General features: G+C 39.7%; 3 protein-coding genes and 2 pseudogenes across 4 annotated transcripts in view; 3 read left to right on the forward strand and 2 right to left on the reverse strand.

Annotated features, from left to right (window-relative positions):
• Positions 1-3,628: 3,628 nt before the first annotated feature.
• Positions 3,629-60,930, forward strand: LOC130683490 (AP-2 complex subunit beta-like). The gene is given in 16 exon segments (XM_057501189.1): positions 3,629-3,950; positions 8,558-8,617; positions 14,210-14,315; positions 17,421-17,556; positions 27,433-27,678; positions 39,153-39,343; positions 41,344-41,565; positions 42,074-42,194; positions 42,325-42,420; positions 49,622-49,737; positions 51,490-51,655; positions 52,975-53,073; positions 58,598-58,624; positions 58,626-58,664; positions 58,666-58,862; positions 60,771-60,930. Coding segments are annotated over 15 exon segments (1,944 nt in total). The 5' UTR covers positions 3,629-3,950; positions 8,558-8,580; the 3' UTR covers positions 60,916-60,930.
• Positions 60,931-70,652: 9,722 nt separating this feature from the next.
• On the reverse strand, positions 70,653-75,862 carry LOC130683252 (potassium channel subfamily K member 13-like; annotated as a pseudogene).
• Positions 75,863-77,874: 2,012 nt separating this feature from the next.
• LOC130683253 (leucine-rich repeat-containing protein 37B-like) lies at positions 77,875-109,248 on the forward strand. The gene is made up of 14 exons (XM_057499509.1): positions 77,875-78,183; positions 78,624-79,126; positions 81,470-81,541; positions 92,142-92,213; positions 93,004-93,084; positions 95,883-95,954; positions 96,510-96,584; positions 98,556-98,674; positions 100,749-102,334; positions 102,695-102,796; positions 106,743-106,789; positions 108,120-108,168; positions 108,249-108,355; positions 108,465-109,248. The coding sequence occupies exons 1-14, from the start codon at positions 77,875-77,877 to the stop codon at positions 108,586-108,588; spliced, it is 3,318 nt and encodes a 1,105-aa protein (XP_057355492.1). The 3' UTR covers positions 108,589-109,248.
• Positions 109,249-109,509: 261 nt separating this feature from the next.
• On the forward strand, positions 109,510-119,680 carry LOC130683254 (protein SLFN14-like; annotated as a pseudogene).
• A 13,163-nt stretch (positions 119,681-132,843) lies between these two features.
• The window catches only part of LOC118925289 (leucine-rich repeat-containing protein 37A-like), a 48,768-nt gene continuing 37,432 nt past the window's right edge, over positions 132,844-144,179 (reverse strand). For both annotated transcript variants that reach the window (XM_057501208.1, XM_057501209.1), the window contains 7 exons: positions 143,419-143,537; positions 139,758-141,343; positions 139,296-139,397; positions 135,303-135,349; positions 133,924-133,972; positions 133,737-133,843; positions 132,844-133,627 (listed from right to left, as the gene is read on the reverse strand). In XM_057501208.1, the coding sequence (XP_057357191.1) occupies positions 133,504-133,627; positions 133,737-133,843; positions 133,924-133,972; positions 135,303-135,349; positions 139,296-139,397; positions 139,758-141,343; positions 143,419-143,537 (2,134 nt within the window). In that variant the 3' untranslated portion in view covers positions 132,844-133,503. The remainder of the gene's footprint in view (positions 133,628-133,736; positions 133,844-133,923; positions 133,973-135,302; positions 135,350-139,295; positions 139,398-139,757; positions 141,344-143,418; positions 143,538-144,179) is intronic.

Raw genomic sequence — 144,179 nt, forward strand, 5'->3', positions numbered from 1 at the left:
TAAGGATATAAGTGGGGTTCAAACAAGAAAGGGAGGATCTCACTCCAGTGCTCAGAAGTGCAGTTAAAGGCAGGGACCTGACTAGACTGGAAAGATGAGAATTAGCCAGAACTGTAATAACAATAGCTAGCCATCTTTAAGTGCTTACTGCAGACCAGAAACTGTCCTAAGTACACTATTTTTCCCAGTTTTCAGATGAGGAACTGAGGCTCAGAATTTTTGTAACTTCCTGAAGTCACATCCTGGCCTCTCTGCCTGAGGCTAAGGGGCCATAGGGTGGTGTGACTGACTTTCCTTCTCTGAACATCAAAAAAAGTTCACTTAGAAGTTTCTATCTTCAATACCATCTAAGGGGGCCTGTGAAAAGTACCGATACTGTGGCAGCTGTTTCAGCCCCACCCCTCAGGCTGCCCGGGTCCCCTCACTGTTCTGGGAAGAACCAGCAAACAGTGTGGGATAGAGCTGGGGTTCATCCCTAAGCATTCCTTGTTCCAAAGCCCACTTGCTGTACCACTGAACTATGCTACCGCTCCCACCAGAATCAGAGAGAGCTGGAGGAGAATTCTGCTTCTACCATTCATTAGTTGTGTGGGCCCCCAAGTTACTTAAACTCCCCTAAGCCAGTTTGCTTACCTGTACTGTGGGGACAGCAATGTCTCCAACCTTCCTGGGGGTTGGTGAGGACAAATCACAATTCCTACCTGGCAAACAGTTAGAGCCCTTATTTCCCACAGATGTTAAATTCCGTACCCCTCGTCTCCTAGGTAAGGTTAGGGCAGAGATTCTCACATTTTATTGTGTTTCAGATCCATCGATGATGAGGACAGGACAGAAGAGGGGAAGTGTCAAGCGTAAATTTCCTGGACCCCATCCTAGAGTGACTCTCTGGGCTGGGGTGGGGTTCAGGATTCTCCAAGTTGGACCCGTCCCAGGGGAATCCGGATGCCTGCAGTTCTCCCATCTGGCTTTGAAGAACCCTGGATGGTGCTTGAAATCTCACAGACCCGCGGGATGAGAGCTGCCTTTGCAAATGTTTTGGGCCCCTCCTGCACTGGCCTCCGTGTCTGTGCATTCTCCCTTTCCTCCTTATCTCCCTCCCATTCTGACCTCCTCCTCTTACTCTTTTCTTATTTTCTGGCTTCCTCTCCACCTCTTGGTGCACCGTCCCCCGAGCTCAGCCTCCACTCCTACTGATCAGATGCTTTTTTGTCAGTACCTTCTGCAATGGCTCTTTCCTCTACTCACCTGGAGGTCTCAGATCAAAAGTCACCACCTGTGGATACCCTTCAGCCCCCTCCTCTGGTACCTTGACGATGCCGGGGTTCTTGTTCTCGAAGCCAGACAACGAGCTTCACAAACACTCAAGGTAGGAGAGCAAAAGTACAGGTACACAGTACTTTTTATTTAGAAGTACAGTGAGAGGAAAGGGTGCCTGGCTCATGCCAGGAGGAAACGAGAGGCTGGGTTGGTGCATTGTCTAGGGGATTTATAGGCAGTTGAGTATTTTTGGGAATTGGGGTCTTTGGGTGTGGACTTGTACCACCTGCCCTGCCCTCAAGGTGGACTGGGTTGTTGTCTGTTTGCTAGGGGTGTTTATAGTGAAGTCACAGGTTATGCTGAGATACCCTTGCAGAATGCTCAAACATTCCAGGCCAAGTTGCTCCTGGCCTTTTGACATTTAACTGATCTCACTGAAGTTGTCTGTATTCCTAGTCTGGTGTCTTTACCTAGAGAAGTAGTGTGACCTTGACTTTGCATAATGCTGAACACAGAGTTTTGATAGGTACTTTACATTGTTACATTGCTTTGACTGTAAATATCTTGCCTTGCTTTTTCTGGAGGCCCTCACCCTAGTCTGTCTAAGCCCATGGTCCCTGTCTCAGTAACCCTTTGCAAGCACCTTTCTTATTGTTCAAATTACACTGAAATGTGAGATGTGTTTTCTGGCTGGAGTCTACCTGGAGGACTCACGGTCCATGGATGAGATCTTTTGTGGAAATGTGCATCATGTGTGTGCATTCCCGTCTCTTTCATCCCTGTATCCCACATTCCATCCTCCTCCCCAGGATCCAAGGCTTCACTCAGCTTCACAAAGGGGTGCAAGATGAAGATGTAACTGCAGAGGGAAAATCCCGGGACAAAATACCTTTGAAACCTAAATTGAAGGGAGAAATCAACTGGGAGAAACTCATTTTTTACCCTACAAGCAGTCAGTCATCCATTTCTACTCTCTACTGCCTCTCACAACCCCGGTTGCAAAAGGGGCCCCACCCAGCCTCTCCTGTCCAGATAAGCCCTCTATGGATATGAAGACTACTTCTCTCCACCCCTTAGAAACACCTGTTGATATGGAGATGCACTAAACCAGGAAAGATATTTTGGAAGTATTGCAGTTTTACCCCTACCCACTCCCAGAACAAGCCCACACATGCTGCAGGGATGTGGACAGGCCTGGGAAGTAAGAAGACCTGAGATGGAGCCTCCTAAAAAGTGAAACAGGAGATTAACTGTGGGGGGGGGGTCCCCACAGCTTTTGCAGACAACTGGGCAAAAACTTTTTGTAATAACAGGGATGTTGTGTGCTCCATTTTGGGGGAGGGGATGCTTGTGTCAAGTCACTGATGCTTGGCTGCACCGGTTATGACCAGAAAGGACTCTGACCTTTCCCAGAGATAGGAGGACATCTTCCTTCCCGGAGAGGCCCAGTGAGCACAGGACCCCTGGCAGAAACCAGTGGAGCTTGCTTCCAAGAACTGGCCTGTTTCCCAGCCAGCCCTGTAGCCATCCCCGAAGCCCTCCTGGACTCGCTCCTAGTGGTAACTCCTCACCTCCACACTCAGGCCCTAGGCTCCCATTTGAACGAAGCCTACATGTGTGAAGTGTCTGTATCAAGACAAGACGCTCCCTGCTACTTTTGACCTTTTCTGAGTCCATTTGAAAGAAAAATGTCACTTCTATCGCGAAAGGCAAGTAAACAACATGGCTAGTGAGAATCAGCTGACCGCTTGAGCCTCGTGCCCGGCAGGGCTGATGGGCGGGTTACAGAAGCGTGCCCAGGGACTCTCAAGGAGCTCCCTCGGTATAAGGTATGGTTAAAACATGTTTTTTTTTTCTTGAAGTCCGCCAGGCTCTGCCGACCAGACTGCTCTGGTGCTCTCAGGGAGGCCAAAATAGAGTAGGCATTACTGGTCCCACTTTGCAAGTGGGCAAACTTAAGTAAAGGAGGCCAAGCTACTGCGCCAGTGTTACGGTGTTGAGACCAGGCAAGGTCAGCAACCCAGAACAGCATCTAACTCTGACGCAAACCCTGCTGGAGGCGGGCAGTAAGGACGCCTCAGCGCTTGGTGCTCGCGAACCACAGGCGGGCTCCTAAGCTGGGAATCGTCCGGTTTCCAAGAGCACAGGCCCAGCCCCGCGGCTCCGCTGGCCTTGCGATTGGCTCCATGGGGCGGGGGCGGACCAGAGCGCCTACTCGACGTCATGGCGTCGGGCAACGAGTGCGGAGCTTCCGTTTGTCAGTGGCCGGGAGGCCGCTGCGTCGCGTCGTAGGTCTGAAGCCCGCTGTCGCCGTGTAGCCCTCGACCTCTCCCCGCTCCCTCTGGTGAGTTAGGGGTCGGGGGCGAGGAGGGCAGCGGAAGAGCGGCTCTTCGTGACGTCAAGCCCCTGGTTGCCTTGAAACTCCTGCTTCAGACCCCTTACCCTTCCCAGTCCAAAGCCCGGGGCTTTGGCCCACTCCCACGCTAGCCTGCGGCTCGCACTGCCCCTGCGGGCATGACGTTACGCGCGAGGCGAGGTCTTCTGACGTGAAACGTAACTGTCCACCATCTTTGTCCCTGGCAAGTGGGTTTTGCGCAGTGGCTTAGACCTGGAGGAATCGTGACGCGCAGGAAACCATTAGACCACCTCTCTGGCTGCGCCGTCAGGCAGCTGCCGCCCCGCCTTTGCCCTCGGTGAGTCCAAGACAGCTTACTTTGGGGTATGTCCCTCACTGGGGGAAAAGGGGAACCCCAGGTTGGGCGCAGGCACGCGCGGCAGAGGAGATCCTGGGAGCGTGACCGTTGAGGCCGGAGTGAGCCGGCGGGTATGACCGATGGGAGGAGGGGGTTTAGAGAAGGACTCCGCCGCTCTTCTGGGAAGAGGGGCTCCCCTGATGTGGTCGCTGGGAGTTGAGGGGCACCGGGGGGGAGATGTGTTCGAAGAGTCGCGGTGGGTTAGCAGGGCCAGAGACCAGGGGTGTGGCCGTTAGAAGCGAGAAGCCAAGGGGAGAACCTTCCTTGTTAACGTCTTGGCGTCGTTCACTGAGGTACTGGGAACGTGCCTAGCCAGCATGAGGGAAAAGGGGTTCCCCAGAGGTTGGTCGCTTGGTGGGCAATCTGCGCCCGTCTCCCGTAGTTAAAGGTTAAGGGACTCCTCTTTCCCATCTGGTAATGGAGGAACATATCTGTAGAATCTTGAACACCCAGGGAAAGAAGACGAATTCCTGACATTTGGGGGAAGGGAAGAGAAACCTCCAAAACTGACCTGATGTGAGAGAGTGGGAAGTGAGGGGGGTTCCATTTCAGACTTGGATTTTTTTTTTCTGGATTTATCAGGAATGATCTAGTTTGAGAAAGGCTGTAGATTAAGCCAGAGGTAAAGAAACTGGAACTTCCTGTTTCGTATTCTTTGAATGCAAAGAATTTATTCATGCTGTTTTCAGAGCTGTCTTCTTTGTGAGGGGCAGGCTTTAAGTGTACTCACTTGGCTGCTTCATTATCCAGCGTAAATAGTGTTGATGCCTCATTAAACTTGGATTTTATAAAGCAGTATTTGTTTGTTTGTTTGTTTTTATTAAGGTAACATTGATATACACTCTTAGGAAGGTTTCACAAGAAAAAACAATGTGGTTACTACATTCACCCTTATTATCGAGTCCCCCCACCCCCTTACGCCATTGCAGTCACTGTCCATCAGTGTAGTAAGATGCCACAGAGTCCCTACTTGTATTCTCTGTGCTAAACTGTGTTCCCCGTGACCCCACACACACCAGGTGCACTAATCATAATACCCCTCAGTCCCCTTCTCCCTCCCTCCCCTTTGGTAACCACTAGTCCCTTTGTGGAGTCTGTCTGCTTAAAGCAGTGTTTTTTAAATGCCAAACACTGTCCTGATAATCACTGTGGTTTAAAAGAAAAACGCAGGTAGTAAGTTTAGAAAAGGCAGAATGACAAAAAAGGTGGTCTGAATGAGAAAAAATTTAAATCATTAGTTACTTTCCTGGTATACCTCAATTGCTTAGCCTCAGGGTACATTTATAAAGTAATAATAGAGAGCAGTGGATGAAGGAGATGCAGCTGTACAGCAAAACGTGTAACACATTCCAGTGATGACAAAGCGTGGCAGTAAAGTGAGAACTATTCGCAGGTATTTGAACAGTTTAAACTCCCAAGGAAGCAGAGAGGATAGTGTGTTCCAACTGCCTCACTGAAAGTTGGATGGTGAAAATTAATAGAAACCTAACATTCTGTGAACTAAGAGACTGAAGAAAGTCCAGTTCTTCCAGTTTTTTTTTTTTGAACATCCACATTTTAATGTGTACTATTGTAGGCACTGGTTTGAACCAAGCTGAACATGTAATGAATTGAGTAGGGTATGTTCCTTTTCCTTCCTTCTTTGCTAACTTTCAGGCTTAAGTTTTCCAAAGTTTAGTGGTATTTCAGTTAAGAATTGGATGTAAAACTTTTAAGCTTTGCTCTTTTTTCCTTACTGTGTAATATTAACAAATTGCTTTGGAGTCTGTCATGTTTAAATGGAAATCAGTTATAATTTCTTATGAGCTAAATGATAACTGAAGATACTTTTGTTTTTGCAGCATTATCGAAATAGCTGATTACCGCCTGTCACCCTTGTAATAGAAGTTTGCTGGAATGACCTTTCCGCTTTATACTTTACTCTGGCCAGTTTTTCACTATGAGCACCAGGCTGTAAATTCCATCTGTGTGTAAAAAGGGGTTTAGTGGCCTCACCAACTCTAATTTAGTTGTAATTTCCCAGAGACCTATTTTAAATTAAGACCTTATTAATTTTTTTCTGGCCTTATTTTCTTTAGGAGAACTGGAAGGAGGGAGTATAGGAAGAGAAGAGACTTTCACAAGCTGTATTTGGTAGAAAGTAGGTTGTGTTAAATCTAGATACATAATCTGTATAGGGAGGAGGCCTTCTCTCAACTGTATTCCAAAGTTTTTCAAAAATATATAGATAATATAACTTTTATATGAAATTCATGTAACATAAAATCAACTGTTTTGAAGTGAACAGTTCAGTGGCATTTGCAACTGCCACCTCTTCTCATTCGTTTTTGTTTAGACTTTCAGGGAGTTTCTTTTGGGCTTAAGACAGGAACTAACTTGATAAAGTCATTATGGGTAAGCTCTGTACTATTACTGTGTTACAACAGCGTGAGCTCAGAGAGTATGTTTCTCCCTTTAAGAGCTGGGATTCTTAATGTAGGATCTAAGATTGCTTGATAACCTGCTCTTGCTGAAATTTTGTGGGTGGCACATTATTCTCTTGTTAAGAGCACTGTGCTCACAGTGTGAATAGGACAGAATACATTCCTTGACAGTGAAATTTGGTAGGGGAGGTAGTGAAATGTGTGGGTCGCTAATAAAGGTAGGATTTAAGACTAGGTTAATTTAGTGTTTAACAGATTGTGGTGAAAACTGTTAAGAATTTAATGTGTGTGTATGAGAGCTTTGGAATACAGAAGAATTTCTTGTGCCTTCCAAAGAAACTGGGTGAAAAATTCCAGAGTTTTGGTTTTAAGTCTTCAGCAGCTTCTAAATGTTGATGATCCCATGGGCCTTAGAATAGCATAGTAACATCTTGGACAGACTGTAACAGCCTAGAGTCCAGGTGGGCTCAGTAATCATTTCTGGATACTTATTAGGTAACCAGATTTATTCCAGGTCTCTTATGTGAAGGGCTCCTTTCCTCAGTTTGCTCACTTCACATTTAGTTTACATTGTGAATTGATTAAATTATACCATTCTTTGAATTTTTGCTGGAAAGGCATTATGATAAAGTATTGCATAAGGCAAACCTGGTACAGATTTTTAGTTATGACAAATACTGTGAAAACAAATTTTTGCATTCTATAATATTTGTGAATTCTAGCTCACTTCTTTTTACAAGGTAATTCAGTGAAATTCTGGTTCAACCAAAACATTCTTATATAAGAACCAAGACTGTAAATAGCAAGCAGCTGCTTGAAGAGATAGCCTATGAGTCTAATTTCCCTTAGAGTGTCCACGTAACACATTTAGAGATCAGATTTGAGCCAGGCTTTTTTCATGATTTCATGTTTATCTGGCTCTTTTTCCTTAATTACACTGATTTCTTTAGTGCTTAGGTCTTTTCTCTCAGATCCATATTTACTGTTGTTTGCCAAATGTGTTATCACTCAAGTTTGCCAGATGTCACTCGTTTTTGACTGAACAGTACCGAGCAGGTGCCAGGGTATCTGTCCTAAATTTGGTAGTAAGTATTGGTAGTGATTGTGATAAGGAGCACGATACTCATTTTTGAGTACAGAAGGAATGTTATTAAAAGAAAATTTTAATGTATTTAGAGAAATCAAGTACATTGGACAAAGTCTTGGAGTTTTTCAAATGAGAAAACATTGTGTCATTGTTTAGGAAGAAATGTGACCAGTTGCTACTGTTTTTGTTTTACTGGTAGAGCCATGTGTCCCTTGGATTAATTCTCCTGGGAAATGGAACAGCAGAATTAACCTTGAGTCTGGGACTCATGTTCTTTTAAGTTTTAGCACCAGTTCTGATTCTCTTTTGTTATAAATATGACAGAAAAACAGTCACATTTTTTTTTGCCCTGTTTTTAAGTGTAAACTGATATTTATTCTTTGGGAATAGTGTTAGGCTAAGTGTAGGTTGTTGCAAATAAGAAAACCATGATTAAAAAAAGAATTCATGTGTAAAGCATGTTTACCTCTCTAAAATGCTTTTGGGGGAAGAATACTGTCCTATTAATTTAGGCTTTTTTTCTGAAAGAGCTTCCTTTCATTGAAAGTTGCCTGTAATGATGAGTAGGGTAGCAGAACTGTTTTCTCTTTAGACCTTATACTGCTTCAGAATACATGTTTTGGAATGACTCCATTTTGAGGCAGAAAGTAAGTCATATTTTCCTGAATGGAAAACAATGGGGAGATCTTTCAAAACAGCTTTTCCCTATCTTAAATATTTGAGTCACTAACTGAAGGTGTATTTACAAAAAGGTCTAGTTTTAGGTCTTTTAAGCTTTGGGTAGAAAACTGTGGATAAAATCACAAAGCCATAATAGGTTCAGATTATCGCTCCATTCTATTTGGCCTTTGCCCCAATTAGCTCCTTGAGGCAAGAGTTAAGTTCTTTTATCTTTGCATCTATTGAATCACGAGTAATGGTGATAAGAAGATACCCATTTTTGAATACCGAAGTTCTTACAAATGTCCTTAAAATTAATCAAATGCCTTGCTGGACATAAATAACTTGGATAAAGGAATTCTTTTTTCTTGCTCTAGGTGCACATTAAAGATCCAAAACCATGACAGATTCCAAGTACTTCACAACAAATAAGAAAGGTAAGTATACAAACCTGATCAAAGAACTTTTGAGTTCTCTTGAGATTCTTCAAAAGTTGTGGTATAAGATTGCCACGAGTGGAAAGTTCTTGACGTCTTCAGATAAGTAGACATCCACAGTCTCATTGAGGACCTTCTGCTTCTACAGAAAAGTATATTTGAGTAAATTCCTGAAGTATAGGTTTCTAAAGATAAGACTGTGCTGTACATCATTTTGACTTAAAGGTCATGTTTTAGTGAAAGGAAGGGCTCCAACACGGATCCGTTGAAAATTGATAGATCTGAGAAGAAAAGAGTAAGCAGCATGTTTCTTTTCTTTTCATTTTTTTACTTGGAAATAAACATTTTATAAGAAATATGATTAAAGCAGTATAGATATATAAAAAATAAAAATGAAAGTTCTTTTTCCCCTCCTTGTACCTGAGGGGAACTAGGTGTGTATACTCAGTCTTTTTCTGTGCATATAAATGCATATATTAATACTTACAGTTTAAACATTTTTCTGTCTTTAACAAAAAAGGGGCCATGCAAAACTACATAGAAATGTGATGTTTTTACATCTTTCCATACAGATCCACCTCATTTTTGGGCTTTGTTTAATATATTCTTTGTAGTTAAAATAGGGAACCATTTGAGTCAATTCCATGATTTTAAAGTCAGGCTGTTGATTAATAAATTTGAATTTATTAGCTCGTCCATCTTTGTAGTGAGAAATAACATTTGTTTTTACATATGACTGTGGGGCTAGAAAGTAAGCGTTCTTAGGAAAAGTCCAAATCCCTCATCTTTTGTAAAATTGTTCCTAAATAACAAAGTTCATTTCTAGTGCTATGTACATGGCCCTCCCATCAAAAGCAGGCCAGTTTAGCCCTTCTCAGGCTGTTGTGCGCCTCAGCTGAGCTGAGCTTACTCCTCAGGATCAGAATTCTGTGTTATTGTATTCAGTCATCCTTATAGTTACTGAAGTATTCTGGGCATGGTACCAACTAGCATTCCTCTTATTCTCCAACAGCTTACCTTCTCAGATGTACCTTTTCTCCTCTCCCCCAGGGGCTGAAATATGACTGCTTTTCTGCCCCAGAATTTATCTTTTTTGTTATTCCATGTAATGTTTACTGGCCTCAGCCTCCTGACTGTTGTGAGATTGAACTGAGATTGGTCTTTCGTCTTGAACACTTTGCAGAGCCTTTCTACGTTGATTTATTAATTCCATTCATTTATTCGGTAAATGTTTATTGAGTGCCTACTATGTGTGAGTCAGATTTTCTCAGCACTGTAAAATATATAGAGTTACTATTAAATGCCCTAATTTCTTTCAAGTTAGAGTATACCAAATGCCTAGATCTTGTTTTCTAAATATCATTTCCCACTAAAAGGAGTCATGATTCTTTGGAGAAAGGGCTGATTCCAGGGCAGGGTCAAGGCAGAGTACTAGGTGAACATAACATCTTGTACCAGAAAGGGGGGGAGCGCTGAAAAAACAATGGGACATGTCAAGGAGCGATGTGGTTTGAAGGGGCTCCCACTGGCCAAATTTGAGATGGTTTAATCATATAAAAAAGAGATCACGGTGAACTCTAACTCATTGAATAATATATATGTATATACACATAAATCATCATCATAACTAATTCAGGCAGGAGTCACTGATGAATGCTAAACCAACTAGCGGGTGAAAGTTTTTGAGGAAGGGATATTTAAATAGTCTCCAAGTTACCTTTTCACAGATTATTTACTAATTATAAAGGAAAAAATAGTAACTTCACAGTGTCAAAACTTGGCATTTACCACCTTAAGTATTCCATGCTACCATCACCAGTAGATAAATTAACATTTGTCTCTTGATGTCGTGCACTGAGAACACACCATCACTTAAGAATTTGCTGCCAAGATGCTTAACCTCAGTGTAATCGTGAGGGAATACCTGTGACAAACCCAAACTGAGGGCGTTCTATAAAATAACTAGCCTGTACTTAAAAGAAAATACTATCATGAAACACAAAGGCTGAGGAACTGTTGCCCATTAAAGAAGACTAAAGAGATATGACAGTAAATGTATTGTATGATCCTGGGCACAGCAGGGTAGGGGTAAAATTGCTATAAAGGACATTATCAAGACCTTTGAATAAAGTCTAAAGATAGATGATGGTGACATATCAATTGTAAACTTCCTGATTTTGATCATTATATTTTGGTTATGTAAGATAATTGTTCTTACGAGTTATACACTGACATATTTAGAGCTAAAGGACATGATGGCTGCAGCATACTGTTAAATGATTCAGGGAATAAATATGTAAATCTAAAATATGGTAAAGCAAATGTGGCGCCAGCATTAACAATTGGGGAATTTTGCAACTTCCCTTTAAGATTGAAATGATTTAACAGGCACATGAAAAGATGTTCCACATCACTAATTATCACGGAAATGTAAATTAAAATCATAATGAGATATCACCTCACCCCAGTTAGGATGGCCACCATAGAAAAGACTAGGAACAACAAATGCTGGCCAGGATGTGGAGAAAGGGGAACCCTCCTACACTGCTGGTGGGAATGTAAACTAGTTCAACCATTGTGGAAAGCAGTATGGAGGTTCCTCAAAAAACTAAAAATAGAAATACCATTTGACCCAGGAATTCCACTCCTAGGAATTTACCCTAAGAATGCACAATCCCATTTGGAAAGAAATATGCACCCCTATGTTTATCACAGCACTATTTACAATAGCCAAGAAATGGAAGGAACCTAAGTGTCCCATCAGTAGATGAATGGGTAAAGAACAGGCGGTACATACACACAATGGAATATTATTCAGCCATAAAGAGAAAACAAATCCTACCATTTGCAACAACATGGATGAAGCTGGAGGTATTATGCTCAGTGAAATAAGCCAGGTGGAGAAAGACAAGTACCAAATGATTTCACTCATTTGTGGAGCATAAGAACAAAGCAAAAACTGAAGGAACAAAACGGCAGCAGACTCACAGAATCCAAGAATGGACTAACAGTTACTAAAGGGAAAGGGACTGGGGAGGGTGAGTGGGAAGGGAGGGAGAAGGGGAATAAGGGGCATTATAATTAGCACACATAATATATGTGTGGGGGGCACGGAGAAGGTAGTATAGCACAGAGAAGACAAGTAGTGACTCTATAGCATCGTACTATGCTGATGGACAATGACTGTAAATGGGGTATGTGGTGGGGACTTGATAATGGGGGGAATCTAGTAACCACAGTGTTGCTCATGTGATTGAATATTAATGATACTAAAAAAAAATACTGTTAAAAAAAAGTTTGAAATTATTTAAAAAGAAAAGAAAAATAGGTCATACTATAGTTGCCTGGAGTGAACAAGGAGCTCCAGAACATTTTCTAGAAAACACAAATATGTCAGTCCTATTCTGTCATTTGGAGGTATGTAAGGGTACATTACAGAAACCTCCACAGTGAGTTGTTGAAGTGTATCAGCTGCTAGTGGCTTTCAACCTTGCCTGCACCTTAATGTCGCCTAGGAAGTTTAAAACAATACTGGTGAGCCCCCAGAAATCCTGATTTCATTGGTCTGTGATGTGGCCCAGTCGTGGGGGATTTTTAAAATCTCCCCACGTTTTTCTAATTTGTAACCAAGATTGAGAACCATTGCTAGCTGCTAACCATGTTTGGTAGATTTTTATAGGGGGAGGAGTAGGGGTAAAAGATAGGAATTTAATGGTATGTACAAGATAGATGTCTGACTTAGTGGCCCTCCTTGGCTCCACCCAGCTTATTCCCTATTTTTATTAATTATATCTCCCCAAAACCATCAGTCCCTTGTCACTCATTTTCAGCTTTTTTCAGAATCTCTTATTCTGAAATGTGTTTATTTATTCTGTTAATGACCAAGCTATTCTATAATGACATGAAAGGTTTAATTTTAAAACTCACCTAACTTCTCAAACCTTCCTTCTCTTGCAGTGGATCCTGGTAACCTTTTTTAATTCAGGGATTTGTTTAAGTTTAAGACTTACAGATTGAATCATACCTGGGTGAACCACCACATTTAGAAAAAAATGGATAGACCGAGTTCCCTTTACTTCCTACATCGCCCACCAGAACTGCCACTGGAACATACTCTTTAAGTTATGCTGTTGGAATAGTTTCAGTTACATCCTGTTTTGATTCTTTAAGTCCTGCTGCTAGTCCCAGTGCAGACTTTCTGAAACCCTGCTGCTTGTCCTTTACAGTTCCCGAAAGTAAATGATGGGAACCCAGAGAGCTGGATTTGGCAGCAGAGGACTTGGTGAAGAGACAGCTGACTCTTAAAAGGTCTAGCTTTTCTGGTTCAGCTGTTTTTGCAGCTGTCCATTAAATCAGTGATTTTTGTAACATTGATTTGGTTGTCCTGTTGGCCATGGCTATTTGTGTAATAAATCTTTTTAGTGCTCAACTTGTATGTTTCTTGCCAGTTTCATCCTTCCCATTTAGAGGCTTTAGCAGATCACATAGTTTGCCGCCCCCACTATTTCTAACTGGTGAATGAGGTCTGGTTAAAATGAACATCAAGAGCAGCCGTAAAGGTGGAGGGAAATGAGGCAGTTATTGTAGCAGAGTTTAAGCATACAGATGGAAGGTTGAACTGGGAGTAGTCTACTTTTTCATGGACTTAGTGGTGTATTTTCTTTCTTTTAAAAACAGCAAGGATTGTTACCTTCTCTTTTCTGGTTCAGCTTTCTGAAGATAGATGAGCCTGGGCCTTATAGTTCCCCTGGCCTTCACAGTGCAGGGCCCGAGGGTCACTCAGGTTGGACCTTTAGAAATGACTCTGGTTTGTACCATTCTTGAAACTTCAAGATTATAATTTCTGTTTGATTGATTGAATAGGATGAAGCCTTAAAACCCACTGGCTTCTAATTAGAGAGCAGTGATTCTCAATCCTAGTTGTGCATTAGAATCGCTTGGGGGAACTTAGAAAAATATGAACTTAAGAGTTCTCCTTGACATGCTGATTTATTTGGTCCAGAGTGGAGCCTGAGCATTGTTATTTTTAAATACTTCCCAGGTAATATTAGTGGGTGGCCAAGGTTGAGAACCTCTGGATTCAGCAGTCTGGAGAGACAGCTCGAAGGTAGCTCGCTCTGTCATTAACTCACTGTGACCTTTGAGCCTTGGCTCTTTATTTGTGAAGTTGAGAGTGGGTGAATGATATGATAACTGGAGTCTCTTCTGGCTTGAAGACAATGATTTGTGAACCCTTTCCTTGTCTGCGTGTATTGTTCTCCTAGGATCTTGCAGTTCTGATGGGAGGTGATCCCGCAGATGCCATTTTTTCCTCATGGTGTTAAGATTTCAGGAGATCCGTTTTCCCACTCCTGTGCCTCCTCAGATCTCGATTGTACCTTCCTCTTTGGCCATACCTTAAAAAACGGTATCCTCATCAGTGGGTCAGTTGATGTTCTAGGGACTTGACTTGTACCTATCCGATAACTGAAAAATTTTTATTTCAGTTACTGCCCTGCCTCTGGTCTGGTGTTGTTGTGTTACTTGTTATGTGGTACACTGTTCTGCTCTGGTTCTCCCGTTTGGGGACCTCACCCTTCTGTTTTCTTGTAGGAGAAATCTTTGAATTAAAGGCTGAACTCAACAATGAAAAGAAAGAAAAGAGGAAGGAGGCTGTGAAGAAAGTGATTGCTGCTATGACTGTGGGGAAGGATGTTAGGTAAGGGTGGTCACCCCTGCCGTTGGTCACTTCAGACCCATATCCTACTTTATGGCTTTTACTGCTTTTCTTTGACAACTGTTATAATCATAGACCCTATGAAAATGGATTTGTCCCACTGAAAACGTCATGAGGGAAATTACTTCTCTGTTAACTCATGGCTTAAGCTTTCTTGATCTTGTTTTGGCAGAATAAATAGTTTGATTTTGTTGCATACATGCAGCATAAAACCTGAGAGCTGGCACAGTTACAAACCTGTTCCTGAATTTTAGAAGATGATAAAAATATACTGGGAAGCAGAAACTCTTATGTTCTTTAATTGGCTCAAGTCAGTACCCTTAACTTTACAGCTCTACATTCAGTTGCTGAATTCAAGATGAAAACAAATGTTAACAAAATGCATTGGGTCTTTTTGGTTTTTTTATTTTCTTTCTTCCTTCCTTCCTTCCTCCCTTCCTTTCCTCCTTTTTCTCCCCTTCCTTCTTCTTTTTTTTTGTAGTTGATATATCAAGAGCATTTTGAATTAAGTAAGGATTATCTGTAGGCCTCTCAGGATTCCTAAGATTCTTCCAGCGAGTCCATGAGGTCATATCTATTCTTATAATAATAATACTTTGCTTTTTCACTGTGTTGCCATTTGTACCTCTGATGCCTTAGCATAAATCAAGGCAGTGATGCCAAACTATGACAGTAGTCAATGTATATTCTTCACCACTGTGTTTTTACAGGAAAAAGGCAGTTTCACTTAGGTCTGTCCTTCATGAAGCATTGAAACTTCTACTTTGCTAAACCTTGAATCTTGAGTACAGGTCTTACTAATAATCCATGTGGTGAAATAGGATATACTGAGTTAAATAAAATAAAATAATTAATTTGTTTTACTTTTTTAATGTCCTACCAGAAAATTTAGAAGTATGTCAGTCATTCAAAAATACGGTGTCCCCATTTCAAACAATTGTGCAAGGGCTTTTCTTTTTCAAGTCAGCCACCACACTTTGCTGTGCAGAAGTGCTTTATACGTAATTATTATATTTTATTTAACTCAGTATATCCAAAGTAGTATTATTTCAACATGAAGTCAATATTAAAAATTTATTAATGAACTCTTACATATTTTTCATGCCAACTCTTCAAAATCCAGTATATGTTTTATATAGACATCACATCACAGTTCAGACTAGCCACATTGCAAGCGCTCAGTAGCTCTATGTGACTAGTGGCTAACCTATTGGAAAGTTCAGGTTTCTAGCTTTATAGGTTGGTACTTAACAATTTTTACCACTAGAACTTTGACTGTTCTTTTTTCTTGTGTTGAAGTATAGTTGATATAGAAGATTACATTGGTTTCAATTATACAACACAATGATTCATCAGTTAAACCCATTATTAATTCCTCACCCCAAGTAGTGCGGTTACTATCTGTCAACACAGAAAGATGTTACAGAGCCATTGACTATATTCTCCATGCTGCACTACCATCCCTGTATATTATGATTGGAAGTTTGTGACCCTGTATACCATCCCCAACACCCGCCAGAAGCCCTCGCTCACCTACTCACACCACCCCTCCTCCCCTATGGTGTCTGCCAGAGCTTTGACTATTTTTTATCAAGATCTTGATCTTGTGGAGGTTGTTGGAATTCGTTTCTTTAGGATCTTACATTTACTATTAGCTCATGTTTCACATTTATTTACTGGTTTTACTGTTGTTTTCACATGAGCTATTTCCTATTACCCTAGGACATGGAAAGAATGGTAATTTTTGAAGAGTGTCAGTTAGTGTTTTAAATATCTACATGTGCATGAAACTACACTAGGTACATACAGGCAAGTTAAACATAGAGTTTGCCTTCCAGGTAAGAAGTCATTGGTTCATTGGAGGTAATGGTGGATTCTTTGACTTTGCAGTCCATCTTCATCTTTGTAAATAATTTATATTTCTGTATACTGTTTTTCTGCATGTACAGGAGTTATACTATATAAGCAGGTTTTCAGTCATTCTGTTAACTTTTCTGTAGAATGTACTGACATTTGCTTCTTCTTTCTCCTGTACTATTAGTAAGATATTTAGAAGAACTGAAAGTTTGTAAGGTACTTTGAAAAAGCCTTGGGGGACGATTAATTACTAACTTCGTGTAAAGGTAACGTTAACCATACTTAAAAAATACGGCTTGTAATTTAAAATCTGACACACTCAATCCTTCCATGCAAAAGGTGATTCTTTGTGTACGGAAATATAAATTTGTTTTCTTTGGCTTTATAGGTGAATGATAGACCAGGCAATGACTTGAACATGGAAAAAGTATAAATTCCTTTTCTTTTTGAGTGCACTCATTTTCATTTGTTTGAATGTGTAATGTTAAAAATAAATACATTCCACTAAAAGAGAATCAGGATGTATTAAAAAAATGACTGAGTCTAGTTGTGGGATTAGAAATACACAAAATGAGCCTGGATGGAATGTGCCTTGTTCTCTCAGAAAGCAAGGAAGCTATTGAAAACACAGATATATATCACAAGAACCCAGGAGTTAATAACTAAATAAGTTAAAATCAAGGATGGAAGAATATGAGTTTTAAAAAGCTTAACAACTGTAGTTCTTTGAAACTGCAATGAATTGATAGGAAGAATTTGAATTTTTGTATGTGATACTGTGATATTTTAAAAAATGATTCCTCAAGGTATGCCCAAAAATATTATGTATAAATGATAACAATGTCTAGGATTTGCTTAAAAATAATCCAGAGCAACCATATGGAGTAGGGACTGGGGGAGGGAAGAGTAGGTTGAGGCTATATATCAAATAAGATTGGTCATGGGTCAAAAGTTGTTGGTGACTGTGTGGAGAATATACATCAGGTTCACTCTACTACTCTTTCCTTTTGTTTGACAGTTTTTGTAAGTTAAAAAAAATTATTTTTAGAGACCTTCGTGGAACCAACACTGTAATTTCTTTAGTAATTTGTTTCTGTGATAATAATTATCATGTGGGGACACTTGTCCTTGCATCCAATCACTTTGTAAAATAAGGTCATTTCTTCATATTCGATCCAACAGCTTTAACACCAACATCTGTTGACTCCCTTCTTTTTTCTCTCTTCTCAGCTCTCTCTTTCCAGACGTAGTGAACTGTATGCAGACTGACAACCTGGAGCTAAAGAAGCTCGTGTATCTCTACTTAATGAACTATGCCAAGAGTCAGCCAGATATGGCTATCATGGCTGTTAACAGCTTTGTAAAGGTAACTTCTCCCCAAAGACTCAAGAGCAGTCTCTTCTACCTCAGCCTTTACAGAAGTGTTTCTTGATATAGTGCAAACAAGCAACCTCTGTTCCAAAAGAGGGCCTCCAGAGAAGTAGAGGCAGTGACTGGGAACATTCATATCTTAAGCACGTATATGCCTGCATTTGTCATCCAGTTAAATGGGGAGCCTTGTTAGTTGGGCTTGGTGCATCCTTGGAGATGGAGAAGAAAGCCAGGTGAAACCTGTTGTACCTTCCAAGGCTGACAGAGGTTGGGCTTACCATTGTAAGATCAGTAAACTGGGGCTTTAACTATTTTATCTTTGTAGAAATTATGCTTACAAGTCCAAAGTAGTGGAAAAACTGCAGGAGCTACTACTTTTGCTTCACATAAGGTGTTAAAATGTTTGATAAGGTTTTGTATTATGTGAGTTTTGAAATGTGTTCAAGGAGAGGACATAGTGTAGTATCTTCCTAAATACCCACCTTGGCAGTTTCAATAGTTACCAACCCACAGCTGGGCTTGTTTTAATTTATACTCCTCATAAATACTTTGTTGACCCCTACCCCTCTCCTCCTGGATAATTTTAAAGCAAACCCTGGAAGTTACAAGGATGAAAAATAAGTTCATCCTTACATTTATCATTATCAGAGTAAGATCTGTTTTCCTTCCTTCCTTCCTCCCTTCCCTTCCCTTTCCTTCCCTTCCCTCCCCTCCCCTCCCCTCCCCTCTCCTCCCCTCCCCTCCCCTCCCCTCCCCTCCTCTCCCATTTTGGTATCATTAATGTACAATTACATGACCAACATTATGATTACTAGAGTCCCCCTGTTATCAAGTCCCTTCCACATACGCCATTACAGTCACTGTCCATCGACATGGTAAGATGCTATAGAAGCACTACTTGTCTTCTCTGTGTTATACTGCCTTACCTGTGTACCCCCTCCCACATTATGTGGGCTAATCATAATGCCCCTTTTCCCCCCTTACCCCTCTCTTCCCACCCATCCATCCCAGTCCCTTTCCCTTTGGTAACTGTTAGTCCATTCTTGGATTCTGTGATTCTGCTGCTGTTTTCTTCCTTCAGTTTTTCTTTGTTCTTATACTCCACATATGAGTGAAATCATTTGGTACTTGTCTTTCTCCACCTGGCTTATTTCACTGACCCTAATACCCTCTAGGTCCATCCATGTTGTTGCAAATGGTAGGATTTGTTTTCTTATGGCTGAATAATATTCCATTGTGTATATGTACCACATCTTCTTTATCCATTCCTCTACTGATGGACACTTAGGTTGCTTCTGTTTCTTGGCTATTGTGAATAGTGCTGCAATAAACATAGGGGTGCATCTGTCCTTTTCAAGCTGGGCTTTTGTATTCTTACAGTAAATTCCTAGGAGTGGAATTCCTGCGTCAAATGGTATTTCCATTTTGAGCTCTTTGAGGAACCTCCATATTGCTTTCCATAGTGGTTGAACTAATTTACATTCCCACCAGCAGTATAGGAGGGTTCCCCTTTCTCTACAACCTCGCCAGCATTTGTTGTTTGTCTTTTGCATGGTGGCGATCCTTACTGGTGTGAGGTGATATCTCATTGTGGTTTTAATTTGCATTTCTCTGATGACTAGCAATGTGGAGCATCTTTTCATATGTCTTTTGGCCATCTGCATTTCTTCTTTGTATAACTGTCTATTCAGCTCCTCTGCCCGTTTTTTAATTGGATTGTTTACTTTTTGTTTGTTGAGTTGCATGAGCTCTTTGTATATTTTGGATATCAACCCTTTATCGAATCTGTCATTTATGAATATATTGTCCCATACTGTAGGATGCCTTTTTGTTCTACTGATGGTGTCCTTTGTTGTACAGAGGCTTTTCAGCTTGATATAGTCCCAACTGTTCATTTTTGCTTTCGTTTCCCTTGCCCGGGGAGATATGTTCCTGAAGAAGTTGCTCATGTTTATGTCCAAACGATTTTTGCCTATGTTTTTTTCTAAGAGTGTTATGGTTTCATGACTGACATTCAGGTCTTTGATCCATTTCGAATTTACTTTTGTGTATGGGGTTCGACAGTGATCCAGTTTCGTTTTCTTACATGTAGCTGTCCAGTTTTGACAGCACCATGTGTTGAAGAGACTGTCATTTCCCCACTGTATGTCCATGGCTCCTTTATCGAATATTAATTGACCATATATGTTTGGGTTAATGTTTGGAGTCTCTATTTTGTTCCACTGGTCTGTGTCTCTGTGCTTGTGCCAGTACCAAATTGTCTTGATTACTGTGGCTTTGTAGTAGAACTTGACATTGGGGAGCGAGATCCCCCCCCACTTTATTCTTCCATCTCAGGATTGCTTTGGCTATTTGTGGTGTTTGGCGTTTCTATATGAATATCTGAACTATTCCAGTTCGAATGTTGTTGGTAATTTGATAGGGATTGCATCGAATCTGTGTATTGCTTTGTGTAGGATTGCCATTTTGACGATACTAATTCTTCCTTTCCAAGAGCATGGGATGAGATTCCATTTGTTAGTGTCCTCTTTAATTTCTCTTAAGAGCATCTTACAGTTTTCAGGGTATAGATCTTTCACTTCCTTGGTTAGGTTTATTCCTAGGTATTTTATTCTTTTTGATGGTATTGTGAATGGAATTGTTTTCCTGATTTCTGTATTAGTTCATTGTTAGTGTATAGGAGAGCCACAAATTTCTGTGTATTAATTTTGTATCCTGTAACTTTGTTGAATTCGATATTAGTTCTAGTAGTTTTAGAGTGGAGTCTTTAGGGTTTTTTATGTTTAATATCATGTCATCTGCAAATAGTGACACTCTGATTTCTTAATCAATCTGGATTCCTTGTATTTCTTTGTTTTGTCTAATTGCAGTGGCTAGGACCTCCAGTATTATGTTGAATAACAGTGGGGCGAGTGGACATCCATGTCTTGTTCCCAATCTCAGAGGAAAAGATTTTAACTTCTCGCTGTTTAGTATGATGTTGGCTGTGGGTTTATCATATATTGCCTTTATTATGTTGAGATACTTGCCCTCTATACCCATTTTGTTGAGAGTTTTTGTCATGAATGGATGTTGAATTTGCTGAATGCTTTTTCAGCATCTATGGAGATGATCATGTGGTTTTTGTCCTTCTTTTTGTTTATTTGGTGGATGATGTTGATCGATTTTCAAATCTTGTACCATCCTTGCATCCCTGAGATGTATTCCACTTGATCATGATGGATGATCTTTTTGATGTATTTTTGAATTCGGTTTGCTATTATTTTGTTGAGTATTTTTGCATCTGTGTTCGTCAGGGATATTAGTCTGTAATTTTCTTTTTTTGTGGTGTCTTTGTTTGGTTTGGTATTAGAGTGATGTTGGCCTCGTAGAGTGAGTTTGGGAGTATTCCCTTTTATCCTACTTCTTTGAATGTTTAAAGAGGATGGGTATTAGGTTTTTACTAAATGTTTGATGAAATTCAGCAGTGAAACCGTCTGGACCAGGAGTCAATTTCCTTGCTGATAATTGGTGTATTCAGATTTTCCGTTTTTTCTTTGGTCAGCCTTGGCAGGTTGCATTTTTGTAGAAAGTTGTCCATTTTTTCTAGGTTATCCAGTTTGTTACTATATAATTTTACATAGTATTCTCTCATAATTCTTTGTATTTCTGTGGTGTCGGTAGTGATTTTTCCTTTCTCATTTCTGATTCTGTTTATGTGTATAGACTGTTTTTTTTTTTTCTTTTTTCTTGATATGTCTGTCTACAGGTTTATCTATTTTGTTTATTTTCTTGAAGAATCAGCTCCTGCTTTCATTGATTGTATTGTTTTATTATTCTCATTTTTATTCATTTCTGCTCTAATCTTTATTATGTCCCACCTTCTCCTGACTTTGGACCTCATTTGTTCTTCATTTTCTAGTTTTGTTAATTGTGAGTTTAGACTGTTCATAGGGATTGTTGTTCGTTCCTGAAGTAGGTCTGTATTGCAGTATACTTCCCTCTTAGCGTGGCCTTTGCTGTGTCCCACAGATTTTGCATTGTTGAGGTATCATTGTCATTTATCTCCATATATTGCTTGATCTGTTTTTATTTTGTCACTGATGTATTGATTATTTAGGAGCATGTTGTTAAGCCTTCATGTGTTTGTGGGCTTTTTCATTTTCTTTGTGTAATTTATTTCTAATTTCATACCTTTGTGGTCTGAGATGCTGGTTGGTACAATTTCAATATTTTTAAATTTACTGAGGCTCTTTTTGTGGCCTAGTATATGATCTCTTCTTGAAAATGTTCCATGTGCACTTGAGAAAATTGTACATCCTCTTGCTATTGGATGGAGTGTTCTGTAGATGTCTGTTAGGTCCATCTGTTCTAATGTTGTTCAGTGCCTGTGTCTCTTATTTTCTATCTGGTTGATCTATCCTTTGTTGCTATTGGATGGACTGTTCTCTAGGTGTCTGTTAGGTCCATCTGTTCTAATATGTTGTTCAGTGCCTCTGTGTCGTTACTCATTTTCTGTCTGGTTGATTTGTCCTTTGGAGTGAGTGGAGTGTTGTAGTCTTCTAAAATGAATGCATTGCATTCTATTTCTCCCTTTAATTCTGTTAGTATTCGTTTCACATATGTAGGTGATCCTGTGTTGGGTGCATAGATATTTATAATAGTTATATCCTCTTGTTGGACTGACCCCTTTATCATTATGTATTGTCCTTCTTTGTCTCTTGTGACTTTCTTCATTTTGAAGTCTATTTTGTCTGATACAATTACTGCAACTCCTGCTTTTTTCTCCCTATTAGTTGCATGAATATCTTTTTCCATCCCTTTACTTTCAGTCGCTTGTAGGCAGCATATAGACGTGTCTTGTTTTTTTATCTATTCCGTGACTCTATATCTTTTGATTGGTGCATTTAGACCATTTACATGTAGGGTGATTATCGATAGGTATGTGCTATGTACTTATTGCCATTGCAGGCTTTAGATTTATGGTTACCAAAGGTTCAGTGGTAATTCTCTTACCATCTAACAGTCTGATTTAACTCAGTTCGTATGCTATTAGAAATACAACCTAAAGGTCTTTTTTTTTTTTTTCTTCTCTCCTTTTTCTTCCTCCTCCATTCTTTTTGTATTAAGTATCATATTCTGTACTCTTTGTCTATCCTTTGATTGACTTTGGGGGTGGTTGATTTGATTTTGCATTTGCTTAGTAATTAATTGTTCTACTTTGCTGTTGTTTTATTTCTCCTGGTGATATCTGTTTAGCCTTAGGAATACTTCCATCTATATCAGTCCTTCCAAAATGCACTGTAACGGTGGTTTGTGGGAGGTAAATTCTCTCGGCTTTTGCTTATCTGAAAAATCATTTAATCCGTTCTTCCAAATTAGATGATAACCTTGCTGGATAGAGTATTCTTAGTTTGAGGCCCTTCTGCTTCATTGCATTAAATATATCATGCCACTCCCTTCTGGTCTGTGAGGTTTCTCTTGAGAAATCTGATGATAGCCTGATGGGTTTTCCTTTGTATGTCATATTTTTTCTGTCCGTAGCTGCTTTTAAAAGTCTGTCTTTATCCTTGGTCTTTCTGCCATTTTAATTATTGTATGTCTTGCTGTTGTCCTTTTTGGGTTCCTTGTATTGGGAGATCTGTGCATCTCTGTGGCATGAGAAACTATCTCCTTCCCCATATTGGGCAAGTTTTCAGCAATTACATCCTCAGAGACACGTTCTATCCCTTTATGTCTCTCTTCTTCTTCCTCTGGTACCCCTATAATGCAATAGTTGTTCCATTTGGTTTCATCACACTGTTCTCTCAATATTCTTTCATTCTTAGAGATCCTTTTTTCTCTCTGTGCCTCAGTTTCCTTGTATTCCTCTTTGCTAATTTCTATTCCATTAAACATGTCTTCTGCTGCCTCTAATGTGCTTTTAAATCCCTCAATTGTATGTTTCATTTCAGATACGGAATTTCTTAATGATTGAATCTCTATCTTAAATTTGTTCTGAGTTCTTGTATATTTTTCTGTACCTCCATGAGCATGTTTCTGATTTTTGTTTTGAGCTCTCTTTCAGGAAGATTGGTGATTTCAGTTTCATTTGGCTCTTGTTCTGGGGTTTGTGAGATTTTGGTCTGAACCAGGTTCCTTTGACGTTTCATATTTCTATGTGGTGCCCTCTAGTGCCCAGAAATTCTAGTGTCTGGAGCTGCTCAGCCCCTAGAGTGAGGTTGGGTGTTGTAGTGGAGGAGCTCTGGTGCCTGGGGGCAGGATAGAGCTGTTTCCTGATTCGCAGCTACAGTCGCCTGTCTCCAGTATCAGAGCCAGTGGGCTGAGCACAGAGGTGTAAGTCTCTGTGCTTTGCGTCTCTAGCTGATGTAGGCGTGGCCTCCCTCTGTCTGGCCTGACACCAGCGCAGTGACTGCTGATTTGTGAGCAGGTACCGGCAGGCCAGGAGGAAGGCTCAGTAGGCTGGGTGTCACATAGCTGAGTAGTCAGCCAGGGGGATGGAGTGCCTGAAGCTCCACAAAGTTCCCAACCTGCTAGGCAGAGCGCACCCAGACAACCTTGTCCACCTCTCCCTTCTCCTGTGCAGCAAGCTCTGTGCAAACCTTGCCCCTTCAGCAGCCCTCTCACTGCTAGGAAGCCTCTCAGACCTACTGCCTTTCCTTTGTCCCAGAGCAGCCGGATGTGGATCCCTGTCCTGCTCAAACGGCCCGAATCTCAGTCTCTCAAGCACTCTGCCTGTCCCACCTCCCCAACCCCACCAACCTCCAGAGCACCACACAATGTAGGTTTGTACTTGCAAAGTAGATCTCCAGGGCTGGGTATTCATCAGTTCTAGGCTTCCTCCCGCTCCGTGCTCCATTTCTCTCCCTCCTGCCAGTAAGCTGGGGTCGGGGAAGGACTTGGGTCCCAATGGATCAAGGCTTTTGTACGTTACCCTGTTTCATGAGATCTGCTCTGTTCGTGAGGTTTGTATGCAGTCTGGTGCAGCCTTCTTTTCTGATGCTTTTTTAGGTTTGGTTGTATAAACTATATTTTCATACTATATGTGGTTTTGGGCAGAGTTCTCTGTCTCACCTCTCACGCCGCTGTCTTGAATCTCATCAGATCTCTTTTGAACATAACTACATTACCATTCTCACATCTTTAAAAATTGACCATTAAAAAATTGCTTACTTTACTGAATATTCAGTCATGTTTTTCCTACCATTAGATTTAATTAACATGATAACGATGTTCCAGTTAGTGTATATATATTTTTTTACTTCTTGTTTTTTTTCCTCTGGAATTCAGTCTGCATTAAAAAAAAATCATACGGCATTTCTAAACTTAGCTTCTGTTAAACTGTTTTGAAAAACAACAAGTGTGCTCTCTTCCTTCTCTTGGAATTTTTGTTCTTTTCCTGTGTTTAGCTACATAAAGCAGAATCAGAGATAACATAATATTTCATACTGTCTGTTACCTCATATATGTACTACATCATTGGAAAGAATTTAGTTTACATTTTTTGGAAGTGAGCATGCACACAGGTTTATAATAATTACAGAGACTTTATAAGGTAGGACAATTTAAGGTGTGGTCTTTTTGTGGTATACTTTGGAAGCACTTGCTAGTAAAGGAGAATGTATGTTACTCAGGATTTCAGAGGGCATTCTTAACTCCAGAAACGTAGGTCAGGCCCAAAACCAGTTTCTGTGCTCTCTCCTTTCTTGTCTGTAGGCCCCAGAAATCCAGTCCTCTTTTCTCCCTGCTTGATATTTGCAGACTGGCTGTGGAGTGGGACACGTCTTTCCACTTCCTCATTTTATCCCTGTATCAGAATACCAGACCAAAGGCCTTTACTGTTTTTTGTTGTTGTTGTTAGACTGTTATATTATTAAGGTAATGTTGATATATACTCTTATGAAGATTTCACATGAAAAATATTGTGGTTACTACATTCACTGATATTATCAAGTCCCTTCTGTACCCCATTGAAGTCACTGTCCATGAGTGTAGTAAGATGCCACAGAGTCACTACTTGTCTTCTCTCTGCTGCAGTGTCTTTCCTGTGACTCCCTGCACAGCATGTGTACCGATTATAATACCCCTCAATCCCCTTCTCCCTCTCTCTCCACCCACCCTCCCCCACCCCTTCCCTTTGGTAACCGCTACTCCCTTCTTGGAGTCTTTGAGTCTGCTGCTGTTTTGTTCCCTTATTTTTGCTTTGTTGTTATACTCCACAAATGAGTGAAATCATTTGGTACTTGTCTTTCTCCGCCTGGCTTATTTCACAGAGCATAATACCCCCTAGCTCCATCTGTGTTGTTACAAATGGTCGGATTTGTTTTCTTCTCATGGCCGAATAGTATTCCACTGTATATATGTACCCCATCTTCCTTATCCATCCATCTACTGATGGACACTTAGGTTGCTTCCATATCTTGGCTATTGTAACTAGTAGGGGTGCATATAACTTTTTGAATCTGAGATCTTGCTTTCTTTGGGTAAATTCCTTGTTCAAATGCTATTTCTATTTATAGTTTTTTGAGGAACCTCCATACTGCTTTCCACAATGGTTGAACTAATTTACATTCCCACTAGCAGTGAAGTAGGGTTCCCCTTTCTCCACACCCTCACCAGCATTTGTTGTGCTTAGTCTTTGCGATGTTGGCATCCTAACTGGTGTGAGGTGATATCTCATTGTGGTTTTAGTTTACATTTCCCTGATAATTAGTGATGTGGAGAATCTTCTCATGTTCCTGCTGGCCATCTGAATTTCTTTGGAGGAGTGTATGATCGTCCTCCCATTTTTTAATAGGGTTATTTGCTCTTTGTGTGTTGAAGCAGGTGTTTGAGTTCTTTATATATTTTGGATGCTAATCCTTTGTCAGAGATGTCGTTTACAAATATATTCTCCTGTACTGTAGTATGCCTTTTTGTTCTACTGATGGTGTTCTTTACTGTACAGAAACTTTTTAGTTTGATGTAGTCCCAGTTTTTCATTTTTGCTATTGTTTCCCTTGCCCAAGCAGATGTGTTCAGGAAAAAGTTGCTCATGCTTACATTCAAGAGATTTTTCCATTTTCTAAGAGTTTTATGGTTTCATGACTTACATTCAGGTCTTTGATCCATTTCAAGTTTACTTTTGTGTGTGGAGTTAGAAGATAATCCAGTTTCATTCTCTTACATGTAGGTGTCCAGTTTTGCCAACACCAGTTGTGGAAGAGGCTGTCATTTTGCCATTGTATATCCGTGGCTTCTTTACCATATATTAATTGAGCATATATGCTTGGGTTTATGTCTGGGCTCTCTATTCTGTTACCCTGGTCTGTGGGTCTGTTTTTAAGCCAGTACCAAATTGTCTTGATTACTGTGCCTTTGTAGTAGAGCTTGGTGTCAGGGAGTGTGATCCCCCCAGCTTTGTTCTTTCTTCTCAGGATTACTTTGGCTATTTGGGGTCTTTTGTGGTTCCATATGAATTTTAGAAGTATTTGCTCTCATTCGTTGAAGAATGCTGTTGGTATTTTGATAGGGATTGCATTGAGTCTGTAGGTTGCTTTAGTCAGGATGGCGAAGCCTTTTCTGTTTCTAGGACAGGTCCACTAATGGCCGTGGGATGGTAACACCAGATTGTTAGGCTTCTGTCTAATGCAGGAATTAATACTACTGGTTGTTTTCTTCATTGTGTATATAAGGCTGTTAAATGAATTCCTAACATAAACTCTTGTTTGTACTTGAAGTGAGTATGAAGATTTATACTTAGAAAGAGGGTATAGCATGAGAGATTGAGTTCTGGTGTAGAATGTAACTGGATGCTTACATTAATGAAATACTATTTTGTGGCTTATATAAACTAGACTGTTGACTTTAGTCCCTGTGTACGCATGTAGTTGTCAATGATTGTTTTTTGTAGGACTGTGAAGATCCCAATCCTCTGATTCGGGCCTTGGCAGTTAGAACCATGGGGTGTATCCGTGTGGACAAGATTACAGAATATCTCTGTGAGCCCCTTCGGAAGTGCTTGAAGGATGAAGATCCCTATGTTCGGAAAACAGCAGCAGTCTGCGTGGCAAAACTCTATGATATCAATGCCCAAATGGTGGAAGATCAGGGATTTCTGGATTCTCTGCGGGATCTCATAGCAGATTCAAATCCTATGGTAATAAGATGCTGCTTTTTTTTATAAGAGCAGTGTTTAAAATGGGTCCCTTTAAAAAAGCATGTTTAAAACAAATCTTATCTTTGGGACATTAAACCATAGGTTAGCTATGGAAAGCATGACTTCTGTGTCTACCATAGTTTGTCTCTCTCACACCCTAGGTATTTCTGAGGTGAAAACCAAGTACGAAAGTACAGGGATCTTAAAGCAAACCTCTGCATCATCCCTACCCCTGTATTTGTTAAAAAACAAACATATTCTTCATCATTTTTTTAAGGAGGTTTCACCTTAACTTTATATCAATTTTTTAAAAGATTACTTCTTCAGATAGATGTTTGTGGTATTTTCTGGTAGTGTGGGAATAGAAACCTAATAAAAGGTACCATTACTGGCTAATGACTATAATGAATTCTTCTGCAGGAGAATTGTAGGACGAGATTATTTTTAGCCAACTTAATTATGTTCAGATGTTTGGCGGCTAGAACATATTTCTCTTACTGACATTTTAAACTTTTCCTGTACAATGAATGGGCATGAGTCCTAAGTGGTACTTTGACTCTCTTAGTGACGGAAGCTCATTTGAAACTAGTGATTGGTCCCAAAGTATCATTTACCAAGAAGATGGAGGACTATAGCTACGTTCTCTCCCCATTTTTCCTAATGAATTATTTACTTGGAGGTGAATTACATTAAGAGTTAATCAGTGGGTAACCTCTGAATACATTTTTTTGGTTGAACTTTTTGAAATAGATGGACATGTCTGCTTTGACCTCTCCTTTGGTTTGTCTTACTCTTTGGATAGCCATGGATTCTGTTTTATAATGTCCTTCAACTTTTAGTACCGAAGTCTAAGGATGACGCAAGCCACATTTTTTTAAAGGTACTGAGATACTAGCTATCATCAGGAATCTTTTAGCCGCCTCCTGGGCATAGAAGTGGGTGTGTGTTTGTATGTGTTTAAACCATGACTTCTGACAGGGTTGCCACCAGTGTTCGAGGATTCAACCCTGCCTTTTCCCCCTCAAGCAGCACTGTATGACACCTTTTTAAAAAATTCATAGATTTATAAGGCAGTAATATCTGTTTTTTAGAATATTGAGCTGGCACCCACTTGTGCTTTTGGTGTTGCTTTTGATTCAGTGTGTTATTCTGAGCAACTGTCTTTGAAATTTTCTGCCTACGGACAAATGTGAAAATGTTTTGCCTGCACACTCCAAGTTTTGGGCATCCAGATGAGCAGGATATCACATACCCTGTGGAAACTTGTTGAACATTCAGTGGGGTTAAGAATGTGGAGTGGGATGAGGTAGAAATGCGTTGTATCTCGTACAGGCAATTCCATTTGGGAGAGAAAAAGGCGTTTTTACACTGACGTAAGTTCTTCAAAGCAGGACCTATAAAGTCAGATGGTCAGGGATACGGACTAACAGAGTTTAGTAAAGGCTTTTTTTTTCTGGTACCTAAGAAGCACTTAAAGATCTTTATTCAGGTGAATTGAGAGGTTGAGATTATCTGGAACAAGCCTAAGTTGTCTGATTTATTCAAAGTTTTCATTGTAGAGGATGGGCTGTTTTTTACATAGTCCATAGTACTGATGGGAATTTTCAAACATACTCAAAAGTAGAGTGACTAAATGAATAAACTAAATATAAAATGAATCCATGAACCCATTTACTATCACCACAATCAGTAATTATCAGTACATGCCAGTCATGGGTCACTATTTACTATAACATAGTAACTATAGTCCTTTTTAATAATTCTCAACCTGGTTTTACTACAAATCAGCAAATGATTTGGGGAAATTTTACAAAGTATCTTTGAGAAAACTTCTGGAGGGAATTTAAGGTCACTTGGTAGATTTTTTAGGAACTGTTTCAGGAATGCCTTTTGTTTTATTGTATCTTTATTGCATATTTTCTTAGAGCAGGTGTCAGCATTTGGTCCTAAACTGTTGGACCTACTTCCCCCTAAACAGAGTATCTTTCTGGTTCTTGTCAGATTTCTCAGTAGCAGATCTTTCCCTGATACTGTTCAGCCTATTGCAACCAGGGTGCCCAGGGTGCAAAATTCAAGGAAGCATTTGCTCTCAGGTGCCGACTCTGAACTTATGTAAGCCTGAGAGTGGGGTGGCTCTTTACAGTATGTGCCGGAGTGGCTTGCCTTACTCTTCTCCTGGCTTTGTTTTACAGACTCATTTTTAAATCATGTTTTGAGTTCTTCATTCTTGTTGTTTTAGTGAAGGACTTGAAAGGCTTGGACTAATAGGTAGCCAACACACATACACACATGCCTACTTTTGATCTTGAATCCATACTTTTCCATCTCAACTGTATGTCCTGCTTTTTGCCAGATAGTATTAAAACTATCATTAGACCACAGATCTTCCTTTAGGAGTTCGATCAAATGGTGTTGATGGGAAACAGGTAAGTGTGTGAGTGTTAAGCACCTTCCAAGATGTAATGGTGGAATGTAAGGTGTAGTAGCTCAAACATACGAAAATCTCCTAAGGCTTATGCTGACCCTCTGTCATTAGGAAACAGGAAATTTAAATTTAAGTGTATTCTGTGCCAGGCACAGTGATGAGTGCTTTTACTTACAGTGTTTTACTTAGTTGTCATATCTTCCCAGTGATGTGGAGGTTATGTACTACATCTAGATATGTATACTCAGAGAGGCTAAGGAATTATCCCAGAGTCATATAGCTAGTGGTAATGTAACCGGGTTCTATTCCAGTTCTTAGTCCCAGTACCCATTATTGGTCCTCACCTTAATGGATGTATGTCTACAACAGCATTTTCTCAAAACAGTTAAAAATTTGAACATGAAGGCCTTTAATTATTTTTAAACTGTTTTAATATGTAAATCCTCTCAGTCCTCTTGTTCTGATAATGGGTATGAGTTCTACTTTACTGCTCTTGAGGGGTAGTTTGGGTCTACTTTTTTGGAAGTTGCTCCACACAGTGGCAGCCCTATTACCAGCAAGTAGTAAAATCACTTGCAAAAAAAAAACAACACTTCTAGGGGGTTCTGCCTTTGTAGTTCCCTTGTAGCTCACTTCAGAAAGATATCCTAGATGTGAAGGCCCCCGACCATCAGCAGATGTGACCTTGACGTCTGAGAGTGAACTGTTGGTCAAGGTCTGGCTACTCTTGGGGTTCTGTGGACCTCCAGGCTTGTTCCTGGATGGTGTAGCTTGCTACAAGTAAAGAACTATTTTATGTTCATTCCCTGTCTTTTTTGGTCTTCATTTTCCTGCAGTTGTTTTACCTTTATACTTGAGTTAAAGCTGACTTACAGTGAAATACGGATTGAAAGAGAACAGACTTCAAAGTAAAAAAGTCTCACTGTTAAGTTGTAGTGTAACCTCCCTGAGTCTGTTTCCTCTTCTGTAGAGTGAGGGGTGCTGTGTCAGAGAGTTGTTGGGAGTATTAATTGAGCTTTTGCATAAAAGTACCTTGCTTGTGGGAGCTAATGAGATGACGGCTGCAGCTTCTGTAATTATTAAATAGATATTAGGCAAAAGTTAACATTATTGCTAAAATATTTAATGATTCAGATGATTCCTGTGGTATTTGTGTAGTGGATCCTTTTCTGAGGGAATTAGAGCTAAACTTGTTTTCAGGTGCAGATTTTATTAATCCATTATTTTGCAAGTAAACCTGTATTCAGAATGAGGAAACACTGTGGAGTGACAGGAAAACAGCTCCCAGGATTTCTTCACAAATGTCACTTTGCACTTTTCAATGATAGACTGTTCTCTGACGTTTTTGCCCACACTTTAGGATTTTCCCTCCTTAATACGGTGTTTCTTTTCTTTCTCAGAGGTGTTTTGAGGTATTCCAACTTCAGTTACCATATGTTTAAATCTGCCACTTGAGACTCTCTTGACAGCCCCACAACATGGGCTTTGCTTGTTAGTGAGCCCAGTTTTAAGTCCCTTTGGCTTAGGGACTTAGCCCCCTTTGGTCTCCATCTTCTAAGCCTTCTCGGTTCAGATTCCATCACTCTGAGAGCTGCCCATGGGAATACCCCTCTTCCACAGCTCTGTCTTCTCTGCAAAAGCACAAACTGCTGAATTAGTTAAAAAAAAATAATTTGTTGAAGGCTCTTGTGCAGAAGCAGCATGCTCTCAGAAAAGCCTCCCCTTGGCCCATTATAGCCTTTAGCAAAGGTTCTAGTTAAACTGTCAGCTTCTTTTAATTTGAACTTATTCTGGACAGCTGTTTATGAGAAATACTTTTCTTCCCAGAAATACTGTATTTTAACCATGCGCTAGCCAGCATGTAGAAGCAGCAGGGTATTGTGGCAGAGGTTCTTAGCTGGAGGTGATTTTGATCCCCAGGGAACGTTTGGCAATGTCTGGAAACACTCAGTTGTCATAGCTGATGAAAGGGGTGCTGCTGGCATCTAGTAGGTAGAGTCTAGGGGTACCTTAAACATTCTGCAGTGCACAGGGCAGCCTTACAACACAGAGTTGTTTGTCCTGAAGTGTCAGTGGTGCTGCTAAGGTTGTGAACAGTGGAGTTGTGGAAATAGCACATAGCCTTTAGGGCAAGAGTGCCTGCTGTTTTGAGTCCTGACTTGACTTCTTACTAGTTATTTTAAATGAGCCGCAGTATCCTCATGTGTGAAACAGAGGTAAAATGCCTATTTTACTGGATTATTTTGGACACGAAGGACTTTATTTATAATGCTTGGTATACAGTAAATGCTTAATAAACCGCAGCTATTCTTGAGGAACAGACCTACCATCATGCAGGCTTTGATTTTTGTAATTTTATTTAGGACTTAGGAGGTTTACTTTATTGTGGCTTGTTGTCAGTGTGAGATTATAATAAATCCTGGAAAACTCAGGTCTCTCTAGGTCACTTTGTAAATTCCAGAAGGATTTTTGTCAGAAATATTTGGTGTCCATGTGGGCCATGTTAAATTGTCTATTAAAGATAGGCCTAGAACAAAGAGAAAACCTTAATAACCTCACTTGATTTAGTAGTTTGACTTCTTTTATTCCCAAATATATATGAGTAGGATAGTTATAAAATTAAAATATTATACCCAAGTGATACTAGAAATGCCTAATGCTCATCATGCCAAATGTCCATAAAGAAGTCCCAGAGCTGGTAGAATTTTCGTCATGCATGAGAGTGTCAGTGTGTGGTCGGCAATTGACAGGAGTAATGTAGGAGGTAGTACGTTCAGTCTGTGTCTGGATCCCCTAAGTGAGTAATGTTATATTTCGTACTAAAAGAGGAGCCACTGTTAATTTCTGCAGGATTGGAGTTGTTGTGTAAGTGGAATCCTTGGAGGCTACTTTGATTTAAGTCCAATTACCAGCTCTTGAATTTCCCACTGGTTCATCTGAGTGCTTTTCGGTCTCTACTTAGAGAGGAAGCAAGTCATTTCTATTTTCCTTTATACTAAAACTTATAGAAATCTTTTTCTGTGTATTCTCATTTTTTAAAAAACATCAGTTTATTTATATTATTACGAACTTAGGTGTTTTTTTTTTGTCTTAGCTCATTTGGGGGAGAATAAGTTTAGATTTATAGAAAAGTTGCAAAGACAGTACAGCAGGTTCCCGTAGGCCTTTCATTCAATTTCACTTACTGTTAACTGTTACCATCTTACGTGATCATGTCACATTTATCAAAACTAAGAAATTAACATTGGTACATTACTATTAAGTAATGTATAGGCTATTTGAATTTTACCTGTTTCAACACAAATGTCTTTTTCTATTCTAGGATTCAATCCAGGATACCAAAATGTATTTAATCACTTCTTTTTATAAACAGTTGACTCTATATGAAAGTATCTCAAAAACAGAAAAGTGCTTTGTAACTGAAATTTTTTAACCACTCCATAGTGGTTAAAATTTAGGCTCTGGAACCAAACAGACTAGGATTTGTATCCTGGTTTTGCCGGATGTTAGCTGTGTGGTCTTTCTAAACTTCTCAGTATCCTCATTTCCAAATTGGGAATTGTAAACAATGCTTCTATTATGCAATTGTTGTGAGCATTCAAGGATATTAAGTTTGCAGAGAACTTAATACTGGACCTCATATAGAGGTAATCTGATAAGCCCTTAATAAAAATAACAAACATTTATAATCTATATTGTACAGTGAGCATGGTGCTAGATGTTAATGAGTTTAGAAGGGTTAATCTTTCAATGGCAAGTGGATATTTTTACAGATAACCTAATTCTTTTGTGTATGTTATTTAAGGCCAGACATAGTTTTTTTAGGGTAACACTGAGGGCAGCTTGCCCATAAATGAAGTTACATCTCTTTACAATATTACTGCGTCATTCTCAATTACTTTTAAAAAGTAAGTGTTCAAGGATGTACCTTTAAGGCAGTTTTCATCACAACTTCCTGAAAACTAGGTCTGTTGTACACATTAATTCAGTAATGTACCAAAGATCATGGCTTATCATTTCTTAGTGTCCCCTTTTAGATAATTTCAAGGCTCTAAATTGGAGAAGGATTATTTTACTGTCGAAAGGATGATTGTAAGCGTTAGGAAAATAACTTGTGTTGTTTTGTACATGTTGCAGCATTCTTTAGTGTGATTTTAGGGTCAGTGAGTCAAGTAACTCCTTGATTCTTAAGAGTGCCTTTTGTCCATTTGTAGGTACTTATTTGTAGTGTTTTGGCTTTGAGAATATTTCTGTTTTTTTCTTACCACATCTTAAACCATGTAAGTAGTGAATTTTTTTGAGTCTACTTTGAAAATCGCTTCTTGTTACCATGTATTCAAAGTTTCTTGCCATAATGAGATCAGCTAAGTAGATGTTGAGTCAACTTCCTAATTCCAGGGAAGAAGATGGGAAAAAAAATCCAACAGTGTAGAATGTATTATAGTTGATATGTTACCTGTTAGCATTCTGGACAGTGTCTTAGATTAAAGCCTGAGCTGTAAGTGTTACTTGTTTGAGGGGGAGAGTTAACTGGTACTGCATTGTCTCTGTGTCCTTAAGGAGAGGACAATGACTGAAACATTCTTAGACCAAATATATGTTAAAGCCCCATGCTTTAACATGTCCTTTGAGGCAAACTCCATGAAGGAGAAAGTGAGATCGCAAACTGTTGCTGATTTTTAGAAGGATAAAAAATATGTAAACCACCTATTTATTTAATCATAATAGTTCTGGTCAGTTATTCTACAGCTTTCAGCGTATTCAGGTCTTCAGGGGCACCCAGCCGAAAGAGTTGCAAATTGAACTGGAAAGCTGATTGTGTGACCTTGAAGGTCATTGCTTAGAATTGAAAATTCTCTAAAAAGTAATTTAGTTAATAGGAGGAAGGCACTGTTTTGGAAAGTGCTATCTTGGGTTCTGAAGCTGTGAAAATAAGTGGAAGGAGTGCAGGATGAAAACCATTGAAAGGAACAGGCAAGTGTGTGAGAGATTTCTCATAAAGGAGCTTCTGTCTCTGATACTCCACTTCCACTGTGTACCTGGATTTCCTCTGGGGTTCTTTTTTACAGGATCACTTTTATTCTAACCATACCCCTGCTGCTCCAGCTTGCTCCTTTAAAAAAAGAAAAGTCAAATTCATGTCCTGCATCTAAGGTAGGGGTAGCTATAAATAAGATTTTGTAACTGGAGAGTAAATCTTGCCTCTTTCAAATGCTGCCAGGATATGATTATCTCTGAAATATATGAAGTAGAAGAATACATTTTCCTCTCCATGTAAATCTGCATGTCACCTTTGCCTGGAATAATATTTTGATATATCTCCCCCAACTTTTATTTTTCTTTCCCTTCCCCCCCATTGCAGGTCACAGCTCTTGGAACTTGCTTAGAGTGATTAGTACTCTGTCTCTAGAGTACTAGTTAGACTGTGGTATCAGATATAGGCCTAGAGTTCATATTTAAGCACTACCCCTTTCTGGCTATATTGAGTAAGCAAGTCACAGAATTTCTCTAACCCCATTTATAAATTAATTTTTAAAACCTGTTTTCTTTATCTGTAATAAGTGGATTTTGATAGCAGCTACATCAGAGTTGCTGTGAGCATGAATGGTGCACAGTAAGTCTTCAATAAACTTTAGCTATCATTGTCTTTTTGTACAACTCATTCTATTAAGTATAGGTCAGAATGCAAATTGCTTACTTTAAAGGACATTCAGCAGGCTCCAAGGGTTCATAGAAGTACTAAATTGAAGAGAAGTCTAGTTAAGGCAGAGAAAGATTTGTCTAGTTTTGAGTGTGATTTTATATGTATCTTCTGGCAAGATGAAATATAAAATATTATTTTTACTCTATGGATGTGTTCTTTTGTAGCCTAGATGCCAACTTTTTATAAATCGACCAATGTACTGAAGAAACTCACTTAAGAAAACCTATTTGAAAATCCATTTTTAAAGCAAAACTTGCTTTAGAAACCCTTTCTTTCTTGGGAAGTCTAGTTTTTCACTGTTGTCTTCATGTTCTTTTAGTATTTCCTAAGAAAAATGGCAATTTTCTAGGGGGAAAAATACTAACATGTGTTAGTTACAGTTCAAATTCAGAGTGATGGTTCAAGTAAAAGAGAGAACTTTGTTTTAATATATGGTATCAAGGCAGTTACTGCAAGGGTTTGATTTGTTCTTTGTGATACTGATTTATTTTTTGGAGGCTTTCTAGGAAGAGGAAGTAAATCTTAAGTTTCAATTTTAATTTTAAAGTTTATTTTTTTAAATTGGCAATATAAAAAGAAAATCAACAATATAGGTACTAGGATATAGTACAAAAATCTGGAGAAACAGAGTATAAACATTGACAATTGAATCATCCTGTATACCCTAGTTAGCCATCCAGTTGCTGTCTTGAAGTCAGTTTCTTTCTTTTTCTACTTAAAATTCAGTGTAACTGGCTTATTTTAAGTTTCCAGGAAAGACTGAGAGAAACATGGCTTATTGACCAGGAGAACTCTAAGCAGTCTCTTATGAGCCTGCTTTGGTACATTTCTGAAAATGTAACAGCCTGAATGTGAAGATGTGGAGATGAAAGGGAGAAGGTAGAGCTTTGTTATTGGGGGGGGGGGTACATCTTTCTGGTAGATCATTGGCTCAGTGACCATTTGGCAGTGATCTCCTTTTCTCAGTGAAGGCTTTTCTAAACATGATCTTGTAATCTGGTTTCTCTGGATCTTTTCATTAGACTTACATTTCCCTATTCCCTTTCTTGTTTTAATGTGATAATAAGCAGAAATCGCCTGTTTTACCACCAGAACATATGCTTTATTAGCTGCATTATATACTTGGTTTAATTTCCAGTTGCCTGTGATACTAACAGAGGGATTCTAATGCTTCATTCCTTTCAGCCACTGCTTTTTTTAATTACCCCAATTTTCACTTTTTCTTCTATGTCTCCTATTAATAGACCTTATGTTTAACTTAAAAAAAAAACACCATTAAAGGTTTTGGCTGGCAGCAATAGTAAATGTGGTAGGATGTTTTATTTTGGACAACTGGTTACCAAGACTGGGCATATGTTGGCAGCAATAGATGAAAACAATATTTGGTCTTCCTGTATGACATTTTGATCCTTTATCCTGTAATTGAATCTATCAAGTGTATCATGCATGGGAAATAAAATAACCTTTTTCCTGCGTGTAAAGCACTGAAATGATGGAGGGGATTATTCTTTCACTCTTTATGCCTTTAGTTTTCACTAAATGCCATCTTGATGGCGGAGTCAGCAAATAAAAATTAAGTCAGAAAACAACTTCATATATGCTACCATGTCATAGGTGGACTAGTTGTTTCTTCCCAATTTGTCTTAATAACAAAAATACTGTATCCATAACCATATTTACCACAAGTCGTTGATTTCTCATCTTGCAATTTTTGTTGTGATCATAAAATTATAGCTAAAGATGATTCTATTTGTGGCATTATCATTCACACAATAATGGATATTGCTATAAATGTATTATTCAGCTAAAAAGTCATATTCTCTCGACACTTACTTTCTAGGTAAAAACATGCTAGAATAAACCGCCGGCTACCTAGATAATACGGGTATTCAAATAGTTAAATTGTGGCCAATATCTTTCTTTTCTTTCCAGCAAAAGGATAATCACACAACTCTTAGTTTCTCAAGCTTTTTACAAGGGACTTTAGCAAGAACTACAATGAGCTGACATTTTTGAGAATTTTTTTTTTTTGAGAAGATGGGTTTTTATTTCTTCTTTAAAAAATAAATAAATACAATGAATACACTGGCAGAGAGTGTCTTTGATATATGTAAGTAATTACTGAAGCTGCTCTCTCCCCTCATGTCTCATTTGTACTTAAGAATATTTATATTTAGCCTTACCTTGCTATTTTTAGTAACAACTGGGAGCCTCACAGCAAACATGGTTTTAAATTGACTTGTACAGGACCGTTGTGTAGTTTTTCTGTTGTTTTATTTTTAGGTGTTGTTGGAGTTTTTAAGTTAAACATTGATTGGTTGTAGATTTGTCAGTTATATTAAAAACCTATAATTTTGGGAAAACTTAAAATTTGTTTTCATTTCATTTTGTTTATTTTGCAGCTTATGTGGATTCCTAGATCTGTAAGTCAGGATACAAGTATAGTTTTTAAATTTGGTAGCAATTTTTCATTTATTGTACTTCCTGAAAGGAGGATACAGTTGAGATACCATAATCACTGATTCTAAGATGCCAGTGATTGTAAGATGCATTGATATTTTCTGTGGTACCTGGAAAGAAAAATACTTCCTATTAAACTTACATGCTATTGATTACAAAAGGCATCCCAGTTTGAGGTGTGAATGTAAAAAATTTCAACTTACCCTTAATTAATTATGCTGTTATTATCACCTTAAATTTGCACAAGGCTTTGTAGATGCGCTTATACATATGTCATCTGATTTTATCTTCAAACTAAAATCGATGTTTGGATTAAATTATTCCCAGTTTTCAGATGAGGAAACTGAATTTCACAGAGATTGAAGGTTTGTGGCAATCCTGCATCAAGCAAGTCTTTCAGCACCATTTGTCCAACACCATTTGCTCACTTTATGTCTCTGTTGTCATGTTTGGCAATTCTTGCAATATTTCAAACTTTTTCATTATTATTATATTTGTTATGGTGATCTGTGACAAACTTGCCAAAAGCTTAGATGTGGTTAGAATATTTTTTAACAATAAAGTATTTTTTAATTAAGACATACACATTTTTTTAATGCTATGCTACACTTAATAAACTGCAGTATATGTAACATAACTTTTATATGCACTGAGAAACCAAAAAATTCATTCGACTCAGTTTATTTCAGTGTTCACCTTGGTGCAGTCACTGAGCTAAGGTGTGCTTGTATGTTTTGAAAGCAGTTTTATCTGTTTATGCTGCCTGTGGAAATGTTCAGGAATAGTAATGACTTGATATCTATAAAGTGAGTTAGAGAAGGTTAAGTATTTGTCTGTAGATGTACTGTTTTTGGTAAATCAAAGTCTTACCTGCTTCTTTCCCAGGTGGTGGCTAATGCTGTAGCAGCATTATCTGAAATCAGTGAATCTCACCCAAATAGCAACTTACTTGATCTGAACCCACAGAACATTAATAAGCTGCTGACAGCCCTGAATGAGTGCACCGAATGGGGCCAGATTTTCATCCTGGACTGCCTGTCTAATTACAACCCTAAAGATGACCGGGAGGCTCAGAGGTCAGTCTGTTTGCCTGCATGGTGTCTGGGAGTCTTGTCTGATTGAACAAGTTCTAGTGTCTGTATGAGAATAAGGGTCTGTTATGTTGAGGAAGATCAGTGGCTTATGGGATAGATACTGCTGTCCTCGTGGTACTTTCTCATTCAATTTAGGAACATTTTAGGTGGTGGAGTAAACCATGAAAAAATAGCTTTTCTTAAGCAGTGTGTGTTTTTCATTTCTTATGTGAGCAGTACAGTTGATTTCTCCTAAAATCTGCCTCATCGTGGTCTCACATCTCCATACAGCGGTTCCTGGCCATTTGACAAACAACGGTTTCTGAGTGTCTCATTGTAGTGACAAACTTTCACTCTGTCAGGTACATAGTAAGTGGCTTGATAGGAATTAATTGATCTGAGCTATACCTGTAATTTAGTACTAGGTAAAGTGTGTTTGCACCACACACACAAAAAATTTCTATATTTAAAGTATTACAATAGATACAGAAATCAAAGCACTCTGAATTTAGAGAAGATTTTTAAAGGTACACCTGGATTGTTCTCAGCCCTTTGCTCCTTTCATGTTACAAATTTTCTCTATCAGAAATGAACTCCTACTAAATTTCATATACACATACTCACATTTTAGTTTACAGAGTTGGAATCTTCACCAATTTTTATGAGCATTTTATGTATATAGGCATTGTAGTAGGCAAAGTACTTCTGAAGAAATATTGGCTTTGTATTAAAGCTGACATATTTTAATTATGGTAGATAAGAACCTTCCTTGCCTGGCTGAAGCTCAAGCTACTATAACGTAAGTGCTCTTCACTTGTCTGGGAAATTGTTCCCTCTGGACTTCACTAAAGTTTACCTTGATAGATCCTTTCACTCATTGAAAGTACAAGTATCTTCTGGAAAGAACTTTACGATGATAAAATTTTATTTTCTGTTGGTCATTGACATCTCACACTTAATTACTCAGCAAATATTTTTTGAGTCCATGCTCTTCTAGGCCCTGAGGATATAGAAGTGGATGGGCAGAAATTGTAGCCCTCCTGGAACACTTATTCTGAGGGATGGGGACAGAAGTACATATTATATGTATATATAGTAGAATACGTAATATGTCAGATGATGATAAGTGCTAAGAAGAAAGGTAAAGCAGGGAAAGATCTAAGCGATACTGGCCACTTGGGACTAGTCAGGGAAGGCCTTCCTGAGCAGGTGGCATTTGTATAAAGACCTGAAGGAGGTCAAGGAATTTAGTCAAGTAGATCTAGGAGGAAAGGAGAGAAACAGTTTATCTTGTATCCTTAACTGAATATAGGTAACTAGCTGCTCATGTTGCATAAGAGCTATAAAAGATTAATTTCTGAAGAACGCTCGAAAGATAACTCAGTATTCAAGATTTTGTAAGGCATGTAAGTGTACGTGGCAGGAGCTAAGACAAGGAGAAAAGGTTGAGAGAATATTTCAGTGCTTCTGTTAAAAAAACAAACAAAAACCCTTTGAAAGATTCTCTTATTCTGAAGACAAGCAGTTGGGTAGTTTTCTCTGTCAACCCACTTCTTCCTGCATCTTACAATGAAACCTTCAGCCACACTTGGATGGTATCTCTCACTATGAAATAATACTCAGAATGCTTAATTTGACTTCCTGTATGTTGAGGAGAAATAGGCTGTGAGGCAGGGAGCTCTTACATAATAAGGGGACACAGAACTCTGAAAAGGAAGGTAAATAGTGTGAGCTTCAAGTGTTTGGTTTAGTAGCCAGTTTCCTTCCAGTTTGAATATCCCTTATTGTTGATTTCCTAAAGTCTACCACTGTACATGCTCTGCCTGTAGTTTGCTGGCTTTGCAGTATTGGATCCCAGTTTTATTACCTATGCTTGGAACTTTGACTTATCTAATTGATTCTTTAAGTTCCTATACTTGGGCCATGGAACTCTGACACATTATAGACTGGATTAAGCACAGAAATTATAACTCAAGCTGTTAATCTTCCTTTTCTGCCCTCAGCATCTGTGAGCGGGTAGCTCCCCGACTATCTCATGCCAACTCAGCAGTGGTGCTTTCAGCAGTAAAAGTCCTAATGAAATTTCTAGAGTTATTACCTAAGGACTCTGACTACTACAATATGCTGCTGAAGAAGTTGGCCCCTCCACTTGTCACTTTACTGTCTGGGGAGCCAGAGGTGCAGTACGTCGCCCTGAGGAACATCAACCTAATTGTCCAGAAAAGGTTGGGAAAAAATGAACTAGTGATGATTTAAGTGTTTATCATTTTGAATTAAACTGAATATCGATATATAAAGAGGCAATTGTTAAGCTGTGTTTAATGTATGGAAATGAAAATGTGTGGCCGAGCAACTTGCTCAGAGTCAGCAGGGCATTGATTTCAGAGTGTTCCTGTAATAAATGCTTGGTGTTGCTCTCCAGTTGGGTTTGTTTTCTGAGGGCCTCTTAATGGTATCCTAGCTACTGCCTGCTTAATATGGAGCAGGCCATTATCTGGAGGCAGATTGTCATTCTCCCAGCAATTCTTTTTGGCAGTATATATCCTGACCATTAAAAAGGCTAAAATAGTCTGCCAAATAGACAGTTAAAGGGATGTAGAGGAAGTTTGTGGGTTTTTCCCTGGGGCGAGTGGATAGGGAGCAGAGAGGCACAGCTTAGGTATCAATACAGACTTAGTAGGATATATCAATATATGTCTCACTTTTCTTATCTCGGGTTTCTTCATTCCACAGGCCTGAAATCTTGAAGCAGGAAATCAAAGTCTTCTTTGTGAAGTACAATGACCCTATCTATGTTAAACTAGAGAAGTTGGACATAATGATTCACTTGGCATCCCAAGCCAACATTGCTCAGGTGGGATCTAAAGCAGACTCAAATTATTTATAGTGACTTAGATCTTAAGGTCTGGCTTTCAGAAAAAGGTAGACCATGAAATTGCTGTTTGAAAATGCTTAGTCATTGTCCACTTCTGGATTTTTACCAGGTTCTAGCAGAACTGAAGGAGTATGCCACAGAGGTGGATGTTGACTTTGTTCGCAAAGCTGTGCGGGCCATTGGGAGGTGCGCCATCAAGGTGGAGGCAAGTGTCTGGTGGTAGCTCTGATCACTTCAGGGGATTCTGAGTATTCACTCCTTTCTTTAAAATACATTTTTAAAGTTTATTAAAGGAATAAAGGACATAGTTAAAATATTAAAGAACTTTTAGTAAAAAGCAGGTGTCCCTGGTCCCTCCCCTGCCAGAGAGAATCATTTTGACTGTTTCTCATTTTAGTTGTTTTGATTATTTCTGTATCTCTAATATGTTTGTGTTTTACTTTTTGATTTACCAATTATAGACATTGTCTATTAACTTTCTGCTATGACGTAAGCAACTTAGTTCATATATCCTACCATTCCTACTTCTACCCTCCTATTCTCTGGTATAGTTATACCATGAAATTTATGTTCCTTTATTGATTATCCTTATAAATTGAGATAATACACCTATATCTCTTGTTCTGTCAACTGTAGTCCTGCAAAACAGTATGCATACTGTGACTGTAAATATGTAGAGTCACCACAGTACACATAATAGTTATTTTCTTACACAGACTTCTTTTTCTCAAGTTTTATGATGGCCTCTTTTTCTTGAATTGTGTGTCTTCATTCTAACCCTATCTTCAACCAGCTTTTCAAGCTTATATCAAATCTGTATAAACATTTTGTCCTAGTCCCTTTGAGCTTCTAGTCCTCTGTCCTCTCTCTTCTTCCAGTCTGGCTGATTGCTTTCTTGGCCTCTGCACAGCCATCATTCCATACAGCCTCTCTTCATTGCTGTTTCTTGTCATTGGTACGTTTTTGTAGTGATCCCTTTTTTTGTGGTTGTAGTAGGTTCTCAGTCTGGGATATGAATTGTTGTTTGTTTCTGCAGTTTGAATTGAATCATCTGGGGTATTATATGGGTGACGTTTTCTTGTGTATATATATAGCTTTTCAATTAAGGTGTTTACCATGCATATAGTAAATTGCAGCCCATTTATATTAAGAATGAGATGACAGAAAGTTCACTAGGATTTCTGTGCACCTGTAGGTAACACTTTGTATTCGCAGGTTTTCTGCTTTAGGGCAGGGAGTTGATCTTGGTAGTCCTGGAGCCTCTCTGTGGTCTTACAGGGCCGATTGGTTTCTAGCTTGGTTGCAGCCTTCCAGTAGGTATATGAGCTACAACTTGCATTGCCCTGCTTCATCAGTCACCAGTCCTCCACTTGTTTTTCCTCATTCAGAAATTTGTTGAAAATATTGATGGCCTCTATTCACTGTGATTGGTAGATTCAGAACTCTGTATTTGTTCTTACTCCTTGACTGTGTGCAGTTCTGCTTAGATTCAGTGTTGGACCATGTGATTTCTCAAGGATCCTAAACTAATTTGTGCAGTATGTCCAGCCAGGACTTCATGAGAAAAAAAGGAAACATCCTGTGTCAAAGAAGCTTCTATGAAAGCCCAGTTCCTAATTGCCCTTCCTTGTTTTTATTCAACTCAGTGATTCTTCATTAGTTAACCACTGATACATCATTTAGTAAACTAGCTGTTACAGCAAGGAGTTAATTAATCCTCTCTCCTCCTGGTTCTTCTCAGTTGCTTCAGATTCTTAATACAGTTCTGTCACTCCATTTCAGAAATGGGAAAGTCTGTTACATCTTTTTTTTTATTACCACACTTCACATACTTACCTGTCTTTTTTCTTTTTCTTACTGAGGTATAACCACCTACTTAAGGTAGATAGTTTTCAAAAGAATTGTGGTAGCTTAAGAGTTTCTTTTTGCTTTTCACTGCCACACTGTCATTGTCTTACTGATCTCTGATAAAGTTGTAAAGAGTTGTACAAGATTATATCCAAAGTTAAAGAGATTTTTCTACCCCTGGAATTAACGATGGCCTCATGTATTGGAAATGATGGCCTCATGATGGAAATTGTTTTCAAAACATTTATATTCCTGGAGGCCATTGGTGCCATGATTGTCACTAATGGAAAAGTTGTCATAATGTGGAAGAGATAAGCTTTTCTTAATTTTTTATTAAAGTATCATTGATACACCATTTTATTTTGGTTTCAAATACACAGCACCGTGGTTGAACATTTATTTACATTATTAAGTCCTCACCCCGTCCGGTGCAGTCACTGTCCACCAACATAGTAAGATGTTTCAGCATCATGAACTACTTTCCGTGCTGTACTACTAGCCAGTGACAAACCTATATTGTGATTGTGAATTATTGTGCCCCTAATCTCTGCCCCCCGCCCCAACCTCTTACCCTTGCTAACCACTATTCCCTTCTCGGTGTGTATGAGCCTATTGCTATTTTGTTCCTTCTGTTTTGCTTTGTTTTTATACTCCACAAATGAGTGAAATCATTTGGTATTTGTCTTTCTCCACCTGGCTTATTTAACGGAGCGTAATACCCTCTAGCTCCATTCATGTCGTTGCAAATGGTAGGATTTTTCTTTTTATGTCTGAATAATAATCCATTGTGTATGTACCACATCTTCTTTATCCATTCATCTTTTGATGAACACTTAGGTTGCTTCCATATCTTGGCTATAGCAAATAGTATGGCAAAAAACATAGGGGTGCATATCTCCTTTTGAATCCAGGATCTTGTTTTCTTTGGGTAAATTCCTAGAAGTGGAATTCCTGGGTCAAATGGTTTTTCTATTTTTAGTTTTTTAAGGAACTTCCAAACTGCTTTCCAGTGGTTGTATCCATTTGCATTCCCACCAACAGTGTAGGAGGGTTCCCCTTTCTCTGCATCCTCACCAGCATTTGCTGTTCCTTGTCTTTTAGATAGTAGCCATTCTAATGGGTGGGAGGTGGTATCTCATTGTGGTTTTAATTTGCCATTTCACTGATGATTAGCGATGTGGAGCATCTTTTCGTGTGACTGTTGGCCATTTGAATTTCTTTGGAGAACTGTCTGTTCATATCCTCTCTACTTTTCTTAATTGAGTTACTTGTTTTTTGGGTGTTGGGGGCGTATAATTTCTTTTTGGATGTTAATCCCTTATTGAATAATTGCTTACAAGTATATTCTCCCATACTATAGGATGCCTTTTTGTTCTGCTGATGGTACCGTTTGCTGTACAGAAGTCTTTTAGTTTGATGTAGTCCCATTTGTTCATTTTTTATTTTGTTTCCCTTGACTGAGGAGATGTGTTCAGGAAAAAGTTGCTGATGTTTATATCTAAGAGATTTTTGCCTAAGTTTTCTTCTGAAAGTTTTATGGTTTCATGACTTACATTCAGGTCTTTTTGATCCAGAAGAGATAAGCTTTTGATGGCTTTCACTTCTTCCTATGACTCAGGGCTCCGTGGTGGGAAAATGAAAGTATGTGAAGAATGAATTTTCTCTGGAAAGTTGAGATCAGCCTTCAAAAGTCGTGCCTTTTTTCTAGTGCCCCGTTAGCTTTGGTTACTTGGATTTGCCTGCAAAGTTTTTGTAGAACTGTTTCAATTATGAAAGTTACCAGTTGGAAAGAGTTACCTAGTCCCCCAAACACAGTGGTTGGGAAAGGATAGGCAATGATTGCCTTGGGATAGAGGGACACGACCCAGCCAGAGAACTGTGACAGACTTGCTGTACAGCTTCTAAACTGAGCTTCTGCTTTCTCTCAGGGCCTCTTTCTCTTTTTTTCAAATGCACAGTAGGTTTCAGAGATATGACAAATGAGAAAAAAGGAATTTTCATTTAGTACTTAGCTAAGAGAACTAGGCCTATTGGAAAGTTTATGTGTCTTTAAGAGTTGGAGTTATATTTTTATCATAACTGTAAGTTCAGGTGTGTCTGCAAGTATACTGAGGTGAGGAAAATGCATTAAGTTGTTTAAGTTAAAGATCAAGCAGTATGCTGTTGAGTCAATAAATAATACCGAAAAAGCAATCCCATAGTACTGTTTTTTTATTCCAGTAACTTTTGCCTTTTTGTTTTTTTTTAATGGGTTTTACTCCCCCACCCCCAGCTTTACGGAGATATGATTTACAAGTTAAAGTTGTATGTATGTACAGTGCATACCTATTTCTTTAAGGAGAGAAGCAAACCCCTCTCCGTTCTTAATCTTCTAGATAAAATCAAATTATTTTATTTAAAATAATTTAAGGCACTAAGTTAAGACCAGGAGTTCCTTACTTCTTCGTTTTCTGTTCTTTGGTGTTCACTATTTCTTATTTGTATAGATTAAGATAAGATACTGATTTATGTCTTATCCCTTAAGTCAGAAATAAACAACATTTTCATTTTTTCCTATTAGGAAAGTCATATGTGTTTACTACATAGGGTGATAAAATAAGACAAGTCGAAATAGAACACACTGCTTTCTCTTTACCCCCATCCGTGTTCCATCTCCCAGAGATGATATAGGCTTGATTTTAAACCTTGGTTTATATAGTTCTCCATGCATGGGTGTATTTTTTCCAAAAGTGAAATCATCCTACAAATGCTATTAACTTTTGTAGTTTGCTTTTTTCACTTATTATACATGGACATTTTCCCATGTTACCAATAACATTTTGTGTCAGTTTTAGTGGTATAGACAAAATGTGTGATTGCTTCATAATTTATTTAGCCTTTCCCTTATTGTAGGACTGTAAAGTTGTTCTGCTCTTTTTCCCAATAATGGTGTAAGGAGGATCCTTGTAGTCAAGTCCTTGATTTCTAGTTGAGGTGAACATATTTAAAATCCTTTTTTATTAAAGATATTAACCCTTCCTTTTTTTAGCAGTTATTTTCCCAATTTGTTTTCCTTTGGATTTCATTTAACTTCTTAATGCACAGATGTTTACATTTGTTTATGTAGGGAGTTCTCAGTTTTTTTCTCAATGGTATCTCCATGGCACACCCTACAAAGTAGTCTTTTTCACTTTAAAGTTAGGGGCACCTTTATTTTCCAGTTTTATGGCAGTGATTTTTTTTTACACTTAAAGAGGTTTTTGATAATTAAAATAGAAATAATTTTGCTAAAAGATATGAATGTGAGGATCAAACCCCAGAACAAATCATTCTTTTCTTACTGTTATGAAATATCTTAATCATATACTAAATTTTATATGTGTGTATATGTTTCTTTGTTTTTGGGGCTTTTCATATCTCCAGTGATTAGATGTTGATTTTGCTCCTCTGCCATCCTGCTTTAATGGTAATTTTTTTCAAAATCAAAAGCAATATGATTTTGATGACAGTTTGTTCAAAAATTATTAGCCCAGACTTAAAATGTTTTTTAAATGCATCATGGGAAATGGTTTTTTGTTTGTATTTATAATAATGATACTAAGGGCTCTCTAAATGTTAGCTTTATATCAAGCCCTGTGCTAAGCACTTATTAGCATTATTTAACTTGTGAAAATTTAAACCTTACAGAAGCCTATATTCTACATACTTTATAATTCATCATAACTTCTATATTTAATTTTCCTGTTTTGCTGTTGTAATAACAGCACAGGAATTACTTGCTGAAAATGAATTAAGTAGAATCCAAAAATAGCGAATATAGAAAAGGTGGCAGAGTCATTTCATGATGCAACAGAATCATCCTATATATGACTTTGTGTAAATAGCCTCAGCTGCAATTTTGTTTTCATTAAATGGCTTGGAGTGGTTGAAGTTATTATGGTATCCGTGACTGTAATGGGGTATGTGGTGGGGACTTGATAATGGGGGGAGTCTAATAACCATAACATTGCTCATGTAATTCTACATTAATGATATAAAAAAAAAGTTATTGTTCCTTTAAAAGATTTTATTACAGAAATTTCAGGCATACAGTAATGTAAAATTGATTAATCAGTTCTCATGTACTCATCATGCATCTGAACAAATATGTCTTCTCCCTCTCCCTCCCTGTTTAAGGGAGTGGGGTGCTATTGTATTTTAATGCATATGCAAGATATGATCTTAATAGAGTAGTCCAATGTGTATATGTAGTAGATAAGGTCCTTTAAAAAGTATTGTCACAATACCTTACCCATACCCAACAACTAACAATAATTCTTAATCTCATTGAATACGCAGTCCATTTTCAGTTTCCCTGATTGTCTTTTGTAGTCAGCTTGTTCAAATCAAAATCTAAATAATATCCACACATTGTATTTGGTTATTATATTTCTTAAGTCTTCGCTTATTTGGTGCCATTTATTGAAGGAACCAAGTCATTAGGCTTGTACAATTTCCCAGTCTGTATTTGGCTGGTTTTATTTTAGTGATGTCATTTATCTCATTTCTCCATCCCCTTTGGATAATTAAATCTAGACGCTTGGTAGTACTCATGTTTACTGTTTTTAACAACCATGCCTCTTAGGTGATGCTGTGTGCTTACACAGCATCTTATATGGAGGCATGTAATGGAGTGATCCATCATAGTACATTGTTATATATGATAAATCAGTCATTGGTTCGTTTAGAATCTTTCTTCTGCAACTTTTCTCCTTTTAAAAACTGACCTACAGTTTTATTTATTTATTTATTTTATTAAGGTATCATTGGTATACACTCTTATGAAGGTTTCACATGAAAAACATTGTGGTTACTACATTCACCCATAGTACTATATCCCCTCCATACCCTATTGAAGTCACTGTCCGTCAGTGTAATAAGATGCCACAGTCACTACTTGTATGACTTACAGTTTTAATAGATTAATTTTGTTATTTGTATTCTCCCAAATTCCCCTCAGTAATAAAAGCTGAGTAGATTAAATTCCATTTTTTAGATGTGCTAGAGGCTGTGTAAATTGCAATTTAGGGCCATAGACTTTCAGTTATATAGTTCAAAAGATGGAAAATTTTCCTTAGAGCTTTTTGATTCAGATAACTTTGAATACATAATGGAAGTTGTGGACTCTCTCCCTGGAGAATATGCTTATATGTACATTTATTTCTATTTAAAGACACCTTCAGGCTGTCTGCACTCATCCGTGAACTCCAGATAAAGACCTCTGACCTCATTCTTTCCTTATTCTTTACTCCTACCTTAACTTATACTTTCTTTTAATTTCTATTCTTCTGGCTATCCAAGATGATTATTTTCATTTAAACTAACTCATATGTTAGTATACTTTGTAATGAATAAAATTTGGGGTTTATCTAGAACTTCTGTGTCTCGCCATCAGTTAGCTCAGCCTTGAGTGTAGGTTGCTCAGATTAAGTGCCTGGTCTTTTAGTCTGGTTTGGTTGATGCACCTGTTTGTTTTAATGTTGAGGTTGCATTATTGGAAAAATCATCTGACTACTAATTTAATATGTTCCTCTTTGCAGCAGTCTGCAGAGCGCTGTGTGAGCACATTGCTTGATCTCATCCAGACCAAAGTAAATTATGTGGTCCAAGAGGCGATTGTTGTCATCAGGGACATTTTTCGCAAATACCCCAACAAGTATGTTGAAGTACTTCTGCCCTGCTTTCTCAGATAATTTAGGAAAATTTTTAAGTAAGACACTTTGAAATTATCTAGGTAAGAATTATTCTTACATCATGTAACTGGTCTTAAGAGGATACTTTATTAAATATCACCTATAAAGTGATTGGCACAGGATTAAAACCTGATTTTTCAGTAATAAAAATTCTTCATTACTTTTAGAAGAATTGAAACTCTGTCTTAACATGTACTGTTGGTTAGCATATATTGAAAACGAGATTCTTTGGTGGTGAAGTTACTATTAATATTAAGATACTCATATAGTCTAGGTTGTCTGGGTATAATTACCAGACATAATTAATGATTATGTCTTTTCATTCTCAGAAATGTCTCAGTTTGGATGATAAATTAAACGACCATCGTGCTGTAAAAGCCAGGAAGGTGACATCTGCCCTGGTCACTTTACATGTTGCCTAGTACTTTGTAGAAAATTATAGGACATGTAACAATAGATTTTCAGTCTCAAGCCTTTTTTGAAGTATTATAGCTGTTCCCATAAAGCTATGCAAAAAATCTACATTTTCACTCCACAGAATTTTTACATTGAGGTCTCTTAGTTTATGAAGTGAAAATACTATTTTAGTTTTTATTTTGAAAGCAAGTATTTAGAAATCTAAGAGAGTGGAATAAGAGCAGGTCTTGAAAGCATCCTAAATTTCATTTTGCCTTATAGTCTTAGAGAGATCTTGTGCTTGAAGCTTCTTTTTAGTCCTTAAAGACAGTGTTAAATGAAGGAACTTGCAGTACGTTAGCTTATGGTAGACTCGTAATTAGGAAAAATATTACAGCAAAGTTGTGGTATATTAAGCATTATATATATATATATATATATATTTTTTTTTTTTTTTGGGAAAGGGGCCATGTATTTTTATCACTCTTCTAGAAAAGAGGAGGGTTGGCTTCTAAACTTGGTGATTAAGGTAGAGATGTATATCTCAATATGATTGGTAGAGAAATGTGTCTACTTTGGTTTATGATTAGCATGTTATGACAGTTTTAGGAAGAGCTACCAAGAACCTGGTTTAATCAGTGGAGGGAGGGCAAACAGTTAAATGAACTATTCAGTTGTCTACTTCTAATTTATTATACAGTGTCATTCAATGTTTTAAGTCAAATTAGCAAGGAGACAGATTCAACATGGTATAAGAGAGCTGTAGATCTGTAAAATTAAAATAAATATTTGAATTGTTTCTTTGGAGAAACATGTCATTAGTGGGGGTACCTTGGAAGGAAAGAACATAAGTATGTCTATAAAAAGCAGAAATAGGTGGATTAAGGGACAGAATTACTATTTGTAGTGTGGATGCTGCTGTCTAACTCTATTTTCCTAAAAGTAAAGTGGGGTTTCTGTTCCTCTACATGAAGGCAAAATGGAATTAGACAGGAATCTTCTTCGATCTAGTTATAAGAAAGATTGTTAGAAATATAAGTGGTATCATGTGACATCACAGGTTAATTTTTCCTTTGAAAATAATATATGATGAGCTTTCTATAATATTTTATGGTTTAATTATTAAAACATAATTGAAGGGAAATTTAGGACATTTATTATCTTCTGGCCTAAAGTCTTTATATTCTTTTGACTGTGAAAGCTTTTATAGTTTGATGGTTTGGTTTAGGGAACCTTGTCTGTGGTTTTGCCTTTAACTCACTGTTAAGTACAGTTCACAGTTTAGCCCTCAGTAACCACAGTCCATTTTGTTTTATCAGGTATGAAAGTATCATCGCCACTCTGTGTGAGAACTTAGACTCGCTGGATGAGCCAGATGCTCGAGCAGGAATGATTTGGATTGTGGGAGAATATGCTGAAAGAATTGACAATGCAGATGAGTTACTAGAGAGCTTTCTGGAGGGTTTTCATGATGAAAGCACCCAGGTGAGTGATCTGTATCCTGTGTCCTAGATCTTTTGGGGAAGATTTCAGGGAAAGTAAAGGTTAGGTAGTTTTGTATGTGTGTGCATGTGTGTGACTTGATATGTATATATAGTATACATATATATGTATGAATACACACATGTACGTAAACTGTATAGAGACAGAAAGAGAATGTTCATTTATGTGTGTGTGTGTGTGTGTGTGTGTGTGTGTATATACATATGCATAGTATGTTCATTTTTTTGCCAAAATTGATGACCTTTTTCAGTTGTGCTGATTGCTGATTTCTGGTGGAACAAATCTGCCTAACTTAGACCATGGTTCCCAAACTTTAATGAACCGCAGAAACACCTAGAAAAAAAACCCCACCTAGAATGCTTACTAAAGCACAGGTTGGTGGGCCTCACCCCTGCAGTTTCTGACTTGGTATGTCTGAGATGGGCCTAAGCATTTTCATTTCTTACAAGGTTTGGGGTGCTGCTGCTGGTCAAGACCACACAACTTTGACTTAGAGCAGTAGTGGCTTAACAGGTAACTACCACCTGTTAATTTCCTGTCACCTGAAGATGATTACCCATTCCTGGAAGTAGTCGTTATGGCTCATTACAGCAGGGGTTTCACCTGGGGCTTCGGTGAGGGCTGGCAAGTTTAGTTTGTACAGGTTCTCTGGATGGCTAGACTCCTTCCCATCTTCTCTCTCTCCTTTACCAAAATTGAGAGACCTGACCTAAGAGCCACAGGCTCAGAGAAGCAGATAAATTATTTAACCCTTTCTCCTTGGCATTTGTACTCACTGCAATTTGAAATTCATGTATGTAGTTCACCACAGCAATTTTAATAGGCATTTATAAAGGACCACATGTAAGACAGTGCCTGCATGGTTCAGTAGCCCACTCTTAATTAGCTATGATCTGGCATACTTCTACTGTGTTGACTCATGCCCCAATACAACAGATGATTATTCCCCCAAAGTTGTTGTTTTGGTGGAAGTAAATAATAAATGACTTGCTTAGGAACCAGTTTCATTGCCATCAGGATGTTAGCATGTACTTTAAAGAAATACAGGTGATTATCTGGGCAGGAAATAAATAAGCAATTTTTGATGCCAAGGATGCGATTGGGGGAATAGGAGGCATAATGAGTTTTTAGTTGTTGAATACCTATGGCCATTGTTGATACTGACTGAATCTTAACCTTGTCTCAAGCAAAATCAGAAAGATCCCATTGTAATTTATAGTTGGGGAAATGCCACCTTGGGAATGATAGTGTGAAATAATGCAAATGCCTTCATTTTTATCTACTGAATTATATCTGCTTAGGTGCAGCTCACTCTGCTTACTGCCATCGTAAAGTTGTTTCTCAAGAAACCATCAGAAACACAGGAGCTGGTACAACAGGTCTTGAGTTTGGCAACACAGGTAAGAATTCTGGAGAAAAACATGAGGTTGATTTGTCTGGTTAAATGGTGAGAAATTATGAAGCTCTTCCAAAGAAGGTTCATTTGAGGAGATTTTAATTAGGAGTGCAGTCTTTAGATCCTGTTAAAATATAAAAACAGTGCCTCTTACACATATTCCAGTGAATTATAACTGATTATGTGGCTTTTAAATGAATTAGACCGACTCCACTTTCTATGATAATTCATGAGAATAGAGTTTCGACTCTAGTGTTAATAAAGGACATATTATGTAAAAAAGACATTGAGTCTCACAGTACCTACTTCTGGGTGTCTTAATTTTAGCTTTCAAATGAAAATAACCATTGTAGGGGTGGTAAGTGCCACGCCAGAGATTTCACACATTGTCTGCCATGTGGAGTGCAAGGTGCTCATGCTGCTGCTTCCTTAGTTACTTGGTATTTTTCATCCTGCCCAGGATGGGCTCTGCTTTCAGGAATGTGGCAACTGGCCTTAGAGGTCAGGTAACTGTTAGTGATCATCAATCCATCATGATTTAATGATGTTCTTCATTAAATTGGAGAACAGGCTGGCTTTAGCAGGCTGTCAACTCTTCAGATGTGTCTACACATGGAATCTGGTCCAGATGGACCATATACCATTTTTCTCTTTCATTTCCACTGAAATTTGAAACCCTTTCACAGCATTTGCCTAGTTCTGAGCTGTCGTCCCTATTATTAATTTTATATCTTTTACAATTTATTTGTAAGAAGTCTTTGAAGTGATTTTTTAAATTGCCCTTCAGATATCTTCCTTTGCCTGAAGCAATTACCATAACCGTCAAGGCAATGGTTACTTAGTATTACTTTTTCCTACTGAATTGAGCATTCTAGACTTCCTGTTCCAGACCCTTGATCACGCATTTGTGTCTCTATTAAGATGAATTCAAAATAATTTTCTAGAGAGAATTTTGGCCTTGTTCCCTCCCTGCTAACATCTAAATAGATAAAGGATAATCTCATCATCAAGCAGGTATCATTGGTAGGTTGCATTGTATTCACAAGTTCTTGACCCTATCTCCATCCATCTCCATTGTCTATTAAGGCCCGTATTTAACAGGTAGCATAGGAGAGCTATATTGAATTCTTATCAGAGTTCAAACTCAATCTTATTAACTCCCAATATTTATCAAAATTTTGCCTGAGGTAAAGTGTTTTGGGAATATTGCTTAAAGGTTAACAAGGACACTTGTATTTACAGATGATTGAAATTGACCACTGAACCAACCCAGAATAGTAGAGAGCTGTGTATCTAGACTGTATTGTATCTGACCCTTAATAGAATTGCTTTTACTGAATTAGACTGATACCATCATCTTGTAGTAAGGGTTGCCATGAGAAACTATCATGTTTGGATCTGTTAAAATCATTGTTTATGCCATTATATATTTTCTTTGTTATGAGGCCCCGTGAAATTTCTAACTAGTTTTGGGTTCTCCTATACATTGGTGTATATAGTTAATTGCCTCTGAATGGCTTATCTGACGAGATTACTTTTTTATATTAGTTGTTTGAAACCTTAGAGTCAAATAAAAATGTTATGTAAAAAATGTGTAGGTTATTGTGGCATATATTTTTCTGCCTCCAGTTCCAATTTATGCTCTCTAGCCTAAGATGAATTTTTGTATGTTTTGCTAAATCCTCTTCTAGAACTGGCAGGGTATAAATAAACCATCAGACATTCTCGATTCTAGACTTTCTGTACAAAGACTAGTATAGAATCTTATTAGCAACACTCATCTGTACACTGCTTACAGTGTACCAGGCATTTTGATAAGCACTTGAGATATTAATCTCAGTAAGCATTGATAATGTTAGTATTTCTATTTTATAGTTGAGGAAAAACTAAGACATAGAGACCCCTGTTAGTATGGGCTGGAGCTAGGACTCAAGTCCAGGTAGCCTGGCTCTAGAGTCTGCCCTTATCCACTAGACTATGCTGCTTTTCCAGTCTGAAGATTTAAGAATGACTTTGAGAGTACACATTCCCTGCCTTCCCTGCCTGAAGCACTATTGTGCGTAAGCCAGTGTGTATAAATGAAGCATGTAATTTTAAGATCATTGTGGATGATAATTTCATATTTGGATGTGTATCGTGTCTAGGCTTGCCTTTCCTATCCAATTAATGAGGTCTGAGAAGTTAGAACAAAAGAGCAAAAGTTTTTTCCACTGGATGTTTTTTCAGAGATTTTTTTTCTCAAGTTTGTGAAATAAACCAAATTGAATGAAGTTGGTAAGTGCCAATTTAAGTTGAGGGCAGTGTAATCTGAATTATGTTCATTTGAATTTGGTGGTAGAGTTCTGTTTCTGCCACATTCAGTGGTTCGGGACATGATTGAGCATATTTCCGTTTCATACTGCTACCCTTCTATCTAATAGAGTTAAAACTGTACCTACGCTGAGAATTCAGTGAAGTATATGTGAAATCTTTGTGCTTCTAATTTGAAATAAAATGGTGGTATGCTTAGAAATACTATTAGCTAGAGGAAAAGAAAACCACCCCTTGAATCTGTGGCTTCATTTCAAAAATTTATACTTTTTGCTTTGACAGTTAAAGAGGAATTAGTAAACAATGCATGCAGAAGTGACCAGACTTCAGTAATTAACCTTTGCAAGTACACAGAAGAGAAGTCTTCATCTTAGTTTTTCTATGAACGTGAGACTACCATCATCAAAATCACCTGTGCTGCTTGTTAAAAATCAAATTCCTGGGCCCCATTGCTGACAGAATGAATCAGAATCTCTGTGGTTTGGGCCTACTATAAGCACTTTCACTAAAGTTGGTGCACATTACAGCTTACAAATTACAGTTTTAGAGCTTGCCTGGTAAGAATTGTTTTGGAAGCTCTTAAATGTTTAGAAATACACTGTTTTCTCAAGATCCTGACAAAGTCCTTTGGGGTCAGCGGTACAGTAGATTGAAAACCAAACTTTAAAAAAATATGTAACTATACTTTTTTTATACCATTGATGTACAATCTTATATTGATTTCAAATATATGACACCGTGGTTCAACAGTTACCCATATTATTAAATCCTCACCCCCTGTAGTGCAGTTACTATTTGTCAACATAGAAAGATGGAGAACCAAATTTTTTGAGTCACTGAAGATGTAATGGCACCTTAAATTCATAAAAAGTTTCCATTTCCTTGTCACAAGTCTTGACCTGTGGCCCTGATTGTGGCCTCCATATGAATAGTGAGACTGAAAGCCAGCTTTTAGTTGGCCTGATGAATCAGCCCTCAGAACAACAGTTTGAACAGGGGAGGAGGTCTTGCCTGCTCTTGACGTTAGTCTTGGAAAATTTGTACTCATTTCTCATAGGACTATTTTTTTAGTCAGTGTCGCTTAGGACTTAAAGTGTTTTTCTATCTTTGATCCAGTGATTCTGTCTCTAGCAACTTGCTCTTTTGTAGTGTTTTGAATTTGTGAGAGACTCATAAATTTTTTTCAAAGAAGTACATAATTTTGTGAATTCCCAAAGGAACTTTCTCTTTTTTTTTGCCATTTGGTTAAATATGTGCATAATATATGAGAGAAATAAATTGAAGTAAAATATTTCATTTTGATCAGTATTTTATTATTAAACTATATTATAAACTTTAATTCCTTTAACTATAGTACGTGCCTATAAAGACAAATGAATTTTCCCAGATTAGTGATGTGCAGTGTTTATTTTAATTGTGTAATAAAACATAATTAGTCTACAAATTTTAAATGATGTGCTTTGGGGACTGAATATGAAGTTTAATGTTTTAATTTATATATTCAACAAGAGCTAGGGTAAGGATTGCTTTCCTGACCTGATGTTTTGAGAAACTTGGGTTACGCTCTTTTAAAAAGTCAGCTTGTTCATGTTTTATAATGTTCAAGCTTTATTTCCCAATGGAAATCTAAGTGAGAGGTTTCAGGCTGCTATTTATAAACACTTCCTCAGAAGCAAATTATCCTGCTCCCCCAAAATAACAAAACAAAATCATCTACATTGGATATTACCACTTTTCTTTAACCCTGGCATTTCAAATACTCTAAACATTTTTATATGACATGAACTTCACACATATATATATTTCTAATAGAATATTGCAAATAATGAGATAAAGATTATCCAGATAAAATTTACCACTTTTATACTCTGTTAACTTGCTGTATCTCAGTGTTGTTTGTGTTTTTCTTTGTCTTTAGCCAGCAATGTGTTATGAGTACAGATTGATACATAACTAAGAAAAACCGTTTAAAACAATGTAGTCAAAAACATTCGGGTCTCTACTTGTATTGAGCTGAATAAGTGCCTTAAGTGGCTAACTTAGGAACCAGTTCATCTGCTTGATGAGAAACTCGTGTAAAAGCTTTCAAGTTGGCCTACTTTAAAGAAAATAATTTTGTATGTGTGTTTTAAACACAGAAAGTGAAATGGAGACTTAGTATTACCTTTAATAACATGTTATTGCTGGAACAACTGGTACATAAACAAATATAGACATTCTGAGAAGTAGATAGCAGAATATTTATTGCTACTTTGTAATGATTACAAAAATAGACAGATAGATAAATGGAAGGAGGAAGAAAGAGGCAGCAATCTGAATGTCCATTAGTAAGTAATGACAGAGTACTGCATATACAGTGGAAAACTTCACCTTTGTGTGCCAGTATGGAAAGCAACTTGCAAAGCACCATATATCATATGAAACTGGTTTTGTATAAAATAAATATACTGATGCATGGGAGTTGTCTGGAAAAATATATATACCACACTGTTAATATGACTGGGGGGTAGGGATTTAAGATGGGGAAGGATGGATGATTGAGGAAAACTTATATTATGCACTTCTAAATTGTGATGTGGCATTGATTAATTTTGTTTTAAGCCATTAGCATGTGTAAAATTATGTTAAAACTAACTTAAAAGACCACTAAATTCAAGTGTCACCCTTTTTGGAAGCACTTAATTACATGCTGTCTTTAACAATTTTTATTATTTTAGGTAATAGTCCCTCCCATACAACATTGTGATGATGAATCTGTGATCTTGTTAAAGTGAGGCGCTATGTGCTGTTACTTCTTTATTTCCAGGACCTAGCCATTGTCACCATAGTAGCTACTTAATGCATATTTTAATAAAGAAGAAAGGTATGGATGAAATATATATGAGATATATTTCATGAACAATCCTGCTAGTATTTATAGGAGTTAAAAAATTATTTTCATGTCCCGAGACCATCTCAGACAGTTAATTTTTACTGGGTTAAACTTTAGTTCCCTTTTCTCAACTTCCCTTTGGATTTGAGTCTTAGGACTAACCCACTGCACTTAACATTTAAATTCCTTGAAATATTAGAGATTACAGAATTATGACTGTATTAAAACTATATTGAGTCTAACTATGTAAATCTCTCCAGCATTGCCTTCATAACAAACGCAACAGTCTGGGTTCCTGTATGCAGAAAAATGCCACTTACGCCTTCTTTCCCTTGCCTTCCCCAAGGATTCTGATAATCCTGACCTTCGAGGCCCGGGGCTGTATTTATTGGCGCCTTCTCTCAACGGATCCTGTCAGTCACAGCCAAAGAAGTAGTCTTGTCTGAGAAGCCACTGATCTCTGAAGAGACAGATCTTATTGAGCCAACTCTACTGGATGAACTAATCTGCCACATTGGTTCTTTGGCCTCTGTGTACCATAAACCTCCTAATGCGTTTGTGGAAGGCAGTCATGGAATCCATCGCAAACACTTGCCAATACATCATGGGAGGTAAGCAGGTGAAGTAGATGAATTAGAGTGAGAAGTGACTCTGTTTAGACAGAGTTGGTTTTCTTCATGTTTTTATAATGTAGAAAAGAACTTGCATGCATTTTGCCTACCTGCTGGACTGCCCTGAGGGTTTCATCTGAATACAGTGAGCACACATACAATGACAGACAGAGGCCCCTCTGTGTTCTAATCTGGGAGAAGATAGGATTGTGGCTTTCGTGGTGGTGCAGACCTTCTAAACTGATAAAATGTGAAAGCTGCTTAGGTCTCCAGTAAGAGGCTAGAAATCTTCCCAGGGTTGAAAACTTGGAAGAACTCCTATATGTACATTTAACTGTCTTTAGCCTTTAACTTTGGTTGGGGCTTATGGAGAAAGTTATCAGATATTGCTTCCCTTATGTTGTAAAGCTGTTAATGAAATAATATTTACAGGTTGTTTTATAAAAGCAGCTTACATTCTTTGTGGACATTGATTCTCAGTTACTTGTGCCTGTTCTAGCAAATTAAATTGATCATCTCATTAAGGAAATTCTGTTATGAATAGGTTCTCAGGTAACGTGAAACTCGTAAGGTATCTTTAAATTTTAGTTTGGGAGGAATGACTGTAATAAACTCTTATAGTGGGAATCTTGGAATCCTTTTGCAGTCTCCTTCATTAATCATAGTAAGGCTTAAATCTAAGTAGAATTTAATCCCAGAGGCATTAGAGTACTGCACTTCCATTAAAGAGTGTCTCCTACCATTCTCTAATATACACTGCGGTTTAAGTGGTTAATGAGTAGCCAGAGTGCAGGATTTATTGCTTTACAAATTAGCGTAGTCCACATTTTGGGTTGACTATTTAAAATCTATTTAAACAGACTGTGGGCACGGATAGACAAAAAGGAAAGGGCGATACCAAAAAAACTTAGTTTCTTTCATTAGCCTTTATTTGAGTTGAGTCTTTGGTTTTAGGGTAAGTGCTATGATTTTCACCCATAGGGGATTTGAGGCTTCATAAGGATTAGGCCTTGTAGTAATAGTGTGTTTTTCCTTGTAGGCAGGCATATTTAACATTCTCTAGATACGACCATTTGATTTTAAGGTGTCTCTCCTTGTCTTGCTCTGAGTTTTGATAATAGATAGGAATTTACTGATAACTTTTGATCTTCACCTGGGAGAGGGAAAGTTAAACTAACAAACAGAGCAGCCCTTTCTAGAACACAAGGTAAGAACCAATATTTAAACTATTTAAAAAGAAACAATCTCTTATATAGGGTCTTTACCTGACTAATAGCCTTTAATTTCTTACCTTCACAATACCATATGTGGTTCGGCTTTTTAGATAACCTTTCTGTCCATTTGTCCTTGTTTTCTGTTCTTAAAGGAAACACAAACACAGAAAAGTCCCCTTTGAAATAAATAGGGGCGGTATATTGCTGTAAATGGCATGTCTGTAGTAGTCCTGACATTACCTAGCTCTCTTCTGCAGCATAAGGTTAATAATGATATTCTTCTGACATGAAATAACAGCAACATTGTAAAACCTTATTCTGCCTCTTCTAGAAGTGTAAAAATACTTACCTTCAGTAAGTCTTTTAAAATCACTTGGGAAAGAAAGGGAAGTGCTTTTCAGTTGGGTGTTGCTCGTAGTACTTGTTAGCTGTAGGGGTGAGATGGTAAATAGTTGTCTAATTTAGAAAAATCTCAATTTTTAAAAAAACTTCTTGCTTTGACAGCTGTGCAGTTAATGTCCCATGAATTCACAATGGGAAACATTTTCATGTTAATTTGCTTGTATTTTCCACTAGGAATGAATGCATAATAATGATTTACCATGTTTTTAACTTGTAGAAATTATTGGATCATTTACCTCTTTTCATCTGACTCACTTTGTCTTCTCATAATACTCTTCCTTTTCCATTACAGTGAAGGAATATATGTACCTTGTTCACCTATTCTGCCTTGTATTTATTTCAAGGTTCTGATAAACAGTGTGACAGACATCTCCTTAAATGGTATGTGTCACAAGATGAGAGAATTTACATCTGCAGAGAATAAATGCCCTTTATAGAGATCTCATGTACTTCTTACCAGATGTATATGAAATCGCTTCCCCTTTTGGCTTTATTAATTTGGGGCTTACTTATATTTGCCCCACCCTGTCTACATACTTCTCATCTTGGCTTCCTTGACACTTTTTTTCCCTAGGTTATCTTCCTTAGCTTGTTTTTCTCTCTTTAATCTTTGCAATTCTGTGTTCATTCCCTTCTTGATTATTAATCTTGTTTGTATCACAAGGTTCATTCTGAACCTTCTCTTTCTGTGTTTGTCTTTGTATTCTCTTGGCAGAATTCATCTGCTAAAAACAGCAATACCAGATAGAAGGTTTTACAGTTTACACCATGTTTTCATTTGATCCTCTAAAGTAAAACCGTGTTTTGGTAACATTTTTATCATATTATTGGTGAGCAAACTGTCTCAGAGTTGTTGTCACTTGCCCAAGATCATGCAAGTCGTAGTTGTTGGAGTACCACTTGGTCTTGGTACTCTTATTCTAGACCCCCTACTCTTGTCACCACATCACATCTGCTGATTTCACCTGAGATGTGTATATGAATTTCTTCCAAGTTTACCTCTCTGCCAGTCCCTTGTCTGTAACTCACTGTTGGACTTCTTTTTTTTTACTTGAAACTTCACAGTTGAAAATACTGTACTGTTTTTCCCATTATCCTTCCAGATTCCTCTGTGATTATAAGGAGCATCACTAGTGTTGTGCTGCTTAGTTTTTGTTTGTGTATTCTCTGAGTTTGAGTCTTCATTGTTTGTCTTCTGTCTTCAAGTGTTGTCAAAACCTATCTAGGCTTTTTGGGTTTTGTATTTTAAAAAACATTTGTTTATTTACGGACTTTTTTTTCTTCTACATTTTTTCTTTTATTAAGGTATTATTGATATGCATACACTCTTATGAAGGTTTCACATGAAAAATACAATGTGGTTACTACAGTTACCCATGTTATCAAGTCCCCACTCATACCTCATTGCAGTAACTGTCCATCAGTGTATAAGATGTCACAGATTCACTATTTGCCTTCTCTGTGCTACATTGTCTTCCCCATGACCCCTCACACCATGTGTACTAAACATAATACCCCTCAATCCCCTTCTCCCTCCCTCCCTCCCTCCCTCCCCATCTGCCCTCCCACACCCCTCCCCTTTGGTAACCGCTAGTCCCTTGGAGTCTGTGAGTCTGCTGCTGTTTTGTTCCTTCAGTTTTACTTCATTGTTATATTCTACAAATGAGGGAAATCATTTGGCACTTGTCTTTCTCTGCCTGGCTTATTTCACTGAGCATAATATCCTCCAGCTCCATCCATGTTGTTTCAAATGGTAAGATTTGTTTCTTTCTTATCACTGAATAGTATTCCATTGTGTATATGTAACATGTGTCTAATTTATCCATTCATCTACTGATGGACACTTAGGTTGCTTCCATTTCTTGGCTGTTGTAAATAGTGCTGCAATAAACATAGGGGTGCATATGTGTTTTTAAACCTGAGAACTTGTATTCTTTGAGTAAATTGCAAGGAGTGGGATTCCCGGGTCAAATAGTATTTATATTTAGTTTTTTGAGGAACCTCCATACTGCTTTCCACAGTGGTTGAACGAATTTGCATTCCCACCAGCAATGTGGGAGGGTTCCCCTTTCTTCACATCCTCACCAGCATTTGTTGTTCTTGGTCTTTTCGAAGCTGGCCGTCCTTACTGGTGTGCAGTGATATCTCATTGTGGTTTTAATTTGCATTTCCCTGATGATTAGTGATGTGGAGCATCTTTTCATGTGTCTACCATCTGAATTTCTTCCTTGGAGAAGTGTCTCTTCATATCTTCCGTTCGTTTTTTAATTGGGTTATTTGCTTTTTGGCGTTGAGGCGTGTGAGTTCCTTATATGTTTAGGATGTTAACCCCTTGTCGGATATGGCATTTACAAATATATTCTCCCATACCGTAGGATGCCTTTTTGTTTTATTGATTGTGTCCTTTGCTGTACAGAAGCTTTTTAGTTTGATGTAGTCCCATGTGTTCATTTTTTGCTGTTGTTTCCCTTGCTTGAGGAGATGTGTTCAGGAAGAGGTTGCTCATGTTTATATTAAGGAGATTTTTGCCTGTGTTTTCTTCTAAGAGGTTTATGGTTTCATTACATTCAGGTCGTAAATCCAGTTCGAGTTTACTTTTGTGTATGGAGTTAGACAGTAATCCAGTTTCATTATCTTGCATGTAGCTGTCCAGGTTTGCCAACACCAGTTGTTGAAGGAGCTATCATTTCCCCATTGTATGTCCATGGCGCCTTTATCGTGTATTAATTGACCATATGTGGTTGGGTTTATATCTGGGCTCTCTAATCTGTTCCATTGGTCTATTGTTCTGTTCTTGTGCTAGTACCAAATTATCTTGATTATTACTGTGGCTTGTAGTAGAGCTTGAAGTTGGGGAGCATAATCCCCCCAGCTCTATTCTTCCTTCTCAGGATTGCTTTGGCTATTCAGGATCTTTTGTGGTTCCATATGAATTTTAGAACTATTTGCTCTAGTTCATTGAAGAATGTTGTTGATATGTTGATAGGCATTGCATTGAATGTGTAGATTGCTGTAGTCAGGATGGCCATTTAAACAATACTAATTTTTCCTATCCATGAGGACGGGATGTGTTTACATTTATTGGTATCTTCTTTCTCTCGTGAGTGTCTCGTAGTCCTCAAAGTATAGCTCTTTCTCTTCCTTGGTTAGGTTTATTCCGAGGTATTTTATTCTTTTCTATGCAATTGTGAATGGAATTGTTTTTCTGATATTAATGGAATTTTTAGTGTTCTTTTTAACTTTATTTTCTTTATACAATATTTATATAAATCTTAGAAAATATACAAGATAAAATGGTGTAACAAACATACACTCATTGCTCAGCTTCAACAGTTACCACTATTTTGCCAGTCTTGGTTCACTTATCGTACCCACAGTGCTTTCTTTGAGTTTTTGTTTTTTGTGGGGTGTTTCTGAGGGAGCTGGAGTACTTTAAATCAAATCCCATTCCAGAACTCATATCATTTCACTACTAAATCCTTAACTTGGTATCTTGAATAGATAAGGACTTAAAAGAAAATCACATTATCAAGCCTAACAAAAGTAGGAATCCGTAATAGTCAATACACAGTCTGAATGACTTCTAGATTTTCTTGTCATCTATATTTTATTTATTTATTTACTTATTAAGGGGTCATGGATGTACAGTCTTAAAAAGGTTTCACCTGAACGGTACTGTGGTTTCAACATCTACCCATGTTATCAAGTCCTTACCTTTCCCCACCCCCGCGTTGAAGTCACTGTCAGCATAGTAAGATGCTACAGAGTCATTACTTGTCTTCTCTGTCCTGTACTGCCTTCCCCATGACCGACCTATATTGTGATTGTTAATTATACTACCTTTCAATCCCTTTCTCTCTCCCTCCCCAATCCCTTCCCTTTGGGAACCGCTAGTCCCTTCTTGGAGTCTGAGTCTGCTGCTGTTTTCCTTCCTTCAGTTTTGCTTTGTTACACTCCACAAATGAGTGAAATCATTTGGTGCTTGTCTTTCTCCGCCTGGATTATTTCACTGAGCACAGTACCCTCTAGCTCCACCCATGTTGTTGCAAATGGTAGGATTTGTTTGCTTCTTATGGCTGAATAATATTCCATTCTGTATATGGACCACACCTTCTTTATCCATTCATCTGCTGATGGACACTTAGGTTGCTTTCATATCTTGGATATTGTAAATAGTGCTGGAATAAACATAGATGTTCATGTGTCTTTTTGAATCATGGGTCTTGTTTTCTTTGGGTAAATTCCTAGGAATGGAATGACTGGGTCAAATGAGATTCTGTTTTAAGTTTATTTATTTTTATATTATTTATTTTGGTATCATTAATCTACAGTTACATGAGGAACATTATGTTTATGAGATTACCCCATCATCAAGTCCCCCCCACATACCCCATTACAGTCACTGTGCATCAGCGTAGTAAGATGCTGTAGAATCACTACTTGTGTTCTCTGTGTTTTACAGCTCTCCCCGTGACCCCCACCCCCTACATTATGTCTGCTAATAGTAATGCCCCCCTTTTTTCCCCTTATCCCTCCATTGCCATCCATCCTCCCCAGTCCCTTTCCCTTTGGTAACTGTTAGTCCATTCTTGGGTTCTGTGCGCCTACTGCTGTTTTGTTCCTTCAGTTTTTTTCTTTGTTCTTATACTCCACAGATGGGTGAAATCATTTGATACTTGTCTTTTTCTGCCTGGCTTATTTAACTGAGCATAATACCCTCTAGCTCCATCCATGTTGTTGCAAATGGTAGGATTTGTTTTCTTCTTATGGCTGAATAATATTCCATTGTGTATATGTACCACCTCTTCTTTATCCATTCCTCTACTGATGGACACTTAGGTTGCCTCCATTTCTTGGCTATTGCAAATAGTGCTGCGGTAAACATAGGGGTGCATATGTCTTTTTCAAACTGGGCTGCTGCATTCTTAGGGTAAATTCCTAGGACTGGAATTCCGGGGTTAAATGGTATTTCTCTTTTTAGTTTTTTGAGGAACCTCCATACTGCTTTCCACAATGGTTGAACTAATTTACATTCCCACCAGCGGTGTAGGGGGGTTCCCCTTTCTCCACGTCCTCTCCAACATCTGTTGTTGTTTGTCTTTTGGATGGTGGTGATCCTTACTGGTGTGAGGTGATATCTCATTGTGGTTTTAATTCGCATTTCTCTGATGATTAACAGTGTGGACCATCTTTTCATGTGTCTGTTGACCATCTGAATTTCTTCTTTGGAGAACTGTCTGTTCAGATTATGTGCCCATTTTTTAATTGGATTATTTGCTTTCTGTTTCTTGAGGTGCGTGAGTTCTTTATACATTTTGGATGCCACCCTTTATTGGATCTGTTATTTATGAATATATTCTTCCATACTGTAGGATGCCTCTTTGTTCTGTTGATGGTGTCCTTTGCTGTAGAGAAGCTTTTCAGCTTGATATAGTCCCACTTGTTAATTTTTACTTTTGTTTCCCTTTCCCAGAGACATAGGTTCATGAAGAAGTTGCTCATGTTTATGTCCAAGATATTTTTGCCTATTTTTTTTCTAAGAGTTTTATGGTTTCATGACTTACATTCAGGTCTTTGATCCATTTCGATTTTACTTCTATGTATGGGGTTAGACAATGATCCAGTTTCATTCTCTTACATGTCGCTGTCCAGTTTTGCCAACACCAGCTGTTGAAGAGGCTGTCGTTTCCCCATCATATGTACATGGCTCCTTTATCGTATATTAATTGACCATATATGTTTGGGTTAATATCTGGACTCGCTATCCTGTTCCATTGGTCTGTAGGTCTGTTCTTGTGCCAGTACCAAATTGTTTTGATTACTGTGGATTTGTAGTAGAGCTTGAAGTTGCTAAGCGAGATCTCCCCGGCTTTATTCTTCATTCTCAGGATTGCTTTGGCTATTCGGGGTCTTTTGGGGTTCTATCTGAATTTTAGAACTATTTGTACTAATTCATTGAGGAATGCTATTGGTATTTTGATAGGGATTGCATTGAATTTGTAGATTGCTTTGGGCAGGATGGCCATTTGGACAATATTAATTCTTCCTAGCCAAGAGCATGGGATGAGTTTCCATTTGTTAGTGTCCTCTCTAATTTTTCTTAAGAGTGTCTGATAGTTTTCAGGGTACAGGAAGTTTTCACTTCCTTGGTTAGGTTTATTCCTAAGTATTTTATTCTTTTTGATGCAGTTGTGAATGGCATTGTTTTCCTGATTTCTCTTTCTGCTAGTTTACCGTTAGTGTATCGTAATGCAACAGATTTCTGTGTGCTAATTTTGTATCCTGCAACTTTGCTGAATTCAGATGTTAGTTCTAGTAGTTTTGGAGTGGATTCTTCCGGGTTTTTTATGTACAGTATCATCTTATCTGCAAATAGTGACAGTTTGACTTCTTCCTTACCAATCTGGATGCCTTGTATTTCTTTGTTTTGTCTAATTGCCATGGCTAGGACCTCTAGAACTATGTTGAATAACAATGGGGAGAGTGGGCATCCCTGTCTTGTTCCCGATCTTAAAGGAAAAGCTTTCAGCTTCTCGCTGTTCAGTATGATGTTGGCTGTGGGTTTGTCATATATGGCCTTTATTATGTTGAGGTACTTGCCCTCTGTACCCATTTTGTTGAGCGTTTTTATCATGAATGGATGTTGAATTTTGTTGAATATTTTCTCAGCATCTGTGGAGATGATCATATGGTTTTTGTCCTTCTTTTTGTTGATGTGGTGGATGATGTTGATGGAGTTTGGAATGTTGTACCGTCCTTGCGTCCCTGAGATGAATCCCACTTTATCATGGTGTGTGATCCTCTTGATGTATTTTTGAATTTGGTTTGTTAAATTTGTTGAGTATGTTTGCATCTTTGTTCATCAGGGATATTGATACTTAATTTTCTTTTAGTGGGGTCTTTGCCTGGTTTTGGTATTAGAGTAATGCTGGCTTCATAGAGTGAGTTGGGAAGTATTCCCTCCTCTTGTATTTTTTGGAGAACTTTAAGGAGAATGGGTATTATGTCTTCTCTATATGTCTGATGAAAAATTATGTTTCACATATATTTTAGAACTATTTGTTCTAGTTTGTTGAAGAATGCTGTTGGTATTTTGAAAGGATTGCATTGAATCTGTAGATTGCTTTAGGCAGCAGGATGGCCACTTTGACAATATTAATTCTTTCTATCCAGTCATTTATTGGTGTCTTCTTTAATTTCTGTTATGAGTTTCTCGTGGTTTTCAGAGTATAGTTCTTTCACCTCCTTGTTTAGGTTTATTCCTAGTTATTTTATTCTTTTTGATGTAATTGTAAATGGAATTGTTTTCCTGAGTTCTCTTTCTGCTAGTTCATTGTTAGTATATAGGAAGGCAACAGATTTCTGTATTTCGTACCCTGCAAGTTTACTGAATTAAGTTATTACTCTAGCAGTTTTTGGTTGATTCTATATACAGTATCATGTCATCTGCAAACAGTGACAGTTTAACTTCTTCCTTACCAATCTGGATGCCTTTTATTTCTTTGTGTTGTCTGATTGCTGTGGCTAGGACCTCCAGTACTGTGTTGAATAAAAGTGGTGAGAGGGCATCCTTCTCTTGTTCCCAATCTGAGAGGAAGGACTTTTGGCTTTTTGCTGTTAAGTATGATGTTGGCTGTGGGTTTGTCGTGTATGGCCTTTATTATGTGTGGTACTTAACCTGTATACCCATTGTGTTGAGAGTTTTTATCATGAATGGATGTTGATTTTTGTCAAATGCTTTTTCAGCATGTGTTGAGATGATCGTGTGATTTTTCTCCTTTTTGTCGACATGGTGTGTGATATTGATTGATTTTCAAATATCATACCATCATACCATCCCTGGAAGGATGCCTGCTTGATCATATGGGTGATCTTTTTTGTGTATTTTTGAATTCTTTTTGCTAATATTTTATTGAGAATTTTTGCATCTAGGTTCATCAGGGATATCAGTCTGTGATTTTTGTTTTTTTTGGTGTGTTTGTCTTGTTTTGGTATTAGAGTGATCCTGGCCTCACAGAATGAGTTTGGAACTATTCCCTCCTCTTCTACTTTTTGGAAAACTTTAAGGAGGATGGGTGTTAGGTCTTCTTTAAATGTTTGGTGAAATTCAGCAGTGAAGCCATCTAGTCCAGGTAATTTGTTCTTATGTAGTTTTTTGATTACCAATTCAGTTTCATTGCTGGTAGTTGGTCTATTCAGATTTTGAGTTTCTTCCTGATCAGTCTTGGAAGGTTGTATTTTTCTAGAAAGTTGTCCATTTCTTCTTGGTTATCCAGTTTGTTGGAATGTAATATTTCTTTTTTTTTTTTTTTTTTTTTTTTTTTAATAATTATTTTTTATTGAAGGGTAGTTGACACACAGTATTACATTACATGAGTTTCAAGTGTACAACACAGTGGTAGAACATTTATATACATAATTCTAGGTTCCAGCTATCACCCTACCAGGCTGTTACAATATCTTGACTATATTCCTTATGCTATACATTACATCCCGGTTACTAATTTATTTTACCATTGGAAGTCTGTCCTTTTTTTTTTTTTTTTTTTTTTTTTTTTTTTTTTTTTTGTGAGGGCATCTCTCATATTTATTGATCAAATGGTTGTTAACGACAATAAAATTCTGTATAGGGGAGTCAATGCTCAATGCACAATCATTATTCCACCCCAAGCCTAATTTTTGTCAGTCTCCAATCTTCTGAAGCATAACAAACAAGTTTTTACATGTAGAACAAATTCTTACATAATGAATAAGTTACATAGTGAACAGTACAAGGGCAGTCATCACAGAAACTTTCGGTTTTGCTCATGCATTATGAACTATAAACAGTCAGTTCAAATATGAATACTCATTTGGTTTTTATACTTGATTTATATGTGGATACCACATTTCTCTATTATTATTATTTTTGATAAAATGCTGAAGTGGTAGGTAGATACAAGATAAAGGTAGAAAACATAGTTTAGTGTTGTAAGAGAGCACATGTAGATGATCAGGTGTGTGCCTGTAGGCTATGTGTTAATCCAAGCTAGACCAGGGCAATAAAACATCCACGTATGCAGAAGATTTCTCTCAGAACGGGGGGGTGAGGTTCTAAGCCTCACCTCTGTTGATCCCCAATTTCTCACCTGATGGCCCCCCTGCGACTGTGCCTGTCTTAGGTTGTTCCTCCCTTGAGGAATCTTACCCGTCTCTGGCTAACCAGTCATCTTCCGGGGCCATACAGGGAAATGTGAAGTTGGTAAGTGAGAGAGAAGCCTTATTGTTTGAAAAGGTTAGCTTTTTACTTCTTTGCATATTTATGCCCTGTGGCTTCTATGCCCAGCATTTGTCTTGAGGTATCTTTACCACTTGGAAGAATTATGATACTCGGTAAATTTGATATGAGGCACGAATTCTATTTAAGGGTTGTAATTAGGAAGGAAGAAGAAAAGCTATAGAAGTAGCAGGCGGAAGAAAACATGGGAAGATTGATTATTTCTTTGATATATCTTCTTGTAGAGTAACTTCAGCATGTATAGGTTTTAAGCTACTACTTAAATTGCACACACACATTAACATAATAGGAGTATAGTTACATAACCAAAGCATATCTGTAATTACCAGCCATCTGCAGTGTAACCAAGAAAACCAGTTAGGCACCTTAGGCATTTGTGAAAACTTATCTATGATATGGTGGATATTGTCCAAATGAACTTGAACAGTCTGAGAGAAATCAGACAAATTAAAACAACCCATTCCTGGGGACTGTTCACATGCAATATGTTCTTTTAACAATAAATAGTTTGTAGTTGTAAGACTTTGGAGCGCTACAATTTGCACTTCTCCAAATTCTTGGTTGAGTTCCAACAGTATAGATCCAGTCCAATTTTGTTGTTTTACTGTATGCACAGGCCAGCTTAGATATCTCCTTCCTCATTCCCATGGCAAGTCCAGGAACTGGTGGGATGAGTGCATCTACAGCTGTAGCAGTGCGTGGATCTTTGTTGGGGTTTTTTGATGATCATCTTCTGGCATGAGTCTTCCAGAGGGTGCAGATGTTGGAAGTTCTTTTTCATATCGTATCTTAGTTCATTTTCGGGGTAGCCCAATTAGGCTTTGATCCTCTGGAATGTAATATTTCATAATATTGTCTAATAATTCTTTGTATTTCAGTGATGTCCATAGTGTTTTTTCCTTTTTTCTTTCTGAGTCTGTTTATGTGTGAACACTCTCTTTTTTTGACAGGTCTGTCTAGGGGTTTATCTGTTTTGTTTATTTCCTGAAAGAACCAGCTCCTGGTTTCATTGATTCTTTCTATTGTTTTATTCTTCTCAATTTATTTATTTCTGTTCTGATCTTTATTATGTCTCTCCTTCTCCTGACTTGGGGCCTCATTTGTTCTTCTTTTTCTAGTTCCATTAATTGTGAATTTAGAGTGTTCATTTGGGATTGTTCTTGTTTCTTGAGGTAAGCCTATATTGCTATATACTTTATTCTTAAAAGTGCCTTTGCTGTATCTCACAGGTTTGGGGCTGTTGATTTTTTATCATTTGGCTCCATATATTCCTTGATCTCTGTTTTAATTTGGTCATTGATCCATTGATTATTTAAGAGCATGTTGTTATGCCTCCATGTGCTTATGGGTCTTTTTGTTTTCTTTGCAGAATTTAATTCTGGTTTCATACCTTTGTGGTCTGAGAAGCTGGTTGGCATAATTTCAAGCTTTGTGAATTTACTGAGGCTCTTTCTGTGGCCTAGTATTTGATCTATTCTGGAAAACGTTCTATGTTCACTTAAGAAGAATGTGTATCCTGCTTTTATTGGGTGGAATGTTCTGTAGACGTATATTAGGTTCATCGGTTCTAATGTGTTGTTCAGTGCCTCCATCTCTTTACTTATTTTTCTGTCAGGCTGATCTGTCTTTTGGTGTGAGTGGTGTGTTGAAGTCTCCTAAGATGAGTGCGTTGCATGCTGTTTCCCCCTTTAATTCCGTTAGTATTTGTTTCACATATTTAGGTGTTCCTATATTGGGTGCATAGACATTTATAATAGTTATATCTTCTTGTTGGACTGACCTCTTTACCATTACATAATATAATGTCCTTGTTTGTCTCTTATTACTTTCTTTGTTTTAAAATCTATTCTGTCTGATATAAATAAGTACTGATCCTTCTGCCTTTTTCTCCCTATTATTTGCATGAAGTATCTTTTTCCATCCCTTCACTTTTAGTCTCTGTGTATGTCTTTGGGTTTGAAGTGAGTCGCTTGTAGGCAGTATATAGATGGGTCTTCTATTTTTATCCATTCTTCAACTCTGTCTTTTGATTAGTGCATTCAGTCCATTTACATTTAGGGTGATTATCAATAGATACATCCTTAATGCCATTGTAGGCTTTAGACTTGTGGTTACCAAAGGTTCAAGGATAGCTTCCTTACTATCTAATAGTCTATCTTAAATTGCGTATTGCACTATTTCAAACACATTCTGAAGGTTCTTTTTTTGTTCTCCTTGTCTTCTTCCTCCTCCACTCTTTATATATTAGATGTTATATTCTGTACTCTTTGTTTATCCTTTGACTGACTTTGTGAGTAGTTGGGTTAATTTTGTATTTGCTTGGTCTACTTGCTTTACTGTGGTTTCATTTTCTCTGGTGACAGTTATTTAGCATTAGGAGCACTTCCATCTAGAGCATAGGTTCCCAACCTTTTTTGGCTCAGCGCCCACTTTTTCAAAAAGTGATTTGATAACAACCGCATACGTGAATTCTACTATACTATAGATAAAACAAGGGCACATTTTTTCAAAATATTTTATTAGAAGTAATTAAAAATATTAACATATTGCTCAACGTATAATTACAATTAAGAAAATTTTTTTTAATTAATGTTTTAAAAGATTAATGAAGTCCTTATGAGTGAGAGGGTTGAGCTTGGTGAGATGACACTAATTTTTCGATGTTTGCTGTCATTGTTGTCATGAGCAACCTTTTTTTTTATTTTACATTTTAATTTAATTTTGGTATCATTAATGTACAATTACATGAGCAACATTATGGTTACTAGACTCCCCCCATTATCAAGTCCGCACCACACACCCCATTACAGTCACTGTCCATCAGCATAGTAATAAGCTATAGAATCACTACTTGTCTTCCGTGTGTTATACTGTCTTCCCCGTGCCCTACCCCCTACATTATGTGTGCTAATTGTAGTGACCCTTTTTCCCCCTTATCCCTCCCTTTCCACCCATCCTCCCCAGTCCCTTTCCCTTTGGTCACTGTTAGTCCATTCTTGGGTTCTGTGAGTCTGATGCTGTTTTGTTCCTTCAGTTTTGTCTTTGTGCTTATACTCCACAGATGAGTGAAATCATCTGATACTTGTCTTTCTCTGCCTGGCTTATTTCACTGAGCATAATACCTTCTAGCTCCATCCATGTTGTTGCAAATGGTAGGATTTGTTTTCTTCTTATGGCTGAATAATATTCCATTGTGTATATGTACCACCCCTTCTTTATCCATTCCTCTACTGATGGACAGTTAGGTTGCTTCCATTTCTTGGCTATTGTAAATAGTGCTGCGGTAAACATAGGGGTGCATATGTCTTTTTCAAACTGGGCTGCTGCATTCTTAGGGTAGATCCCTAGGAGTGGAATTCCTGGGTCAAATGGTATTTCTAGTTTGCGGTTGGTTTTTTTTTTATTATTCATTTTATTATCATTGATCTACAATTACATGAAGAACATTATGGTTACTAGACTTCCCCCTTCAGCAAGTACCACCCCACAAACCCCATTACAGTCACTGTCCATCAGCGTAGTAAGATGCTGTAGACTCACTACCTGTCTTCTCTGTGTTGCACATCCCTCCCTGTGCCCCCCTCACATTATACATGCTAATCATAAGGCCCCCTTTTTTATCCCTGCCCTTATCCCTCCCTTCCCACCCCACCTGCCCAGTCCCTTTCCCTTTGGTAACCGTTAGTCCATTCTTGGGTTCTGTGAGTCTGCTGCTGTTTTGTCCCTTCAGTTTTTTTCTTTGTTCTTATACTCCACAGATGAGTGAAATCATTTGGTACTTGTCTTTCTCCGCTTGGCTTATTTCACTGAGCATAGTACTCTCTAGCTCCACCCATGTTGTTGCAAATGGCAGGATTTGTTTGCTTCTTATGGCTGAATAATATTCCATTCTGTATGTGGACCACACCTTCTTTATCCATTCATCTGCTGATGGACACTTAGGTTGCTTCCATATCGTGGATATTGTAAATAGTGCTGGAATAAACATAGATGTTCATGTGTCTTTTTGAATCATGGGTCTTGTTTTCTTTGGGTAAATTCCTAGGAGTGGAATGACTGGGTCAAATGAGATTCTATTTTAAGTTTATTTATTTTTATATTTTTTATTTTGGTATCATTAATCTACAGTTACATGAGGAACATTATGTTTATGAGACTACCCCCATCATCAAGTCCCCCCCACATACCCCATTACAGTCACTGGGCATCAGCATAGTAAGATGCTCTAGAATCACTACTTGTGTTCTCTGTGTTATATAGCTCTCCCCGTGACCCCCACCCTCTACATTATGTCTGCTAATAGTAATACCCCCTTTTTTCCCCTTATCCCTCCATTGCCATCCATCCTCCCCAGTCCCTTTCCCTTTCATAACTGTTAGTCCATTCTTGGGTTCTGTGCGTCTACTGCTGTTTTGTTTCTTCAGTTTTTTTCTTTGTTCTTATACTCCACATATGAGTGCAATCATTTGGTACTTGTCTTTCTCTGCCTGGCTTACTTCACTGAGCATAATACCCTCTAGCTCCATCCATGTTGTTGCAAATGGTAGGATTTGTTTTCTTCTAATGGCTGAATAATATTCCACTGTGTATATGTACCACATCTTTTTTATCCATTCATCTATTGATGGGCACTTAGGTTGCTTCCATTTCTTGGCTATTGTAAATAGTGCTGCGATAAACATAGGGGTGCATCTGTCTTTTTCAAATTGGGATTTCCTTTCCCCCGGACTTACAACAGCGCTCCTCTCTCTGGGGTCGCCTCCACATTCCAAGGGCATTGCTGTAACTTTTTCAGCACACCTCCCTCTGCGGTCGCCTGTAGTTTCTATGTCTGTAGCCTTAAACTTTCACCAGCCTCTCAGGGTGCATCTCCTCCCTAAGGTATCCTACACATTTTCTCTCTTTAAGTAACTTCAAATAAAACTTTTACCCCGCTTCACTACTGTGACTCTGCCCTTCCATTCTTTGTTGTGGTGGGGACAAGAAGCAAGGAAACTACACAACGCTGCCCCAACACCTGGACAGCGTGCTGGCCTGGTGGGGGCTACTGTTGGCTGTTTCAGACAGCTGCGTCTGGAGGATGGCTACTGACACCTTGTGGCTGCCAGAAAGCCCTTCACAGAGATCCTCACCCCCAAGGGATGCTGCCAGCCCATGTCACTCTCCATCACTCCATCTGTTTCTGTGGAGATGTTGCGCTGGTTCTGACGTTGCCCAGCATCACCATGTTCGTCCGTGACCTCCAGGGTCGTCTTTGGCATTGCTGGTGGAACCCAGAATCCATTTTCCTCAGGATCCAGTTCACAGAGTGTTTGATGAGGACAGAGAGGACACTGAAAAAGGAGTCGGTGCAGCAGACGCCAGTGAGGTTGCAGACAAATTTGGCGAGGCAGTAGAGGTCTTGGCTTTCATACTGGGCATTCTGGCTGCTGACAGAGGTCTCCAAAGCCAATGATGCTGAGTGCCACAAAGTAGAGCGAGGCAAAGTAGCTCTACCCCGATGTAGGCATACATGGCTGAGGCGCAGCAGACGCGGAGGAAAGTCACGCACAGGATCGCATGACGTAGTACACGGAGGGCTTCCAGCCAGCCAAGCGATCCACCTCGCACTTGCCTGGGTTCTTCGGGCGCTCCTGCGTGGTGGCGGAGGAAGCTGCACAGCTCGTAGCGACTCCATTTGCAGCGTGGCTGAGGTTGGCCAGGCGCTCCTCCCAGCGCTGCTCTGCCTGGCGCGCGTGCCATATCCCTTAAGATGACCAGGGCTGCAGCTGCAGCCGCAAACCCCACTGGCCTTGGCCAGGCCACTAGGGAAAATCCCGAGCCGGTAAGCGGTGGCTGCAGGCTGACTGGCCCAGTCCACCCCCACCCCCACCTCCCCGGGAGGTTCGGGGCCAATTGGGGCGCTCAGCCCAGCCCCGGGACGCCCGATGGCTGTCTTACCCAGGGCCGTTGGGCCCTCCACTGGGCACGCGGTTCACAGGGCCGACTTGTAGACCGGTCCTGTGGCGCTAGCCCCCCGCCATCCCCACCCCCCCTCCGATCCACTTTTTACAAAGCAGGGGCGCATGTTGCACTGGCGCAGTACTGCGTGAGCCTTGGCCACACATGCGCAGTGACTGAAGGATAGTGACCTTTTGCGGTTGACACTGGAAATGACAAAACCTTATGGGTGTGGGAGCTGAGCTCTGGACCGACGGCTCAGGTCTCACATGTGAGCTGGGCCAAGATTTAGGGGTGGATGGGGAAAGCCGCCCCTCTGGTGATCAGGACACCAGGAGCCCTGCCTTAGCCCTCACCCGCCTTGTAGTGTCCGCTGAGAGGAGTCTTTTTCTGGAGCGAACCTCGGCAATTCACTGGCCCCAGCAGATTTTTGAGAGGAAGCTCTCAACAGCACGTGTTGCCTTCTAGTGCTTCTCAAGTCCTAGGATTTCAGAGGAAAACACAATTGTTCGTGAAATAAGTGTTTTGGGTTGCACACTCTCCACAATTACCTGGGGAATATGAGGGGATGGGAATTCTGTTTCCAGGACGGGGAATTTCATGTGCTGTACTTGGCGTGGGACCACCCCACAGCATTCTCTGTTCATAGTATTCTCCCAGTTTGGCCTTCCGTATTCAGTCCAAGCCTTCCCAAATGCTGCAGTGGCCTGTCCTGGTTTCTATGCCATCATCAAGTTTTATTCAGCAAGGGCTGCCCACGAGCCCAAAAGGCATGTGATCAGAAGCAGCTTTTTGAGAAAGCTGGAGTGTTGGTGGGTCCAATTCCTAGCTCCACTGGGATGAAGTGCTGAGTTCAATAATTCACAGGCTAGCATTTGCACAGCACTCTGGTTTGCAGAATGCTTTCAGCTCCATTGCTACACTGATCCTTTGCTTCTCCCTCCGCCCTTTCTTTTTAGATGAAGAAACTTGAACTCGGGATGGTTAAGTAACTTAGTTAAGGTTCATGACAATAACTGGAAACTAGAAGTCAAACCCAAATATACTGATGATACACCCCATGCCATTTTATGCTACCCCTTAAGAAATCTTCACAAGAGATGTCTTATGTTTACTATCATGTGGATTTAGAATGTGTGAGCTTGACAAACTCTTTCATCAGTTGTAACATACAGGAAGCTTCATAGTCATAGTCATCACTCTCAAAGTGTGTATTCAGAACTGCCTTCAGTTTGCAGAAAACAGTTAAAAAGTTCTCTAATACATTGTAGAAATCTTACTCCATATTCTGCCATCCAATTTCACTTTCCCAGAGCTCCAGAATTACATTTCATTATGCACCTAAATTCGACCACCAATTTCTTTATCAAGGACCATTTCAATTCCTTTAAATAAATGAGTGAGGCTTAGATTTTGCAAACCTTTCACTTTATAATTGTATGATTCCATAAACCTTCTCTGATTGTTCTTGATTTGGCTATTTGCTACTGACCTTACTGCCTATTCTTACCCATATTCCTTTCCTCCTTGATTTAACCTTGATTAAATTTGATGACTCTCCTCAGATGTGACTCCACTTCTGTACCCTGTTGAACACCCCTTCAATACTGGCTCTATTCCCTGTGACTGCAATGATTACTTGTTAGACATTCTTTAATTTGAAGACTATGATCTGCTTGCTTCTATCCTGTGACAGTTTCACATAGCCACTCAGATATTACAGATGGTATTGGAAAGATTACAAAACAATTACTTGGTATCAGTTATGATGCCAGACCCAGTGGCTTCCTTGGGAAACTGCACCACCTCCACCCTTACCCTTCTCTTAACCAACAGCCACTATCCCTGGGCCACTATCTGGTCCAGGGCCACCCAGATGTGCAGCCCAAATCCTGTCTCTGTCAGTGGGAAGGGGGATCTGGAGGGAGGTGTCTGTAGCCTTTGCTTGGGGAGGGGACGCTTGGACTCCATGATTCTGAGAAAGGACTCGCTCAGGTGGTGTGGAGCCGATCTCAGCCTGAGCCTAACGTGTCATATATGAAGGGTGGGACTAGGCAGGGGAGGGGCACGCAGTTGCCAAGGATATGTGAGCATCAGAGAGCTGTCATAATGGTTCTGCTCTGGCTTAAGGGAGCTGCTCTGGTCCTCTGGCTCACTGTGCCCTGGAGTCTTTGCTGCCATGTCCTGGCTGCGTTTCTGGGCCCCGTGGCTTCTTGTGTTGCTACCATTGTGGCTGCCTGTCCAGGCAGCCCAGCCTCCGGGTTGGGCCCTGGATCCTGTGCAGCTGACCCCCAGACCCCCAGGGCCAACCGAGTCCTGGTCTTCAGATCCCTCCAATCTCCCTCTTGAATTTCGCCATCCACGTCAACAAGTGATGCATCCTGTAGTTCCTTTCTGGTACACAGGTCCAGCTGGAGAGCTGCCCCCAGGACCAAATCTTTGGGACAAGCCTGACCAGCATGAAAGTCAGCCAGAGGTGGTTCCGGTGGTAAGTTGAGACCAGAATCGGGTCCTAGATCTGCCTCCTTGACTGAAAACTGAGACTAAAACTATAAATGTAGATCAGGCTGAACACCAGTCATTTGAAATACTTGTTCCACCTCTAGGTAGTGATAGTTCAAAACCAACAAGGTTTATTGTTTCACTTCCAAACTCAAAGAAAGATCTAGCTCAGTATCGACGGCTTACCAAAGTTCTTATTGGAACTCCAGGCTGGTTTGCAGAGAAACATCTAAAACAACAATTGCAGGATGATTATTTAGCTCCCAATAGGGATGTTGTCTGTGCTAAGGAGAAGCTACCTGTAGAGTTTCTGGGTGGCCCACATCAACCTCCAGAGGCCCCTGAGGAAATTGAAGCTTTCTCCCAGAAAAGTGTCCCCATTCATCATGGACAGAAAGTTGAGGAGGCTGAATCTTTTCTCCCCAGGTGGATTTTCAGGATCAGCATCCAGAGTCCCCTGAAGAGCTAGAACCACTTCCATTGAAGCAGGAGGTTTTGTCTCAGCTTCCAGAGCCCCCAGAGATGGATGAGAACTACAAAGACCTGCAGGCGGCCCTGGCTGAGCCTTCCTACACTCCTGAAGAGGCTGAGCCTCCAGTCCAGGAGGAAGCCCTAGCTCCATCTTCAGCACGCCCTCAGGGGACACTTCCACATCCCGGGCAGGTTCCCAGTCAGCGTCCAAACCTGACTCAGGTCACAGCTGCACCTGTGGACCTGGACGTTTCCGGACCTCAGCAGCCAGAGCCATCTGAGACAGGTTTTCCATCACTGACTCAAAATTCAGTGGTGAACACCACCAAAAACAACATATGTGAGCTCTGTAGCTGCACAGATGAGACGCTGGCATGCGTAGGTCTCAGCCCAGAGCAGAAGCTCCAGAGTGTGCCCGTGCCAGAGCCCAACGCTCACAATGGCACCTTCACGATCTTGTAAGAACCGCCTCTTTTCATTTGTTCTCTGCATCCTGCCTGACCTGGCAGCATTTTCCTCAAGGTCTTCCTGGCCCCTCATTTCCATACCCTGTGTTGACTGATTTTGTTTTTATCTTTTGTTAATTATTCCTTGTCTTCCTTTTCCTTCTTAATACTGTTCTCCCTTCTCCATTCTTTTACTTGTAATTGCCCTCATTCTTTTTCCTCACCTCCTTTTTTTAGTTCTGCAATTTAAGTCTTTAACCTCTATTCTACCATTTTCCTATCAGTTTTAGTCCATCTTCTTTATAGTAACATGTCCCTATCCTCCTTTCACTGGTTAAGAGTAAAGATTCCGGAGATAGACTGCCTGAGTTTGAACCCAGGTCTGTCATTTATTAGCTTTGTGACTCAATTTCCTAATCTGTAAAGTGGGGATTATGGTAGTTACCATCCCATAAGATTGTTGTGAGATTTAGATGGGTTAATACACGTAAAGCTCTTCTATATGTGCCTAATGTATATATGAGTGTTAACTGTTATTATTTGGTCCCTCAGTTGTGCCCAAAACCTTTTCCTTGGCTTTTTATTTATAGCACCCTTTTTTTGCACGACCCAGGGCTAAGTACTGTGGGAGCCACGGATGTATAAACATTGTCTCCAGAACATGACAGTGATAGGTAGAAAGAAAGAATATGCATCAAAAGAGAGATGATAATTAAGTACTAAAAGAGATACAGACTCTAGGTACTGTAGTTCACCAGACCCTGTAATCACTGGGATATGGAGGTCAGGGAAAGCCACTTTGGATAAGTGACAATTTTAGCTGGGACTTAAAGAGTAGCTATAATTTGTTAAATAGGGGGGAAAATGTTCAGTGTAGGCAAAGGCATGGCTGCAGGAGTGATCAGGATTTCATAGACCAGTCTGGCTGTAAAGAACTGGTTAGGACGCAATGAAAGATTTTGAAAAGCCTTGACTCTCAGCTATCGGGGTTTGAAAGTTGCAGTATGAGGATGGAGAGCCATTGAGAGTTTTCAAGCAAGAGAGACAAATGATTAAAGCAGGAGGATTGTTTTAGATTCCATATGTAGCGTGATCTAGAGAGGAGAGCTTGATTCAGGGAGACCAAATGTACTAGCAAAGCCTAGGAGTGAAGTGAAAAGGGGCTGAATCAGAAGGGTAGCGCTGGGAGTAGAAAGAAAATCCTGAGAGCGCGACAAAGGAAGAGTCAGTAGGACTTCGTAAGTGACTGACTAGAGCTGGTGGGTGGGATGTGCAGGAAAAGAGGAAAATCAAATTTGACTCTAAAGTTTCTGTCCTGGGTGATGAGGAGAGTGATGGTGGTAGAACGGGGGGAAGTAGAGCAGCTGGGAAGGAGAGCCCGTTTGCGGGAGACGAGTTCAGTTGTAGGTGCCTTTTATCGGTGAGCGTAAGGCACGCAGAAGGCTTCTGGTTGGGTGGAAATTTCCACTAGGCAGAGGAGCAGACAGGTATGAGCTATTTCTGACTGCCCTGAAAAATAGGGAACTTGTTGCTGAGGGAAGAGAAGCTAAAGGGAAAGATTCAAAGTCATCCAGAGAGTTAGTGGTTGAACGTCAAGCATTAAACAGCTTCTTTTAAGCACAGGTAATTTATGGACACATTCTCCTTGTTAAAAAAAGAAAAAAGTCACAGAAGTATATAGGATAAAATGTGGAAATCCCAGTCCACCCTGCCTACCGCCCATAAGATAACTCCTGTTACCATTTTGGTGTGTGTCCTCCCTTCCAGTCTCTTCCCTTTGCATTTCCCCCCAGTGAGGTAATAGATTATTCCTTGCTCGGTGATTTGTGCATTTCCCTATGCACTGTCTCTAAGAGATCTTTCCATGTTAGTCCCTCTAAATTGTAATTGCCCTTCTCCTTCTTACTACTGGAGAGATCTCAACAGCGGGCACTGAGCCAAGTGTTTCCTTTATAAAGAAATCATAGTGTTTCTTTATATTTATTGTTGATGATAAATTTTTGCCATTTTTGCTATTTAGTTGTTTATCATTTTCTCTTTGGAAGGAGTCATTTGAGATACCTAGGTGATTTTAGAAAAAAATACTTTCAAGGTAATTAACTGGCATTATCTGCCCTAGAAGTTGGACAGAGAGGAAGTTCAGTTTCTGAGGAGATGCTCTATTGTTTGTGCCCCGTGTTACATGTTTATTAGCTGTGCAAACTAGGAAGCTGATAGCTGTGGTCACTAGAAAGCTGGTATTTTCTGCATTTGAATATTCCCCTGGTTGCCATGATAAGGGTGCCATGATTCTTTTGCTTATTCTGTTCATTCTTTTCCTACCTATTCAAGGATATGTACTGTGTTTCTTCACAGAAATTTCCAAGGAAACTCTATTTCTTACGTTGAAGAAAATACATGGAAGTCATACACTTGGGCTGAGAAACTGTGAGTATGTTCTCTCCAAATATGAACATGAAAAACTAGCTGCATTGTAACATGTTTCTTGGTCAAAAGTTTTGAGGTCTGAGAAAAGTTCTGAGAAAAGGTATTTCCCTTTCCGTATCTCAAATCTACCTCTATTGATTGCAATTCTATATTTATTTTAAAAATTAAATTTGGTGGGTTCTCTTTAAGAGTCAACTTAAACTTACTTTCCAGTATGTAAAGAACGCATGATCATGTTCTCGATGTATAAAAATGAAATAACAGGAAGAGTGAAAACCTTCCGTGTGCCCTAACCCCCCACCCCTGAGGTTACCACTACTCTGAATTTAGTATATATCCTTCCAGATCTTTTTCCATGCATTTGTCTATGTAAGTATTTACAGATAGCAAAATAGGTTTGTTGTGTGATTTTCTTACCTTTTCTACATAAAGGGTAACATCCTATGACTGAATGCTTTCACTTTTTGACACGATTTAGATTTCTTCCCACTACATAGAAGGCTACCCCATCTATTTAAACTCCTGCATGATATTTTATGGTATAGATTTATCACAGTTAATACTTCCTGAGTTGCTGGATGCTTAGATTCTGTTGTTTTCTTGTCACATGCATCGCTCCAATGAATATCCTTGTACTTGCATCTTTGTCAACATGAGCAAGTATCTCTGTAAAAGAGATATCTAGAAGTGGAATTGTTGGGACTAAGACTGTGTAGGTAGAAAATCTGAATTGCCCTCAAAACGGTTGTGCAATTTATACTCTAATCAACAGGCCATGACAGCTTCGTTTTCCTACACCCTCTGCCACTGGGTATTTTTTTGGCTGGTGTGTGATGGGTGAATAAGAGGGGCCCCATCTGAATTTGAATTTTTCTGATTACTTGGGAATTTAAATATCATTATATGTCTGCCAAACATTTGTATTCTCAGAATTGTCTGTTCTTTGCCTATATTTTTGTTGTCTGTAATTGTTTTTATTGATCTGTAGAAAAGTCAGTTTAGACACAAGTGATTTTGGAAAAAATATTTATATTTAAAGTAATTGACTGGCATTTTTGAAGACTATTGTATCATTAATCATTTGTTCAACTTGGACAAGTCAAATGACCTGTGAATTAATATTAAAGGACATGACAGTCATAGTAATCTAAAAACAGGGATTATGACCACCCTCAAATAGACCCCCCTTAGTTGTATATCTTATTTGTAAGGAAAAAAATGCTAGAACTGGACAGTTGTTTTTTTTAATTTATGAATTTCTTAAATACTATATATAGTTTATATTTCCCATGATAGAATATGATGTGGAGATTTTATTTCCCAGACTTCTAAGAAAAATGAAAGTAACTTGACACAAGAGATAAATAACAGCAGTTCCCACTGTGGAGTAGAGAGTCGAGCGTGAGGGTAGGCTGAGCGGCAGGGGTAGGAAAAACGTTTTGGATTGTGTACATCATACCTTTGGAAGTTTGAGCCATATAAATATGTATTATATGTTTTCAAAAAATAAACTGAAGTTTAAACGTAAATTTTTAAATCCATTTGTTGTAGAGTTTATACAGTATAACATGAGTCCAGTAAGGTTAGAAGATTTCCAAGTCAGTTTGAGATTTATACTTGGTAAGACGGAGGTTCCTAACTTGGAGTCAGTGGTCCCCAGGGCAGGATTTCTTAACTTTTTATGTTCTGTGAATCTATTTGGTGATCGACAGAAGCCTACCTAAGAAGTGATGTTTTTAAATGTATAATAGGTTAAAATACATATGAAAACAAAGAAAACCAATTACACTGAAATACTCTTAAAGAATAGTTAGTAGTGATATAGTAATAAATCTGCTTTTCTTGCATTAAATAACAATATGCAGTGGTATTTATTATAATGGTAATTATCATATGCAGTGGCATTTATTATAAGGTGAAGGTAGTGATGAGAATAAAGGAATTTTGAGATATCTGCAACAAAGGCATGATATGAACATATCTGATTTCTACTGGGGGTCAGATGAGCTATACTGCTACTCTGTTGTGGTTTGCTGCCTACATTCATGATGGAAGGAAATGCCAATTTAGAGGTTTTTGAAAATAGAGACAGACATGATTTCCCATTCAGGTTCGTACGCTGCATCCAAGCCATTCTGTTCACAGACCTGTGCCCTAAAGGGATGATAAACAAATGGAAATTGCATGTGCGCTTTTGCATATATTCAAGAAAGTGAAGTTTTCTAGGAAAAGGGTTCATAGCTTTTATGAAATTCTCAGAAGGTTCTTGTCTCAAAAGATTGAGTCACAAATGCAGATGAAAAGAAAGACATTTGTTTTTCCTGTAAAATTGTATTCATGCACATGGTGATAAAGGGATGATTTGTTTTAAGTAAAGGTAGTATATCTGAAAATCAATACCTATCACTTTGAATTCATTTCACAAATATTTACAGAGCATCTACTATGTGCCAGGAACTGTTTTATGTACCAGGGATACAAGCCCAAGAATGAAAAGACCAAATATCCCAGTTCTGAAGGGATTTACAAATATGTAATATAAATAAATATATTAACTATAATAGATAGGTGTAATTTCAAGTAATGGTAAGTGCTTTCTAGAGAAAGCAAGCAGGGGAAGGCGAGTAAATCAATTCCAGAATGGCCTACTGTTGACATGTATGTATAGGTAAGCCAAAAAAAAACCACTCTGTGCCCTGTCAATTTCCTAGAAGTTACAGAGGTGGGGAGAAGGATAGTTGCCAGTAATGTAGAGTCAAGAATGAATATTGCAAAATTCAGAAGATTGCTTTAGTGAAAGGAAGTGTGATCAGAAGATAAACATGAATGTTTCACTAATGTTAGTTCATACCTGGTTTTGATGTTTTCATTTTGTAAGAAAATTTCAGATCCCCCTTTAACTCTGATTCCTATAGTTCTACATATTTTTGCTTTAGTCAAAAAATATTTGGAGTTCTCCAGATCAATATGTTTTATTCCAGATTGTTGCTATGTGAAGCTCGTTTTTGGTGTAATTTTTCGATGACACTCATTCTCAGTCTAACTTTCCTTTAAGGTTGAATTTATTAGGGTTATTTTAAAAAAATTACTACCATGTCATCCAAAAACTTCAGCGAAACAAATCCCATTAATTGAAAATACAGACTCTTTAGTTACTCCCTGTCTTACCGTGATATTCTCTCCTGAACCAAACAGTCTGACAAGGGCATCAGCCAATCAGAGAAGACACTGCCATCAACAGCTGAGTTTCCGCCTCCATCTCTTTTCTTTTCCTATTGAAACCTTGTCAGTATTTATAATTTTTAAAGTGAGAATTAGTATACAAGTTTCATATTTGTCCTGATTTTTTTCATATACCATCATTTCCTATGACCTTTTTGTATATCATCAACAGTGTACACATAAGTTTTGTTATGTGATATGGGGGGAGGTACAGTTTTTTCCAACTGTCTATTGTTATGAAGAGGGTTACGATAAACAGTGTTGGACATGTTGATTTGTTTTTTTCTCTTTGGATCATTTCCATGGAAATATGAAACCATTACCTGACAGAAATGGGAGAACAGTCATAGCATCACCTGGTGACCATTCCCCCTGCACACATTCTGGCCACTGCTGCTGTTCCTTGTAATGTGAATTTCAGGCGAGGTCAGGGTCTTTGAGGCATTCTCAGGGCTCCAGGAGTTCTTTGTGGGAATCAAAATTTTTTGTCTTGGGATCCTTTTAAATGTATGTGCCTATATTCTGTGTAATTCTGTGTAATGTGAACCACCGTATAACAGAAAGGAATTAATCTATGAGGTAGAATTAATATCAATATGTGAGTAAGAGACCCTGTGAGGGAAAGCAGAATGTTTATATGCAGAACTTGGTGGAAATAGTTCACAAAGCAACATAGCATGTTCTCAGATTCCCCAAGGTGCTTGAAGGATGTAAAACTGTTAATATTACCTCCCAGGAAGGTAATTCCCAGGGAAGGGAAATTTGCTTTTGAAATCTTAAAGACTTTCTTCTGTAGTGGATCTCTTATCACTCCCTTGCTCCACTCTGGGAGACACTGGCTGTATACTCTCCTGCTCATCAGGTGTGAAGAAATGGGTGCGAACCATCCTGCCAGGCATGTTGTCTTTCCTGAGGGACTAGGTGAAGCAAAGGCGTGAACATTCGTGGGCAAACTCAGGTGTCAGGCTTGTCTGTGAATTATTCCCGTTCCCTTCATTCTGTATTCTGGAAAAATCATTGGCAGGATCTCTGTTTTCTAATTTATTCTTCAAAGGTGCATATATTGAGGGTTTTTATTATTATTAATAATAACACTTTTCATTCATGTAATCCTGAGTTGATTCTTTTTCACGGATGCACTATCTGACTTAGGATATCAGTTATGCCATTCTAAAGTCCTCTCGTGCTCCCTCTCTTCGCTCTGGTTCATTGGCTATCAGCTCATTTTGTTTTGTTTTCTGCCCGTAACGGAGCTGGCTTTCTTTGTCATTTGGTCATTCCTGAGTTTAGTTCATCAGTTGAGATTCTCCTGCTTGTGTTTCCTGTCTCTCGGACAGAGGTGACTTGAGCTGCTGGGGCTTGTTATTCCTAAAGGAGTCCCTGAAAGTCAGAGGAGGTGGGAGGTGGCTTCTGGTGGCGAGACAGAATTCTCAACCTTCCCCCAGGTTCTGGGCCCCAGGCCCGTTGAGCACCGATGCTCCCACCTGGAGGAAAACGCCCTTTGCTCTCTGGCCTGAGGAGGGAGGATTTGGGGCCACGGGCTGCCCCTGCTCCTGCAGCAGCATTTCAGCTCGTCACCCTGTGGGTAATTCCAGGCCATTTCTGGTAGGGAAGCATGTGTGGAGCTGCTCCCACACTTTGAGGTAAGGTTGTGGATTTTTAAATCATGTCTTTTCCATCATTCTTAGGGATTTAGCTGGTGGTTGGAGGAGTAGAGACTTGGCATTTTCCCATTTGCCAACTTGAAATAGCACAACTTCTTAGGAGAACAGTTTTTTGTACCCCTGCTGGATCCTAGGGAAACTCAGGCAAATGCATATCAAAATAGAAGTATAAGAAAGTTTAAAGCAGCATTGTTTGTAGTAACGAAAGCTAGAAAAATCTTGATATCCCCCAACAGTACAGTGAATAAATTAAGTCTAGCATAGTTAACAATGGAATATTATTCTTTAGAAACATAATGCAAGGCACATAAGTAATCTTTAATTTTCTAGTAGCCACTTAAAAAATAAAAGTAAAAAGAAACAGATGTAATGTGAACGCATTTTATTTAACCTTCATGTCCAAAATAATAATATTTCAACATGTAATGATTGTATACATTGTTAAGATAGTCTACATTTTTTTCATACTGTCTTTAAAATATCCAAAGTATTATAATTTCTACATGCAACTGGTATGAAACTTATGCATTCATATTCTTTTTTCCATATTAAGTCTATAAAATCTCAGTTTAGTTGCAAGATTTTTATCGGAAGTTACTTGATCTCTCTTTAGATATCATAAAATTTACAGTTGGAAAAATAGCATCATATGGCCAGGTCATTGCAAAATACTGAAATGTTTTCCAATAACTGCATTCAAATATCAATTTTGAATTTAACTTTTAAAATAGTTAAAATTAATTAAATTCAACTTCAGCTTCTCAGTCACACTAGCCACTTTCAAGTACTCAGTAGGCACATGTAGCCAAGCATGTAACAGTAGGCCTTAAAGTGAACCAACCTCAGCTGCACCTGAGGATAGAATGAATTTGCAAGGTAAGGTTGAATGAAAGAAGCAATGTAGAAAATAATACATATATAATATGATTCCATTTATATACTAAGTTCAGGAAGAGGCAATACTGCACTATGTTGTTTATGGCTGACACCTCACAGGTAAGACCACATTCCAAAAGCAGGGAGATGAGTTAAAAAGTCAGGACAGTGGTTACCTCTAGTGGGTCAGAGATCTGTTTGTGATGCGAAAGGGGCACACTGAGGGCTTCTGGGATGCTGGCAGTGTTCTTGATATGAATGATGTTACCTGGGTATTTGCTTCATAATTATTAACATGGACATTTTAACTCTTTTTTATTAAGGTATCATTGGTATACACTCTGATGAAGGTTTCACATGAAAAACATTGTTTACTACTTGTCTTGTGTGTGCTACACTGTCTTCCCTGTGACCCCACACACACCATGTGTATAGTACCCCTCAATCCCCTTCTCCATCCCTCTGCACCCAGCCTTCCCCACCCCTCCCCTTTAGTAACCGCTAGTCCCTTCTCAGAGTCTGTGAGTCTGCTGCTGTATTAAATGGGACATTTTTCTTATGTGTATCTTAATGCACTTTTTAGTTCCCCGAAACAATATTTTAAGTGGAGGGGGGGCATTGAACAGCTTCACTTGCAGCCTTGACATAGTTCTGTGTGGGGCTCCCGTAATAAGGTTCAGGCAAAGAGAGTGGGAGGAAATGGCAGTTCTGCTGACGATGGTGCCACCCACAGTTGGGTTCTGAACGTGACTTGGGGATCGAGAGAGTAGGTACTAAATACACATTTTGGTGTGAGGAGTGGAAAGGTGTGTGTGTGTGTGTGTGTGAGGGAGAGAGAGGGACACAGAGGAGGACATGACAGGAAAGATGTGAATGAAAACAGAGCAGAGATCACCATCCCTAAATTAAATAAGAATTAGGTTGTTTAGGTGGTACCATTATCATTACCCAGGTCTCCCCCACATGTAGAAATTAGTCCGGTACAGTAAATCGTTGTAATTATTTTGCATTTTGATTCAGAAGTAACCTTTCCATTTTTCAGAATTCTCAGTGACAATCAGTTGAGTGAATTACATAAGGACTCATTTGAAGGCCTGCTATCCCTCCAGTATTTGTAAGTTAGTTACTCACACTTATTTATGAGCTTTTAGTTATATTATCTATAACATAAATAAGGGGTTTAAATTAGACAATTTCTATAATTTCTCCCAACAATAAAAATTTATAATTCTGTAAGTCTGTGTAGGGAGGGCACTAGCCACTCTCTAGCATTAAATACCTCCTATGTGTTTTCAATTTTTTAATTATATGGACAAGCTATAGATAGAAAAAGCCTTCAGTTACAGAGGAAAAGTTGTAATGAGGTCTGAGCAATTACAGACACCCATAGGAGCCTTGGTATGTAAGTGTTCCTATGCCCTCTGTTTATATTAACATTTAGTTTATGGCCTATGGATCAAATCCAGCCCATGGTCCATTTTTATAGAGCCCTTAAGAGTGATTTCTACATTTTTCAAGGGGTCTAAAAGGAAAAAAGAAAAAGAAAGAAAAATATGCAACAGAGACTTTATGTAGCCTGAAAAGCCTACAATATTTACTTTCAGGCCTTCACAGAAAAGATTTATAAAAGTTAGTTTAGTGAGATGAGTGGAATTAAAGTGAACCTCATATTGTCACTTCAAAGACAAGAAAATATAGAATACTTACATAAACTTGAATTCCATTAATCCAGAATATTTTCACAATTTAATCTAAATTAACATCGTTAAGTACTTAGGCAGATGAATTATGTAAACAACATTATCAAGAACATAGCTACCAAGAGAAGAGACTGGTGTTCAGGATTTCAATGCAGGGATTGTTGTAGCAATATTAAAAACAGATGTTTGAATTGGTGATTAACTGGTAGAGTTGGAAATGTTTACATTGACACTAAATAAGCATATCAGAAATGGCCCTAACTTCTCTAATTACCAACTAATTGGCACCAGTCTCATTGTCAAGTAATGCCTGCATAGTACCTTTTTTTTTTTTTTTTTTTAGATAATTATTTTTTATTGAAGGGTAGTTGACGCACAACATTACATTACATTAGTTTCAAGTGTACAACACAGTGATAAAACATTTATATACATAATTCTAGGTTCCAGCTATCACCCTACCAAGCTGTTACAATATCTTGACTATATTCCTTATGCTATACATTACATCCCGGTTACTTATTTATTTTACCATTGGAAGTCTGTCCTTTTTTTTTTTTTTTTTTGTGAGGGCATCTCTCATATTTATTGATCAAATGGTTGTTAACGACAATAAAATTCTGTATAGGGGAGTCAATGCTCAATGCACAATCATTAATCCACCACAAGCCTAATTTTCTTCAGTCTCCAATCTTCTGAGGCATAACAAACAAGTTCTTACATGGAGAACAAATTCTTACATAATGAATAAGTTACATAGTGAACAGTACAAGGGCAGTCATCACAGAAACTTTCGGTTTTGCTCATGCATTATGAACTCTAAACAGTCAGTTCAAATATGAATACTCATTTGGTTTTTATACTTGATTTATATGTGGATACCACATTTCTCTCTTTATTATTATTATTTTTAATAAAATGCTGGAGTGGTAGGTAGATACAAGATAAAGGTAGAAAACATAGTTTAGTGTTGTAAGAGAGCAAATGTAGATGATCAGGTGTGTGCCTGTAGACTATGTGTTAATCCAAGCTAGACCAGGGCAATAAAACATCCACGTATGCAGAAGATTTCCCTCAGAACGGGGGGGGGGGTGGTGGTGGTGGTGGTGGTGAGGTTCTAAGCCTCACCTCTGTTGATCCCCAATTTCTCATGCATAGTACTTTTTGTTTGGAAGTAAGCAGATACTATGAAGCTATAAAAGCTCAATGTTTATTCTTCGTCTTTAGCATGCAGAACTGTATATGTCATCCTTATTATGCTAATTAATGATGCTCTTTTGCAAACAGATTCTTCTTGCAAAATAGAAGCTTAAGGGAATCGGATGTAAAGGGCCTTCCACGACAATAAAAATAGTCCCTTGAGTTTTCAAACCTTCCAAGCCATAAGGGACACTTTTGTATTGATCTTAGGTACCTCTGCCATGTGGGCTCCAAACCTTCCAAACACAAATGAAATAACTGCTCAGTGGATTAGGCCCTTCATTACTTCTATTATAAAATATTTTGTAAGCTAAGTATTTCACTATCGTAAGTATTCTCATTGCTTTAAAAAAATGCCAATCGATAAAAAAGCCAAAAAAGAATATGACAACCACTGTGCCTCGTATTACAGGCACAAAGATGGGTAAGACAGTGTTCCTACCGTCTTATGACCACTGTGCATAAGCACTGAATGAACGACAAAGTGCTGCAGAGGCCCAGAAGAGGGAGCTATTTGAAAAGCCATTTATTTTTAAATGATCACTTTTCTTCTACTCCCCAGCTCTTCATTCATTTCATAAATATTTGAGTTTATGTCCATGCATCAGTTTTAAACATGGTAGACAGTGCAGGTAAGTAAGAAGGAAGTTTATGCTCAGAGGAAATGGATGTGAAAATACCTATATTAAAAAGAGGAAATGGATGTGGGCGGTGAGAGTTATGAATTGTTCAGGGAGCACAAAAGCGGGGAAAAAGACTTCAAGGTGGAAAAAAAGATGTTACAAGAGCAACGCTGTTAGGGCAGCCGCTTGAGGGGCTTTTGGGTATCGTCAAACAGACATCTTGGGAAGAATAAGTTTGCAAAAGAAGAGTGGCAGAAGGGCAGCACACAGGAAAAATACCTTGTCCTATAGAGTACATCGGGTGTTAGGGCCAGACCTTCTGGGGCTTCGAAGGCCAAGCCAAGGGTAACAAGCTGTCATGTTATCTCGGCAGCACTCTAGGACAAACTTCAGCCTGCTGGAAGATCACTTGGAGGGCTTCTCACAGCCCAAGCACCCACCCCACAGTTACTGATTCAGTTGATCCCGAGTAGGGCTGAGAATTTACATCTTTGATAAATTCCCAAGCGATGCTGGTGTTTGAGAACCACTCATGGAGACTTAATGTGGTGACTTTGTGCAGGACCGATTAGAAAGGAATGAACCAGAGGCAGACATACCCTTCAGAAGAGTTAATACACATCTAGGTGAAAAGTGAGGGATTAAGCCTGAATCAATGGAAATAAGAGAGTCACCTCTAATAGTCAAGAGTGAGTGATTTAAAATAAAAATCCGATCGCATGTTGTTGTTTTTTGTTGTCCCACCAATGTGCAACTGAAGCAGTTAAATTCATGGAATATTAAAGCAATGGAAACCAAAAAGGAGCTTCCGTTAAAATAATAGAAAGTATAATTCTGAATTAGTTTAAAGTAATTATTAATTAGAGGAGTAACCTCCTTTCGAATTATGTGAAAGACGTCTTTTATTTTTTCTGGTGTTGAAATGGCCTAGAAAGAATAAAACCAGAAAGGTTTGTAAATGTGAGAATATTCCTTTCAATATTGGAAATTATATATGGAGATGAAAACTTTTGAGCTCCTACTATGGAATTTGATGGGACCAGAAAAGTTGATCTAATCAATCCTTCTGCTGTCAGGAAGGATTATCTCAACAATCTCTCAAGATGTATGGTTGTATATTTTATTTATGAAGATAATGAAAATGAGACTTAGGTGAGGGCAGGGATAGGGGCTCTGGAAGGTTCACATAATTTCTAAGGTTTAGAGTTTAGATAAGAGCTACTTATTCAATGTGGTTATTCTAACCTCTACTAGTTATCTCTGCTAATGAGATATCTGATAGCTGAGACAATATTTTTCCTTTTCCTTTTCCTAGAGATTTATCCTGCAATAAAATACAATCTATTGAAAGACGTACATTCGAATCACTACCTTTTCTGCAGTTTATGTAAGTTACAAATACAATTTAATTATGTTTGGAATTTTTATAAACTTAATTGTAAACCTCTTTGTTATTCATTTTGAAATATTGAAATATTTTAAATGGAGAGCTACTAAAATTATGTGGCCACATCCTTTTTGTGTCTAGGAAACCCTGGTGTAAGAATTATCATATCGATCCGAGTGACTCATTCTAGAGCAGGGGTCCTCAAGTAGGGTGATTTTGTGCCCAGGCGACACTAGGCCGTGTCTGGACACATTTTGGTTGTCAGAACTGTAGCTATGCTGCTGGCATCTGGGGGGCTGAGGCCGGAGATGCTGCTCAATAGCCTACCGTGCCCAGAACAGCGCCCACATGGGTTATCCAGCCCAAGATGTCAACAATGCAGTCATGGAACCCTTTTCTAGAGAATTAAGGATCACTTAGATGAGTGTGTTTTGAGCACTTATTCCTTTATATCTAGCAATACATGTGTAAACATGAAAGTATAAATCTTTCATACAAATATATTTTTATTCATATTTTCTGTAATAATACCACTGATACCAGGAAAAAAACCTAGATGTCAATTACTAATCCATCTTTCTCTTTTTTATAAAACAAGTATACTTGATAGACAATCTTTTTTTTCATACAAATGTTAAAAATAAAACAAATGTCTTCCGTAGTGAGATTTCTTTAGTGTACGAGGAAGTATTGAGGTTACGTTTCATCATATACAGATTAGAATCCCTGCCAAGGGGTAAATCATCTGAAATAATTTTTTCTTCTTCTTCTTGTATATTTTTTCTTGTAGAAATCTTGGTTGCAATCTAATTACAGAACTGAGCTTTGGAACATTTCAGGCCTGGCATGGAATGCAGTTCTTACACACATTGTAAGTGAAATAGAAGATGAATATGTGTAAAAAAAATGATGTGTAAAAACATGATACAGTTACTGGTTAGCAGCGGGTAAGCTCAGTATGAGCTCTGAAAAATTGTGTTAAGATCCATTTTTTTGCAATGAGGAAAGGAAGGTACAGAGAGGGGCCAGGAGACATGTCTGAGTCATACATGGCAGGCTCCACTTTCCTGATCTTTCGCACAGGCAACAACCGCACTCCAGCATGTAACACCCATGCCAGCATTGTCACGGGGGTCCACGACTGTGACTCTCTCCATGGTGGGTGGGCCTCACAGTTCCACTTCTGAACCTAACTGTTTCCTGCTCTGGGAACACAGCGCTGAAAGAACTGGGCTTAGGACAAAGTTCTCCAGGGAGCAAATGGTGTCGGTGCTTCCTCAGCCATCAGTTTCTTTTAAATGAAAGGAGTTCTGAAAACTTGCCACACGGATCTTCTCTCCCCAGTCACCCAGAAAAATACCTTTCAAACTGTGTTCACCTCTGATGTGAATTATCTGAGCAGTAGGAACCTTTGAGGAATGGGAAAAGATGTTAGTGTTAAGCTGTCATGTGCAAAATAGTCATAAAGAAAATACATTGCTGTAGCCTCATTCCATAAAGTTTCTTTCCTGACTATCTAATAAGGAATGGGGCTTTTCCTCCCTTTTGCTTGAGTGCTCTGTGGCACAGCCGAGTTCTCTGTGACACAGGCAAATCACTGGTTTCATAGTTTTCAGTGAATCAATCTTGCATTTCTTTGGCTAAATTTTTTCCTAAGACTTACTCTTTGTGATGCTGTTATACTCAGAATTGTTTTCTCAATTACATTTTTGGATTGTTCACTGCTAGTGTACAGAAATACAGCTAATTTTTGCTTACTCATTTTGTCTTCCACAACCCTGCTGACCTCATTGATTAGTGCTAACGGTTTTCTTCTAGATTCTTAGGAATATGTCTCGTGGGCTTCCAGTTTCCCAGGAATGTGTTGGAGCCTTTCAAAGTCTCTGTGAACATCTCCTCCCTGAGCTTGTCCTTTTACGCTTTTTGGTTGGACTATTTTTTTGTCCACTGCCTCACACACCTACCACATTAAACCATTTACCTGTAATTGTTTTAAAAAATGCCCTCTGAGGAGAGGCTTTTAGCACTAGGCAGCTCCCAGTCAGGTCAAAGACAAGCCTTTCAGGTAAGGTCCTCCAGGGCACCACCAGACAGTAACACGGAGACAAGTCTTTGGGAAGGAGGCTCTGAGGGACCTCGGGCTGTTTTTCAAAGCTATCACTGGACGGAGAGCAAAGGTCTAGGAGAAGTTAAAGCAGCACAGATCTCACTGTTTGTAGAGAAATTAATGTTTTTCTTGAACAAATTCTCCCCACATTGCTGTAAGCCCACTGATTAAATATCCAGAGTTTGGAAAAAGCTGGTTTGGCCATTTCTGCTAGCTTTTTGTTGTTGTTGTTGTTGCTTTTATAGGATAAATTTTCAGATGTCCTTACTCCATCATTTTCACTGATTCTCCTGCAACATGGTTTTAAATCTCTAAAGTCTCAATGAACACAGGCTAATTAGATATTTAAGCATGGGAGATGATTAGGGAAAAGGAATAAAAAGAGAAAATGTAATTCTCATAGAGGTTTCCCAGATGGGTAGATCAAGTTCGAAAAGGTATTTCTATATTTAGTGCTGTCAAAATTGAGGTTAAAGTAAAAGGTGTCTTAAATCCCTTTCTCCCATACAAGTTAAACCCAGGCTTTGGAACCAGAACTGAGTTCAGATTTCAGCTCTGCTTCTTAGTACTATCTTGATGATTTAGGACAAGTTATATAACCTCTCTTTACCTCAGTTTCCTCGCTTGTAAAATGGGGTAATAATAATATGTATCACATAAGGTTATTGTGACGATTAAATGTGAAAAGCTGATCACAGATGCCTGGCACCCAATATATATTAGTTGTGATAATAATACTCTGCAAAATGTACTGATGATTCTTGAGTAAAGTTAATTTACAAGAAGATTTTCCCTTCCTGTTTTTTTTTTCTTTTGGTCTGTTGTTTGTTTTAAAGAATTGGGAAGAAAATCTCAGCATTTTGGAATAAAAATTTGCATCAAAAATGAATTTGTTCATTGTATTGATGTGTAAGCAAAATGTTATTTATTTATTCAAAAAACTTTTATTAAATACCTAGTAAACACCAGGCACCATGTCAGGCACAGGAGTGACACTGACAGTAAAGTGTGGTCCCTGCCCTCAAGGAGCTGACAATCCAGGAGACTGACTAAGTGAACAGGTGGTTGCGTGCAGTGTAGCCAAGGCTGTGACAGGTGCAGGGGTTTTACCGCCTCCTCTCAGGTTTATCCCTTTCTCTTTGGATCCAAAAGCAAGGAACTGGTCCTGCTGTCACTGCGTGGTTTAAACTGTGGAACTGTTTTAATTTCCAGAACTGAAAGAAAAGCACCTTGAATTACGGAGGACCTAGGAATACCATTTCCTTCAGAGCAAGGGGATTTCCTCCCAGCATAGTCACTTTGTGGGATTCTCAATCTGAAAAGTTTTTGCTTTCCACTTTTTTCTGTGTTTTTCCTCTTTCTGTTCTCCCCTTTATCATCTAGAGACCTAGGTAGGTAGTTCCCAAAGGAAGAGTGCTTTACAGACTCTAAGTGTGATTTATAGTTAAAGACAGATAACAATTTTTTCTTTTAACCTTTAAGTCCTATTCCAAAAAAAAAAAAAAAAATGAATGCAAGTTTCGTGACATGCAGATAATTTTACTTCCATTGCATTTTTTCAGAAACCTCAGTCTTAATCCTCTGACAACTGTTGAAGATTCTTATTTTCTCAAATTGAGAGCATTAAAATATTTGTAAGTATTGCAACAATCTCATGGTTTATGAGATGATTTCTGCTCTTTTACTTTCATCAGAGATTACCTATTTTGCACTTTGGCTAAAAAAAAGTAATTTTAATTTTACCTGGGTTATTGAAATAAGAGTTTTGGACAAAGAAAGAATTAAGAAAGAATGTATATGTGCAAGACAAGCTATCAGAGAAAGAGAGTGGTGCTGAAGAACGCACATAGATATGGAATGTGCACATGCACGTAGAAATATAACTTATTCCAGAAAGCCAAGAGGAATACGGTGTATTTAGAAAAAGTCAATAATCTAGAGAGGTGGGTGCAGGTGAGAACGAGGAGCAGGGCGATGACAAAAAGATCATAGTGTTCAGGGCCAAGGTCATTAATTTTTAAATTTATTCCATAATTTCTCTCTGGAATTATCATCTGTGGCAGATAAACTCCTGCTGGCTAGACAGAGAAGCCAAAACTGAAGTAATAATGTGTCATTAAGTATCTTTTTAAGTATAGGGCTTTTGTCTTTGGGTTCGTATCATAAACGTTTGTGCTTTTTTACTTCAGAGACATGGGAAAAACCCAAGTGACACTTAAAACACTTGAGAGCATCGTCATGATGAGCCCCAAGTTAGAAAAACTGTAAGTTGATTTTTCTTGTATTTATTTTCACTTAGTTGATTTTTTAAGCTTTCATTATTTTATTAAGTCAGGCTTATTGAAGTATGATTTTCATGTATTAAAATTGGCTAAGTGTACAGTTTGATGAATTTTATCAAATGTATAGTTACGTAACCACCACCATTCGAAATGCAGAACCCGTGTTGTCTCCAAAAAGGCCCCTTATGGCCGTTTGCAGGCAAACCCCTCCTCCCACCACCAGCGCCTGGCCACCACCAGTCTGATTTTCGTCCCTGCAATTTTTGCCTTTTCCAGGTCTTCTCAATGAACTCATATCGCATGTAACCTGTTGTGTTGGCTCTTTTTACTTAGCATAATCTTTTTGCGGGTCATCCATGTTGTTACAGCTGTCCCTCCTTTTTACTGCTGAGTAGAGTTCCATACCAGTCATCAATTAACGAACATTTGAGTTGTTTCTAGTTTGGGCTATAAAAAGCTATGACAAACATTCACACGCAGGTCTTTGTGTGAACATGTTTTTGCTGCATCATATGCTAGGTATGTATTTAACTTTTGAAGAAACTGCTAAGCTGTTTTCTAAAGTAGCTGCACCATTTTGCATTCCAGAAAGCAGTGCATGAGAGTTGGCTGTTGCTCCACATCTTCACCTGATCCTTATATTCAGTGTTTTACAAATGTTAGCCTTTCTTGGAGGTGTGTGGTTGTGTCTCATTGTGGTTTTGATTTGCATTTCTCTATTAAGATCTATTAAGATCTCTAATCTCTGATGATGTTGTCTATACATGTGCAGACATCTTCTTTAATGGCATGTCTGTTCAAATCTATTTTTTAATTAGATATTTGTCTTACTGTTGAGTTTTAAGAGTGCTTTATATATTCTCTAAAACGTCCTCTCTCTCAGATATATGTTTAGCAAATATCCTCTCTCAGGTTATAGCTTGTCTTCATTCTATTAAAAGTATCTCTGAAGACCAGAAGTCTTTAATCTTTGAATTTTGATTAGCTCTAGTTTTTCTTACAGGTTTGTGCCTTTTTTGTGTTTTATCTAAGAAATCTTTGTCTGGGAACCCATTGCCAGTCCAAAGTCAGAAAGATTTTTCTCTTATGTTTTCTTTCAATAAGTTGAATACTTGTTGGTTAATTAATTTAGGTCTATCTATGATCCATTTTTATTAGTTCATTTTCACATATAATGTGAGATAAGGGTCAAATGTCATTTTTTATCTTTGCAGTTTAAAAAAATGTTTCTGTAGGACTTTCTGACAATTTATTACACAACTTACTGCACCTTTAATTGTGCCATCCCCCTCCAATGCGGCAAGCTAACAGAAATTTGGTATTATGCTAAGGCTAACTGATGGCCTTACACAAGATTAGTATGGGGAACACCCCTGCATTTAGCAGTCTGCTCTCGCCGTTTTTGTCAGGTCAGCTGAGAAATGACTATTTTCCCCTCACCGTCAGATCTACTGGCCACTGCTCTAGCCTCGTCTTCGTCAACATCCCACAGCATCTGCCAGTCAGTCTGTCTCTTGTCAGCTACATGCCTTCCTCTCTGGGTATCCAAATAATTTCCCTATATGCTTAAAATACTAAAAACACACTGAAAAAATGAAATTCCTATGCATAATGTTATCTAATGAAGAGTTGATATTCAAATTTCCTCAGTTGTCTCCGTTATGTCATTTATTTCTAACAGATCAGTGTCACCCAGTTCTAATCCCTATCACCATTATTCTAGGCCTACGATACCCACTTCCATTCTTACCCTACTGTTAGGCATCTCTGTCCTCCTGTTTGTTTACAGTATTCAAGAACAGCGGTTGGCCAGCTCATCCCTACCCAACTTCACAGGCCATATGTTCCAAGAACTCCTTTTGCACAGCCCTGTGGGAGGCCTGGGCCTGCCTCTTCTACCTAGTCAAGTAACTCCTTTCCCACTGATTTAATTCTCCGTGTTTCAATGTATAGGATTTTACCTAGCCGTATGGCCTGCTGCCTCTGCCAATTTAAAAGTAATATTGAGGTTTTCTACAATACAGTCAAGCTGCATTGTGACAGTGAATGTCTGACAAACATCGCATATTGTGGTGAGTTACCGTTACCCGATGATGTTTTATTTATGTTTTAACTGTTAATTTTTAAACTAATGGTGTTAATTGCATTATTTTTATTAATTCATTAAGAGTTCAACTCCCTACATTTCTAAGAACTACTCCTTTGGATTCTCAGTTACATTAAGCTAACAGTGACAGTGATCCACATACTTAAATGAACAAGAGAAAGGAATGGAAGGGGAAAGAATGAACATTAGTGGCCACATCCTGTGTACTGTGCTCTCTGCCTGGTGCTTAAGCCCTGAATGAGAACTTACTCACACAAGTATTACAGTTCACAATCTGATTTTATATGCATTAGGTCTCACGTGCCCTTTGTCTTGTAGGACAAGTATAGATATGTTTTTGTTTATTTTGTTTTTGCAATTTTTATAGAGGAGTACAAGTAGTGCTATTTTATGAAAGTTTCCTTTGGAACCTGAGAGTTTCTGGTTCTATAACCAGAAGCTGCTGCTCAGCCCACTTAATGGATGGGAAGGCTCTTCTGTTCTTAGACTGTCCAACTCTAAATTTGCTCTGAACTGAAGCCTTTCTATCCCCAAAAACACTCAGGTGCTTTTAAGTATTTTTCTATGTAGTAGGTTTTATTGGCACTAATGTGATGACTTCCAAAATATGCTTTCATGCTCAGATAGCTTGAATACAGGTCTCTGGGGCACATCATAAAGTGATCTGGGGCACATCACAAATAATACTTTGCTTCTTCTATAAATACAATGTTGCTTATTTAAAATAAAACATTTTTTTGCCAGTTATATCATTCCCTTCTCCCACTAAAGGTGGGCAAAACAGGCATTTTCATTCTACTTCTATAGGTGAGGAAAAATGAGGTCCAAGTGTTATATATTGTAGCCTAGTGCTCAGGTCTGCTAGCCTCGGTTTGGGGCTCTCTGCAAGCCCATGCTCCTCCTTCCTCACGACCGATACCTCCTCCTCTGACCCTCACCACCACCACCAAAAATACTTGTAATTCTGGAAAATAAACCCAGCTGGCCAGTGAACTTGTGCAGGTGCCCTTGGCCTTCACGTAGTCAGAAGCTTTGGATGGTTCCCCAAGTAAAGCTGGAAATACTAGAAATGAAATTAAATGAAAGCAAAGCAGGTGTCTGAAAAAATTTTGTTTTTTTCCCTTTTGCATTTTAGGACCTCAGGTATTGTTCCTTTGATTTATTGAGTATTCCACATTGATATAACAACCTGACAGCTCTCTTAACCCACACCCCTGATCCCTGCTCAAATTTAAGCAAAGAGCCAGGGTAGACATGGTGTTTTTTTGTTTTTGTTTTTTCCCCCTATATAGAGCCTTCTCTCATGGGGGCTGGGATATATGGAAGCAGGGACCAAGCAAAGGAATAGGTTGGTAGGTGGAGAAGGGCATATGTAGAAGAGAACTTGATTGCAGTGGGTGGTGGTGGTGTGGTCATCTGTGATGGTAGCAAGAACAGGAACACACTGCAGAGGTGGTGAGAGAAAGCTGTACACTCCCTTTGCATCTGAAGCACTACAGGATGGAGTATGTGAACGTGAGGAGTCACTGTTAGATCTGCAGAGAATCTAGCCGAGGGCGAGTATTTGTCTTCTAGCCTTGGCTTTTCTTGAGCACGGGACAATTGGCCGTTGGGGACCAATGGAATAATCCTGCACGTAGTACTGTATTTTGCACTATGGAGTGTTCCTAGCAGGAAGCGGCTCTTTCAAAAGACATATTCCTCTCCTTTTGTTGATGCCGACCATAGGTTTAAGTTTGTGTTTATTTTTCTCCTAATCAAACCTCAAATGTTTGCTGAGTCCTGATCTGTTTGACTGAGGTATATGGTTATGGACTGACAAAAAGCTGTCTCATCAGTCTTTCATTATCAAAAGCAGTCTCTCCTTTTTTTTAAACTGAGGTATCATTGATATACAATCTTATGAAGGTTTCACATGATCAACATTGTGGTTTTGACATTCACCCATACTATCAAGTCCCCTCTACCCACCCCCAACCCCATTGCAATCACTGTCCATCAGCGTAGTAAGATGAAAAGCAATCTCTTCTTTTTGACAGATGATGAAACATCTATAGGGAACCCAGAAGGGTCGTTCATGAAGGCATTACAATCCCGGAGGAAGAGTAACAGCCCTGAGCTGACTATCGAGCCAGAGAAGGCGGCCGCAGACAAAGATGCCATCAGTTGGTCAGCCTTCAAAAATGAGCAAGAAGACTTTAGCAAGGAAAGTGTTGTTAGTGCACTAAGCTACATATTACCTTATTTCTCTGATGAATATCTGGAAGGTGCAGAATCAGCACTATTACAATTCATTAATCAACTTCTTTCAAACCTACAAGGAGTAGATGAGCCTGTGGGGCATTTGCAAAACAACGTAGAGAACACTTCTCTTCCACCTGAATCCAGCATTTCAGCTTACAAAAATAAACAGGGAATAATCTCTGTTCTGGAAGATATCATAGATGCCATGCCTCTACGTTCCAAACTTCTGAATCCCAGATTTCACCCCCAAATCTCCACCAAAACGTTGGAAACTGCCCAATTACAAGAAAACAGCCCACCAGACATTCAGAGAATAGGGAGGAGGCTGGGGCCTTTGAAGGTGGTCATCAAGGGCCCAAAGGGCATTCGGGAGAGGCGACGCAGACAAATGAGGAAGGCTGGCATCAACGGGAAGCAGAGGGCCCAGCTCCTTGCGGAGAGCACGGCCGAGGAAAAAGGCATCACGACCCCATCCCCAAGGGCGCCGGAGCAGCCTCACGTGGAGCAGCCCCCCAGGGAAACCGCAGGAAGCTCCTTCAACCCAGAGTCTTCATTCCGAGGGGAACAGGAGGCAGCCGTCCCTTCTGTCCAGTACTTGATGGGCAGGCCTCCTGCTTCCAATACTCCAAAATCTCTACCTGAGATTAAATCAAAATCGAAAGACCTAGCTGACAGTATTTTTGTTTTAGAAGCTGCAAGTGCTGGAATGAGAAATATGAAGGCTTCTGAACCAACCTCACACTTAAGAGAAAATTACCTCTTTCCTGAATCTTTGCGGCATGCGGGTCACAAAATACTCAAGGACAAAATGAGTAGACAGTTCAGCAATAAAGGTTCACACAATAGCCCGATGGTTGTGAACAAGCCTCCACTCACTGCAGTGAGCCTTATAAACTCCCCTTCACAAGAGGCTTTTTCATCATCAGAACTGACTTTTCAGAAAAATAATTTTCCAGATTTGTTTTCTCTTTTGGATCCAACTCTCAAACTGACCACGGAAACACAACAGGAACATGACAGTGTGGGCACTGGCTTACCCTCCACATCCACAGCCTTCCCTTTCCCAGGGAGCTCAACTGCAGGTGACCACCCCGAAGCTCAGCTAAACGAGCAGCTGCGGTCCCTCATCACCGACAGTGATGTGAGAAGGCTCATTTCTCGTGTTTGCTGGACTTTGAAAACGGGCTGCTCGGAGACCCACCTGAAACCAGCCTGTGCCAAGCTCATCTTCCAAACTGGCCTCCTGATGAAGCTTCTCAGCGAGCATCAAGAAGCAAAGGAGCCCAGGGCAGACTGGGATACAGACCAGTGGGAAACAGAAAACTACATCCACGGGAGTCCAGAAGCCCAGAGTGAACAGGAAGAGCAGGAGTTCCGTGAGGTGAGGATAACTCCCAAAACATGGCCCCCAGCCTGTTGGTCAGTTTGGGACATGGCATTGAAGCACCCCGGCAGGAAGACCGCGGCCCCTAGTCTGGGTCTTGTCTTGGCCTGGGCCTTTGGGGAAGACAGTGATCTCCCACTGTGCTCATTAAAGAATGATGCCACAATTGCTGGGGTAGGTGAGGAGGGGCCCTAACACCCAAGATAAACCAAGAAAATGCTGATTTATCATTAGCATTAGATTTGGTATGTTCTTGAAAAACATTTATGCTGTTGAATGAAATAATGAGATGTTATAAGAGCTTTTATCCTTTCCACCTCTTTGTTTTTGAGAAGACTTTTTCCATTATTTTTCCAGTTCCCAAAAGTTCTGGTGCATGGGTATCAAATCAAAGTCATCTTGGCATTGTCAGTGACAGGAGCAGTGCTGGTGTTGATTACAGCTTTCTGTCTCATTAAGGTAAGGACAATTAGTTCAGGCTTCCAGAGGATAATCTGTCTTTAGATTCAGAGTCCACAAACTGAAAATCAAAGCCTCTCTCCCACCTCTTACTACTTGATATTCCTTCTTAGTCACCAGGACCGACATATGCTTTATTCTCTTCCTGCAAAGTATATGCCAGAGACTTTTAAAGGAACCCCCCTTGCCGGAGATCTCTGTGGAACTGACACCAGATAATGAGCCATTAGACTGTTTTGAGAGGTTTAAGAAGGCCAGAGTTGACATGACAGTAAAGTATCTTCAACTCAAAACTAAGTCGATTTGACATCAGTCATTCTTTCTACCACTGATTTCTTTCCTTGTTGACTGGAATAATGAGGGATGTGTAATCTCCACCCTCATGAGCGATCAGTCACCCTGGAAGAAAGGACACGGCTAAAAGATAAAAGTGTGATCTTGTTGATTCACTAGCTTTATTTAGCAACTTTCTTCGCCATCACGTAAGGCACTGTGGAAATAGGTTCAGTCAGATCACTGCAGCTAAAGCCTATGTCAGGGTTTCTAAAGCACTTGGTATTGACGGTCCTTCTGGAGCTGGCTTGCCTGCCTGCCTTTTGTTCAATAACAGAATGGTTTGTTACTTTTCCCAACAGGCAGGGCTGACAACAACAGAGTGATTTAATTAGCCGGTAATCCTGACTCTACCTTACGAACCCAACCTCATTTCCTATATGTACCTTTTCTACTGTCGCGGCAGCCTTCTTTTCAGCCAGACCAGCTCCCAGGATGCCCAGTCGCATGCCCATTCCTACTTTTGTCTGTTCCTTTGCCCATTTAAAATTCCCTTGTTTCGCCTTGTAGAAGTCCCTTGAGTCTCTGAAAGCCAACTCAAGTTCATGTTTCTTCATGAACCCTTGCCTAAATACTCCAGTCCTCCTGGTCCTAGTCCTTCTGTGAGACTTACTACCATTTCTTAGAGCCCATGGTGAGGCATTCCTCTCCCCTGCGATGTTAATATGATAAGCAGTTTTTTAAACGTCAGCTCCCCAAGAGAGAAACACCAAGGTCAACACACGGTGGAGCAGAGCAGAGATAGTTATTTTTATAGGGTTATAACAATTTATTTTCTTTACTGATCAGAACACAAGTGTTGAAATATTTTTTCATAAACATGGAAACATTTAAGTGAACTAAATATTTTAAAGTGCACTTCTGTCTTTTGTACAATAATAAAGTCATTCAGTCTAGGGCAATAGAAAGCAAATAAGACCACAGCCTTGAGGTCAAAACTTCACAGTAGAGATGTTTAAGGACCGAATGGCTTCCTGGCCTATCTGTCTTGAGTAAAACCTGACTGGATGGATGAACTGCTAAAGAGAAACTTGTACCTGAAGGTCACTTGGTCAGGTCGCTTTAGTGTGCCACAGAGGCCTCTCCCTGTGATGACCTGAAACCCCCTGGTTGTGTAGACACAGCTAGTCTGTGTGTGGAACAGATATATTTCTCATTGTCATGTCATACTCTGGCATTCTGACTTTTTATCAATGCTGTGATACTAATCAGTTGAGATTGCACCGAGTGAGTTCTCTCTTGGAGAGTCTCTGAGTCTAGGACACTGGTAGCTAGCATGGGGTCAGCTTGCCAAGGCCTCTGGGAAGGGAGTCATTGGCCATTGCCCAGGCAGTGACCACTGTACCCCAGGTGACAGAAGTCCTTTTGCTGTTTTGGAATTCATATAAGCTTCCATAGTGCTTTTAATGTCCATGTAGTTTAACCTTGCATTTATATATATGTAAGTATATATATGGTTTCATTGTTTCTTCTCCTCACTTAGATGATAAGCTTTTTGAGGACAGAGACCATGCAATGTTTTTCCTGTGGTAGACAGTAATGGTGTTCAAGGGGGAAAGAGGAGGCAATGTCAGTTCCACAGTAAGGAACAATGCCACCTAACAATGATCTGAGGTAGCATACGGAGTCCAGCAATAGACTGACCCGTGTGTTCCTAGGACTTTTGAAATGTCACCTTTTAATATTCTCATCGGTGGAAGAAGATGAATAAATGGTAATAGAACAGCTCCCTAACTATATGGGGGGGAGGGAGAAATAACAGCAGATCTCTATTTGTCACCTTAAATATACATATTTCAACAAAAAGAAAAGAAGAATCCATGAAAGTATTAGGAAAAAAATAGAAGCCATAAGCAATATTTTTATATCTTGTGGTGGGAAAGAGCCTTCTAAGCCTTATATGACAAGCAGATGCCTTTGATAGATTTGATCACCTTGCCTGTGACACCATTCGTAAACTTAGTACTGATTTATGCCAAACTTCCGACTACATCTGCCATACATTTTCTGATTTAATCCCCACACTCCTGGGAGGATGGTATCACCGTCTCTCTTTCACAGACAAAGGAGATCAATTTGAGGCCCCAAACAAAGGTAGAACCCAGTTGTGCTCAACTGCAAAGTCTGTGCTCCTTCACTCACTGTTGTTTTTCCTCCTTGAAGATAAAAATCCTGAGAAATATTTGAAACATTGAAGTTGAGTGAAAGCCACTGAAAGGATTAGTATATTTAATGTAAAAGTTTTCTACATCTAGGGGAAAAAGACAAACGATCCAGGGGAGAGGAGGACAATGGCAAGAGCAGGAGGCGTGCCGGCCCCGCCGCCAGTCCCTCCGCAGGGCCCGGCGGGTGCGGGTTTCCAGGAAGGCCTCTGCCACCTGACGGTATAAAAACAGTGTCTGATATTTTCTTCTGGTTAACGTGTTGTTGCATTTTTTAAATCCATCTAGAACTTGTTTATTTGCTGTTCAGTGAGGTTGAGGCAGAGAATCTAACGTTTTCTCCCACATGAAGATCCAATTGTTTTAAAATCCTGTATTAAATGCTTTATTTCTTCTTCACTGATCAAAAATACTGTCTGTGTCTGGACTCTATTCTGTTGATCCAGTTACCTTTTCTTGTACTAGTAACACACTATTTAATTCCAGGTGCTTAATAACTTATTTTAACATCTAATAGAGTGAGCTCCTGCCCTTTGATCTTCTTCATACATTTCATAGCTTTTCCTTCATATTTTCTAATATTTTCCAGAAAAATATTAGCTAGCTAGATTTTAATTTAAAAATTATCATCGGATTTGAATAAGATTGCTTTATATTAGTAGGTAAATTTGAGGAGAACTTACATCTTTACAACAATTTAGGAATGTGGTATCTCGGGTCATGTATTCATGTCTTCTTAAAGTCCTCCAGAAGAGTTTTAATGTTTTCATCACATAGGTCTTAGACGTTTTTTGTTAAGTTTACCCTGAGGTACTTTATGCATTTTTGCTGATGTAAATGGGGTTTTCTTCCATTTTAAAATTAGTTATCCATGGTATATAGGAATGCTTTTGAGGTTTGTATATTGATCTCTTGATTTTGTATCTTAGTGAATTCTCATATTATTTCCAATAAAATTTTAGTTGGTCCTCTTGGGCTTTTTAGGTTATTCATCACTTCAAATGCAAATATGTTTGTCTCTTCCCTTAACAATACTTCACTTTTCCTATCACATTGATTAGGACCTGCTCAACATTAATGAATAGTCGCAGTAGTAATAGGCACCCTACTCTTGTTCTTTTCTTTTTTCCACTCTTGTTCTTGAATTTAAAACAGTGATGCTGTTTAGGATCCTTGCGGATAATTTCTGTTCCTAGTTCCAAGAGTTTTTATTAGGGATTATCTGTTGAATGTTATCTAAAACAATCAGTGAAATATATTGCAAGCTACCTGCACGATCTCAAGTTAGGTACTGTGGAGGACTCCAAGGACAGTTAAATAGAACAGAATTCCTGTCCCCAAAACCGTTATCATCCCACTGGTAGATGAGATTTAAAATAAAAAGATGAATAAAGATTTGGAAATAGTGGTCATCATGTTAGATAATCATATCATGTTTTCTTTCAAAACAGATGTGCTCCCGTAGAAGAGCAGCGCTGGATGAAGAAGAACGCTCAGGGTAAATATTGATCTGGCTGTGTCAAAGTAGAATTTTAGAACTAGAGGAAAGCTTAGAACTCATCTGTTTCAATCACGTCATTTCACGGTGAGGAAACCATCAAAGGCAGGAAGAGTACTTACCCTACTGCCTCTCAGAAGCAGCTCCCCAGCCAAAGCTGAGTTAGAATGCGACTGGCACAGACGCATCTGCTGTCACGAGGCCTGGAAGGAAAGCGACTGGAGGGGGAAAGGTTTTGGTTGTACCTCTTCCTGCTGGGGGTGGACATGAGGCCTGGCCAGTGGACTGCTCATAGGCTCTGGGGAAAGGGCAGAGAAGGCCACATGGTCCTAGATGCTAGTCTCCTTCAAAGCTGATGGAAGGTCGAATATATGAGCCCTTCCTGTCAATCATCCCTTCGCATCCTACTGGCTTTCGGGTCCCCAGTGTCTGTTGCCTTTAACCAAACCTCACAGAATTTTAATTGGGAGAAACCTCAGTCAGGAATTTACCTCTACTTCTTATAATAAAGAAATGGAGAAGGAGAAAAGGAAATGATCTTGCCCCGTGGTCATACTGAGAGCGAGTAGCAGGAAGAAGACGGTTCCTTCCCACTGGGGACTTCTCCACTGGTCATTGTGCTTGGGCTGTGAGCTCCATTTTATGTCATGACCCACTACACGTACCATATAGTCATGAGTAGTTTCTAAAACAAGCTTATTATGCACTCTGATTTTTTTCTATTCCATTTGTATTCAAAAGAATATTTTGTGTTTCAGTGCTGGTCATGACCTTTAAGCTGATTTCACAACCCATTCACTTGTCAGTGAGAGTCTGACACGTGAAAGTTAGTGAGTTAGTTGGACTCAGCAATAAGTTGGTGTGATTCAACCTGTAGGAGAAAGCAGTAGGGAAACGGAAGCACCTTCTCCCCCACCCACCAGCAAGTGACACATGTGAGACTGAGTCCAAAGGATACTGGTGTAAAATGCCTCTGGAGAGAGTGAAACGCTTCTGCCTGGTGTGCTTGAGCCGTTCGCTTACTGCACAAGGGCACTTGGCCAGTGGCCAAGAAGGTGTGTGGGGCTGAAATCCTGCCTACACTCCATGCCAAGCCACATACAAAGGTCTCCCCAGAGACACTGTGGGGCTATAAGGGACAGATACGGAGAAGTTCTGAAGCTCAGCATGCATGGAATGATTTTCAGGATCCCAGGTCTGTAGTGATTTTGCTTGTGATGATGGACTGAGGTACCCATTTGGTCCTAATAAGTCAGAGATACACATTGTGAGAGACATGAAAAATAGCATGAATCACTAATTATTATCTGTGTGTGTGTTTTCCTCTAAGGGGCTTCTTTCCACTTCCTGATAAACCCTCAGAAGAGCGTAAGAATCAGGTAAATTTGAGGAGGATCAAGTACTGTGCTGGAGAAAGCTGTGGATGTATGGAATTAATACCTCCTTTCTATTTTTTTAGAAGGGCTTTTCCTGGAGAAGGCGGCTTTGGCTCCGGAATATGTACAGAACTGTCAGTCCCCCACGTGAGAAAAACCTGGCACAGAATGTACTTGAGAAGGATGGAGGGTAAAAGATTAGGGACAATTTAAAATTCTTATCTAAAATGAGGTAATAACAAAAATTTTTATTAGTCCTTTTAAGAGTAAAAGATTTGGCATTATTCTTCTTGTCCCAGGGAGCTCAGTGAAGTCATAATAGAGAAGAATGTGACGTCAGGGTCGGGTGAGGAAGGAAAGGGAGCGAAGCGCAAGAAACCAGCACAGAGGGAGCCCCAGCCTGCCCCGGGCCACCTACAATAAAATGTGTAATTCTCTCTCCTTGAAATGTGTAAGCTCATAACCAATCCTGGCCGTCTGGTAAGGAATTAAAGTATAAATTGTTAAATACTTACGTGCAAATAACAAGTGCCATAGGCATGAAAAGCAGGGCTGAGGCCAGAATCCCTCGCGGCAGCCACTCCTTCCGCAGAGGTAATGCGGACAAAGAAGGATAAATGAGGTGTCCCTCCCTCGTTTCCCCAATATCATCAGTCCCTGGAAACTGGGAAACATATCATCCTCGAGGAGTGTAGATTATTAAGTCAAGGAAGTTTCTTCTGGGGCTCTCTCTCTCTCCCCTGGTTCGTCAAGTACCAGTTCTTTACAACCTCCTGACCTCCGGCCCACAGAGGATCGCCCACTGCTGGCCCCTCTCACAGGGTCTTTTGGAGGCCAACATGTAGCCTCTACATCACATATTGCATGATTCCATTTATACTAAATGTCCGGAATAAGAAAATCCATAGCTAATGGATAAGGGACTTCCTTACAGGGTGATGAAAGTGTGCTTGAATCATGTAGTAGTGATGTTGCACAACCTTGTAAATATACTAAAAACCACTGAAATGTATACTTTAAAATGGTGACTTTTATGGCATTTGAAGCATATCTCAATAAACAAAGATGACCTATCAGAGAAAAGTGTGTGTTTGTGGAATCGCAATGGGGGTGGCAAGTGGGTGCTGGTTCTTACTCTCAGGCCTCACTCCCTCCACAAAAAGGTGGATGGAAGTCCAGGAGTGCAGCATACATGGAGTCAGCGACAGTGAGCTCTGACAACAAAGAGGGAGCTTCCTCAGGCGGAGAAGGGAGAGACATGTGCCACCAATGGTATGTGCCCAAACCAGTGAGACACAATGGGGTCGCCTACTGTAATGAACGAGGGAGGCAGATTTTTGACAAATGTCCCCTGTGAGGTCCCGGCTCCTCGTGGACTCCAGGAGGCTGTGTAGTGAGGAGTTAAGAGCAGGGCTCCAGAGTCCACCTGGCCTTGGTGAGCACACTGCTGTGGCCCCACAACAGTTCCCAAAGCTCATGGACTTCCCTTATCTGTGCAACAGGCATGGTGACAGCACCCACCTCTTATGACCGTGACAAAGACTACATGAGATAATATAGGTAAAATGCTTAGTTGAGTGTTTAGCACAAAGTAAGTTTCCCATAAACATTAACCTCAACTTGCTCCTGCAGTTGTTTTTATTATCATTGATAAGACTGCCTAGCCTCCGCGTATGCAAATGTAAGAATGTAAGCAAAGGAGCAAAATTATGGCAACAGCATAACCAAAATGGTTATCAATTATAAATGAATCCGAATCTATAGAAAGATTTTAGTGACAGAGTAGACTGGTTGTTAGAATAAGTGGGTCACTTACTGCCTAAAGAAATGCCACCAAACAGTAAGAAGCTTGTGTGATAAATTACAGAGTTTCCAGCAATTCAAAACCAAGGTCAAGGTGAAGTCATGTTGACAGAGCTTTACCAGAATCAGGAGGGGTCTTCAGGGCCTAATGAGAATAGGACATGTAAATCAAGTGGAAACTAGGGCTAGAGGTAAGATTTTGAAGGAAAGATGAGGGAGGGAGGGAAGAAAGTTTAAAAATTTGCAACATAGAAATGAAACAATGAAACTGCTACAGTCCCACTTCTGCTGGGTCAGAGCAGTGTTTCAAAATGTTTCTGTTCAGGATTTTTAAAACTTTGTGCTTTCATTTAGAAAACAATCTGAAAACAATATACATATTATATACACATGTATATATGTGTATATGAGTAAGTGAAATAAACAAAAAGCATGGCCTAAGAGTCTGGGTGATGACCTCATAAAGTACCCCTGCCAAGTGATTGTGATTCTGAGCCTGCGGTTTTCCTGAACATGAGGACTATCCAACTGGCAGTACATGCCATGTACTATTTGGCATTCATATACCTAAAGCACAGAGCAGGGCTGCATAAGCATAATCATTTCCAAGGGAAGGCCTCGTGACAATGACATCTGTCAAATCTTACCAAGGTTTTGCAGCAGTGTGTATAGAGACAGGTACTGGGAGAACAGTGGTCACAGGTACCCAACAGTAAAATGAGAATGACACCACCCACTGAACACCCACCAGGTGTCAGGGGCTGCTCTAAGCACTTTCCATGCCTTAAGTCATTTACTCTTCCCAGCATTCCTACCCCCATTTTATGGAGGAGGACATCAAGGTCAGAAAGGTTGAGTAACCGCCCAGTGTTGAAAAGATGATTAATGAAAGACTCAGGGGTTCTGGCTCCTGAGTCCACATTCATTTTTTTAAAAATTATTCATTTATTTATTTTATTAAAGTATTACTGATATACACTCTTATGAAGGTTTCACATGAAAAAACAATGTGGTTACTACATTCACCCGTTATCGTGTCCCCCCCCAACCCATTGCAGTCACTGCCCATCAGTGGAGTAAGATCCCACAGAGTCACTATTTGCCTTCTCTGTGTTACACTGTCTTCCCCGATGCCCCCCACACCATGTGTGCCAATCATAATACCCCTGAACCCCCTTCGCCCCCCTCCCCCCACCTTTGGTAACCGCTAGTTCCTTCTTGGAGTCTGTGAGTCTGCTGCTGTTTTTTTCCTTTAGTTTTGCTTCATTGTTATACTCCACAAATGAGGGAGATCATTTGGCACTTGTCTTTCTCTGCCTTATTTCACTGAGCATAATACCTTCTAGCTCCATCCACGTTATTGCAAATGGTAGGATTTCTTTCTTTCTTATGGCTGAGTAGTATTCCATTGTGTATATGTACCACCTCTTCTTTATCCATTCATCTACTGATGGACACTATAGGTTGCTTTTCCATATCTTGGCTATTGTAAATATTGCTGCGATAAACATAGGGGTGTATATGTCCTTTTGAATCTGAGAAGTTGTTTTCTTTGGGTAAATTCCTAGGAGTGGAGCTCCCAGGTCAAATGGTATTTCTATGTTTAGTTTTTTGAGGAACCTCCATACTGCTTTCCACAGTGGTTGAACTAGTTTACATTCCCACCAGCAGTGTAGGAGGGTTCCCCTTTCTCCACATCCTCGCTAGCATTTGTGGTTCCTAGTCTTTCCTAGTCAGTTGGCCATCCTAACTTGAGTGAGATGATAGCTCATTATGGTTTTAGTTTGCATTTCCCTGATAATTAGCAATTTTCATGTGCCTGTTGACCATCTGAATTTCTTCTTTGGATAAGTGTCTGTTCATATCCTCTGCCAAATTTTTAATAGGGTTATTTGCTCTTTGGGTGTTGTTGAGGTGTGGGAGCTCTTTATATAGTTTGGATGTTAACACCTTGTCAGATATGTCATTTACAACTATATTTTCCCACACTGTAGGACGGCTTTTTGTTCTGATGGTGTCCTTTGCTGTACAGAAGCTTTTTAGCTTGATGTAGTCCTATTTGTTTATTTTTTATTTGGTTTCCCTTGCCTGAGGAGATGCATTCAGGAAAAAGTTGCTCATGTTTATATTCAATAGATGTTTGCCTACGTTTTCTTGGTTTTATGGTTTCATGACTTACATTCAGGTCTTTGATCTATTTTGAGTTTACTTTTGTGTATGGGTTAGACAATAATCCAGTTTCATTCTCTTGCACGTAGCAACACCAGTTGTTGAAGAGGCTGTCATTTCCCCATTGTATATCCATGGCTCCTTTATCATATATTAATTGACCATATATGGTCAGGTTTATATCTGGGCCCTCTATTCTGTTCCATTGGTCTATGAGTCTCGCTGTTAAGTATGATGTTGGCTGTGGGTTTGTCATATATGGCCTTTATTATGTTGAGGTACTTTCCCTCATCTCAGGTTTTTTTAGCCTCTATAATCCTGACAATTGTAGGTGAAGCTGGGTTGAAACTTCTGCTGGATTTCCCATAACTGATCTGGCTGCTAATGCTGTTTGGTATTGTTCTGATTCAGTTTTTTTCTGCTTACCACTTTGATCTACAACTTCCCTCCACAGTCCACACAAGTCAGAGTTACCTTGAGTTCCTGTTTAGGTTCTCTCTCCCTCTCTTTCATTCCCATCCTTACAGATTTCAAGAACACTGCAGCGTTGACTTAGAAATTATTTTTAACTATGAGAAAAGGAGTTGTGCACTACAGGGAATTGAATTTGAGCTGTCATGAACCATAATTAGTTCCCGATCTTGGCTGCTCATCGGAAACTTCACAGCATACATTTTTTAATTTGCAGATTCTAGGGCTCCTCCCAGACATGTGGAATCAAACTATGAATCTTTATTTTTCAGATCCCCAGGTGATTCTATGGTCAGCCAGTTTCACGAACTTCTGGGCGCTCATTTCCTATTTCCTATTATCACAGTCTCTTGGCTCATTACTGATAGTGGATTGTCATAGAAATTACTAGTATTAGAGACTGCCACACAAATCCACTTTGTATCAAATCTGGTTCCAATACGGCCAGTGTTATCACTTCATGACGTTGCCTACATGTGGCAAACAGAACAGTTAAGTATATGATTACAGGCAAGTAATATAAATTACAAATTATCCCAGAGATACAGCATTTAAAAAAAAATCATACTTGAAAAGCATCCAGTAAGAAAAACCCATCAGGGTCCAGGGGATATCTTAATAGCTGCCATTCACAGAGCATTTAGTGTTGCCAAACCTGTGCTAGGCACTTCATAGTACCTCAGTTATCCCTAGGAAGAAACTAAATTTCAGAAAGATCAAGTACCAATGTTGATAAAGTAACTTCTCCCAATCACTGAGTGTTTGACCATATTCCAGGCACCAAGAACTTAGCAGTGGTCTCATAGCCACTGTCTGTTAGTACTTCAGTTTGTGCCAAACACATGAAACAAAGCATTGAATCTTACCACAGCCATATGAGGGATATAACATTGTTGTTTCCATTTTACATCAGTTCAGCTGCCCCAGTTACGTTTGGGTGCTTGAGACCTTATTTGAATCTTGTCACATCTGACTCCCAAATCCACACAAGTACATGGGTGCCTCAAAGCTCAGTCCAAGGGAAGCTCCCTGGCCATTCCTGGGGAGCACTCTAAGTAGTGGGTGGGCGTTCTTTCTGTAACCCAATGTGCCCCACCCCTTTCAACATTCAGTACAAGGTTTCCCAAATGATCTCCATATTACAGTCTCAGGCACTTGCCCTGCAACTGAGAGGGGCCCAGGAAGTCTGGAATTTTAACAATCACACCAGGTGATCCTTACCAGGCAAATTTGAAAACACTGGTTAGGTACCTTTGGATGAGCAGAGGTTTGTTTTACAGACATGATCTGTATCATGAGGGACAATTGTGTCACAAGGCTGACAGCAGAGCACTGGGTGGCCATGATCCTGGATGCACAGTCAGCTAAAGCCGAAGGGAAGACATTATCCAGTAACCAGGGAGGAACCCCCTTCTCTGCCTTCTGTGGGTATTTGGTTAGATAATCCAGTTAAAGAACAGAAAGCCATTTTTGCTTACAAATATTCTTTTTCTAATAGCTTTACTTCCAAATACTCAAAATGTGAACTCCTTGAGATCAAGAAATGCTTGGGTTCTAGTCCATTTTAAGGAAGCTTAAATATCCATCAGCCATAAATTAGTGTATGTTCCCTTTTATGCACTGTGAAAACCTGTTGAAAAAATTTTGCAGGATGATGTTCCTTGTCAAAACGTTCATCAAAAAGTTACACGCTAAAGATGATATTTTAGGGAAACACTGCTAACTAAGATTGACTCCACTAATTCTTTCAAGGGAAGCTTATTGACATATCCGAACTGTTTCAGTTAACGTTAGGAGCTAATACCTTCAACTACTCGGTGTGGGGAGCCACCAAGTGGGTGAAAATTAAAGAGAAAGGAGATTCTGGGCAGGGAAAAGTGGTCGGGCAGAGGCAGGAGGAAACTTGTGTTTTCACTTCCCTTATAGTTTTGCTCAGAATCAGCTGTGGTGATTTCTGATCAATCCATGAAGGACTAAGAGGCTGAAGGAATCTTACCAGTTTCCCCTCATGGTCATAATGTTTCAAATTGGATAAAAGAAGCTTGTATCAAGACTTTAGTGATTTTATTGCATCATTCTTTCCTTGTCCAAAATTTGTTTGAGTTTATTTTTCTCTCTCACACACACATACATACACACACACACACCCCAAACTAGAGATCCTGCCACTTTCTATCCTATCTAAATTGTTGGATGGGGATTTAAGAAAATCATAACCATATGAAAAAAATACTGTGCTTAACTTTTTCTGATCCCCCAACAGAAAGCCTTTTCCTCTTAGAGATGACTTGAAATGAGAATATTAGAGTTGGAAGGAAATGTAGGGATCATCGCCTCACCGTTGCATGAGAGAGAGGTGGAATGACTTGCCCCAGATGAGTCACACAGTGACTTAGAGATGCATGAACCTGCAGGAGTCCCCACACTTCTTTTCCTAACATGTGAACTGTTTGAGGCCTGAAAACTGTCTGAGTGGCTCAGGCACCATACATATCACATATCAACAGGAGGAAGTTAAAAAAATTAAGTTATTTTACTTTTTCTTTTCATTTGAAAGAACTTTCCATGTATTTGTTTAGCAACTTCCAGTTTGACCGCAGAATACAGCTTTCACCTGATTGCATCAGCTTCCTCTGCACTAAGAAGCTCACCATATCCTATAAAAGTCCTGGGATTTAAGAGGGCTCTACAACAACGTTTGTTTCCAGGTATTCCTTCATGATTGCACCTGAAGAGACTATTTGTTTTCTAAAATTAAGTTGGGAGGAGTTGGTAGCAATTAGTCCACGCCTTTCTCTATAGAGGAAGTCACATGTCGGACTTAGCAGAGAAAATGATCCTGACTCTTGTTTCCTTGTCATCATATCCGCACTACATTTTTATGTGCTTTGGGACTTCCAGTCACATACGGCTTTTGTTCTCCAAATCTAAGACACTTTAGGAGTTCTCCTAAATTCCTTACATCTATATCAAAAGAGACCTGCCCCCTAGCTTTCTGATGCAGAAGGAGGTGAGCCATGGAGTCACCTGGACTCTTCATAAAGCGCTTTCTCAACCTTGGCACTACTGACATTTGGGTCAGATCATTCTTTGTTGAGGGGGGCTGCCCTGTGAATTGTTGGACATTTAGCAGCATTCCTGGCCTCTCCACTAGATGTCAGTTGCACTTTTCCAGCTATGACAATCAAAAAATTCCAGACATGGCCAAATGTCCCCTGAGGAACAAAATTGCCACAGGTTAAGAATCACTGTTCTATAGGAAAGTTCTTAGTTTCTCAAAAGTATCAGGCTCACACACACACACACACACACACAAACCTTTAGCAGGAAGAAATACCTTCCTAGCAGCAGTGGACCGTTTGGGGTTGAGCAGAGCGTGCTAGCAGGCTTTTCTGTGAAGACCCCTCCCTGTGGTCTTCCTCTGTTTGAAAACTGCCAGAAATGTGAACTGCATAACTTTGGCCTGTCAAGAGTGGTTGCCTTTTTTGTAGAAAAGGAAGTTCCATGGCTGGGCTCATTTCTTCCTATGATGTTGCAGGAATACTTATGATATGCTTTTGTAAATTTTAGTAACATGTCTATTTCTTACATTTTCAGTGACTCAAGAAGAGATACAATTTAAACCAGAATCCCTCTGTAAGAAGCTATTCTCAGATCATACAGGACTGAAGGAATTAATGAAGACACAGATATTTCCATGTTCTCAGGGGATTGTGATATTTTCTAGAAGCTGGGCTAGTGATGTTGGCTTAAGGAACCGGAGGGCTTGAATATGCCAAAGACACTGCTCATCAGTTAAAACAGAAACTGGGAACTGTTGGTGGTTACACAGGGAAAGTGTGTGTTATTCCAAGACTGCTGCACCTGCCCAGGCGCACAGTGTAGACCTGGAGAGATCCCTGTGCACTACCCCGAATCCTACAGGCTAGCCAATGAGGATGAAATGGAAGACTTGTTGCAGGCCCTTATCGTGGTCTCTCTGTGCTCTAGATCTCTTCTGAGTGACTGGTTGGGCTGTGAGTTTTTCAATTTGCTCATAGCGGAGCAGTGTGAATTGCTCTCAGAGAGCCTTCACGAGACACGAGAATTGTTCATCCACTGCTTTCCGGGAACATAGCCATTAAGATCATGGAGAAAATTAAGAATTTGTTTCATTGCAAACCAAAAGATACCCTCTATGTTTGTGAAAGTGACTCCTTAAGGGATTATGTAACGTGTTTCAATAACTAAACACAATAAATGTATTTAGTCAGTGTTTTCCATAATATCACAAAAGTAATTTGTGTTTTTTGTTTAAGGTTTTGCTGTGTAAATGCAAGAGCCCCAACTACATACATATTTCCAAGTGATCAGGTAGTTGAGCTACAAATGGGTCCTGTGGAATGTTCAGACTTAACCCTCTCATTACAAAATTTGCCAAACATGCCAGCTTTAAATTTATGTAACTAGAAACATTTTTTTCCCACAATATGTGACCTTAAAATTAGGAAAGGTAGAAATAAGTCTACCTTGCTTTAAAGATACTTTTTGCTTGATATTTAATGCTTGAAAATCATGGGGTATTTCAGTTAATTTGACATTGTACCTAACAGAAACTTGAATTTAATACCATTTGATTTTGTTTATAAAGATTTTCATTTGTTTGACTTGTTCTCAATCAATAATTTCAGGAAAGTATGCAAATTTGCTTCTGAAATTGTATACAAAACTATGTAATTTTATGATTCTAGGTTGTTATGCAATGTAGAAAATGAGGGCAAATTCATTTAAATTTTTGGTTTGGTTTATGTGCTAGGTACTGTATACATTTAGTATTAGAGGCAGAAAGCATATTGAAGACCTGGCCATAAAACTGAATAAAGGAGACAAAGAAAAACTAAGCAAACTCAATGTTGTGTAATTACTATGATAATAAAGAAACACTTTTCTTAACTTAGGCTGGAGGTTGGTCAGCAAACACTTCCCAGTGAAGGAGATCCTTAGGCATGCTCTTAACAAGTCAGTAGAAGTAGCTAAGATGAAGGCAAAGGGTTCAGTAAGTAGAAAGGTATGGAGACACCAGAGAATCAGAACAGCAGGTCTGAATGGAGCAGGGAGCGATGTGGGTATGTGGCAGTGATAAAGTTGGAAAGGAGGCAGATGCCAATTATGGAGCATCTTGTAACTGTGCTAAGGGCTACGTTCTGTATTATGCTTTATAGGTAAGTTTTTAAACTTCTTAGTCAAAAGGTAAATTCAATCCAGCAAGTATCTATTGAATCCCTAATGTGAGGGAGATACAGAGATGGCTAAGAATCAGTGCTTTTCTTCAAGAAGTCTACACTGTCCAAGCTGGAAGAGAAAAACATGACTAGTTATGATTCAAGATGTAGGAACTGCACACATGAAATCAGGAAATCTGTAGTAATGACTGATACTATTTGGATCCAAATTAGAGGAGAAAAGAAATAACCAAATTGTTGTTATCTAAAAAAGCAAAATACAAACACACACACACATATTATGCTCTCACTCATGCACATATTTCTTTAAACAAACTTGGTTATTTCTTGCCTCCTCTCATTTATTCCTCCTCCTCTGATATGCTAAAGCATACCATAAAGGGATACTGAACTAAGTAAGCAGAGTAGTAGCTCCTGAGAGACCTAGCCTGTAGATGTGTTACCCTACTCGACATGCCATAGAACTCGGCAACCTCTTGATGTTTTCCTTACCAAAATCTAAAGATGCTTCCAGTTTTGTACCACAAGTAAGTGGGGGAAATGGGATTTGCTTTAGAGGAATTTGTATTAGCCTATACCTCTTTTGCATATAAAGACTGTGATATGCCTCTAGACGACTGTTCTCTAGCTCTAACTAGGACAGCAAGTAAAGAAACAGTATTAACAAGTGTACATTAGTTTAGAGATTTCCTTTAGATGTAAGGAGCTTGTCTTCAGGGACTGTCAATCAGCAGAAATGGATTATGAATAGAAATAATAAAATCTCCTACCTGGGTTCATTAAAAAAATTTCACATGCTGATTTAACTAGATAACCCCACAGAATGGGGTTTAGAACTATGTGTTCTGTCTGTCAGGTATCTTGTAAGTAGAGCAGTTGTGTAGTATTCAGGACATTACTGATCAATGAATCAGCCTCCATATAAGAACTGCCTCTGATTTCAATCCAGAGAGTAATGAATGCACAGTATTCCCTTTGTTTATATGCCTGAGGTCCCACTCTCCCTTTCGTCCTTGCAGTCAACAAACCACCTGTCTGGCTGTGACCTGGAAAACCTTCATGCAAGGGGAGTTCCTAAGGATTAAATACGTAGTAATGGATGAGATTGAGAATTTCTGCAGTTCATATGGAGACTGGTACATGAAGGCTCAGAGCATCACCCATCCAAAGGTGAGGGGGAGTAGAAATGAAAACCTTCACCACGGGATCCTCTGGATTTTTCTGGATCCTTTCCAAATCCATCATGCAGATATCACTGGCCTTCCCCCTCCATCTGCTCAGTTTCCTCAAAAAATAATCACCAGCGAGATCCACTGTGCTCTGGAAATAGCAATGGACATGAAAGAAGAAATGAAGAGGATCAAAGAGGATCCTCCCTCCAGCATGTCTCCAGACACATTGGCATTGTTCAGGGAAGCTGCCTACGAGGAAGCAGTGTGTGCCCAGGCTCTGCCCGGGGTGTATGAGACAGAGACTAACCTGACTACAGAACAAATTGTGAAACACATGCAGAAAGATGTCACAACCTGTTCCAATGTGGCTATCTGCCCAAAGACATCCCAATTCTGTGCAAGAAAGGGGAAGACAGAGGATGCTATGAGCTTGAATTGCTAAAAGCAATGGAATTTCAGACCCATGGAGCAACAAAGGTTGTGCTCAGCCAGGCCTCTGGTGTTTCAGGCAGTCACATCATCTTAGACAGCATTCAGCAATTTTCAGGCCTGGAGAGGAATATTGTGTCTGGGCTTAGTCCAGAAAGTGCCCTGTCAGAGGAAGTTCATGGGCTCTGCTTTGCCTCAAGAGCCATTATACACCTCTACCTGCTTTACGAAAAGAGGGCAATTTTCTGAAAATGATTTCAAACAGTACAGGTAGCCAGGAAGAGCAGAGTTCCTTCTCCCAGGCAGGTGGCAGCTGCTCCTTTTCATGTCTCAAATGTCAAATGTCTCTTGAGACTGACCCTCCACTGTTTGCACTGTCACCGTCCTTTCTCCAATCCACTTCACCTCCACCCTGTACACCGTTCCCCTGCCACTGGTTTTCCTAGTCCAATCTGTCTTTCACCTTGTCAACCACAGAGGTTCTCCTCAGAGAAGTGATTTTGTGATGTCCCCTGTTCAGTGAGTTCCTGCAGTCTTCAGACCAAACCAATTCTCAAGGCTTTCCTTGACTTACTCTCCTAATGCATCTTTTATTATATCTCCCATCTCCCAATGTTTCTAATGCAAGCCAGCCTTGCTAGCCTATTTTGGGGGTGGGAGGTAGGTTTTCCTCCAGGCTACTTACTTTGACAAGGTGTCTCAAGGGCAGCACCTTTGTTGGCATGTCCTTCTGCCTATAGGCCTCAAGCTGTACAAGCCCAGAACTGATTTCCTCTTTGCACCAAGTCTGGATCAGTCTCTTAAGGATGGCTTTATGCTAATTAAACATACAAAAAACAGTGCATGAATGAAAATGCCACTCTGTCAATTGATAGTGAGGACTGTAGTAATAAGCGGGCCAGCTGCTTTTGCTAATCTGTACACTAAATAATAACATACAAAAGCAAATTACAGAAAGAGCCAAGATGGCAGCATGAGTAGGGCAGCGGAAATCTCCCCCCAAAACCATATATATTTTTTGAAAATACAACAAATACAACTATTCCTAAAAGAGAGACCAGAGGATACAGTACAACAGTCAGGCTACATCTACATCTGTGAGAACTCAGCATCTCATGAAGGGGGTAAGATACAAGCCACGGCCTGGGGGGACCCGAGCACCCCTCACCCCAGCTCCCTGGTGGGAGGAAAGGAGTCAGAGTGGGGAGGGAGTGGAAGCCCAGGGCTGCTAAATAACCAGCCCTGGTGATCCGCACTGGGAGCGCAGACACACACTGCATGGTGTGCTGGATATTAGGGAAATGGAAAAGTAAAATCTGTGAGCAGGTCCCCACAGCTGGCTCCCCTGAGACAAAAGAAAAGCGAGTGCTTTTTGAAAGTCTTAAAGGGACAGGGGCCTCGCAGCTCAATGGAATGGTCCTGGCACACTCAGCCCAGCAGGTAGGGAATTCTGAGGAGCTTTGGGCGCCCCAGCCCCCTGGGAGGCAGCGCAGCTCTGAAACCCCTCATGGTGATAAGCAGCCTGCCATTCATTCCCCCTCCAGCATGGCCCTGCCACAGTGGCCGAGCAGCCTGAGAGCAGCCGTGCCCACAGCTGCCGCCCAGAGTCTCCTCCTGCCATGCAGCCGCCTGGGCCAGACCCAGAGGCTGCCACCAGTGTGCAGCTGCCCGGCACAGGCAGAGAAGCTGGAGCAGGGTACGAAGGCGCGCACTTCTTGCAGGAGAGCACACCTGGCATGCCTACCTCTCCCCACAGGGCTCTGGGCTGCCCCGCCCACGGTGGCTCAGGGGATTAACCTGGACACTGCTCCTGGAGGGCAGGTGACCAGCACAGGCAGCAGAGAGGGGCAGGGTGACCAGCAAGCAGGAAGGGATTGTTCTCTCAGCTGACACACATGCCACCTGCCTACGACGACCTCTATCGCCATGAAAAGGCAGAAGAATTTGGTCCAGTCCAGAATTACCAAGACAACCCCCGAGAGAGGACCTGGGGAGATAGATATAACCAATCTTCCTGAAGAATAATTCAAAATAAAGGTCATAACCATGCTGATGGACCTACAGAGAAATATGCAAGAGCTAAAGGATCAAGTTAGGAGGGAGAATACAGAAATAAAACAATCTATGGAAGGACTTAAGAGCAGACCAGATGAGGTGCAAGAGACCATTAATGGAATAGAAATCAGAGAACAGGAATACAGAGAAGCTGAGGCAGAGAGAGATAAAAGGATTTCCAGGAATGAAAGAATATTAAGAGAACTGTGTGACCAATCCAAATGGAACAATATTCACATTATAGGGGTACCAGGAGAATAAGAGAGAGAAAAAGGGGTAGAAAGTGTCTTTGAAGAAATAATTGCTGAAAAGTTCCCCAAACTGGGGGAGAAAATAGTCTCTCAGACCATGGAAGCACACAGAACTCCCAACACAAGGGACCCAAGGAGGACAACACCAAGACACATAATAATTAAAATGGCAAAGATCAAGGACAAAGGCAGAATATTAAAGGCAGCCAGAGAGAGAAAAAAAGGTCACCTACAAAGAAAAACCCATCAGGCTATCATCAGACTTCTCAACAGAAACCTTACAAGCCAGAAGAGAATGGCATGATGTATTTAATGCAATGAAACAGAAGTGCCTTGAACCAAGAATACTGTATCCAGCACAATTATCATTTAAATATGAAGGAGGGATTAAACAATTCCCAGACAAGCAAAAGTTGAGGGAATTTGCCTCCCACAAACCACCTCTACAAGATATTTTAAAAGGACTGTTCTAGATGGGAGCACTCCAAGGCTAAATAGATGTCACCAGAGAAAATAAAATCACACCAAAGAAAGCAGACCAACCAAATACTAACTAAAGGCAAAAAAATAAAATCAACTATTCACAAAAGCAGTCAAAAGGAAACAGAAAAGAGTACAGAATAAGACACCTAACATATAAAGAATGTAGGAGGAGGAATAAGAAGGGAGAGAAATAAAGAATCATCAGACTGTGTTTATAATAGCTTAATAAGTGAGTTAAGTTGCACGGTTAGATAGTGAAGAAGCTACTCTTGAACCTTTGGTAATCACGAATCTAAAGCCCGCAATGGCAATAAGTACATATCTTTCAATAATCACCCTAAATGTAAATGGACTGAATGCACCAATCAAAAGACACAGAGTAATAGAATGGATAAAAACGCAAGACCCATCTATATACAAGAGACTCACCTCAAACCCAAACACATGCACAGACTAAAAGTCATGGGATGGAAAAAGATATTTCATGCAAACAATAGGGAGAAAAAAGCAGGTGTTGCAGTACTTGTATCAGACAAAATAGACTTCAAAACAAAGAAAGTAACAAGAGATAAAGAAAGACATTACATAATGATAAAGGAGTCAGTCCAACAAGAGGATGTAACCATTATAAATATATATGCACCCAATACAGGAGCACCAACATATGTGAAACAAATACTAACAGAATTAAAAGAGGAAATAGAATGCAATGCATTCGTTCTCGGAGTCTTCAACACACCACTCACTCCAAAGGACACATCCACCAGAAAGAAAATAAGTAAGGACACAGAGGCACTGAACAACACACTAGAACAGATGGACCTAACAGACATTTACAGAACTCTACACCCAAAAGCAACAGGATACACATTTTTCTCAAGTGCACATGGAACATTTTCCAGAATAGACCACATACTAGGCCACAAAAAGAGCCTCAATCAATTCAAAAAGATTGAAATTCTACCAACGAACTTCTCAGACCACAAAGGTATAAAACTAGAAATAAATTGCACAAAGGAAGCAAAAAGGCTCACAAACACATGGAGGCTTAACAACATGCTCCTAAATAATCAATGGATCAATGACCAAATTAAAAGAGATCAAGCGATATATGGAGACAAATGACAGCAACAGCACAAAGCCCCAACTTCTGTGGGACACAACGAAGGCAGTTCTAAGAGGGAGGTATATATCAATCCAGGCCTATTTAAAGAAGGAAGAACAATCCCAAATGAATAGTCTAAAGTCACAATTATTGAAACTGGAAAAAGAAGAACAACTGAGGCCAAAGTCAGCAGAAGGAGGGAGATAATAAAGATCAGAGAAGAAATAAATAAAATTGAGAAGAATAAAACGGTAGAAAAAATCAATGACACCAAGAGCTGGTTCTTTGAGAAAATAAACAAAACCAAATTACATAAGCGTTGCTTTGCAGCAAGGGGAGCTAGTAATGTGATTCAAATGTATGGAAACTTCAGACTATGTTAGGCTATTGCAATCATCTCTAAAAAAAGAGGTATTTCCATCACGAGGACTGGACAGGTCAGGTTTACAAAAGAAAGCAAATGTAGCATTTTAAGAGTAACTAGTTGTCCCATATTATTTGCTTCAGATGGAATTTTTTCTCTCTCCTAGTTTCTAAAGTTTCCTGGTTGACTACCCAAATTTGCCTCACTCTTCCCACCACATTTTCTGCTTAAATCAATTCTCTACATTTTAATAAATTAATCTAGGCTGGAAATGGTTTATACTCTGATTCTGGCCTGGGAAATGGATGCACCTGTGAACACCCTTGATTTCTTCCATTATGATTTGGAGTTAATTTTACAATCCAACTCGGAGTTCATGGGGACCCTAGATGGCAACTCTGCCACCTCTGCCACCAGTACACATTCCTGGTTGGCCCTCGGCCACTTCTCAACCTTCAAACCCTTTTCTGCCCCCTCTACCTGTTGAAATCCTTACTTGTCTGTCAACTCCTTGTTCAAATGCCCACCTCCTCAATTAAACTTCCACTGTTCCCCTAAATTAAACTTGGTCTCTCCTTTTTGCAGACATTCTATGGCCTAAAAGCTGTTTTCTGTTGATAGCACCAAACTCATTTTAAATTGTGCTAGAGAAGTACTTGTTGGAATAGCAGAATCCATGTTCTTTCTTCCTATCGTGTCTTCTTTCCAATATATGTGAACTAGAAATCCAGTCAAAGTTCCCTTGCTCTAGTCAGCTCCTGAAATACCTAAGCCAGTCCTGTGCTGTTCAATGCAATCTTGCTTTCTTTTTTCTGTAAGGATTTTCTAATTATTTTGGAAATGTTCCAATTTCCAGACTCTTTTTGACTTCAAGAAAGGTTTAAGACAACTTTATTGAAGCTGGAGAGGCATGAATCCAGGAGGAAGTGTGGAAACATTCCTTTGGCTATAATTTCAGATAAAGCCTGTCAGCTTTCCAAGGGGTGGGAGAGCAGACAGCGCTTGGAAAAGCACTCTTAGCTGCCTTTCTGAATTGCTCAGCCACCAGAAGGGCCAGTCTGAACCCAGTAGCCAGCTCTCCTGGCCATGCATTGAATAGAACCTCTCCCCTGCCTCTTGGTTCTCCAATCACTTGACATTTCTTCCTTTTTACCTTTCCTTGGGGATCTTGGAGGCGCTTTTGGGTGGGAGGAAATGAAGCTGTGCAATTAATTTGTTTTTGATGAAGCAAAATATACCAGTGTGTTAACATTTGGATAAGAGGAGATGTGTGAATTCTCTAAAAATAATTTAAACGGTCAAAAGTAGAGGGTGATTGGAGGAATGGAGAGAACAGGGAACTGTTATATTTTAGTCTTAATCCTTAGTATCTACCTTTTAAAAATACATACATGCATTACATAATTTTTGGTAAAATAATTGATTTTAAAAAGAACTGATTGTTTTAAGTACTGAGTTTGAGAGCTTTGCCAGTTCTTAGCCTAGTCAAAGAACTCAGTCAGACTTAAAGTAGAAGGCCTAACCCAGTAGTTCTCAACCCTGGCTGTCCAGGGGGGACCTTTAAAGTATACCAGTGATCAGGCCAGATACCAGGCCAGTTAAATCAGCATCAGCATCTCTGGACGTGGGTTTGTCTTAACTTAAACATTGTCTAGATGATTCTTTTTATATGCCAGGAGGGTTGAGAACCACTGAGACTTTCTAGTCTGTTCTCTCTTTCCTCAAACAGACATGTACACATTGCTCTTCCCATAAGACCATAAGCTCCTTGTGAGTAAGAATGGTCACTTATACATCTTAATTTCCCCAAAAACAACTAGTGCAGTACCTCAAACATGGCAAGTGCTCAGTAATTATTTGTTGAATGGACTTGCTGCTTTCAGAAAATCAGGATCTACTAGGGACAATGCCTCTGTTCAAGGAAAGGAGTATCTAATTTTGGAGACTTCAAAGAGGTCAGTGTGGAGAATAATCAACACTGCAATAATGAAGAATAAGAGAATAAAGGAATTTAAACTATTTTTAGGCAACAGGTAAAGTTAAAAGTCCATGTTGTTGGATGTTCATTAGATTTGAGTTTGAGATTTGGAATGGGCGGGATATACTTAGAATTCTAAATTTTCCTATACAACCTTCATAAAAAGGATAAAAGGATAAAGGATAAAACAGTTAGTTTGATGAAATACCTTGTCTGCTGTGAGAGTCTTCTAAAACTCACTTTTAAAAAGAAGAGTAATATAAATCTGTTGTGCAAATTTGAGAAATGGAGAAAGGCAAAATAAAGGGTTCTTATCATCTTGTTATGTAGGCATATTTATTCATTTTTGTTTATTTCCATTTTTAGTTGATATGCAAAAATATTGTGTTATGATGAAGTTGCAGAGTCAACTTTATATCCCATGCACATGTTTTCTTTTTAACCTTTTTGTGAGGCATTGTTGTAGAATGTATTCTTTTTCCAATAATTCACCACTCCCTATCCCTATACCCTTTGTAGTTCCTAACATTAGATCTGTAGTATATTTGCCTACCCCTTTGAAGAGGGCTTGGCCATGTGACTTTATTTGGCCAATAAAATGTTAGTAGTTGTGATGCACTCAGAGGTTTTACACATTTCAGCATTAGGACTGCTCTCTTGGGCTTCTACTACTGCCATGCGAGGACTATGCCTCGGGCAGCTCACCAGTCACTGAGGAATGAGAGATGGGAAGCAGGCTTGAACGTGGCTCATGGCCTGGAGCCAACTTCAACTGATCCCAACTGGATTGGCAAAAACTCAGCTGACCCGCAAATGCTTGAGAGATTAATGCTTATTATTGCATGACTGAGATTTCAAGGTTGTTTTGCAGCAGCAGCTGACTAGTGCATGCATTTTCCTGTGTTGTAGCATAGTCTTCAAAATTGCCATTTTTAATGGTACACAATAAACCAACAGATTATACAGAATTTCAATTTTTTAATTATCCTCCTATTAATTTAGGTCACTAGCAATTTTACACTATTAAAATTAAGCCAGTCATATACTCAGACCTACAACCTTATGTTTCTTTGGAATATTTATAAGTCACCAGGGATGAGATTATTGGATCTCAAAGGTGGTCTAGGTAAAAGATTCCCATTATTCATATTGGTTCTGATCGGCAGTGCATAGGAAAACCCCAGTCACTGTACCTGACAACATACAGACTTGTTGCCCTAAATAAGAGAACAAAATGCTGGCATCGTGTTCTGATGAGAAAACAGTCACTGGTATCTCAGAAGCAGGTGGCTATGCTGTGCTATCTGCACAGAGAGTAAAGCCAAGGCTCGTCACCCTGACACAGAAGCTAAGAGGGAGAGCTTAACTTGCAGGATTGCAGATGGGAACATAAAACGTAACCTTAACATAATATAGAAAAAGCAACAAACCCCAAAACCTTTGGTGACTTAAACTGGCTGGATGACCTCAGGCAAATTAATTCTCTCCTTTAATACTCAGCTTTCCTAGCTTAAAATAGAGATAAAAGTACTATCTATAAGATAAAATTGAGGATTGAAGTAAAACCTGGCATGTAGAATGCTTTCAATAAATTTGGTCACTAATTAGCTTTAATTTACAGTTGAGGAAGCTGTGGCCTAAAGGGAAATAAATACCTTGCCCAAGATCACAGACCGAGTTAAGTTCTGAACCCATGTCTGCCTGACTCCAATGTCTATTTCTGGGCCCTACGCTCTTCTGCCTGCCTGGGCATCAAAGTTAAAAGCATGGGTTTCCATGTTGATAGTAATATATTTGATCTGATATTGAGACTAGGATATTTGTGATATTAAGCAACATGGTTATTCTTAGCTTCTAAATTTTCTGTACAAAATCAACATAGTAACTAAAATGACTTACAAAACAAAAATGTTAGGGAGAAGTGTTTTCTACACTAAGAAATTTCAAAAACATACCTTTCATTTTTAGGTCTATATAGTAACATTAGAGAAAGAGTAAAAAACAGAACAAAAGTAAACTCATCCCCATTCTAACCCCAGGATCACACAGCTGTTTTCATTTTTGCTTACTCATTGCCAGTGTTAGTCCATCGGCAGATATATTTTAGCAGAGCTGTAATCATAGTGTACATTCCATTTTGTATCCTGTTCGGGTTGGTTGTTCTGGAGGCCCCTTCCCACTCCGCAGTTTCCCACACTGTACGCGAGACATTTTCCACGTTGCAGCCTGGAGAGGGGTCACTCTTGGCAGCAAAGCCTCTTGTGTTAGTTACAGGTGGTTTCTTGGCCCAGCCACCTGAACTTAACGCCTAGAGAGGAAGACGGTGATGGGCAAGTAAAAGATGCAAAGCTCTTCACTAACTCCATGAAATATGAAGAGGCAGTGGAGTGCAGACATCTCAGAGAACTCTGCAACAGAGCAGCACTATTAGGAAGGGAGCATTCCTCTTCCCTCATATCCCCACAGGCCACTGTGAGAAGCTGTGCTGGTGGCTGTGCCCTCCCCCGAAGAGTGGCAGTTGCCAGCCACACAACTCAGAGGTCTGTAAAACAAACCTCTGCTCATCCAAAAGTACCTAACCAGTGTTTTCAATTTTGCCTGGTAAGGATCACCTGGTGCGATTGTTAAAATTCCAGATTTCCTGGGCCCCTCTCAGTTGCAGGGCAAGTGCCTGAGACTGTAATATGGAGATCATTTGGGAAACCTTGTACTGAATGTTGAAAGGGGTGGGGCACATTGGGTTACAGAAAGAACGCCCACCCACTACTTAGAGTGCTCCCCAGGAATGGCCAGGGAGCTTCCCTTGGACTGAGCTTTGAGGCACCCATGTACTTGTGTGGATTGGGAGTCAGATGTGACAAGATTCAAATAAGGTCTCAAGCACCCAAATGTAATTTGGGCAGCTGAACTGATGTAAAATGGAAACAATGTTATATCCCTCAAATGGCTGTGGTAAGATTCAATGCTTTGTTTCATGTGTTTGGCACAAACTGTGATGATAACAGACAGTGGCTATGAAACCACTCCTACGTTCTTGGTGCCTGGTATATGGTCAAACACTCAGTGATTGGGAGAAGTTACTTTATCAACATTGGTACTTGATCTTTCTGAAATTTAATTTCTTCCTAGGGATAACTGAGGTACTATGAAGTGCCTAGCACATGTTTGGCAACACTAAATGCTCTGTGAATGGCAGCTATTAAGATATCCCCTGGACCCTGATGGGTTATTTTACAGGATGTTTTTCAAGTATGATTTCTTTTTTAAATGCTGTATCTCTGGGATAATTTGTGGTTATATTACTGGCCTGTAATCATATAATTACCTATTCTGTTTGCACATGTAGGCAACGTCATGAAGTGAAAGCACTGGCCATATAGGAACCAGATTTGGTACAAAGTGGATTTGTGTGGCAGTCTGTAAGACTAGCAATTTCTATGACAATCCACCATCAGTAATGAGCCAAGAGACTGTGACAATAGGAAATAGGAAATGAGCATCCAGTAGTTCCCGAATCTGGCTGACCATAGAATCACCTGGGGATCTGAAAAATAAAGATTCAGTTTGATTCCACATGTCTGGGAGGAGCCCTAGAATCTGCAAATTTAAAAATGTATGCTGTGAAGTTTCTGATGAGCAGCCAAGATCGGGAACTAATTATGGTTCAAGACAGCTCAAACTCAATTCCCTCTAGTGCACAACTCCTCTTCTCATAGTTAAAAATAATTTCTGAGTCAACGCTGCAGTGTTCTTGAAATCTGTAAGGATGGGAATGAAAGAGAGGGAGAGAGAAACTAAACAGGAACTCAAGGTAACTCTGACTTGTGTGGGCTGTGGAGGGAAGTTGTAGATCAAAGTGGTAAGCAGAAAAAAACTGAATCAGAACAATACCAAACAGCATTAGCAGCCAGATCAGTTACGGGAAATCCAGCAGAAGTTTCAAACCAGCTTCAACTACAATTGTCAGGATTATAGACGCTAAAAAACCCTGAGATGAGGGAAAGTACCTCAACATAATAAAGGCCATATATGACAAACCCACAGCCAACGCCAAACTTAACAGGGAGACCCATAGACCAATGGAACAGAATAGAGGGCCCAGCGCCCTCTATTGAGCATATATGGTCAATTAATATATGATAAAGGAGCCATGGATATACAATGGGGAAATGACAGCCTCTTCAACAACTGGTGTTGCTACGTGCAAGAGAATGAAACTGGATTATTGTCTAACCCATACACAAAAGTAAACTCAAAATAGATCAAAGACCTGAATGTAAGTCATGAAACCATAAAACCAAGAAAACATAGGCAAACATCTATTGAATACAAACATGAGCAACTTTTTCCTGAATGCATCTCCTCAGGCAAGGGAAACCAAATAAAAAATAAGCAAATAGGACTACATCAAGCTAAAAAGCTTCTGTACAGCAAAGGACACCATCAGAACAAAAAGCCATCCTACAATGTGGGAAAATATATTTGTAAATGACATATCCGACAAGGGGTTAACATCCAAAATATATAAAGAACTCCCACACCTCAACAACACCCAAAGAGCAAATAACCCTATTAAAAAATGGGCAGAGGATATGAACAGACACTTATCCAAAGAAGAAATTCAGACGGTCAACAGGCACATGAAAATCGCTAATTATCAGGGAAATGCAAACTAAAACCACAATGAGATATCACCTCACCCCAGTTAGGATGGCCAACTGACTAGGAAAGACTAGGAACCACAAATGCTAGCGAGGATGTGGAGAAAGGGGAACCCTCCTACACTGCTGGTGGGAATGTAAACTAGTTCAACCACTGTGGAAAGCAATATGGAGATTCCTCAAAAAACTAAAAATAGAAATACCATTTGACCTGGGAGCTCCACTCCTAGGAATTTACCCAAAGAAAACAACTTCTCAGATTCAAAAGGACATATACACCCCTATGTTTATCGCAGCAATATTTACAATAGCCAAGATATGGAAAAGCAACCTATAGTGTCCATCAGTAGATGAATGGATAAAGAAGAGGTGGTACATGTACACAATGGAATACTACTCAGCCATAAGAAAGAAAGAAATCCTACCATTTGCAATAACATGGATGGAGCTAGAAGGTATTATGCTCAGTGAAATAAGGCAGAGAAAGACAAGTGCCAAATGATTTCCCTCATTTGTGGAGTATAACAATGAAGCAAAACTAAAGGAAAAAAACAGCAGCAGACTCACAGACTCCAAGAAGGAACTAGCAGTTACCAAAGGTGGGGGGAGGGGAGGCGAAGGGGATTCAGGGGTATTATGATTGGCACACATGGTGTGGGGGGCATCGGGGAAGACAGTGTAACACAGAGAAGGCAAATAGTGACTCTGTGGGATCTTACTCCACTGATGGGCAGTGACTGCAATGGGGTGCGGGGGGACACGATAACGGGTGAATGTAGTAACCACATTGTTTTTTCATGTGAAACCTTCATAAGAGTGTATATCAGTAATACTTTAATAAAATAAATAAATGAATAATTTTTAAAAAAATGAATGTGGACTCAGGAGCCAGAACCCCTGAGTCTTTCATTAATCATCTTTTCAACACTGGGCGGTTACTCAACCTTTCTGACCTTGATGTCCTCCTCCATAAAATGGGGGTAGGAATGCTGGGAAGAGTAAATGACTTAAGGCATGGAAAGTGCTTAGAGCAGCCCCTGACACCTGGTGGGTGTTCAGTGGGTGGTGTCATTCTCATTTTACTGTTGGGTACCTGTGACCACTGTTCTCCCAGTACCTGTCTCTATACACACTGCTGCAAAACCTTGGTAAGATTTGACAGATGTCATTGTCACGAGGCCTTCCCTTGGAAATGATTATGCTTATGCAGCCCTGCTCTGTGCTTTAGGTATATGAATGCCAAATAGTACATGGCATGTACTGCCAGTTGGATAGTCCTCATGTTCAGGAAAACCGCAGGCTCAGAATCACAATCACTTGGCAGGGGTACTTTATGAGGTCATCACCCAGACTCTTAGGCCATGCTTTTTGTTTATTTCACTTACTCATATACACATATATACATGTGTATATAATATGTATATTGTTTTCAGATTGTTTTCTAAATGAAAGCACAAAGTTTTAAAAATCCTGAACAGAAACATTTTGAAACACTGCTCTGACCCAGCAGAAGTGGGACTGTAGCAGTTTCATTGTTTCATTTCTATGTTGCAAATTTTTAAACTTTCTTCCCTCCCTCCCTCATCTTTCCTTCAAAATCTTACCTCTAGCCCTAGTTTCCACTTGATTTACATGTCCTATTCTCATTAGGCCCTGAAGACCCCTCCTGATTCTGGTAAAGCTCTGTCAACATGACTTCACCTTGACCTTGGTTTTGAATTGCTGGAAACTCTGTAATTTATCACACAAGCTTCTTACTGTTTGGTGGCATTTCTTTAGGCAGTAAGTGACCCACTTATTCTAACAACCAGTCTACTCTGTCACTAAAATCTTTCTATAGATTCGGATTCATTTATAATTGATAACCATTTTGGTTATGCTGTTGCCATAATTTTGCTCCTTTGCTTACATTCTTACATTTGCATACGCGGAGGCTAGGCAGTCTTATCAATGATAATAAAAACAACTGCAGGAGCAAGTTGAGGTTAATGTTTATGGGAAACTTACTTTGTGCTAAACACTCAACTAAGCATTTTACCTATATTATCTCATGTAGTCTTTGTCACGGTCATAAGAGGTGGGTGCTGTCACCATGCCTGTTGCACAGATAAGGGAAGTCCATGAGCTTTGGGAACTGTTGTGGGGCCACAGCAGTGTGCTCACCAAGGCCAGGTGGACTCTGGAGCCCTGCTCTTAACTCCTCACTACACAGCCTCCTGGAGTCCACGAGGAGCCGGGACCTCACAGGGGACATTTGTCAAAAATCTGCCTCCCTCGTTCATTACAGTAGGCGACCCCATTGTGTCTCACTGGTTTGGGCACATACCATTGGTGGCACATGTCTCTCCCTTCTCCGCCTGAGGAAGCTCCCTCTTTGTTGTCAGAGCTCACTGTCGCTGACTCCATGTATGCTGCACTCCTGGACTTCCATCCACCTTTTTGTGGAGGGAGTGAGGCCTGAGAGTAAGAACCAGCACCCACTTGCCACCCCCATTGCGATTCCACAAACACACACTTTTCTCTGATAGGTCATCTTTGTTTATTGAGATATGCTTCAAATGCCATAAAAGTCACCATTTTAAAGTATACATTTCAGTGGTTTTTAGTATATTTACAAGGTTGTGCAACATCACTACTACATGATTCAAGCACACTTTCATCACCCTGTAAGGAAGTCCCTTATCCATTAGCTATGGATTTTCTTATTCCGGACATTTAGTATAAATGGAATCATGCAATATGTGATGTAGAGGCTACATGTTGGCCTCCAAAAGACCCTGTGAGAGGGGCCAGCAGTGGGCGATCCTCTGTGGGCCGGAGGTCAGGAGGTTGTAAAGAACTGGTACTTGACGAACCAGGGGAGAGAGAGAGAGCCCCAGAAGAAACTTCCTTGACTTAATAATCTACACTCCTCGAGGATGATATGTTTCCCAGTTTCCAGGGACTGATGATATTGGGGAAACGAGGGAGGGACACCTCATTTATCCTTCTTTGTCCGCATTACCTCTGCGGAAGGAGTGGCTGCCGCGAGGGATTCTGGCCTCAGCCCTGCTTTTCATGCCTATGGCACTTGTTATTTGCACGTAAGTATTTAACAATTTATACTTTAATTCCTTACCAGACGGCCAGGATTGGTTATGAGCTTACACATTTCAAGGAGAGAGAATTACACATTTTATTGTAGGTGGCCCGGGGCAGGCTGGGGCTCCCTCTGTGCTGGTTTCTTGCGCTTCGCTCCCTTTCCTTCCTCACCCGACCCTGACGTCACATTCTTCTCTATTATGACTTCACTGAGCTCCCTGGGACAAGAAGAATAATGCCAAATCTTTTACTCTTAAAAGGACTAATAAAAATTTTTGTTATTACCTCATTTTAGATAAGAATTTTAAATTGTCCCTAATCTTTTACCCTCCATCCTTCTCAAGTACATTCTGTGCCAGGTTTTTCTCACGTGGGGGACTGACAGTTCTGTACATATTCCGGAGCCAAAGCCGCCTTCTCCAGGAAAAGCCCTTCTAAAAAAATAGAAAGGAGGTATTAATTCCATACATCCACAGCTTTCTCCAGCACAGTACTTGATCCTCCTCAAATTTACCTGATTCTTACGCTCTTCTGAGGGTTTATCAGGAAGTGGAAAGAAGCCCCTTAGAGGAAAACACACACACAGATAATAATTAGTGATTCATGCTATTTTTCATGTCTCTCACAATGTGTATCTCTGACTTATTAGGACCAAATGGGTACCTCAGTCCATCATCACAAGCAAAATCACTACAGACCTGGGATCCTGAAAATCATTCCATGCATGCTGAGCTTCAGAACTTCTCCGTATCTGTCCCTTATAGCCCCACAGTGTCTCTGGGGAGACCTTTGTATGTGGCTTGGCATGGAGTGTAGGCAGGATTTCAGCCCCACACACCTTCTTGGCCACTGGCCAAGTGCCCTTGTGCAGTAAGCGAACGGCTCAAGCACACCAGGCAGAAGCGTTTCACTCTCTCCAGAGGCATTTTACACCAGTATCCTTTGGACTCAGTCTCACATGTGTCACTTGCTGGTGGGTGGGGGAGAAGGTGCTTCCGTTTCCCTACTGCTTTCTCCTACAGGTTGAATCACACCAACTTATTGCTGAGTCCAACTAACTCACTAACTTTCACGTGTCAGACTCTCACTGACAAGTGAATGGGTTGTGAAATCAGCTTAAAGGTCATGACCAGCACTGAAACACAAAATATTCTTTTGAATACAAATGGAATAGAAAAAAATCAGAGTGCATAATAAGCTTGTTTTAGAAACTACTCATGACTATATGGTACGTGTAGTGGGTCATGACATAAAATGGAGCTCACAGCCCAAGCACAATGACCAGTGGAGAAGTCCCCAGTGGGAAGGAACCGTCTTCTTCCTGCTACTCGCTCTCAGTATGACCATGGGGCAAGATCATTTCCTTTTCTCCTTCTCCATTTCTTTATTATAAGAAGTAGAGGTAAATTCCTGACTGAGGTTTCTCCCAATTAAAATTCTGTGAGGTTTGGTTAAAGGCAACAGACACTGGGGACCCGAAAGCCAGTAGGATGCGAAGGGATGATTGACAGGAAGGGCTCATATATTCGACCTTCCATCAGCTTTGAAGGAGACTAGCATCCAGGACCATGTGGCCTTCTCTGCCCTTTCCCCAGAGCCTATGAGCAGTCCACTGGCCAGGCCTCATGTCCACCCCCAGCAGGAAGAGGTACAACCAAAACCTTTCCCCCTCCAGTCGCTTTCCTTCCAGGCCTCGTGACAGCAGATGCGTCTGTGCCAGTCGCATTCTAACTCAGCTTTGGCTGGGGAGCTGCTTCTGAGAGGCAGTAGGGTAAGTACTCTTCCTGCCTTTGATGGTTTCCTCACCGTGAAATGACGTGATTGAAACAGATGAGTTCTAAGCTTTCCTCTAGTTCTAAAATTCTACTTTGACACAGCCAGATCAATATTTACCCTGAGCGTTCTTCTTCATCCAGCGCTGCTCTTCTACGGGAGCACATCTGTTTTGAAAGAAAACATGATATGATTATCTAACATGATGACCACTATTTCCAAATCTTTATTCATCTTTTTATTTTAAATCTCATCTACCAGTGGGATGATAACGGTTTTGGGGACAGGAATTCTGTTCTATTTAACTGTCCTTGGAGTCCTCCACAGTACCTAACTTGAGATCGTGCAGGTAGCTTGCAATATATTTCACTGATTGTTTTAGATAACATTCAACAGATAATCCCTAATAAAAACTCTTGGAACTAGGAACAGAAATTATCCGCAAGGATCCTAAACAGCATCACTGTTTTAAATTCAAGAACAAGAGTGGAAAAAAGAAAAGAACAAGAGTAGGGTGCCTATTACTACTGCGACTATTCATTAATGTTGAGCAGGTCCTAATCAATGTGATAGGAAAAGTGAAGTATTGTTAAGGGAAGAGACAAACATATTTGCATTTGAAGTGATGAATAACCTAAAAAGCCCAAGAGGACCAACTAAAATTTTATTGGAAATAATATGAGAATTCACTAAGATACAAAATCAAGAGATCAATATACAAACCTCAAAAGCATTCCTATATACCATGGATAACTAATTTTAAAATGGAAGAAAACCCCATTTACATCAGCAAAAATGCATAAAGTACCTCAGGGTAAACTTAACAAAAAACGTCTAAGACCTATGTGATGAAAACATTAAAACTCTTCTGGAGGACTTTAAGAAGACATGAATACATGACCCGAGATACCACATTCCTAAATTGTTGTAAAGATGTAAGTTCTCCTCAAATTTACCTACTAATATAAAGCAATCTTATTCAAATCCGATGATAATTTTTAAATTAAAATCTAGCTAGCTAATATTTTTCTGGAAAATATTAGAAAATATGAAGGAAAAGCTATGAAATGTATGAAGAAGATCAAAGGGCAGGAGCTCACTCTATTAGATGTTAAAATAAGTTATTAAGCACCTGGAATTAAATAGTGTGTTACTAGTACAAGAAAAGGTAACTGGATCAACAGAATAGAGTCCAGACACAGACAGTATTTTTGATCAGTGAAGAAGAAATAAAGCATTTAATACAGGATTTTAAAACAATTGGATCTTCATGTGGGAGAAAACGTTAGATTCTCTGCCTCAACCTCACTGAACAGCAAATAAACAAGTTCTAGATGGATTTAAAAAATGCAACAACACGTTAACCAGAAGAAAATATCAGACACTGTTTTTATACCGTCAGGTGGCAGAGGCCTTCCTGGAAACCCGCACCCGCCGGGCCCTGCGGAGGGACTGGCGGCGGGGCCGGCACGCCTCCTGCTCTTGCCATTGTCCTCCTCTCCCCTGGATCGTTTGTCTTTTTCCCCTAGATGTAGAAAACTTTTACATTAAATATACTAATCCTTTCAGTGGCTTTCACTCAACTTCAATGTTTCAAATATTTCTCAGGATTTTTATCTTCAAGGAGGAAAAACAACAGTGAGTGAAGGAGCACAGACTTTGCAGTTGAGCACAACTGGGTTCTACCTTTGTTTGGGGCCTCAAATTGATCTCCTTTGTCTGTGAAAGAGAGACGGTGATACCATCCTCCCAGGAGTGTGGGGATTAAATCAGAAAATGTATGGCAGATGTAGTCGGAAGTTTGGCATAAATCAGTACTAAGTTTACGAATGGTGTCACAGGCAAGGTGATCAAATCTATCAAAGGCATCTGCTTGTCATATAAGGCTTAGAAGGCTCTTTCCCACCACAAGATATAAAAATATTGCTTATGGCTTCTATTTTTTTCCTAATACTTTCATGGATTCTTCTTTTCTTTTTGTTGAAATATGTATATTTAAGGTGACAAATAGAGATCTGCTGTTATTTCTCCCTCCCCCCCATATAGTTAGGGAGCTGTTCTATTACCATTTATTCATCTTCTTCCACCGATGAGAATATTAAAAGGTGACATTTCAAAAGTCCTAGGAACACACGGGTCAGTCTATTGCTGGACTCCGTATGCTACCTCAGAGCATTGTTAGGTGGCATTGTTCCTTACTGTGGAACTGACATTGCCTCCTCTTTCCCCCTTGAACACCATTACTGTCTACCACAGGAAAAACATTGCATGGTCTCTGTCCTCAAAAAGCTTATCATCTAAGTGAGGAGAAGAAACAATGAAACCATATACATACTTACATATATATAAATGCAAGGTTAAACTACATGGACATTAAAAGCACTATGGAAGCTTATATGAATTCCAAAACAGCAAAAGGACTTCTGTCACCTGGGGTACAGTGGTCACTGCCTGGGCAATGGCCAATGACTCCCTTCCCAGAGGCCTTGGCAAGCTGACCCCATGCTAGCTACCAGTGTCCTAGACTCAGAGACTCTCCAAGAGAGAACTCACTCGGTGCAATCTCAACTGATTAGTATCACAGCATTGATAAAAAGTCAGAATGCCAGAGTATGACATGACAATGAGAAATATATCTGTTCCACACACAGACTAGCTGTGTCTACACAACCAGGGGGTTTCAGGTCATCACAGGGAGAGGCCTCTGTGGCACACTAAAGCGACCTGACCAAGTGACCTTCAGGTACAAGTTTCTCTTTAGCAGTTCATCCATCCAGTCAGGTTTTACTCAAGACAGATAGGCCAGGAAGCCATTCGGTCCTTAAACATCTCTACTGTGAAGTTTTGACCTCAAGGCTGTGGTCTTATTTGCTTTCTATTGCCCTAGACTGAATGACTTTATTATTGTACAAAAGACAGAAGTGCACTTTAAAATATTTAGTTCACTTAAATGTTTCCATGTTTATGAAAAAATATTTCAACACTTGTGTTCTGATCAGTAAAGAAAATAAATTGTTATAACCCTATAAAAATAACTATCTCTGCTCTGCTCCACCGTGTGTTGACCTTGGTGTTTCTCTCTTGGGGAGCTGACGTTTAAAAAACTGCTTATCATATTAACATCGCAGGGGAGAGGAATGCCTCACCATGGGCTCTAAGAAATGGTAGTAAGTCTCACAGAAGGACTAGGACCAGGAGGACTGGAGTATTTAGGCAAGGGTTCATGAAGAAACATGAACTTGAGTTGGCTTTCAGAGACTCAAGGGACTTCTACAAGGCGAAACAAGGGAATTTTAAATGGGCAAAGGAACAGACAAAAGTAGGAATGGGCATGCGACTGGGCATCCTGGGAGCTGGTCTGGCTGAAAAGAAGGCTGCCGCGACAGTAGAAAAGGTACATATAGGAAATGAGGTTGGGTTCGTAAGGTAGAGTCAGGATTACCGGCTAATTAAATCACTCTGTTGTTGTCAGCCCTGCCTGTTGGGAAAAGTAACAAACCATTCTGTTATTGAACAAAAGGCAGGCAGGCAAGCCAGCTCCAGAAGGACCGTCAATACCAAGTGCTTTAGAAACCCTGACATAGGCTTTAGCTGCAGTGATCTGACTGAACCTATTTCCACAGTGCCTTACGTGATGGCGAAGAAAGTTGCTAAATAAAGCTAGTGAATCAACAAGATCACACTTTTATCTTTTAGCCGTGTCCTTTCTTCCAGGGTGACTGATCGCTCATGAGGGTGGAGATTACACATCCCTCATTATTCCAGTCAACAAGGAAAGAAATCAGTGGTAGAAAGAATGACTGATGTCAAATCGACTTAGTTTTGAGTTGAAGATACTTTACTGTCATGTCAACTCTGGCCTTCTTAAACCTCTCAAAACAGTCTAATGGCTCATTATCTGGTGTCAGTTCCACAGAGATCTCCGGCAAGGGGGGTTCCTTTAAAAGTCTCTGGCATATACTTTGCAGGAAGAGAATAAAGCATATGTCGGTCCTGGTGACTAAGAAGGAATATCAAGTAGTAAGAGGTGGGAGAGAGGCTTTGATTTTCAGTTTGTGGACTCTGAATCTAAAGACAGATTATCCTCTGGAAGCCTGAACTAATTGTCCTTACCTTAATGAGACAGAAAGCTGTAATCAACACCAGCACTGCTCCTGTCACTGACAATGCCAAGATGACTTTGATTTGATACCCATGCACCAGAACTTTTGGGAACTGGAAAAATAATGGAAAAAGTCTTCTCAAAAACAAAGAGGTGGAAAGGATAAAAGCTCTTATAACATCTCATTATTTCATTCAACAGCATAAATGTTTTTCAAGAACATACCAAATCTAATGCTAATGATAAATCAGCATTTTCTTGGTTTATCTTGGGTGTTAGGGCCCCTCCTCACCTACCCCAGCAATTGTGGCATCATTCTTTAATGAGCACAGTGGGAGATCACTGTCTTCCCCAAAGGCCCAGGCCAAGACAAGACCCAGACTAGGGGCCGCGGTCTTCCTGCCGGGGTGCTTCAATGCCATGTCCCAAACTGACCAACAGGCTGGGGGCCATGTTTTGGGAGTTATCCTCACCTCACGGAACTCCTGCTCTTCCTGTTCACTCTGGGCTTCTGGACTCCCGTGGATGTAGTTTTCTGTTTCCCACTGGTCTGTATCCCAGTCTGCCCTGGGCTCCTTTGCTTCTTGATGCTCGCTGAGAAGCTTCATCAGGAGGCCAGTTTGGAAGATGAGCTTGGCACAGGCTGGTTTCAGGTGGGTCTCCGAGCAGCCCGTTTTCAAAGTCCAGCAAACACGAGAAATGAGCCTTCTCACATCACTGTCGGTGATGAGGGACCGCAGCTGCTCGTTTAGCTGAGCTTCGGGGTGGTCACCTGCAGTTGAGCTCCCTGGGAAAGGGAAGGCTGTGGATGTGGAGGGTAAGCCAGTGCCCACACTGTCATGTTCCTGTTGTGTTTCCGTGGTCAGTTTGAGAGTTGGATCCAAAAGAGAAAACAAATCTGGAAAATTATTTTTCTGAAAAGTCAGTTCTGATGATGAAAAAGCCTCTTGTGAAGGGGAGTTTATAAGGCTCACTGCAGTGAGTGGAGGCTTGTTCACAACCATCGGGCTATTGTGTGAACCTTTATTGCTGAACTGTCTACTCATTTTGTCCTTGAGTATTTTGTGACCCGCATGCCGCAAAGATTCAGGAAAGAGGTAATTTTCTCTTAAGTGTGAGGTTGGTTCAGAAGCCTTCATATTTCTCATTCCAGCACTTGCAGCTTCTAAAACAAAAATACTGTCAGCTAGGTCTTTCGATTTTGATTTAATCTCAGGTAGAGATTTTGGAGTATTGGAAGCAGGAGGCCTGCCCATCAAGTACTGGACAGAAGGGACGGCTGCCTCCTGTTCCCCTCGGAATGAAGACTCTGGGTTGAAGGAGCTTCCTGCGGTTTCCCTGGGGGGCTGCTCCACGTGAGGCTGCTCCGGCGCCCTTGGGGATGGGGTCGTGATGCCTTTTTCCTCGGCCGTGCTCTCCGCAAGGAGCTGGGCCCTCTGCTTCCCGTTGATGCCAGCCTTCCTCATTTGTCTGCGTCGCCTCTCCCGAATGCCCTTTGGGCCCTTGATGACCACCTTCAAAGGCCCCAGCCTCCTCCCTATTCTCTGAATGTCTGGTGGGCTGTTTTCTTGTAATTGGGCAGTTTCCAACGTTTTGGTGGAGATTTGGGGGTGAAATCTGGGATTCAGAAGTTTGGAACGTAGAGGCATGGCATCTATGATATCTTCCAGAACAGAGATTATTCCCTGTTTATTTTTGTAAGCTGAAATGCTGGATTCAGGTGGAAGAGAAGTGTTCTCTACGTTGTTTTGCAAATGCCCCACAGGCTCATCTACTCCTTGTAGGTTTGAAAGAAGTTGATTAATGAATTGTAATAGTGCTGATTCTGCACCTTCCAGATATTCATCAGAGAAATAAGGTAATATGTAGCTTAGTGCACTAACAACACTTTCCTTGCTAAAGTCTTCTTGCTCATTTTTGAAGGCTGACCAACTGATGGCATCTTTGTCTGCGGCCGCCTTCTCTGGCTCGATAGTCAGCTCAGGGCTGTTACTCTTCCTCCGGGATTGTAATGCCTTCATGAACGACCCTTCTGGGTTCCCTATAGATGTTTCATCATCTGTCAAAAAGAAGAGATTGCTTTTCATCTTACTACGCTGATGGACAGTGATTGCAATGGGGTTGGGGGTGGGTAGAGGGGACTTGATAGTATGGGTGAATGTCAAAACCACAATGTTGATCATGTGAAACCTTCATAAGATTGTATATCAATGATACCTCAGTTTAAAAAAAAGGAGAGACTGCTTTTGATAATGAAAGACTGATGAGACAGCTTTTTGTCAGTCCATAACCATATATCTCAGTCAAACAGATCAGGACTCAGCAAACATTTGAGGTTTGATTAGGAGAAAAATAAACACAAACTTAAACCTATGGTCGGCATCAACAAAAGGAGAGGAATATGTCTTTTGAAAGAGCCGCTTCCTGCTAGGAACACTCCATAGTGCAAAATACAGTACTACGTGCAGGATTATTCCATTGGTCCCCAACGGCCAATTGTCCCGTGCTCAAGAAAAGCCAAGGCTAGAAGACAAATACTCGCCCTCGGCTAGATTCTCTGCAGATCTAACAGTGACTCCTCACGTTCACATACTCCATCCTGTAGTGCTTCAGATGCAAAGGGAGTGTACAGCTTTCTCTCACCACCTCTGCAGTGTGTTCCTGTTCTTGCTACCATCACAGATGACCACACCACCACCACCCACTGCAATCAAGTTCTCTTCTACATATGCCCTTCTCCACCTACCAACCTATTCCTTTGCTTGGTCCCTGCTTCCATATATCCCAGCCCCCATGAGAGAAGGCTCTATATAGGGGGAAAAAACAAAAACAAAAAAACACCATGTCTACCCTGGCTCTTTGCTTAAATTTGAGCAGGGATCAGGGGTGTGGGTTAAGAGAGCTGTCAGGTTGTTATATCAATGTGGAATACTCAATAAATCAAAGGAACAATACCTGAGGTCCTAAAATGCAAAAGGGAAAAAAACAAAATTTTTTCAGACACCTGCTTTGCTTTCATTTAATTTCATTTCTAGTATTTCCAGCTTTACTTGGGGAACCATCCAAAGCTTCTGACTACGTGAAGGCCAAGGGCACCTGCACAAGTTCACTGGCCAGCTGGGTTTATTTTCCAGAATTACAAGTATTTTTGGTGGTGGTGGTGAGGGTCAGAGGAGGAGGTAAGGGTCGTGAGGAAGGAGGAGCATGGGCTTGCAGAGAGCCCCAAACCGAGGCTAGCAGACCTGAGCACTAGGCTACAATATATAACACTTGGACCTCATTTTTCCTCACCTATAGAAGTAGAATGAAAATGCCTGTTTTGCCCACCTTTAGTGGGAGAAGGGAATGATATAACTGGCAAAAAAATGTTTTATTTTAAATAAGCAACATTGTATTTATAGAAGAAGCAAAGTATTATTTGTGATGTGCCCCAGATCACTTTATGATGTGCCCCAGAGACCTGTATTCAAGCTATCTGAGCATGAAAGCATTATTTTGGAAGTCATCACATTAGTGCCAATAAAACCTACTACATAGAAAAATACTTAAAAGCACCTGAGTGTTTTTGGGGATAGAAAGGCTTCAGTTCAGAGCAAATTTAGAGTTGGACAGTCTAAGAACAGAAGAGCCTTCCCATCCATTAAGTGGGCTGAGCAGCAGCTTCTGGTTATAGAACCAGAAACTCTCAGGTTCCAAAGGAAACTTTCATAAAATAGCACTACTTGTACTCCTCTATAAAAATTGCAAAAACAAAATAAACAAAAATATATCTATACTTGTCCTACAAGACAAAGGGCACGTGAGACCTAATGCATATAAAATCAGATTGTGAACTGTAATACTTGTGTGAGTAAGTTCTCATTCAGGGCTTAAGCACCAGGCAGAGAGCACAGTACACAGGATGTGGCCACTAATGTTCATTCTTTCCCCTTCCATTCCTTTCTCTTGTTCATTTAAGTATGTGGATCACTGTCACTGTTAGCTTAATGTAACTGAGAATCCAAAGGAGTAGTTCTTAGAAATGTAGGGAGTTGAACTCTTAATAAATTAATAAAAATAATGCAATTAACACCATTAGTTTAAAAATTAACAGTTAAAATATAAATAAAACATCATCGGGTAACGGTAACTCACCACAATATGCGATGTTTGTCAGACATTCACTGTCACAATGCAGCTTGACTGTATTGTAGAAAACCTCAATATTACTTTTAAATTGGCAGAGGCAGCAGGCCATACGGCTAGGTAAAATCCTATAAATTGAAACACGGAGAATTAAATCAGTGGGAAAGGAGTTACTTGACTAGGTAGAAGAGGCAGGCCCAGGCCTCCCACAGGGCTGTGCAAAAGGAGTTCTTGGAACATATGGCCTGTGAAGTTGGGTAGGGATGAGCTGGCCAACCGCTGTTCTTGAATACTGTAAACAAACAGGAGGACAGAGATGCCTAACAGTAGGGTAAGAATGGAAGTGGGTATCGTATGCCTAGAATAATGGTGATAGGGATTAGAACTGGGTGACACTGATCTGTTAGAAATAAATGACATAACGGAGACAACTGAGGAAATTTGAATATCAACTCTTCATTAGATAACATTATGCATAGGAATTTCATTTTTTCAGTGTGTTTTTAGTATTTTAAGCATATAGGGAAATTATTTGGATACCCAGAGAGGAAGGCATGTAGCTGACAAGAGACAGACTGACTGGCAGATGCTGTGGGATGTTGACGAAGACGAGGCTAGAGCAGTGGCCAGTAGATCTGACGGTGAGGGGAAAATAGTCATTTCTCAGCTGACCTGACAAAAACGGCGAGAGCAGACTGCTAAATGCAGGGGTGTTCCCCATACTAATCTTGTGTAAGGCCATCAGTTAGCCTTAGCATAATACCAAATTT

The sequence above is a fragment of the Manis pentadactyla genome, chromosome 4 (assembly GCF_030020395.1).
Source record: "Manis pentadactyla isolate mManPen7 chromosome 4, mManPen7.hap1, whole genome shotgun sequence".
Taxonomy (NCBI): Eukaryota; Metazoa; Chordata; class Mammalia; order Pholidota; family Manidae; genus Manis; species Manis pentadactyla.

What these genes read in the sequence shown, in the direction of transcription:
- LOC130683253 (XM_057499509.1), top strand. Translation starts at nt 77,875, where the DNA reads ATGTCCTGGCTGCGTTTCTGGGCCCCGTGGCTTCTTGTGTTGCTACCA. An exon ending in TACACTTGGGCTGAGAAACT is followed by an intron (nt 81,542 to 92,141) that starts GTGAGTATGTTC and finishes TCCTTTTCCTAG; the next exon opens with AGATTTATCCTGCAATAAAA. An exon ending in CAGAAGAGCGTAAGAATCAG is followed by an intron (nt 108,169 to 108,248) that starts GTAAATTTGAGG and finishes CTATTTTTTTAG; the next exon opens with AAGGGCTTTTCCTGGAGAAG.